General features: G+C 40.7%; 9 protein-coding genes and 1 long non-coding RNA gene across 21 annotated transcripts; 3 read left to right on the plus strand and 7 right to left on the minus strand.

Moving 5' to 3' along the window:
• Positions 1 to 307: 307 nt before the first annotated feature.
• rgl3a (ral guanine nucleotide dissociation stimulator-like 3a) lies at positions 308 to 23175 on the minus strand. 3 transcript variants are annotated; one of them, XM_071504965.1, is made up of 19 exons: positions 23038 to 23175; positions 22490 to 22591; positions 21403 to 21658; positions 14297 to 14589; positions 12131 to 12175; positions 11633 to 11802; positions 10747 to 10907; positions 10340 to 10651; positions 10143 to 10246; positions 9828 to 9912; positions 8628 to 8702; positions 7884 to 7970; positions 7733 to 7765; positions 7367 to 7488; positions 7178 to 7273; positions 5895 to 6030; positions 5511 to 5780; positions 3046 to 3160; positions 308 to 2366 (listed from the first exon to the last, which is right to left on the minus strand). In XM_071504965.1, the coding sequence occupies exons 3-19, from the start codon at positions 21589 to 21591 to the stop codon at positions 2212 to 2214; spliced, it is 2448 nt and encodes an 815-aa protein (XP_071361066.1). In that variant the 5' UTR covers positions 21592 to 21658; positions 22490 to 22591; positions 23038 to 23175; the 3' UTR covers positions 308 to 2211. The 3 variants fall into 3 exon arrangements, with proteins under 3 accessions (XP_071361066.1, XP_071361068.1, XP_071361067.1); XM_071504967.1 differs by lacking the exons at positions 22490 to 22591; positions 23038 to 23175 and adding an exon at positions 15891 to 16108 and having other exon boundaries at positions 21403 to 21495; XM_071504966.1 differs by lacking the exons at positions 21403 to 21658; positions 22490 to 22591; positions 23038 to 23175 and adding an exon at positions 15891 to 16540.
• Positions 23176 to 25025: 1850 nt separating this feature from the next.
• Positions 25026 to 31372, minus strand: odad3 (outer dynein arm docking complex subunit 3). Of its 3 annotated transcripts, XR_011694346.1 has the most exons (14): positions 31179 to 31372; positions 30805 to 30926; positions 30541 to 30618; positions 30122 to 30313; positions 29884 to 29985; positions 29451 to 29576; positions 28895 to 29017; positions 28451 to 28600; positions 28169 to 28329; positions 27913 to 28069; positions 27633 to 27782; positions 25909 to 25996; positions 25301 to 25794; positions 25026 to 25207 (listed from the first exon to the last, which is right to left on the minus strand). XR_011694346.1 is itself a non-coding variant. In XM_071503888.1 (13 exons), the coding sequence occupies exons 1-13, from the start codon at positions 31255 to 31257 to the stop codon at positions 25670 to 25672; spliced, it is 1650 nt and encodes a 549-aa protein (XP_071359989.1). In that variant the 5' UTR covers positions 31258 to 31372; the 3' UTR covers positions 25026 to 25669. The 3 variants fall into 3 exon arrangements, 2 of the variants coding, with proteins under 2 accessions (XP_071359989.1, XP_071359988.1); XM_071503888.1 differs by having other exon boundaries at positions 25026 to 25791; XM_071503887.1 differs by having other exon boundaries at positions 25026 to 25794.
• A 363-nt stretch (positions 31373 to 31735) lies between these two features.
• On the minus strand, positions 31736 to 49350 carry slc44a2 (solute carrier family 44 member 2 (CTL2 blood group)). Of its 4 annotated transcripts, none has more exons than XM_071503884.1 (22): positions 49171 to 49346; positions 42355 to 42403; positions 42192 to 42265; positions 41397 to 41481; positions 41113 to 41197; positions 40887 to 41006; positions 40704 to 40764; positions 40445 to 40571; positions 39120 to 39203; positions 38843 to 38955; positions 38609 to 38740; positions 38395 to 38494; positions 37793 to 37885; positions 37529 to 37613; positions 37030 to 37292; positions 36534 to 36628; positions 35876 to 35979; positions 35721 to 35794; positions 35516 to 35586; positions 35328 to 35416; positions 35145 to 35229; positions 31736 to 32623 (listed from the first exon to the last, which is right to left on the minus strand). In XM_071503884.1, the coding sequence occupies exons 1-22, from the start codon at positions 49205 to 49207 to the stop codon at positions 32514 to 32516; spliced, it is 2136 nt and encodes a 711-aa protein (XP_071359985.1). In that variant the 5' UTR covers positions 49208 to 49346; the 3' UTR covers positions 31736 to 32513. The 4 variants fall into 4 exon arrangements, with proteins under 4 accessions (XP_071359985.1, XP_071359986.1, XP_071359983.1 ...); XM_071503885.1 differs by lacking the exon at positions 49171 to 49346 and adding an exon at positions 44434 to 44738; XM_071503882.1 differs by lacking the exon at positions 31736 to 32623 and adding an exon at positions 33386 to 34887 and having other exon boundaries at positions 49171 to 49350.
• Positions 49351 to 51025: 1675 nt separating this feature from the next.
• Positions 51026 to 55540, plus strand: gcdha (glutaryl-CoA dehydrogenase a). The gene is made up of 12 exons (XM_071503889.1): positions 51026 to 51387; positions 51794 to 51903; positions 52065 to 52097; positions 52219 to 52359; positions 52476 to 52538; positions 52750 to 52920; positions 53019 to 53148; positions 53345 to 53561; positions 53679 to 53782; positions 53988 to 54113; positions 54211 to 54371; positions 54789 to 55540. Exons 2-12 carry the CDS (start codon positions 51801 to 51803, stop codon positions 54860 to 54862), a joined length of 1323 nt encoding a protein of 440 aa, XP_071359990.1. The 5' UTR covers positions 51026 to 51387; positions 51794 to 51800; the 3' UTR covers positions 54863 to 55540.
• Positions 55541 to 55686: 146 nt separating this feature from the next.
• syce2 (synaptonemal complex central element protein 2) lies at positions 55687 to 57985 on the minus strand. 4 transcript variants are annotated; one of them, XM_071503893.1, is made up of 5 exons: positions 57849 to 57985; positions 56901 to 57011; positions 56443 to 56522; positions 56144 to 56258; positions 55687 to 55967 (listed from the first exon to the last, which is right to left on the minus strand). In XM_071503893.1, the coding sequence occupies exons 2-5, from the start codon at positions 56979 to 56981 to the stop codon at positions 55764 to 55766; spliced, it is 480 nt and encodes a 159-aa protein (XP_071359994.1). In that variant the 5' UTR covers positions 56982 to 57011; positions 57849 to 57985; the 3' UTR covers positions 55687 to 55763. The 4 variants fall into 4 exon arrangements, with proteins under 4 accessions (XP_071359994.1, XP_071359992.1, XP_071359995.1 ...); XM_071503891.1 differs by lacking the exon at positions 57849 to 57985 and adding an exon at positions 57511 to 57754; XM_071503894.1 differs by lacking the exon at positions 57849 to 57985 and adding an exon at positions 57347 to 57390.
• Positions 57986 to 58115: 130 nt separating this feature from the next.
• LOC139636145 (uncharacterized) lies at positions 58116 to 61001 on the plus strand. Its single transcript, XM_071503890.1, has 3 exons — positions 58116 to 58441; positions 58622 to 58920; positions 59902 to 61001. Exons 2-3 carry the CDS (start codon positions 58704 to 58706, stop codon positions 60180 to 60182), a joined length of 498 nt encoding a protein of 165 aa, XP_071359991.1. The 5' UTR covers positions 58116 to 58441; positions 58622 to 58703; the 3' UTR covers positions 60183 to 61001.
• Positions 61002 to 66572: 5571 nt separating this feature from the next.
• Positions 66573 to 68447, minus strand: acp5a (acid phosphatase 5a, tartrate resistant). Its single transcript, XM_071504455.1, has 6 exons — positions 68314 to 68447; positions 68067 to 68157; positions 67757 to 67956; positions 67533 to 67657; positions 67095 to 67440; positions 66573 to 67011 (listed from the first exon to the last, which is right to left on the minus strand). Exons 2-6 carry the CDS (start codon positions 68155 to 68157, stop codon positions 66772 to 66774), a joined length of 1002 nt encoding a protein of 333 aa, XP_071360556.1. The 5' UTR covers positions 68314 to 68447; the 3' UTR covers positions 66573 to 66771.
• Positions 68448 to 70209: 1762 nt separating this feature from the next.
• On the minus strand, positions 70210 to 80846 carry LOC139636397 (interleukin enhancer-binding factor 3-like). 2 transcript variants are annotated; one of them, XM_071504454.1, is made up of 21 exons: positions 80710 to 80785; positions 80325 to 80468; positions 79621 to 79715; positions 78847 to 78958; positions 78251 to 78441; positions 77915 to 78083; positions 77647 to 77800; positions 75716 to 75807; positions 75130 to 75225; positions 74833 to 74944; positions 74656 to 74753; positions 74452 to 74560; positions 74212 to 74352; positions 73250 to 73440; positions 72930 to 73049; positions 72718 to 72849; positions 72187 to 72348; positions 71955 to 72084; positions 71816 to 71854; positions 70940 to 71275; positions 70210 to 70818 (listed from the first exon to the last, which is right to left on the minus strand). In XM_071504454.1, the coding sequence occupies exons 5-21, from the start codon at positions 78394 to 78396 to the stop codon at positions 70709 to 70711; spliced, it is 2337 nt and encodes a 778-aa protein (XP_071360555.1). In that variant the 5' UTR covers positions 78397 to 78441; positions 78847 to 78958; positions 79621 to 79715; positions 80325 to 80468; positions 80710 to 80785; the 3' UTR covers positions 70210 to 70708. The 2 variants fall into 2 exon arrangements, with proteins under 2 accessions (XP_071360555.1, XP_071360553.1); XM_071504452.1 differs by lacking the exon at positions 79621 to 79715 and having other exon boundaries at positions 80710 to 80846.
• Positions 80847 to 87149: 6303 nt separating this feature from the next.
• Positions 87150 to 92112, minus strand: ptger1a (prostaglandin E receptor 1a (subtype EP1)). The gene is made up of 3 exons (XM_071505150.1): positions 91599 to 92112; positions 89400 to 90310; positions 87150 to 88308 (listed from the first exon to the last, which is right to left on the minus strand). Exons 2-3 carry the CDS (start codon positions 90267 to 90269, stop codon positions 88039 to 88041), a joined length of 1140 nt encoding a protein of 379 aa, XP_071361251.1. The 5' UTR covers positions 90270 to 90310; positions 91599 to 92112; the 3' UTR covers positions 87150 to 88038.
• On the plus strand, positions 91860 to 93973 carry LOC139636804 (uncharacterized). The gene is made up of 2 exons (XR_011694472.1): positions 91860 to 91973; positions 92768 to 93973. It is a non-coding gene; the product is annotated as an uncharacterized lncRNA (long non-coding RNA).
• Positions 93974 to 118477: the final 24504 nt, after the last annotated feature.

Here is a 118477-nt window from a genome sequence, read left to right on the forward strand (position 1 = left end):
AATATAGGTCAATGCTGAAAAGACTCAGGGATGAACCAGTTATTTGTCTTTGAATAGGAGCAGGATGAACAGCACGGGACAAAACATTCAAAGTATCCGTGTCTGGCTCCACCTAGTGGTCAAACTACAGCCACTACATTTATCCAGACAAATCATTTGAGTTCAATCTTTTAAATTAAAATTATAAATTTAAGCTTAAATTTGATGAAATCTGATACCAGCCTTTCCCTTTCATTTGGACTCAAGAAATTCATAAATCTTAAGCAATACAACGCATAAAAACAAACTGTAAATTGTGGCACAATGATAAATTGTAAATAGGCTTTATTAGTGGACATTTTATATTAATAAACAGCAAGTGCTTAGATTAAACTTTAAAATAAAGAATCTGTTGAAATAAATTGAAAACAAAGATACGTCGGCTTAAATTATCACGTGCATAATGGCGACAGCTTCACTTACGTTTTAAACATTATAAGGAGATAACTGACAAGAAAGTCGACTCATAATAACAAACAGACAGACAGTTAGACAGACAGAGACGAAGTCAGACTGTGGACTCCTTCACATATTGCAGCTGCCAGACCTCATTATCAACCTTTAGCCTCACTTTTAACAAACCTCAGCCGCCTTAAAGCTGAACTCAGTGATGCAAAATACTGCACAAAATCAGCAGGGTCTTCACCAGCGTGTTTCTATTCATTTAAAATAGGAATGTGAACCACTGTGTGTGTGTGTGTGTGTGTGTGTGTGTGTGTGTGTGTGTGTGTGTGTGTGTGTGTGTGTGTGTGTGTGTGTGTGTGTGTGCTTCTTCCAGTGACTGGAGAGCTATTCATTTTAATTAGATTTATTTGACCGTACCACCAACGCTCAATATTAGTATTTGCAGAAAGCTGCCTGCTAGTTTTGGGAAGGATTTCACATCACTGAGATGATCATATATGTCACATGAATTCACATGCTCAGACGCTTCATCTTCACATACGAGAGCCATTCTTCAGGTAAATCTCATTCACATTCATTCATTTTCTTGTACTTTCATTTTGCGTTAAGTTGCTACATACAGAGAGACTGCCGTGTCAGCATTTCAGCTCGTCTCTGAACCCTCTGACAGAAACGCCACAGTGCAGGTAAGACCACTGATTATTAACATGTGCATATTATACTCATATACAAAGACTCCTTCATTTGAAAATCGGCTTTCTGCATTCAAGCTAATGCAACCAAAGCAAGTGACGTCTGAGAACAGAGCAGCACTGAAGACTGAAGAGAGGAGACACAAAACGAACAAAACATTTTTATCATGCCACTGATGCTTTAAAAAGCTCAATACTGAAATGCATTAAATAATTTAAGTTGATAAAATTACATTAAAACATTTAAATTCTCATCTAGAAGATGATTGAATATCTCAATACTTATTACTAATAAAATCTCCATGTGAGCAGCAACAGGCCTCGGTCCAAACAGTCTTTCAAACACATCTGATCCAGATCATGTTGAAATTCATCATCTTACAGCAAGAAACCCATATATAGTCATTTTCATTTCTTCATCTTGTCCTTTGCTGTCGGGAAACTCCTGTTACTCATTCAGCCAAACAAGCTGAAGGAAATGTCCCACGTCACGGCTGTAGGTGTCCGACTGCATCCCTGATTCTGCAGACACACGTCCACGTGCATCATGTTACGTCAGACCAGCTGCTCCTGATGCTTGTAACTGGCTGCAGTAAAATCTGAAGTGTTCCTCATGATTCATGATGCACAATGTGATACAAGTTTGTTTATCTAGGGAAGAGAGTTCCTTGTTAAAAGTGGTTCATTTATCCAAACATGTTGGTGATTAAGTCGTCAGAGAACTGGAGAATACAAAACGGTTCTTTTCTTGGCGTCTCTCTTCTGTATATTTGGACAGTTTCAGATTCTTCAACCACTTGAGAATATTTTTTAGGTGTAACACATTTCAGTGTTGTTCTCAGTGAAGCGACTTCTTGCTGAGAACTCCTTCAAGTTATTGTTCAGTCGAAGCTCTCAGGTCTCTCGGGATTCTCTGTGGCGGAGCGGCTCATATCCACTGCACAGTGACAACCTTGTGGTGATGAGTGGATACAAACAGCCACAGGTGTGTGTGTGTTGTCGGCTTGTTGTTGCAGGTGAGCAGCTCCTCTGTCTTATAGTTGGACTCTTGACCTTCAGTCAGGACAGACGCTCATCACTTGGTGTGGCGGCTCTTGGGTTGAGTTCCAGGGCTGGAGGACGAGCCCAGGTGTTTCCCAGAGCTCCTCCAGTGCTGCCGCAGGACAAAGTCGTAGTTGGCGTTGGTGCACATGGCATAAAATACGTTGGCTTTGTCGGGGATCAGGAGCTCTGAGGCAGAGAGAGAACATTTATTTTCCTTTAGCCTACTTGTATTTCATTTCCTACATTTCTGAGAATTACATGGAGAGCAATTTTCAGAAATGTCTCTCTTTTCAATCTATTCAGAGAGAATGACGGCATAATCAAAGGCAGCTAAAGAGAAAGAGTTGTTTTCCAGCTGAGGATTCATACCCCGTCTGAAAACATTATTATGTCTTGTGGCTGATTTGGATCACAGTTTATTACAGGCAGTGTCTGTAAGGAGCTGATCTCTGCTTCCTCTCCAGTGGATTTCCTGCCATTTATTGTTAATGTATTAAACAGAGCAAAACTTTTCCTGCCTTTAAATGAAATATTGGTGTACTTTTAGCCAGTTTATACAGTTTACACAGAAATGTTCAAGGTTGATTTTTCATTTTAGTGCAAAAGGAAACAGAGGAATGACTCCTGCCTGTTTAAAGTTACAGACAGTTTAAGCCTTAACTAAGGTCTGATGCTGCTTGACTGGCAGCTTTTACATAATTAGCTTGTTGTAACTTATATTTGATCACAAGTTAGTTGCAAAAAGAAAAACCTAATATAGCCAAAAAGACACAACTGGAAAGTCCTGCACTATAGAATAATCCTGTTGTGAGCAGGTTCAATCTTTACTCAGAGAAGACTGACAGAGGTCTGAGGAGATATTCACCTTTTCCATTGTTGAGCATCTGGCAGAGGCTGAAGTCGTGGCAGCTGACACCCTCCATGTTGTGTTTTTCAATAGCTCTGCGAATCACCTGAGGTGTGTGGTCCTGACTGGTCAGCTGGAGAGGAAACACCACAGTGAGGGTCAGTACCTAACATCCGCATTCACAGTACTTATTAATAAAGTGAAAATGACATATTTGAACGCCTGTCAATTTATTTACAAATTAGTATTTATCATAGCCTTTCTTGCTTTAAAGAGGAGTTTTCCCTTATAGTTTGTTCTAAAGCTTTTTGTGCATGTAAATGGTCTACAGAGTCACAAAGCTAAAATAATATAACATAATAATAATATAAAGTAAAAACAGTGATTTTATAATTACCTAATTGTTCCAGTCATTTATTGAGGAAAATGCCAAATCATTTATCTGCTTCATTTCATTACACATTTTGCATTGTTGGGATTACAGGTGCTGGTCATATAATTAGAATATCATGAAAAAGTTGATTTATTTCAGTAATTACATTCAAAAAGTGAAACTTGTATATTGTATTCATTCATTACACACAGACTGATATATTTCAAGTGTTTATTTCTTTTAATTTTGATTATTATAACTGACAACTAATGAAAACCACAAATTCAGTATCTCAGAAAATTAGAATATTACTTAAGACCAGTACAAAAAAAGGATTTTTAGAAATGTTGGCCAACTGAAAAGTATCAACATGAAAAGTATGAGCATGTACAGCACTCAATTAGTTGGGGCTCCTTTTGCCTGAGTTACTGCAGCAATGCGGCGTGGCATGGAGTCAATCAGTCTGTGGCCCTGCTCAGGTGTTATGAGAGCCCAGGTTGCTCTGATAGTGGCCTTCAGCTCTTGTGCATTGTTGGGTCTGGCATTTCGCATCTTCCTCTTCACAATACCCCATAGATTTTCTATGGGGTTAAGGTCAGGCGAGTTTGCTGGCCAATTAAGAACAGGGACACCATGGTCCTTAAACCAGGTACTGGTAGCTTTGGCACTGTGTGCAGGTGCCAAGTCCTGTTGGAAAATGAAATCTGCATCTCCATAAAGTTGGTCAGCAGCAGGAAGCATGAAGTGCTCTAAAACTTCTTGGTAGACGGCCTTGGACCTCAGAAAACACAGTGGACCAACACCAGCAGATGACATGGCACCCCAAACCATCACTGACTGTGGAAACTTTACACTGGACCTCAAGCAGCATGGATTCTGTGCCTCTCCTCTCTTCCTCTAGAAACTGGGACCTTGATTTCCAAAGGAAATGCCAAATTTACTTTCATCAGAGAACATAACTTTGGACCACTCAGCAGCAGTCCAGTCCTTTTTGTCTTTAGCCCAGGCGAGACGCTTCTGACGCTGTCTCTTGCTCAAGAGTGGCTTGACACAAGGAATGCGACAGCTGAAACCCATGTCTTGCATACGTCTGTGCGTGGTGGTTCTTGAAGCGCTGACTCCAGCTGCAGTCCACTCTTTGTGAATCTCCCCCACATTTTTGAATGGGTTTTGTTTCACAATCCTCTCCAGGGTGTGGTTATCCCTATTGCTTGTACACTTTTTTCTACCACATCTTTTCCTTCCCTTCGCCTCTCTATTAATGTGCTTGGACACAGAGCCCTGTGAACAGCCAGCCTATTTAGCAGTGACCTTTTGTGTCTTGCCCTCCTTGTGCAAGGTGTCAATGGGCGTCTTTTGGACAACTGTCAAGTCAGCAGTCTTCCCCATGATTGTGTAGCTACAGAACTAGACTGAGAGACCATTTAAAGGCCTTTAAAGGTTTTGAGTTAATTAGCTGATTAGAGTGTGGCACCCGGTGTCTTCAATATTGAACCTTTTCACAATATTCTAATTTTCTGAGATACTGAATTTGTGGTTTTCATTAGTTGTCAGTTATAATCATCAAAATTAAAAGAAATAAACACTTGAAATATATCAGTCTGTGTGGAATGAATGTATTCATTATACAAGTTTCACTTTTTGAATGTAATTACTGAAATAAATCAACTTTTTCATGATATTCTAATTATATGACCAGCACCTGTATTATTCTGGGTCCGGTCACTTGCAATCAACATCAGCCATTATATTACAATTTTAATACATTTATTAAGTAACAGAATGAAACATTTTTAAAAAAGTAAATTGATTTATACTTTTGACAGTGGAGATAAATGTTATTTGCAGCCTAATTGATGATGTTGGATTCATTTATAAATCCTGGGCTGATAACAATATATTTACTTTACGGTATTTGCAAATGCTGCTGAAAAATTTCTGATCATGCACAAATGTAACCTTTATTTAAATACTCTTGAATGACTGGGCATTAAGCAACACCAACTCCTCACACTTCTGCTTTCCTTTTTTTAGAAAGTGTAAGACTAAATCAGCCACCAACAGGCTGGCTGACCTTAGCAAAACATGATTACAACACCACCGTCCTTACCAGTATGCTCTTGTAAACGTTTCCATTGCTGACGGACTCCACGCTGACCCTGATGATACATGAGTCGGCCACCTGTTTGTTATAGACCGGCAGCGAGGCCTGAGGAGAGCAGCTGGAAGACGACGACTCAGGGCTCAGTGCCAGAGAGGAGGAGCTGAGGTCTGGTTGAGAGGAGCTGCAGGAGGAGCTGGACAGAATGGGAGAGGAGGAGGAGGAGGAGGAGGAGGAGGAGAAGTCCTCTGCTACGTTGTGAAGAGAGCCCGAGAAAGACTGAGGGGAGGACACAGGAAGAAATATCAATATTTGGTTCCAGTCAGTTTCCCCCCCGTTTACAAACCAACTGACCACAAACATATGAGATGGGAAAGCTCCTGGTGCTCCTACCTTGAGTTTGAGTCTGAGGGGGGAGGGCTGAGGGACGGAGAGGTCCTCCATGTCTGAACTGCTGGACCCAGAAGACGACACGCTGATCTGATCAGCGTGGGTCTTCCTCAGGGAGCTGTCACTGGCTGTTCGCAACCTGCACACACACAATTTAAGCTGAGCACTGTTTCACTAAATGGTAGCTGAAATCCATTTCTTAAAAACTGAAAAGAAAAGCTAGTTAGTGTTTGCAAACCATCACTGGGTCACACATCAATAAGCAAAGACTGAGTTCTCTGTGTTAAAGGATGGTTCCAGCATTAGAGGAGTTTTTTATGTTCATGACTTCAGCCATTTATCATCATTTGTTTGTTTGTTAGCTGAGAGGACTTCCCTGCTCTGTACTGCCCCAGGCCATCTAGAAGCGATAACCGAACGGATTTAGTAGATTTACTATGAATGTGATGTGGATATTGGAAAATGTGAACTTTATCATTTGTGTGTAATCTTTTACGTGGCCTTTGGCAGTCATACACAATATACTGTAGATCCCTTGTTGCAGTCAAGAGAGCCTGATTGTGGACATTTAAAATACTGGTTATAATACTGTATAGTTGACTGTATCTAGCTATTGTTATTACTATTATTGTAGGTACATTTTTTTATGTACATGTTGTATTGTATTGTATTGCACTCACTAATTGTATATTTTTGTTTGTTTATGTTCATTCAGATAACCACAACTTTGTGAACTGAAATTGGCTGAGAGACAGGACTATCTGCCTTTATTGGGACATTATTAAAGCTTGTTGACTGAACTCCTGGGATGCTGCAGTCTGACTGACAGTAGACTTTAGCCAGACTTGTGTACGCCAGCATCATTACATATCTACAGATATATATTCCACAAGGACATTTCAAACACTTCTGGCCCATGTATCCCACAACTATCAATTACTGTGTGTATTTTGATATAGATCCAAATTTAGATGCTGCTAACATTTCTAACATTATGCACTACTGCATTAAAGGTCTCATACTGTATAAAGTGAGAGAGGCTCAGAGCCTCTCTTCTGGTCGGCTCTCTCACCTGTTGTTACTAGAGCTCTGGAGAGAAGCCTGAGAGAGGAGATGTAAAACTACACTGAGATGGTTTTTGGTTCTTAAAACCAAACCAACCAAACTTAAAACTTTAAATAAAACACCAGAAAAGTGTGAAATATGGGACCTTTAACTTTTTAAAAATGAATCCAAAGACATTGAGTTGTAACAGATTTTACATAAAGCTGATCTGCCAGACTTACGAGGCGAGCTTCTTAGTGAGTAGACGACTGCTCCATGAGTTGGGAGAGGTGGGACAGGGGTCAACTGGAGGCTCCAGGTCACGGGACAGCTCGTAGCTTAAGAAGAGAAAAAACCAGAGACTAAGATGTGATGCAAGCAGCTTTAATTCTCTTGATACCGTATTGCAGGGGTGTCAGTGTGTGTCTCACCTCTCTTGGTCTGTGAGCAGTGTGTGTGCCTGCAGCCAGGCAGTGATATTAGGGTTCACTGGAAGGCTGTATTGGGAACAGGAAGCTTGAAGCTGTCGAATCTGGGAAAGAATCTCAAACTCCTAAAAAAGAAAGAAAGAAATGAGGCACAGGTAAACTCCACAAAATCAAAACTGAGGCTACACCTCGAGTCCAAGGCTACACCAGCTCTGTCAGTCAATTTTTAATACTTTCTGTAAAATAAACGGACCTTGATCAAAAATAAATAAATACATAAATAAATAAAAAATCACTAAGAATAATAAAATCTAAATTGAGGATGTTGGTAGTCATTCATATAAGAAACCACTAGGAGGCGACACCTACCCGTCTGCGCTTCTCAAAGTTGATGAGTCCGCTCTGTGCAAAAGGAAAAACAATATGGCATCATCAATCTATTAAAGTGCCATAAAAAGGGCAAAAAAAGAAAAAAAAAACCAAAGCAACAGTTGAGTTTGTGGGTGTGCTGAATACTCACCACCACAGTGTCAGGCAGCGCTGTATCCAGCATGGTCAGGACAGTCAGGTAAGTGCCCAGGTACGGAACAACACCACTGCTTAAGTTCTGAGGACAAAAAAAAAGCCATACAATTAGATTTTGCTTAGTATGACTGCTCAAATTTTTTTTTATATTTTAATTCAATATATGTGCAAGAGGTTGCACATACTCATAAATGTTATTCACTCCAGAGTCTGAGCAGACAGGATATTGAGATAACTAAATGGATATCAGTGAAAATATAATAATGTAACTGACGCAGAAATACACACACACACACACACACACACACACACACAAGTGAAAACACAAGACCATCACTATTTAAACAGCGTGATTATGGGGGTATAAAACATTTACACACAGCCCCACCCGGCCTAAGTAAACGGCCAAACTGTGGGAAACGCTGCACACACGTCAGCGTTTATATCTTCTCCTACATATGGGAGAACGCCAACAGTCACATGACTTGTACGTTTGCAAACTTTTTCCACTAAATGAACAGACTGAAAAAGAAGAGGGAACTGGAAATCTGAAGTCTAATTTGGCTTGAAAACATGTGACTTTTAGGGAAGCAGAACTAATGACAGAGAGAAATATACCTCTGCCTTTCATTTTCTCACCAGCTCACATAGCTGTCACATTCTCTTTATTGTGGTGGTCAAACCGAGCAAACTGAGGAACCACAGGGTTATTTTCCAAACCATGTGACTTCATTCTTACCGTCTGTCTGGACACTGAGCTGAGCTGCGGGGATTTAGGGCCCGAGGTGGCACTGCTGTCTGGCTGACTCGAATCCTGCAGAAAATAGATGACGCTCATGTCAGTACTGATCTAACAAAATACCTGAATGTTAATGCGAGAGAGCTGGGGGTGAGGCGGCTGGGCTCAGCACCTGCTGCTGGGTGTGGGAGGCTGAGTGACAACTATGGGTTCCAAGGCAATCCCGTCCGCATAGTCACACCTTATTGTGTTAATTATGCCTTCAGGTGTGCACTGTGTGTGTGTGTGCTAGGAAACAGTATGTACTCAGTGAAATCAATGCTTCTTGATTAGCACTGGTGCCACTTTTATTTGTGTTGGCCACTAAAAACGGCCTTTTCATTGTTTTTTTTAGAAACCGGGCTGCTGATAATATCAAGATATCACTAAATACACTTTCATATCAATTGTTTTTCACAAGGGAACAAAGGAGACACAGTGGCAACTGGAGACAAACAAAAAAACACAAAAGAAAACATTAGATTAGACAATGACTAACTAACTATTAGAAGCCATTCATGCAAAATACATTCAGCAAGTGCATTTATTTCATTAGCCGTTTAAGGTTAGCTTGACATGTGTATAACACTTTTCAAAATATGCTGAAGCTGCAGTTAACAATTATTTTCATTAATGTTTATTCTGCTGATTATTTTTCAATTAACTGATGAGTGCTGTGCACTATGAAATGTTATTAGAAAATAGTGTAAAATGTCCCCAGTGACATCCTCAAATATCTCGTGTTGTCACAGTCACAGTGATATAAAAATAGAAAAGCAGCAAACTCTCACAGTGGAGAAGCTGCAACCAGACAGTGGTTGGAGTTTTTGACTGATAAAACAATTAAAATGACTGATAGCTGCAATTGAATTTCCTGTTTGTCAACTACTTGAATAATTAACCAGTTGTTGCAGCTAAGGGGAAGTATGCACAGTTTTAACCATGCAGGGCTGCAGGAGCGCTGCATGAAGGAAAAACAGGCATTAGCAAGTCGAACAAAGCTCCCTTGCAGTACAGTAGGAAGTAACCTGTTATTTTCTTACTACAGTACATTCAATATGTAATGTATGCAATTACATTATTACAAATAATAGCTGTACAGGTCTTCAGTTCACATTGTCTCACCACACGTGTGTGTACGTCAAAAACACATGTATTTACCTCCACAAGGATCTCTCTGGAGGTGAGCACACAGTTTTCATCAGGGAAAGTCTCACACAGGTTGTCAAAGGTGGCCATGCTTTCCCTGAAACCAGAACGTATTCAATCTGTTAAGAAAGTTCTCCTTCTGTAGAGTCAATATTCACCTTGAGGAAAAACGTTTAATAATTCACTGTAACCCATTGATTTTATATGTTTATTCTCTCTCTGACAATTTTCACAGGTATTTTTCACTTGGCAGCCTAAACAAAAGTAACTCTGGTTCATTTGACGGATGTCTGTTTTATAAGGTCTGTATTAAAATTGTTTGCTGACCTGCTGACAGCAGCCCAGGTCTTCTTCAGGCGATACACGGCGTTGGACTGCAGGGCTGAAAGGATGGCTCTCAAAGAGGAGAAATTCTTCAGCTGTCTGCACTCCTGCAGAGACACACAATGCAGAGTTGTTATGCTTTTTTCCATAAAAGTTACATTTGTTTATGTCAGAGCTTTGAAATTATTTTATACACTGACCTGTGCAATGGCGATCCACCTCTCGATGATGCGTGCTCTGTGGGCGGGGCTGGTGTGTGAGCAGCGAGGTGAGCTCGGGGCAGTGGACGGGTACAGGAAGGTAGAGGAGGAGACAGGTGATGAGATGGGAGAGGAAGTGGAAGGGCTGGGTGAGGACGGACAGAGGAGCGAGGTGATGACACGGTTGGTGACGGCATTGAACTGGGAGATGGTGGCGCGGACGGTGGGTGCCAAGTTTCGGTTTTCTTTCTTGTCACGCTGGGACCAGACACAGCCCAGGCAGTGGAAGGGCACCACTCTGACAAACAGGTCCTGAGGTAGAGACGATATGAATGAGCACCCCGGGGTGATTTGTTTATGAAATTTGTTAATGGAACAAATTTGTTTAATTTGTTAATGAAACCTACAGCGTCCAGTCTGGTCAGCTGCTCGGCTATTTCCCTCACAGGGCAGTCCATAAAGCTGTATCTGTCTTCCTCCTTAGCAGACAACTCTCCTCCGCCCTCCTGATCTCTGGGCTCCTGCTGCAATGATTCACCTCTGTGCTGTGACGCAGAGCGGCTGCAATCTGTCAAACACACCAAATCATAAATGACAATGAAACATGCCGCTTAGCAGAAAACATGGACGAATGAGCAATAATGCATCACTCCTATAGGAGAAAGAAAGTGGTGTCAAAACGTCCTCTTTTATCACCATGATTTATTAAACGTGACAAGCGTATTTTTCATTGAGGTCATTAAGTTTACTGATTTCAATAATTCCTGTGTCGGCACAGTGAGTGAGCACCTGTGCTGACATGAAATTTAAAGTAAAATCACCTTTTTTTAATGAAAAGGAGGAATTGAAATAGTTTTTCATGACATTTACAGTCCACAGTTCAGCTGAGGTCAACATGGAGCTACAGGAGTCTGTTATAGTGAACAGTATTTATCTCAAAGACTTACTGTTGCTTTTTATGCTAAATAACATTATTTTCTTAATATCTCACTATTCATTCCCTCATTCTAATGCCTCATTATTTTGCACTGAATAAAAATTGTAGAGCTGCTAAACAGAGTCCTCAACAATCTGGAGTTGAGAATAAAAGGATGGTTCATTAATAATAGAAGCGGTTGAGTGTAACAGATGGCTAGTCTGCAAAACATTATTCTATTATTGTGAAAATCTGTGCAGCAAGGTGCTTGAAACTCTTCACACACACTGCCATGGTAGCACTGGGGCTGCACTTCATGCATTGTGGTGACAGGACATAAACAAACAATATGTAACCACATCTCTTATTCCCCTGACCTTGTTCCTGGAGCCTCTTGAGCAGGGTCTCAGCAGTCTGGGCCAAACGTCTGAAGCAGAGACGATGTCGCAGGTGCACGACCAGCAGCCTGAGGGCCTGGTGCTGAGGGGGCTCGTGGAAGTCTTCACTGTATTCCTCCAGCCACAGTCGAATGACAGGGGGTAAGGTACTGAAGGGAGGGAGGTGAGGTTAGTTCTGCTGAGAGTAAGAGAGGCCTGGACCGCAAAATATTCATTTGTGGGGCAAAGTCTGCTGCAATATGGCAAGGAAAGTTTATTCATATAGCCATTCAGACACAGGTGCTTTACAGAGGCAAGGGAATACATTAAAAATAGATCATTAAAATAGCATTTAAAAACAAACAAAAATGTATGTGAGCAGGGGCAATGTTATGCTTTGCTTTTAACCCTATGCTTTGATTTTACTACAGTAAAATCAAGTTGGACTGATAGCAAAACCACACTAATCTTTGTTAGCAGAGGAGTGACCACACTCACCTGCGAGGGCAGACGGTGTTATCCATGTTGGCGATTAAGTCCTCTCTGTGGGAAAGGAAAACACAATTATCTATCAGCTGAGATCTCGATACGAGTGTTGGGACAGCACTGTGACCTGGTGACAGAAAACATCCTGTAAAACAACCACAGCTCCCTGGGCTGGTTCTCTCTAACTGTTCATCCTGTGGAAATGTCCTGCAACACTTTAGATCTCTGTAGAGACACCATTACAGGGCGTGGAGAGCAAGCAGACAAATGTCACCCTCAGGGATTAATAATGGCGTCATAGTAATATAATAAATAAATAATAAATAATAAATAATAAATAAATAATAAATAATAAATAATAAATAAATATAAATATATAAATATAATAATACATGTGCAGTACAACTGAAGCAAGGTGCCACGTTGTCTCATCTGTGGGAACGTGGCCACCGTCTTTATTGCATCAAAATGTGACAGAAGTGCCTGAAATTTAAAATTAGGCTGTTCGTGCACAATGAAAAGTGACAGGTCACATCACCATCACAATCAGACGGGTCGTGTCACGTTACAGCACAGGTGGTTTAAAAGTAAACGACAGCAACAAAACATCCTGTACAGAATCCTGTAAGGCAAAAGGAGGGAAAACACACTTCCCAGGTTGTCCTGAGGGTCACCTCAAATCAAGCTCACAGGAAACCTGTTGCCACCAGTACCACAGATATGAGGGCGACTGTTTGATGAATAACATACCAACCCTACAGCACTAATGGCCACTTTCGAACAGGCGGCAATTTTCAGAACATTAAGCAAAGGTGAGCTTTCAAGCACTGATAAAGAACTGATAGAGAGAAGGAAAACTTCCCTGAGCAATCTACTAATTTCTACGAATGGCACTTGGGTAGAATGAACAATCAAGGAGTCTTTTTGTGATTATAAGTTGCAGATGGACATTTGTTAAATTACATTCCAGTGCACTGCAAACTCCCTGAGCTTCAGTAAAATGAAGAAGCTCCTCTGTTGGGTGTGGAGGGCGTAGTCATGACCACAGAGGAATGGAACAAAGCTCCTGGGTGCTTTGTTCAACTCATGACGACAATACCTGTCATAGAAACTTGCCCTGGGTCAACAGAGATGGTGTTACGTGGCTGTTCTATTTGGAAAATGATGTGTGTGTCTGTGGCATGTTGTAAAACATAGTGATGTGTACAGTATGCTCTGCCTATATTTGCGTACACTGACAACCTTTTTAAAAGTAGCACGCACTAAAAAAAACAAATCAGAGAAGTAACAAGTAACAAACCAAAGTCAACAGGTTAAGAAAGCCCTCAAATCTGTGTCGTGCCTCTTGATAAGGAGGTGTCAATGGGTCCAATACCTTAACTCTTCGTATGGTGAAATTAGCACAGTAAGTTAGTTTAACTCAAATCAAATCTGTGTCGTGCCTCTTGATAAGGAGGTGTCAATGGGTCCAATACCTTAACTCTTCGTATGGTGAAATTAGCACAGTAAGTTAGTTTAACTCAGTCAACCTTTATCCCCTTTGTTAATTTACAATAAATCCATGTGATTTAGTCTTTGAAAGAGACTTTCTCAAGCACAAAATATAAGTAGGTTTAAAGTCAGCTGCACTTGTTCGCTTTCCTGCCAAGAGTTAGATGAGAAGATCGGCCCCACTCTCATTTCTATGCAGTAAATATGAAGCTGTAGGCAGCAGCTGGTTAACATGGCTCAGCTTAAAGACTGGGAACAAACAAACGGTTACCTGCCTCTGTGCAAGGGTCATAAAATCCCCCATAAAACTGCAATACTACACTCATAAATGGATTTTGTCACATTTAAACAGCTGGGCTACCCATTTCCCCATTTCCAGTCTTTATGCTAAGCTAACCGCTGCTGGCGGTAGCTTCATACGTGGGTTATAGAAATGAGAGTGGTATTAATCTCCTCATCTAACGCTCAGCAAGAAAGCAAATAGGAATATTTCCTATTCTTTTAAAAACTGTGTCTCCATCAGGAGAAATCTTAAGTGCTAAACTGAGCAGATCCCTCTGAGTCAAACATCAACAATGACCTAATGTGCGGGCTTACAGACCAGCTGACTGTGCCCTCATGGCTGTTGTTAACATATGTCCAAGTTCAACAACACCCTGCAGAGGCTCGGTGTGGACGGTTTCTCACCTCTGAAACAGCAGCTCGATGAGGGTGCTGGCAGAGGTGAAGGCCCTGTAGGTGGAGAGGAAGATACGGGTGAAGTCAGGCTCCTGGTGTACGGGGTCCAGCAGGTGGGTGACCAGACGCTCCAGGGTGGCGGCCTTTAGCCTGCGCACCTTCACCGTGTGGTACTGGACGAAGCTGAGGTGGGGAGTGGGGAGCTCTGCCGTGTCCGAGCTCGGCAGGACAGGCTCCCTGCGCAGTGTGATGCCAAACACGGCCCCGTCCTCCTCCTCCTCCCCCCACTCCTGCACCGGATCCTGCAGGGGAGAATACAAGGTCATCAAGATCTGGCAAATAATAACCCAAAGACATGATATGGCCTATTTCACTCTTTTCTTTACGATAGTGTAGGTAATACAGGCTACTTCTTAACTTTAAGTGTATGTTTCAAAAATTCCATCTATCTGATAACTACAATTATAGCTCTGCAAACAGTCATGGAGCTCCTTCGACGCAGGCTGCTTAACTCAATTACTGTGACAATCTCACACATCAGCAGCAAATACCTCACGACAAAAACAATAAGCCTTCAAACTGAGTAAGGTCATTGAAAAGGCCAAACTCAACGTCAATTAACCTCATTCTTGAGATTCTGTCTGTGACCCACCCTTGAACTCTGACGCAGACAGACACCTGGTGACTGGACCGATGATTTGGCAGAGATGGTTACGTCCACAAACACAGGGACAATTCATTCAACCTTGACACAGTTTTTCCTTAATTCAATTCTATCTTTACACTTGTTTTTTTTTTTAGGTTAACATCAGCATCACAATTCCCCTCAAATAAAATCATGTTATAGCGTAGAGCAATTGTTCCCAACCTGTGAGCCGAGGCCCAGTGGTGGGCCTCTATGGTATTACAAGTGGCCCAACGTATCATTTGAAAACAGCACAATTTTGGTGAAAAGATATAATTATAAATATATATCTAAAAATAATAATAATAATAATAGAAATAGAAATAATGTTTTTCATTTAAAAAAAATGAAATGAATAAAAATATTACACATATTTAAAAAGTACTTGACAATAACCAATAATATTCAATTATTGTTTATAAATTGTTTCAATTAAATTGAATATTTACTCCTGTGGTGACTGAATATAAATGATTTAGATTAAGACGTGCAAGAGGTAGGATTTATTGCAGGACAGGTATGATTTCATGCACGCACAGTGTCAGTGAAAGTAAACAGGACAGGAGCCAGACTGAGAAAAAAAATGGTGGTGGCAAAATGAAGCCTGATGCTGACCAGAGCATCCGGTTGTCAGCCCATCAAGCAGTCACAGCCCAGGGCCCTCTGTCACCGCTGGTAGAAAACATGTGTCCATACAGGCCGTGTTATCGAGCACACATCCAACAAAGGCAGCAGCCTATGCGTGAAAACACCTGATATCACATGACAGAAACCAGTGGGCTGACTGCCAAACGCGATGAGACACTGGTGGATCTTCACAGCCTCCGGTGAATGAAACTATTTTGTCATTGTTTGTCCTGGTGGCTCACTTTAAATGAGAACCTGACGAACAAAACGTATTTGTTTCATGAAACCTACCATCGATAAGTGCCATCTCCCCATCTTTCTCTCGTTTTTGAGTGAGTGAATAAATCCCAGGCTCCTGCTGCTGCTGTCGGGGACCGCACCGCGGCGGTCAGGGGCTCGGCTCCGTCCTCCGACAGCTCCCGTCTGTCTGAATGATCTCCGACACTTTCATTTTGGAGAGGTATCGTGACAGAGTGCGGGAAAGGATAAGGCTGGTTTACGTCCAGACGCTGGGACCGACAGGCGACAGCGGACGGACCAGTTTGAGAGCGGAAGGGAGACAGGGAGAAAAAGGGGTATTTGGGTGGGCGTGGCTAATAAGACAGGTGTGGGCGGGGTTGGTATTAAGGACCAATGAGAGTAAGAGGATAATAGTAGCCAGAGTTTAAATATGAGGCTTTGACTGGGAAAAATATTACTGCTATTGTTGTAAGTAGTGGCTTACCTACCAAACAAAATCAAAGTTAGAGGACTACCTAATAACTCGTCCCTATTACTTTAATTAATGTTACAGTTATTCGTGTTATTTAAACAGTGGCAGCAGCTATCTGTGGTATGGGTGGTGGTGGCAGTATACACCTGGGGTCAACCTATGAGCTCAGTGGTGGAAAAGTATTCAAACAAACATGTTCAGTGACTATTTACATGGTGAAAATACTCAAACACTAGAAGAGAGAAAAATAAAGTATTATAGTAGTGTAGTAAAATGTATAATAACTTTTTTCTTCTGAAAAACAATCAATGTTGCAGGTGGTCTATATCTCCTCTGAAATGAAGTAGAGTACAGTGCAGTAAATTACTACACAATGGAAATGCTCAACCTCTTGCAATAACAATAGTCATGTGAAATTGTAAGTATGACAATAATACTTAACAAGGTAAAGTGACACATACAGTATAATGACTTATTAAGAGAGGTTATTAAGTTCTATCATTTATTGATACTAAGACTTGGAATAGTTTGTCATTGATAAGACATCTCACTGCGTAGTGCAAGGTTATAATAGTTTTGGATCTTTCATTAGTTTTTAATTTCTATTTCATTTTGACGTTTTGTTTTAAATTTTGGTTCAGTTTTAATCAGTTTTCAAAGCAGGTTTGCTAGTTTTTATTAGTTTCAGTGTTAGTTTTATTTATTTATTTTTGTCAGGTTTAGGTCAGAAAAAGTATTGGGTGATTAAAAAACTTAACAAAACATCACAGCAATTTAAAAATGTATTCACTGAGGACAGAGGACCAACCATCCACAAAAGACAACGATAAAAGATGTGTGGTAGTGAGTGTATTTGTCTCATTTACCAGAGAAAAATCAACTGGACACAAGAACAACTTGACATCATTAATACAGTGAATGTTTTGGGCATTTTTTTGTAATTATAGCTCATTTCAGTCAGTCATTGTTTTTTTTTTTTGTTTGTTTTTTAATTTATTTTATTTTATTTTCAAATAAAGCCTTGTTTTTATTATTATTTCAGTTAATAATTTTTTTTTTTTAACATCTAGTTTTCATTATTTTGTGAGTTTAAGTTAATGATAATAACCTCGGTGTAGTGTCTGTGGGCCCGAGAAAGCCAGTATTCCCAGGCTGTGGGCTCTGGTGTCAGGATCAACAAACCTTGTAATGGTTCATATCCTGCCTCAGCTAGAGCCCGACACTATGACTGCTGGATATGAATACAGCCTCACCTTTCTTGAAGCAGATTATTAAAAAGTGCAGCCACAACCACCTCATATTATAGCCCTTATGTTTGTAAGACCTTGAAACCTTTCATCCCAGAAAAAGAGAAAAAAGACCAGAGTTACTCTGATGCTTGACCATCTACCATATTCCTTACAAGTGTTGGTATAGGACACATGATACATCATGTACTATTATTATTTTTATGGTGCATTAACAGCCATGTGGGCGGCACAGTGGTTAGCACTGTTTCCTCACAGCAGGACGGTTCTGGTTTTGAAGCTGCTGGCCGGCCGACCCGGGCTTTTCTGTGTGGAGTTTTCATGTTCTCCCTGCGCCTGTGTGGGTTTTCTTCAGGGACTCTTCAGAGCCCCTGAAGGGACTCTTCAGAGCTTCCAACCACAATCCACAGACAAGCAGGTTAGGTTAATTGGTTAACTGGTGACTCTAAGTTGCCCATAGGTGTGAATGTGAGTATGAATGGCTGTTTCTATATGTCAGCCCTGTCACAGACTGGCGGCCTTTTCCAGGGTGTACCCCACCTCCTGTCTTACATTGCCTTCCCCCTCCATGACCCTCAAAGGATAAGCGGTATAACCAGTGGATGGATGGATTAACATCCATGAGTGATAGTGAATTATATGAATAAATTTTTTTTTTTTTAATTGTTACCAACACACCGAATGAAAGACACAATTTTCTAGTGTGGTTGTATCCCAGCTTTAGGGCCACCTCATGACTGCCATAGAATTTATCACTGTTGACATACTGTGTCTAAACTTTTCTCCCTATAAAAATGCATTGCAGTGACAATATTGTGACATCTGGTGGCCAAATTAAAAGATTAACTTTCAAAGAATCCAATTTCCTCAAGTTCTCTATTTGGATCAGGAACAGCTTTAAACAAGCTCCACATTCTGTCAGGAAATGTTTATTCTCACTTTTACCAGATCGCCAGAGATAATTTAGCAGGAAGAGATTAAATTCCAGATTCTCATGGAGAAACTTCTGTCAACTGGAGGCTACAAACAGTGTCAGTGTCAGCATGTCAGCGCCTCTGCCTGTAAAAGAATCCAGTCGGGACAGTTTTTCTCAGCAGCTATGTGCCTGCCCATGGTGTCAGGGTTGTGGTGGGGACATACCACATGAAACCGGTCTGCTGTGCTCCTAAAAAGTGACTTCAACTTTGTGACTTCAAAAAGACATAAATCCAGGAAAATGTGTAAATTCAGAGCTTTGGTGGGACTGAAAAAAACTAAATACATTCATAATTAAATTGACTAGAAGCAAAAAAAAATTATAGTACAGCTGACAAGCAGAGAAGATGGGATGCCTTTAATTGGGACAGCCACTGCTCTTGTAGCTCAAAGAGAAGAATGAGCTTTTTGTTTCTCTAATGAGTTTCTCTCTAACTCTGAACTGAAAATCTACCTTCATTGGCCCATGTTTGCCCATGCCACCCTTTCTTTCTACAGAGGCTGAACAAAAGAGCAGAGAAACAGCTCCAGGAGAGACCCTCAATTAGTACTGATTAGACACATGAATGGGTGATGCGGTGGCAGGCAGGCAACGAGCCAAAGCAAGATGATCCCCAAACATGTTGGTTGAAGTAATTTCCTCAAAACTTCACATGGCCAAAAGCCTTTTTTTTTTTTTAGCTTGAATATGCACAGTACACCCACAGGAATATGATCTTTCTGCTGTAGTTCCTTCTTGGTGTCGCTAAATAGCTCCTGTTGTCGATGACGCCTCAAGTGAAAAAATGTTGAGCTGAATGGAAACAATGGTGGAAGTTCCCAGAGAAAAACCCAGAGTGAACAATGACTGAATATATGACAGCTGTTCCCGTCACAGATACGGATACAGTCAGTGTGTATGTACATCAGCAGTTAAATCAGCCCTCATAATGATTGATTCATGACTTGTAGATAACAGAGCACACTAAATCTAATAATAAGCGTCATCTAGGAAAGAGTTAATTCAAATGAAAAGAGTTACGTGACTAAAATAAAAATGGAAATATCAACTATTTAAAATAACATTACCACGATGCTAAAAGGCTGATGGGAGATTGAAGGGTCGCAGCTTCTGGGATGCCAACGTGCATGCTACTCATATTAGTGTGGGAGTGATTTGTCAATAAATTGATTACTCAACTAACCAGGCAATTCATCAAAGCCTGGCAGCCTAGCCTGACAACTGATTTATCTTTTAAGTCAATTAACAAGAAAAAATGCAAAATATTTAATGTAGAGCTGGAACAATTAGTTGATTGATTGACGCTCTAACAGAATATTCATCAGCTGCAACATCCTTGGGGTTTTGGATTATTTGTCCGTATCAACATGAACATCTTTTAATATTTCCTGAAATTTGAGATAATCAATTGAGATAAGAAATCTGTAGATTAATCAATAATGAAATGAATCAATAATGAAACTAATTATCAGTTCCAGCCCTAGATGCGGTCTGTGATGTGGACTCATTGCAGTCAGAGGGTGTGACTCAAACATTTCACTGAAGTCTAATTGTCAAACAGGCTCAGACACTTGAATCCCTTAACTCTCACGCAGCCTTCCAGATCAAATTTAAACTACAAATCTTGAAATTTTAATAGCCAAATTCCCAGAGGATGTTTCATGTCATATGACAATCAATCGTATTGTTAGGTGGAATACCCCAGAAACGTTAATATTTCCATGTTCTCATGATGACCTTTAAAGACCTGTTCGACCAAAGGCTTGGGAAAATACTGGGTGTGTACAGTGGAGGTGAGCGTAGTGGTGCTTTGACTTGTTTGTGTCATGTCCTTGCATGATATTTTGACAACCCTGATTTAAGAAAACAGTTCACAACCCCTGGACTTCGTTAAAATGTTGAGACAGAGTTGTCAAAATGCAACAAAGTGAGTGTCAGATGAAGCAAGGCTTCTGGGATGCCAACATGCATGCTACTCATATTAGTGTGGGAGTGATTTGTCAATAAATTGATTACTCAACTAACCAGGCAATTCATCAAAGCCTGGCAGCCTAGCCTGACAACTGATTTATCTTTTAAGTCAATTAACAAGAAAAAATGCAAAATATTTAATGTAGAGCTGGAACAATTAGTTGATTGATTGACGCTCTAACAGAATATTCATCAGCTGCAACATCCTTGGGGTTTTGGATTATTTGTCCGTATCAACATGAACATCTTTTAATATTTCCTGAAATTTGAGATAATCAATTGAGATAAGAAATCTGTAGATTAATCAATAATGAAATGAATCAATAATGAAACTAATTATCAGTTCCAGCCCTAGATGCGGTCTGTGATGTGGACTCATTGCAGTCAGAGGGTGTGACTCAAACATTTCACTGAAGTCTAATTGTCAAACAGGCTCAGACACTTGAATCCCTTAACTCTCACGCAGCCTTCCAGATCAAATTTAAACTACAAATCATGAAATTTTAATAGCCAAATTCCCAGAGGATGTTTCATGTCATATGACAATCAATCGTATTGTTAGGTGGAATACCCCAGAAACGTTAATATTTCCATGTTCTCATGATGACCTTTAAAGACCTGTTCGACCAAAGGCTTGGGAAAATACTGGGTGTGTACAGTGGAGGTGAGCGTAGTGGTGCTTTGACTTGTTTGTGTCATGTCCTTGCATGATATTTTGACAACCCTGATTTAAGAAAACAGTTCACAACCCCTGGACTTCGTTAAAATGTTGAGACAGAGTTGTCAAAATGCAACAAAGTGAGTGTCAGATGAAGCAAGGCTGTGGGACACAAACACCAGCAGACAAGTCCTCTCTGAACGATGCTCGAAAGCCAGTGTAGTTTCGTCCTAACTCACCTCATACTGTGCATCAGTGTCTAACAGCTGGAAGCTCCTCAGCCACACGCCTGGCTCCGTGTCCATGTGGACGTCCACACAGGGATTTGGCTTCAGCCACAGCAGCTTCTTCATCCTGCCCATCCTGCCGCGGAGGCCGCGGGACTCCCCACCGTCACCACCTCCACACACAGCAAGAACGATCCTCATCTCCCGCTCTGTGTCACGCTACAGGCCCACACACCTCGTCAGATCTCTCCCACACCTGCTGCCTCATCTGTGTCAGGGAGGAGAGCGTGAGTACAGTCAGCCACAGAGCCCCACACTATCATTCTCTTTATTTCAAACATCAGAGTAGTCTCCAGGTCTCCAGGTCAGCAGACAGAATTCACAACTTACTCTATAAAACCTCCTGTTTTCATGAAACAAAGACCTGCTTTAAAAAACTGGGTCAGTGGCAGTTGAATATGATTATAAAAATCACAATTAGATTGACCATGCTAGGACAGAAATAGGGTGAATGGCTCTGCCTAACATAATTCATTAGCAGCAGCACAGATGCCATAAATGTTTTTAATTCATTGAATTCCCTTCATAAGAAAAAGCGCATGTAAAACCCTAAAACCACAGAAAAGAGCTACAACCTATAACCTATAAAATCCCACTTTGTCTTAATGAATTGAGAAATCATCTCTTGATATCACAGCTTTATATCTTGCAACAATCTGTGCCACAAACAAACGTAAAATACACACTGCATAGAGCATATAAATGTCAGTGTGTTAGTTTAGCTTTTATTGAAATAACAGCACCAGCACACTGTGTACTCTACTGTGGCATCGTAATTACTTAACGAAATTATGAAGACATGAGAGAGAGTATAACCTTCTAGTCAATGCTCCACAGAACCATGAGATATTTATTATAAGTGTGAAATTCACATTATTCAATTTATTAAGCACAATCAATCATAACTATTGAGTACTAATGTTTTTTTTGTTTGTTTTTTTTTACATCAACCCCAAGAAAAATATTAATACCTTAACATTCAATGATGCTTTTAATAAAATTAAAATCCCATAAAAACTAAAGAAAACAGTCACTTAACTGTAACTTTGCTTCTCCTGAATGAGCATCTGATGAATCCTGATGAAGACCATGTTCAGAGCCGTGTTTCTCCAGCCAGACTCATCATGTAGAGACTGTGCAACTTGGATGGAGACACTGGTATTTAGCACTGAGGACGGATTGTTCTTTGTGTTTGTGGGTGGATGATGCTCTGCGCATGTTTGTATGCGTGTGTGTGTGTGTGTGTGTGTGTGTAGGAATTGCCTCCTCCCTGTTTGACTCTGAGATATATCATTATTATATATATAATTATAACATATGATATGATATGATATGATATGATATGATATTATATATTTTACATCCCATCGTTCCAGGTCACTGCCCTCCTCATTAGAATAAGACACAATCCCTCTGCCCTCATTTTCACGTTGGCCATAGATACCAACACTGGAGACAGGCTACATTAAGATGATTTGCTTCTGCTTAAAGACAATGCACCAACATTCAGAAGAACACATCATTTGAATTCGCCTGGCTGATGATATTCATTCACATTTAGTTAATAAGAGCTTAAATGCTTCTTACCTGCGAGCGGGCTACAGTTCACTGTTCAGACAGGGTAAAGCCATGACAGTTTGACGATTTAAAAGCTGCACAGACCGCACAGACATGTTTGATTGAAGGGAGATGTTGAGGAAACGCTGTCACGCTGCTGGCGGCGATTCAAACTCTGTAGCAGGAAGCGCAGCCCCGCCCCCTCTCACTGATTGGTCGATCACGGCGGATCTATTGATTGATTGACGATATATTAAACCTGCATATAAGCCAATCAGTGTCCAAAATCATGGAGTTTCTCTTTTACATTTGATTTAACTTAAGAAAACATGTTTAATATTAATATTTTAGAATATGATAGCATAGTCTAATTAGTATTTAGAATAATGTATTTCATATGTAGCCTACTATTTCCATAATGAGTAATACCAACATAGACAGACATGTCTATGTTGGTATCATGATATTATGCAGGCTGGGACCACTATGGAAATGTGACATTGACTGGTAGTGTGTCTTATCCTGTGCCACACTTCGGTTTTACACATACACCTAATATGCTTTACATAACTGCTTCTGCCAAGGAGGTTCTGTTTTCACTCGTGTCTTTTGTTTATTTGTTTGATTGTTTGTCAGCAGAATTAGTAGTGAACCGATTTGAACCAGACTTGGTGGGCGGATGGGTCATGGGGCAGAGAGGAACCCATTACATTTTGGTGCTGATCTGGTTAACGGGGAGGATACAGGAATCCGTCCTTAACATTACAACATTTTCGCCGAGTCTTGATGTAAAAAATCAGACATATTTATTTTGTAGAGGTCTATGAGCTTGTACAATTTGGTGCAGATCCGGAAAATAATCTGAATCTGGTGGAAGAAAATGTTTGGCCTTTGCAGCGGTGTGTGCTCCACTGAGTGCCATTCTAGTTTCTATAATTTGTTTAACTTCGCTGCAGATTTAATTTGTGTTTTTTTCTTTTCTGGTGTTTATTCTTTTCTGGTGTTTTTTCTTTTCTGAACATTTGGACAAATGTGTATGTTGACACAATAGACTCAAATTGATTTCTTTTCAAATTTTATTTTTCTTTCGTTCTACCTTGTGCCTCATGTTAGATCATTGTTGTGTGGAGGCCTGTTGCACATGTATGCTAAACCCTAGTCTTGTTACCCTTTTCAGTCCACTATACTGTAGATGACAATGCCTGAAAGTTACTTTACTACCTGACAGCAATTATCTGCAAAGACACACTGGTGGAGAACTGATTCCTAACCTGTGGGTCTGGACCACTCAGGGCGTCCCACACAGTAAATCTGCTTTCTTCCTTCTCATTTTAGTTTTTTTTAGTACAGAACAAGTTCACAATTCAGGCCAGTAAAAATCCTCCAAAAGAAAACAAGCATTGGGAGAGAAAAATCACTCTTTGGGTGGGCTGCTAATGATTCATGTCCACACTACAGAAGTAGTACAGAGATAAATTGTGATGCAGGGTCACTTCATTTGAAAGGGTCACACAGCAAAATGACTGGGAACCAGTGGTCTAAATAAATACATGGTTTCAGTAGCTTTTATTTATGTATACATAATAATAAACTGATTAATGGGCAAACATATTTGAATAATTATAAATATAAATATGTAAAATATGGGCTACTATAAGCATAGACAACGGTTGTGTGAGTCAAGGAAATGTTATTTATATAGCCCCAAATCACAACTTTGCTTCTGTTCTGACATTCAAATGATCATATTGGTAAAATTCTGGTGGCTACTATTACTGTATCAGTTTGCTGAAGATAAAAAGGTGTTGAAAGTTCAAAAGTTAAAAATGTAGATAGACTTGTTTGGACAGTGGAACAGAAGCTTTAAAAATTCAATGTTGGGAATGAATATGACATATGAGCAGCTATTACAAGCACGGCTGCCTGTATTTTTACTTTTTCTGGTACTGTACAAAGAGCTTTTGTTCACAACTTACTATGTGAGCTGTCAGACAGTTGAAGAGAGAGAACACCATTGCTTTATCCTCTGACGTTCAGGCATGAATATTTATTGTTGTGACAGTAACTCAGTCGTAGAACAAGACACTCCACCTAACATCCAAGAGCTGGCCCCAACAACCACAGAGCATTTAAGCAGAGGCAGAACCATTCGTGAGATGCTGAACATAGCAGAGATAGTTCAGGTGTTGATGCTGCAAGTCTGACACACAGGGGAGGTTTCACATGCAGCTTTGAATCACTTTGAATTGTTGCACTGGGACAAACACAAGCGTCTTTAGTTGACGTGACTTACCCATGAATAAAGGCTTGTTTACTCGTGTGTTGGCTACAGTGCTACGTCTGTAAGATAAATCCATTGCGTTAAAGAAAGTGACAGAGAACATTACTGCTGTCAAAACAAATCCACTTATACAACATCAAACCAGCCTCACACACACACAAAAAAATCATTTGTATTTTCAACCAAAAATTTATTTAAAATCCAATTCTATGTAGCTATTGGAAACTCTAGAGATGAAACATTAATTGGTTACAATAGAAATGAAAGACCTTGGAAAGTTCTTATATGTCCTTTGTCCTAAACTTAAGCTCATTTTACACTTAAATCAGTTTTTGGTTTGGAGTATTTATTTTTCTCCAGTCTCGAAAGTCTGTGGCTGCATCAGAACTTGCCCTTCTTCTTCTTCCAGAGCTTCTTCTTGGACTTGGAGTCAATGATCAGCTGAGACTGACGCTTCAGTGCCTCCCGTGAAATGATGTCAGCCTCGTCCTCTTCGTTCTCGTCTTCTAAGACACAACCAGGTAACAGTTAAAAAAAAAAAAGATTATGATTGTGTGTGAATGTATGTGTGTGTGTCTGTGTGTGTGTGTGTGTGTGTGTGTAAGTGACCCCCAACTCACCGTCAATGAAGAGGTCCGGTCTTTGGTCATCAGGGAGCTTGACCCGGGTGTTGTAAGCCGGCAGTTTCCTCTCAATCCTGACCAAGAACTGCTCAGAGTAACACACAGTGCATATAGTCAGTTATCAATGATCAATAATCAACGGGCTCCATTTCTTTTTGGTTTTGTTTTATATACTGAAAACATTTAAATATATTTATAAGATACAACATATATCAGACTTTGTCAAAGATATAATGATAAACTCCAGGATTTATTACAATTGCACCCGGCGTTTACACAGTCCACCAACCTTCTAATCAAAGTGGAGACAGGCATTCAGTGTCTGACATTAAGAAATATTGGAAAACATTAATCATATGACAAACACTGTATAAAAGCCTTATCTGATTTATTTTTCATGTATAGACTATTGATTTATTCTTAGGCCTTTATAAACTCCATTTCAAATGTTCTGCAATTTCTTTCTTGTACACGGCAAAGATGGGAGCATATTTTAGAAAATCATTTAAAAACTTAGTTTAGTTGGGACCATAGCTGATGTGACTGGATCTGTCAATAGCAAATCAATTAATTAATGCTGCTCAATTTTTTAATCTATAGGTTCTGCTCTACAAACTATTAACCACAGTTTTATTGATTTTAAGTTAATTGTATTCACCTATTATGATGAGTTATTATTAAGGTTTTCTTAATGGTAGAAGCACAAGACCAGGACAACCAAGCAATGCCCAACAGCTCTAGTCGAGCAAACACGGCTGGACTTATTTTCAAATTATCAGTTCAGAGTGACGCCAGTTATAAAAATTATGCCTTCTTGAAATGGATCTGAGAGTAAAATAGTCAATGTCATCAGTAAGTGGCCTACAGACTGTTACGTGTTTGCTATGGTAAACTCTGATATCCCATGTTCTCAAACAGAGAAGGTGCTGCTGAGCGTTAGTAATCAGTAACAAACACTTGAGGTAGCTCTGGTGGCTGCTTTTCCATTCAGATAAGCTATGCAGTCAGAGCAGCATGCATGCATACATGCTCAGCCATGCTGTGTTCATGTGATGCACAGTAAATGTAGGCTTAAACAAGAGTCCCAACACGCCCTTGCCAGTATTTTTACTGGCAAGGGCAGTTGGAAATTCAAACAGTTGGAAATTGAAACTGGGGTTTCTGCAGGGTTCACAAGTTAAACCAAAGACTTTTTAAGAGCTTTTTAATACACACAGAATGCTGATTAATACATTTTCACTGTATTTCAGAGCATTACAGAACAATAATTCTGAATGATTAAATCCCCACTCAAACAAGTGGCAGAAAAAGGCTTGGTTGCTTAACCAATTAAAAATATTTCATAACCTAATTTAAGTTCATTTTGTTTTTGGTTAAAAGCGACACTTGCCCACCAGGAGGTAATGAGCTTATTAAGCTCCTGCAGCCACCGTAGCAGTAGTGACAGTGTTTGCTAGAGGGCTGATGGTGCTGACTCAAACTGTCCTTGTGCCAACATTCTCTGTTAATGAGAACAGTTTGTACGTTGTGATTCATCTAATGATCTGCCTGCGGATCTCCCACACCCCTGCCACTAAAATTGTACAAAAACATTCTATAAGTGTGCGTGGATTACCTGTGCAAAATGCAAACCAGTTTTTGATATCCTATCCAGTCCCAGACCTGAACCTGTATTTCAAACGCTTTGACGCTGTCTGACAGTTTGTAAAACTTCATCTCACCTCCTCTTTCTCCATCTCCTTCATAATAGCAGCCAGATCTTTTCCTTGAAGCTCCTCCTGTAGTAACTGCAACTTCAGCTCGCACTGGGTCATCAGCTCCAACACAAACTCATCCGAGTCTGGAGACACCTCAGCCACTATGTCGTCACTCTGGAGAGAAATGGAGGAATGGTGAACAGACATAAGCTTGACTGTCGTCAGAAATTTTGAGAAAAAAGGAATTAAAACCAAAAGTATCAACTACAAAAAATGTAGTCATGATGGTACAGGTTGTATTTACCAGTGTGATATGTTGAAGTTTATTTGCCAGGTGCTCCACTCCGGCTCGAATAATACTGAGGGTTTTAACAAGCCAATCCAGGCGCTCTTTCGTTGCATCGCACCTCTGCTGCTGAGCCTGCAGTTGCTGCTCACACTCCTCCAGCATCTGTTGGTCACTATTAAAGCAACAGAAAAAGACAGTGACAGACAGAGAGAATGAGCTGTACACGGCTGTATACATTACATCTTTGTTCCCCTACTACTATCTGTCTCACCTGGAGAGTTTAGCCTCTCCAGAATATTTCATATCCTGGAACTGTTGGTTCAGGAGCTCCCTCTGCTCCTTCAGCTGCTGTATGACCTCCTCATTCTCTCCCTTCAGCTTCTCCAGATGTTGGTGTGTCTCCTTTTGTGAGATAAAGCGCTCCACTATCTCCTACATGCAGAATACATGAACAATATTTAAACGCTCATAGTAACTACATAAAAATATCCATGCACAGTGTGGCTTTATTACACAATAGATATAGTAAATCCTTCTCTGTCCACATCCACACCTGTATATCTGTGACTCCAGTGGCCTCCTTGATGTGTTGGAAGGCCTCTTCAAAAGTGGAGATGGCCTTCTCCTCTTCACCTGCCATCCTGGTGGTGCTGCGCTGGGCCTCACTGCTCAGCTCATCTGGCTGCATATTTGCTCTCTGTGCCTGCAGGTAGCAAAAGTTACAACCAATCCAAATGTAAATTACTCATGTTCACCATAAATAATGTCTCTTCTAAATCAAATTCTATTGTTAGCAAAGGTTGGAAAGTAATGAGAGTGTTGCAGGACCCTTTGTGCTCATGTTTCTTTCAGATATTTGCATGTTTAATCATGGGCGGTGACAAAGTATGTGATGGAAAGAGGGAACGAGGGGACAACATCAAGAAAAAAGCATACACCATAATAATATCCTTTGGTTGTTCATACTGCACAGTATGTAACATTGCGTGTACCTTACCCTTCTATCACCTTTTTCAGCCTGAGTCTTGCGCTCCTCAACCTTTTTCCTGTAGCTGGCTATAATGCGCTCTCTCTCCTTGCGCTCCTTGTAGAGTTGTTCCTCCTGCTGCTGCAACTCTGCCTAGCAGAAGAAGAAAGGGAAGGAGTAAGGGAAACAAGGGAAGGAGAGAAGGAAACCTGCACAGTGAGACATGAGTGTATCAGTGATGACTATAATTCAGACGCAGGAATGAGGCTGAACACTGCACCTGTGCCTTCATGTCTTTAGCTGTGCACTTATTTTAAAGAAAAAAAGATAGAAAAGAGAGAGCAACACTGTTTTGGGAAAAATTGTTGTTTGATCCATGTATAGTGATTTGGTGTTCTAATGTACACGAACTTGAAAGTACACAGGTGACACAGGTGAATAAACACTCAAAAATCCCCTGTAGCTGCTTAACTTGTGACTCATATAACTTATATCAGAAGTAATGACAGTAATGGTGAGTGACTCATCCTTCTTTTTCACGGGAAACATGCATGTTGTACAACCTGCAGAGGAGGTTACTGATCACCTTAGCAGCCTCTTTAGAGAGCTGCGCATCCTTGTTCATGGCCTGCAGGTTGTGAAGCTCCTGTCGGTGCTTCAGGATTTCTGCTTCCAGACTGTCCAGCTCGCCCTGGAAGGTCAGACTCTCCTCCTGAAGAGGTGAAAGTGGACAGGAAATATAATACACTGATGATGTACAAGTATTTTCACTCTGATCAGCCGATGGGTAATGCAAAGATACCATATCTGTGCTGTTAATTTATTATATCTACAGTGAAAAGGGGTAAATACATTGCAAAATAATTTCTCCCATATGTAACAGTGAATGTTTTTTTAAGACACAAATCATGATGAGAAATACTGCCAACAATACTACTGCAACATTTCAAGAAAGTGAGATTGAGTTTGTGTGATACAAAACATTATTTTGAGGCTAAATATGTGCGTGTTGGACAAACCTGCAGGTGACTTTTGAGTTTCTGATAGTTAGTCATGATGTTCTCAGCCTCTTTGCACTTAAAATGGGTCTTCTCCAGACTGTTCTCCAGTGCCCGCAGGTTCTGAACACACACACACAAACAGGCAAAGCATTGCTTATAGAGGTTTTTTATCTCTGTGTGGACTCATCTGTCACCAGGAGGAAAGGAAATTTGCATTATTTGTGTTTTGCACATCTCTACAGCAAGAGATCAATACCATGGCATCTTCCTCTTTTTTCCGAGTGCGCACATCAGCAGACTGTGCTCCACTGCAGCCCTCTGGTTTCACTCTCTGGTACTCCATCTTCAGCTCTTCAAGGCGCTGCTGGTAGGTCTGGGTGGTGTGTTTTAGGGCATTGAGACGTTTATTCTTGGACAGCACCCTCTGGTCTAGTGTTGTCAGGGCTACCTGTGAAGAAGACAGTAAAAGTGTGAGCAACTGGAGGCAGACATATAGACAGGGAGAGAGAAACAGATTGAGTTGAGCTACTTAGAGACCTGGTTGAGAACTTTTGTCTGAAGACTTATTTGATTTGAAATTTTGTTTTTACATAGCTATCAATACAGGCTAAGATGTAAGGACAGTGACAACAAAACAATGATGTTATGTCTTCTATATCAATTCCTTCCTCTCACCTTCCCTGACATGTTGCGGTAGGCATCCTTCTCCAAGCCTCTGTTATGGAAGGCCACTTTAATGATATGTTCATCACCCTAGGAGACAAAAAAAAAAAAATCAAAGTGAATTACAGTGTAGCTGCCAAAAAAAAGGTATGATCTGTTTAGTTGCGTCTTTGTTAGAGATATAAGATGACAATAGAAAACAAATCAACAAACCAAAAATACAATCCAAGCTCTGAGAAATCCACCTCAGTCTAGTGTAGTTTATTCTTAACTTACAGCATTTGCCTCTGCCAGTTTTCTGTACAGCCTCTTGTTGTCCTGCCTCAGCTGCCGGATGGTGTCTCTGTTCTTCTTGATGGTGGACTGAGAGCTCTCGTAGAACGCAGCTCTGTCGCCCTCTGGCGGACACGTTTAATCGTTACACCAACAACACATTAGCGCAGGTTTCTTATCGCTTTCTACTAATACGGGTTACATTTAACTGCATTTTCTGTAGTATGTTGTCATTGGTTTGTAGTGGCGAGCCACATGGTCACAACTTAATTATGTGATAAAATGAGCCTAAACATGGCGGCTGGCTAATTGTAGCAAAGCACACGTCCTTAAGCATGAACTGAAATCAGACTTTTTTTTTTTTTAATTAAACTTACCCAGTAGTTGGATTTTACGCTGCATCTCCGTTATTTGGTCATGCAGTGGGGGTTTCACCGCGCTGCTACTGAACGGCATTTTTTCTGTTGTAAATTACACAATTAGCAAAGAAAAATATGCCCACAGCCACCGTGAGCTCGACCCAAGCGAAGACCTCCAGCGGGCTACAGTGTTGCCTAGCAACACGTACACTTCCGACTCCAACCTTTAACCCTGAGGGGAGGAGCACCACAGTCACTGGCGCGAGAGGGACATTTATCAGTTTTCATTAAAAATCATGTATTGATGTGATCGATAGAAAACACAATAGAGGTGACATAGGGCTATATGCGTATTCTAAATTACAAAATATTTAATTTTTCATTTCATGTTAAAAACTACCATGCTACAGCCTGACATACAAACTCTGTAAGACTATTATCACCACTTTACAGATTTACTTCCTGAAACTATATTCTTATAACAACATAAGTTTGTACTTTCTGTTATTTTTCAGGATTAGCAAACAGTTTTTCTCTAAAATGCATCATAAAAGCAAACAAGAAGTCACATGTTATTTTACCTTTTTTTTTTCTTTTTTGAATACTGGTATGGCAACACAAACTTTTATTAGTTTACAACAAAATGAGAGACAATGTACAACTTTTACAGACTTATTTGCACATTAATCCTGGATATGTTTCATATCCAATGGAGATTATGAACAAAAAAGAACACAAGCTATTTAAAAAGTTCAAAGATAAACCACTTGGGTCATATGTAATCTCTTAAGGCTTTAAGAAACATACTAAGGTTTTAATTGCCTGCAATTTAGCAATCTTGCTTTGGTGAGTTAATTTCAAACAGTGCATTATGTTTAGTTAAACTAATAAAGCACAGCTTTACTTTTGCAGCATCAGGCTGCATCTGTCAAAAACATGATGAAAGATACATAAAATGCATGACAGAAAACACACAGTGACAAAAAAGAACAAAATGTATGATGAAATAGAAATACGTGAGTTTTTTTAAAGAAAAATGTTGCTTAAATTAACATAGTTATTAACTATAGTCTGTAACTCAAGCTCCCAAATTCCTTCTGCAATGAAGTCACACTTGTTGGGCAGGTATGGGGAGATAATGAGCTTAAGAGTTTGTAACAAAATACCAAAGGATCAATAATGTACAGACATCATAAATGAATTCCATTTGACAGCAAGACACAATAAATCTATACCAACATAATGTGGTACAGGAAATGGCACAAAGCTCCTCCTTTTATTCTGCTTTTCTCTCTCTCTCTCACACACACACACACACACTCACACACTCACGCACACTCTCAAAGCTGTGACTTAATCTACAGATTTGGCGTCTTCATTGGACTTCTTCAGGAGGGTGAGCAGGCTCTGCGACATGAAATACGGCCTCTCTGCTGATCCATCGTTACGCTCTAGGTCCTCCACTGTGACATGGACAGAGGTAGTTGAGGGACAAGCATGCCAACATTGTACTTTAATTTAACTATACTTGTATTTTTGCACTGTCTGTGATCAGTTTTCTCTTTCAGCTACTTAAGAATGAAAGGGGCACTCCAGCAGTTCACTATTTCACTTGTGAGAGACAGTTAGAGCAACATAACACTAAAAGTGCACTGTTTTGCTGCCCACTCTGGGTGAAATCTGGGTGCGGTGCAGACCTTCCGGTAAGAAGAAAAACAAGATTTTCATGTGGTGTTAAAATACTTTAAACTGGGGGTGTGGACCCCTAAAAGGTAGCAAAGAAACATTTGAAAGGTCATGAGATGGTATAGGGGACAAAAGAGGAAAATGTATATATTACAAATAGTATTTTTTTTTTTCCCTTACAAAGAACTGTTTAGAGGCTCAGGTATCCTGTTTTTTGTCCCTAACTTGGGTCAAGTTATAAAAAGCCAGAATCTGTTTGTAGAATCTGCCCCCCCCCCCCCCCCCCCCCCCCCCCCCCCCCCAGGTTTGTAGATGTTTCATTAAAAAAATGTCAACCTGGGACTTCAGATAACTCGTCCACAGAAGACACCTACAACTGCTCTGCAGTACTCCTTCAGCAGTCATGACTCTTACAAAATTGTTGGAATGCCCCTTGAAGACAAAATCGTTCCCGTCTGATTCTGTCGGACATGAAAACTCACCTGCTTCCGAACACCAAACCACCTTGACGCACACATATTTACCCATACCAGAACTACTATGATTAAATACAATCACCTTTAATCAAGACTTACAGCCAATAAATATGGAATGTCATCAGTACTTTAAGTGGAAAATCAACATCTCTCTTACATAGTGGCAAACAAGAAAAAAGGTACAAAAGCATCCAGAGACTTAAGATGTTAGTTGCGAGCATTCAGAAGGCCATGACAACACCATGCAGCACTTAGACAGAGAGAGAGAGAGAGAGAGTGTGAGAGAGAGAGAGAGAGAGAGAGAGAGAGAGAGAATAGGGACAGAGCAAGGTAGTTGGAGTCAGTAAACAATGGTGGGGTCCGCAGAGTCTGAGAGGTCACGATGGCTGCATCATGGAGACACAGTCACAGCACTTACGTCAGTCAGTCTGAAATACCAAGGCAAGTAGGTGGCAATACAATACATGGGATCCCATCTTGGTGAGGATCTCTACAAGACTGAAGCCATAAAATACATGATAGACATACACTACTGTGTATATACACATGTTCCACAGGGAAAAAAGATCCGGTATTCATACAGTATGTCAAACATGTCTGTAGCATTTTGGCGTCAGCTGGTATTATTGTAAACAGTGAAAGAGGTTCACCATCGATTGAGATGTGTTTGCTCTGACTGTGTACAGTACTCAAGTGGTTCTGTAGTGCATTCGTCAACAGGATTAAGACAACAAATATTAGTGACAGTAATCAGGCACAGGTTCAGCACTCACAATGTTCTACAGATCTTCACGATAGAAAAACCAACACTGTTCTAAAACCAACACAAGAGAGCGTTTTTTTCAAGCTACAGAGATGCACTGGGCTTTTGACCTGCTTCAGCCTTCACAACCTTCTCCAGCTGGACGTCACACCTCTCACCTAGCAAGGCCATCTGAAATTTTAGCTTGTTGTATGCCGTACATTTATCAGGTCCATATCACAAAGTCGTAGGGACAATCCTTTCATTCTTTATGCTTTATGAGGTTTACCAAGCCTCACGTTTTTTAACCATGACATCTACTCCTGTGGTGCAGAGGGAGGGTTTTCTTCCTTTGACTCCTCTGTTTCCTGTTTCTTTTCCCCAGTCTCCTCTTTCTCAGCCTCCGCAGCTGGAGGTGACGCCTCCTCCACCTTTTCTTCCTGTTTTAACTCCTGCTCTTCTGCCGCTTCTTTCACCTCCGGGTCCTCTTTCTTCTCGGCCTCCTCCTCTGCCTGACTGACCTCCTCACTCTTCTCCTCTTTTGGCTCTTCACCATCTGTCTTGGACTGCAGCGGCTGCTCCTCTTCGTTGTCCTGCTTGAGCACCACCTGCTCTTTCAGTTGGATCTCTCCGTCTTGTTGCTGCTGCAGGGGGGTTTCCTCCTCCAGCTTCACCTCGTCCACTGCCTTTGCAGAGTTCGCCTGCTCAACGCCATCGCGATCTTCCTCTTCCAGCCGTTTTGTTTTGGAGAGGATCTCGTGCAGCTCGGGCGACATGAAGTAAGGCCTGTCAGACGAGCCGTCGTTTCTTTCCAGGTCCTCGCCTTTTGAGTGTGTGGGGATGCATTTTGTAGTGTGGTTGATTGGGTTAATGGAAAATTAGGGGGAAAATGAAAACATGAAATAAAGGGAATGTGTGAAAATAAAAGTAAAGTGAAATTAATGGGAGAAACGAGACAAAGAGAAGAAAAGTCAGAAACATGGCAGGAAGAAGAAGAAACCAGCAGCTCAGCTTGAGACCATGAAGAAGAGAGACCATCTGCAGGAGATCTTGCTATCAACTGAAGGCAAAGTTACTCACAGAAGCAGAGGAAGAGCGTGTCCACACACATGGCGTACACACTGAAGAACCCATGGGCGATGAGGTAGGATCCCACTACCACAGTCTGGGTGAAGAAAATCACATATGTCAAGACCTGTGCTGTGGCATCAAAGGCGAGCTCTAAACGAAGGATTAAATCATACAAATATAACTGTTTCTTACCAGTATTGGCACCCAATAGTAATTCAGAGATGGAGCAGCATCCTCTACCGCTTTAATTCGTCCAGAGAAGAAGAAGAAGGAGAAGATCCCTGTACAGAAAAGAGAAAGAGAATTTTTGGATCTGAACTAGAAAGCAAGACACATCGCTCTCCATTGGTTTACAAAATAAAATAAAAAAACTCCCTTACCAACAATGCCAACAATGAGGAGCTTCCCAAGAAACAGCAGGAAGTCAGTCACTTTGTCTAAAACAGCCACCCTGATTTCAAATGGGCACAGAGCAAGATATGAGAGTGTATCAAATGAGAGGCTAAGAATAGCTTTAATAGCGAATAAATGTAGTCTACTGTTATAGAATTAAAAATCGTTGCTATTAATGTAATGCAATCCCACCTGATGATGTTCCTCATGAGAAGGAAAAAGGCATCTCTAGCTGAGGAACAGAAACTTTTTCCATAGATGGCAATCTAGAGAGAAAAATAAACATTTTTAAAATCTGACCACACACAACATCTATGATGCAGCTGTATCCAGTTACAAGGACTCACCATGATGTAGGCGTTTCTGTTAAGGAACTTGATACATTTCTCCAGACACCAGAAGCAGCACTTCATGCAGCTTAGCAGGAACTTAGCAAATTTGTTCTGAGCACCTGGAGGATGAGAGCCATGTAATCACTGCATGTGTTCACAGCCATAAATGAATGAATACTCTGACTATTGTCTAGGTTCGGGTCGTACTTTGGTTAAACCAAGTTACAAGGACCTGTGATACCATGTCAGTATCCCTGTTCCTATAAATACATTTTTGTGCACATTTCCACACACAGTAGAATAGAAGTGTGAAGGGTTTGACTGTATGAAAGGTGCAAACTAGGCAAAGCTGAAGAAATAAATAAATGTTGACACCAGTAATAACAGTAATAAAGGCCACTGTTTGCCACTGTAACAGATTAAATATCACTGTGTCCGAGCATCTTAACCAGCTCTTTTGTAATTTAAGTCTTGCATAACCTGCGTTATTCTGATTCATGGCTTTACACATCCAAATCCAGGATTCAAAAGTAACCAGTTTAACAACAAAATCCTAAATGAGTGTAACCATAAATACTGATGACCATATGATAATAATGAAGGTATACAGTAACTCAACACCCAGGTGTATTTAATGAGTCAGTCTTCTTCTTCTAATGTTAAATCAACTGACCTTTCAACTTGTGATCCAGATACTCCAGAATGACCCTGATGACCTGAACCACAGACAGGATCAGAGAGCCAAAAGCCAGGGAGCCTGTGTGGTATCTACACAAAAGGATGAAACAGAGGCCAACTGTGAGCATCAAACAGTCTTTTCCCATCACACAGGAGGACTTACCCTCCTACCGACCTTGCCTTCTGTCGCCTACAGAGAGAATAACCCAAACTGAAACTTCCTTCATAATTCTGGCAGTTTGCTTAGAGTAAACACCCCAAACAGTCTGACTAACACCAACTAAGGCACATAGCATCATACCGATTTTGCAATAAAGAACACCATTAACAGTCCAAAGAATATGTGTACAATATATGTAAATGTAGTATCACTTGCTGTTTTCGTAGAAATAGAAAAGCACTGAGTTGATATACAACTACATATACTGTGCTGTAGTGTACATACATGTGCGCAGACTTCTCACAAAGAAACTACAAATCCATCTTCTAACCTGAGGGCGCGTCCCAGTGAGGAGAAGATGGGGTAGGCGGGAATATCGTCAGGCTTCTTGAAGGCCCAGTAATATGAGGCGAAGGCCCCCGACAGAGTGACCTGGCCCAGAGCCGTCACAAAGTTGGCACACCAGAAGAACAGGAACACGTTGTAGAATTGGAAGAGGATGAGGTATTTGTGGTAGAGGGTCTCACCACCGTAGAAGGCAAACAGGCACTCCGCGTCTGGACACTGAGCTGAGGCGTTGGAGATGTTGAACGTCTGAGGACAGAAAGAAGCATTACAGAATCATGAAATAGATTTTTCATAAAGTAAACTATGATGAAAAGTGCAATGCTATTCAGTTAAACAGCAGTATAAAATAAAACAGGTTCTGCCTAAAAGTTGTCAAATATTAGCAGGCTATGTTTATTTTGGCAGACTTTTCTGAAATCATACTACCCCACACACATCCTCTAACATTAAATTTAATGGGCCTTTGACATTTAGAGACATACCTTGGGGTCGCAGGTCTCTCGTGAGTACTCACACTCAGAGTTGTTGAACACTTTGTACACCTGCTCATTAGAGGTGGACAAGAAACTGGTCAGAGTTGTCAAGGAGACAACAAGGGGAGGACATCTCTCAAAAGGTCACAGTCATCTATTTATATGGAAATGCTACACCTGCTACAGTGATAAAAGGAGGGAATAATTATGAGGTAAAAAAAACAAAAGGTTTTTTAATCATCTTTGATAATCATCTGAAAAGTGAAAGGATACACAGCAGTGATGGCCCAGTAGGCAATCACCACGGCCAGGAGGGCAAAGGTCAGCAGTGGGTAGAAGAGAGATGACATCACGTGCCCAACGGCTCTGAAAAACAAAACAATGGTCGAAGTGTTGTGTTAACAAGCTTAGAGATAATAATTCTCTGCCGTTACGAAAACATATGTAATCAAATAAAAGCAGCATTAACTGATTTTTTTGTCCATCTGCGGCCAGCAGAACAAGCTGTAAACCCAATCTTGACATCTACTGTGAGCTATTATCACTTTAAACATTTGACAGATTCCTATTTACAACTCCAGGAGACATAGAGCAACAGCATTAGCATTTATTCGAAGATATGTTTCTGGCCATCTGATGAAGTCCAATATTCACTCTCCTTTTAGCTCTGTTTGGGTTGTCATCATATATGTTCCATGTTCTAATGTTCTGGGGGGTTTGTCACTCTTTTCACATTGCAAATAGTCAAATGATTCATTGTTGGATGGATATTTGTTGATGCAGCTTTAAAATAAGTGGGAAGATCCAGTCCATTTCCACCTCATCTTGGAAAAAGGAATGATGCTGCAAAATGCAAAGCTCGAATAAAGACTGACCTGCTGGCCTCTTTGATCAGAGCAATAGCGATTAGGATTCTCTTTCTGAGGAAGATGAGTAGCAGGATGATGATGAATTCCACAATAGCCAGGATGATCACTGCAAAAAAGGGAATGAAACAGATTAACATATATATATATATATATATATATATATATATATATATATAGGATTAACAGGCATATTACTGAGTGAAAGCATGTTTCTACTTACTGAAAGCCAGCCAAGTCTGCCGGATCTGCAGGTAGACAGAGAAGTCCGTCTGCAGGCCCAGGTCACGGATGGTGACGTCAGCACCAGGCTCTCCCTTCAGACTGGCAAATTCCATGTAACAGTGGAAAATACCTAAAGACATTGAAATATTTTGTAATCTTTTTAATTCCATTTCAATAAAAGTAGTAGAATTCTAAATAGTGACTTTATTATGTTGAAAGGCTGAAGACTTACCATATCCAATGACCAGAATAACCAAAACAATCATGACCCAGACCATGACACCAGCCAAGAATCGCAGCAGGACGATGAAGATCAAGCTGACGACCATGGCTATCACCAGACCACTAGAGAGAGTGGACACATGAAACATTTAAATGCCTTCCACGTACAATTATGAAAACATTTAAGCCAGGATAACAGTTCGTGTTTAGACAACTGCAGAGGAAATCTATCCCGTCTAGTCTAATATATTTTTTTAAATAGTAATTTTTTTAGTGGGCAGACTTACAGCAATATCCAATGCCAAGACTGAGTGTAGTCTTCAAAGATTCTCATCGCCACCTGGCGAGCTTCAACGACCACATTTGACTTCCTGTAACAAAGGGAAATGAAATGAAAACCAGCCAGCAATGTCCACAGTTAACATCCCATAGTCATCTGTCATGGTTAGAGCCCTGAAATCCACTAAATGTTGAAACAGTTTCTCAGACAAAAATAGGCCTATAACTCAACACATTAATAAATAATATTGTCAGTTGAATAATTAATATGGCGAGAAAGAATGGTGTGTGCGTGCAACATTGGTGGAACAATTGAGGACTCTGTGGCTGGCTAGATTAACTGAAAACATTATTGAGCACAAACCACCATTTTATATTTAGCTAGGAGCTAGAATACATTCTATATTGGGCTGGTCATGTCACACTGTCACATCATTTGAGTTGGTGCTGTAGCTCTACTCTCAAGCCCCAGCTGTGATACTGCCAGCTGCAAGAATAAAGCGTAACAACAGGAGTCATACTCATCGCCTTGATAAATAACATGCAGGGAGTATTCCCCAGAGGGAATAACACTGATAGAAAACACTGACATAAAGACCCTCCAGGCTGCACTCAAGTAGAGCAGAACCAAAGCACAGGCTGCAGCAAAGGAAAGTAAATGAGACCATGTGGGCCTCTAAATAGGCTGTCAAATCGCTGAGGGAGTTATGGTGGTGATGTGATATGCTAGCTGTCAGCTGACACAACTTAGCATGAATGTCCAGCAAGAACTAGTCCATTTACCCATCTAAACGGCATTTCCTCTAGAGCTGAAGCTGAGGATTAATTCAGACCAATGTCCACCTTTACATTTACAAACTGATGTCTTTACACTGCTTTTTAGCCAGTTCAACAGTCTAAGACCAAAGGGAATTCAATTTAATCAGGTAGGAAAAAAATGGTAATCCAACATTGTTAAAGTCAGAAAAGTTGCTATATGGTTGAATTTGAAAATTCAACTTTAAATCAACATTTTACAGCAGTCACAAATTATATGTTTAAAAGAGAACCACTCAATCAACACCGTATAAGTATCATGTTTTCAAATTGCAATACTAACATTTAATCAATATGTCTAGTCAATATGTGCCAACTGGCAGCTAAATGTTTTAAACTAAATATGGATCTGGGTAACAACTATTTTAGGGGGAGATTTGGGACACATGTATTTTACATAAAGCACCTTCACATAATGCAACCTTTCAGCTTCTTTGGATTTAGAAAACAAAGAAAACTAAATCATTTTTAACTAAACAGTTGTTTCCATGTTTCCATACAGTGAAAAGGATCTCACTTTGATGCCTCCAGCACGTCGGTGGCATTGATACTGACGCCCTGTCCAGCATCAAAACTGGTTTCGTTGCCCACCACCACCACCCCACCTTTCAGCGTTCCTAATGCAGGAAGGCAGCGACGCGTGACTGCGGAGGAAGCAGATGATAAGTGTTTATTTGGTTCTACCTGTTTTAACTTCACTATAAACAACAAACCTACAGAGAGCTGCTTGTTGTGTGGGTGAAAATTGAGCACGACTGAACAAGCTCCTCACTTACAGGCTTTACTGGGCATCAACATGGCAGGACACAAGCCATCCCTCAGGATCTCAGGGGGACTCTGAGGAATGGAAAACAGCCTTGAATGTAGTTTTTGATTTTTTTTTTTGTCATACTGTGTGTTTCACAGTATCATGTAAGCATGTATAGAATATGAATAACACGAATAATCTTATTATTTACCAATTTTGCAAAGTCCACTCCTTCCTTGCAGTATTGTTGGTAGAACTCACGGTCTTCTTTGCTGCCTAACTTGGCTTTCACTAAGGTAAGATGCCTGTCAGGACATCTTTCCACGCATAACTGGACACAAATAACAACAATTTTACAATACTACAATTACTGTCACTGTTAGATATACTGTATATATAATATATAAGCTGATAGATTTGCAGATCCTGTCTCTGACCTGTGTGGTGGGACACTGAAACTCCAGCAGCACCAGAGGACTGGCACATTTCAGTATGTTGAAGTAGAACAGAAGAGGCTTCTTCCTGTTATGTAACAACAGTGAAACAAAGCTATAATTAGACCAAAATAATGAAAAAAATGTCTCTAAAATCCAAATGAGGGGCATCAAAAAATAAATAAAAATCCAAATGAGGGGCATCAGATTACAATAATACTTATCTGCAATGAACACAAGATAAACTGCACCTAATCTGGTACATCTACAGTGATCATGTGACTCACTCCAGACGTGTTCCAGCTTGTCCACAGAATTCCCCTCTGCTGTCTGTGGGATAGATCACTTTCCTGGGGTCACCCTGAGACCAGGCTGCAGGGAGAAGAGTAAAATTCATGCACGATAAGTGAGGACATTAACTTGCTTATTACCACCACTGGTGGTTTAGATATTACATTATTATTAAATTGAATGTTTTCTTACAAATTTGCAGTTTTTGGTGTCTAAATATCTTCCTGCTATCAATAAATCAATAAATTAGATCAAAACCCTGCCTCTAAATGCGGACTCATACTGTTCATACTGTACCAAGGACATGGACAACATTTGCATTCTCGGAATGCAGATAGACAAAGCATTTTGTCTTGAAGATGTAAACAACTCTGAGAACATACACATGGCAAGGTGCCGACCATTGTGACCTTCAATACCAAAACTAAAACATGTTGTACAACTCCTCTCTATCTTGCCTTGATCAAGGTCATTCAATCATTTTTTGGATTGATGATGATTGCTTTAATAATAACATTTTTATTCTTAGTAAATTAGGCATATTTAGTGCTGATGGCGATTTATATTTCTCTGTGTTTACTAAGAGTAAATACAGAAACTGGAAATTAAAAACTAATACCCCACCCAGATGAAGGCAAGATGGCTGAAAAATGTCTTAGTCTTAAATATATAAAAATAAATAATATACCTACTCATAAAAGCAGGGTTCCTCTAAATTCCTGTGTCTAAGCACCAAAGCGTCTAAGCAATGAGATCGTACTAATATAGTAGTGATGGAGGCTCAGTCTTACCGAGGATACCCACAGCGAAGTAGCCCAACAAGGCCAAGATGAAGAGGATACAGCAGAGGACATCTGTGCAGCCCCTGAGCAGAGGAGAGGCAGAGTACTGTTAGTGCTGTCTTGACTACAGAAAGAAAAGACTTGATGATCAGTGATTAAACAGATGTCTCACCTGTTGTGGATCGGCCCTTTGAAGTTTGGATCAAACTTTCTGGACTCCCCTGGGAATAGAAACAACAGGACTGTTACTGTCACATCTAACATTCATCTAACTTCAATCTCAGTCTCACAAGGCAAATAGAGCACATGCAGGTTAGTTAACCAGTTAACTCTATAAAACAATAACATTTGAATGCATGTTATTAAGCGCATATATATATATATATATATATATATATATATATATATATATATATATATATATATAACATTTCCCTAATATCAATATTTCACAGATATGGAAGTGTGTGCTATGTTACAAATAACAGTTCATTTTTATATCAGACAAAACTCTTCACACTTGTGAAACAAAAACCTTAATAATAACTAATTTTTAGGGCTGAACGATACACGAAAAAAAATCATATTGCTATTATTTTGGCAGATATTTTAGTTGTGATATTGTGCGATATTTCACTTGTAATGATCGTTTTCTGCATATCATCTTCACTGAAAACAATGATGATGTGGAACTGTAAGCGTAAATGACAATTAGTCAATGAATCAGTTGGTCAGTGGATAGAAAAATAATAAATAATTGGCATCTTTTCTGATAATAGATTCATGATTTTCCTACAGAAAGACATTTTTCAAAACAAAAAATGTATCATTCCTAAGTTCCAGTGTCTCAGGTGTGAGGATTTCCTGTTTTTGTTATTGTCTTATGTGGAAATAAACTGAATATCTTTGGGTTTGAAAAAAAGGAATTTTATTCAATTCACTGCCAACATCTCTACATACAGTATCATCATCATTGTCAAACAGTAATTGTACTTTTATTCCTCAGCAGTACAAAAAGTAAAAGTTCCTCTCACAGCAAACACCCCCTAATGGTTCACTAACATGGTTCAACAGTGGGACGTCTGGTGGGCTTGTGGTTACACTCACATTGCAGATTATTAGCAACACCAAGATAAAACAAATTAAGTCCAATGCAACAGTCCTGCAATCAACCCTCCTTCATCACGGTTTCACTGTGTGTAATGCGTCATGGATGCTGCTGCAATCAGTTGCACAGTCTGATTGCTTCTGTAAAATCAAAACCGAAAGTCATTATTCACCAGTTTCAGCACATTTTAGTGGCAAAGATGAGACACACTTACGAATTACTGCTTGATTTAGCACACAGTTGCATGTACTTGTGTACACAGAAAGAAGGGTGTGTATTTGAGAAACACATGAGTACAACATATATGTGAGCGTAAGCCTGTGTATTAACAGAGACTGGACAAAAGGATTCTTCTGCCTGACTGTCATGCCCAGCAACCTACAAAATGGCTCCTTAGCAACGGTGAGCTCCCTGCGGACATCGCCAGCCGCCATGGAAACACCTCAACCTTGCGGTTGAGGAGAAACATCAACCAAGCCCACTCCGACTGCGGTGAGATCATCATGAGCTAAAACTGTGAGTCAACATGAGCAAGAGCATTGAGCAAGGATGTCTTCATCGCTCGAAATATGTTGTACACAGGAAATCAGCTTGGTGAAGAAGTCAGTCTGCACTTAAACACAACCTTCTCAACCGACATCCTTTTGTCAGATAACCAGTTGCCACGCTCTGAGCTCTTACACATCCTGTCACTGTTACTTGCTCGCCACAGCCTTCACGACAATTCACGTGATGCAACAGCATTAAACTCTTCTATAAACCCTCTTCTACAGACGTGGAGTTAGAGGCGAGCTCAGCTATTGTTGCCTAGTGTTATTGCCTAGTGCTCAGATTCAGCAAGCTTGCTACTTCACACACTGCTAACACACACATGCATACACAGGATACACACACACACCCTCTGCCCACACGCCGCAGACACAACACAAAGAGGCGTCACTTTGTATTTTTTAGAACAGTTTACCTGTCCATTAACCACAATTAGCATAAGATGAGCCCTCAGTTCAGGATACACACACACCCTCTGCCCACACACCGCAGACACAACACAAACAGACAGGCTGCAGTCATGTCAAAAAGACATTCAACAAAACATGAACCTCCAGCTCATAATGAATCCAGCTGGACTGACTGGTACAGTACCTTGTCTTTCATATTTTGTCATTTTGTCTTTTTTCCCCTCAGAGTTTCTGTCACGGACGCGTCCTTTCAGTCTACTGTGTATGATAGTTGTTTCCTTCCTGTATGAGTTCTAGGCTCTCCAACCTCTAACTTCTCACTTCCGTCTTTCAGAGCTCCGTCAGCGCACTCCCTCTCTTCGGTCCCTCTCTTGGCTCAGGGCTTGTCAGGGGAATTGCAGCAAAAGCAGCATTGATGGGGGAATTGAGAGAGGAGCTGAAACACAACAAAGACTTATGGCGCCTGAGTATCTGCTGCTGCCAATATTGGATGTGTTTCAATGCGCGCACACACTAGCACTGACACTAAAATGTGTACTTTTTACACATCTAACAACAGAGAGTGTTGGTTCCAGCGGTGGGTGACATGTTCCGAAATCAAAGTCTTTAACACCAGCATCATAACAATTATTTTAGGCTTCAGCTTAATCCACTAAATTGATATGCTAGACTGTGTTTGCTGTTTCTTTGTTTCAGCTGTTTCACAGTGTGCAACTGCACACAGAGCAGCTGCACTCTCACCTCACTGTCGTCTTATGTCCAAAGATTATCTCACTCCACCAGCAGAGCACTTGACATGGGTTTTGGGAGAAAAAAACCACTATAAAACACTGCCACTGTACAGTTTGCTCTTTCACCGTTAAAAGATTAATGACCTCCTCTTGACGTTTTCTCAGCTTCCTGTTTCTACTTTAAGCTGTGCTTTCCAGATTGGAACAGCACTTCGACCACACGCCCCCTCTGAGAGCTTTCAAACTTCCTAAACAGTGGACAAAGATTTCTTGAAATGGTGTCATGCATCCAGACAACGATTTGATTATGATGAACTGGGCTTGTTGACGCACACAAGGCAACGAGCTGAACTGTACATCAGATATAAGAGCGTCCTACATGGTGGCACATGACTGTGGCCTGGGCTGCCCACCTCTGCTGCCATGTGATGGACTAAGAGCATGCATGAAATACCAACTACTGACCTCATTCACGAGCTTGTTTCGGTGCCATTCCTTTGCTATCTCCTTTCTTTAATCGACATTAGAGCCCGTAACATACTGACTTTTTCAGGTCAATGTCAACATATGTGGCAGTCAATGATGTACTATGGAGGGCCGCCATAAATAAATCAATGTATGGGAAACACTGAACGCACATTTTGAGTGTGTAATTGCTCTCTTGCTGTGAGCATGAGAAGATCAATACCACTCTAATATCTGGTTGTTAAATATAAAGTTGCAGCCAGGAGAACGAGATTCGTTTACCAGCAAAGTGTAAAAATGACAATTTGCCATGCTATCGGGGGTTATGTGCCAGACTATTCCTTGGCTTGGAGCAGTAATTTCCTGTAGTCAAGAGATAGTCCAGCGTGTGGAATGTAAAACTGCAACACAATAAACAAGATATATTGTGTTAATTAGTGAGCTTTAGAGCTGGTGAGTGGTATCAATCTTCTCATCTAATTTTCCGCAAAAACAATGAGCTCGTGCATTTCCTGAAATTTCAAATTATTCCGTAAAAATATAGTGATGATTATAAGCCAATACTCATGTTTGATCATGCAGAAATAGCACAATAACCAAAATTTTCTCTTATATCTCTTATTTTTCTCTTATCTCTTATAAAAATATATAAGATCCCTCAAATTTGGTTATTAAAGAACAGTCACCAATTTACATACAGAGCTGGACGTTTTCGAACTTTAAAATAAACTCGTCAGTGCTCTCAGATGTAAAAACTACATAATGAGTTTCCAAATCACCTCAAAAATGTCTTTGGAGTGTTTGTACTGCAAATTTTTGTTTCTTATTGCTCAACGTGCCACTAACACATCTGTGATAAGCTAAAATGAGCTGATGATATCAGTATTTATATATAAAATCATATAATTATAAGTTATTGTTATATAACAGGTCAAAAAAGCCGCCTGTACAGTTATTAATGAAAGAGATTTAGATTCCAATTCTCTTGTTAACCAGAGTTTAAAGGGTTCGCTGTTTCTGTTTGGTCTTACTCCCCTGCCCTGCCATCACTTTGTGTGTATACATTGTCTCTTTCTTTATACTGAAGAGGATAAACACTGAAAGTGATTTTTCCATCAGCCTTTCATTTGCAGGAACATCTGTGAATGTAAGAGACACAGCTCCATTAGTGCGGGAACAACAGGCGACTCTTTGCCTGTTTTGTGCCACGAAACAATCTCCGATTGTGCGGAAAAGCATTTCAGCAGATTTGTTGTTGTTGCGTACAGACTGCCAAATGTCTTGTAAATGGGCTTGTTTGTGTTTATAATTGGCTAAATTGATGTGAGAGTGATTCAGTGATGTCAATCTGCTACAGTACATGTAGCAACTTTAAAAAGAAAAAATTTAATAAGGTGTACATGCTGTAGATGGGGGTTTTTTTCCACATTTGGGTAACCTGGGCTCCTTAGGTAGTTCATTACACACCCTCCAGGGACCTGACAGTGAAAACCCACAAGGCCTACCAGACAGTCTCAGTCTGCATTCAGGTCTGTATGGAGTTAAAAATGTCTGCCACACCTCACCCAAAACTGGGCAGTATTGAGGAAAACCCTGAAATCGATTCTTTATAAAGGACCAGAGAGTAAATTCTAAAACTAGAATAATTGGGTCTCTGCTTCTGCTGACAATAAAATAATTCTTTTTTCTAGTTGTGTGTGTGTGAGTGTGTGTGTGTATGTATGTATGCATCTGAGCATATGTGTGTGTGTTAAAGGAAGTGATGATGTCATGACTGATGTGATTCACTAATGGGCCCAGAGGGGTTATCAGATGAGCCCTCCCCTGTCTACCTTAATGGGTTAGTGGCCACTGTGGTTGTGCGTGTGTGTGTGTGTGTGTGTGTGCACAAATTCACAATGAGTACATTTTGCCTCCTGTGCTCTTACTCTTGACATTATCTTTCTAGGACATGTAGATAAAGATGATTAACATCTGGTATTGAAAGCATTTCAGAAAACACTGTATGTGTGACTGACCTACTACTGGATCAAGCAGCTGCCACTGCTTCAAAAAACACTCTTAAAAGGCAAGAAGAAACACATTAAAGTCCCTTTTTGAAGAAATACATTAAAAACTGACAACCACTGGCTCAGATCACAGTCTCTCACGACTCGCCACTGTCACTGCTTGGATCTCACAGCAACAGGCAAAGTCCAAATGACAAGAGACCATTGTGAAACATTTAGCAGTAGTGTCTTGTGTGTGTACATGCAGTGTGTGTGGCAATGCATCTGAGCGTTTGCCAGCTTAATATTGACTGGAAGCCTCTTGAATGTGTCTGCCGAGTGGGTAGAGCGGGCGAGGCTGAACACAGTCCAGGCGGTGCAGGCTGCAGCCTGCCTGCATGCATGCACACAGGCCTAGACACGGGGGAAAGTAGTAGTAGACAGTAGTAGGCAACAAGGGACGACTCACAAGTCAAAGTCTGCCGATAAAAACTACTGTTAAACAATAACGGCGAGCTGGAATTTGTATTGTGTGTTTGCATTGTATAAACCTTTACCTCCGTTTTAAAAGGGCTGGGGTTTTTGACCTTTTAGCCTTCATGGGGGAGGGGAAGTTAAGGAAAAAGAGCTGTTTACGTGGTAAAAGGAAAGCAACTAGGAAATGCTCCACAGTGGGAGCTCCATGGATGGACTGAAGAGGATGTGTGCTTAACTTTGTGGGTGTGGGCTGTTGAGAGCATCTTCCATTGTGAAAGACGGAATAACTCAGACGGGATTAGCGTTGTCTTCCCAGTGAAAACCAGCGTGATGATTGTGGTTTGCATTTCAGCAGTCTATGGCCATCCTCTCATGTAACAACACTGACGTGGGGTATTAAAGGAAGAATAACACGGGTTATGAAGACTTCATGACTAAGCAGTCCATATGAACCACAGCCCAGCCCAGACATGTGAAGAGCACAGCAGACTGCTGTAGGCTGCTGAGTTGGTGCCGGTGGAGAAAATGCATGTGTGACACACAAAACAATCAGCAATGAGTCATGTGTTTCCCTGGTATAGAGAATGAATTTTCCATAATATGTGCATGCAAATAGATCAGTGTCAACATGGGCTCCTAGGTTTCTGCAAGTATCTGTGTGTGAGTATGTGCATCTGTGAATGTAACGGCCGTCTGTCAACCCCAGTGTTATTTTAGCCCAGGGGAAAACAATAAATCAAATATAGTCCGCATGCATCCGTTCCTCCTCTGTGGCCTGTTTTTGTGTTTCTGCAGAACAGAATTACCTGGGTATGAAGCCAATTTAATATACGCTCATCCCGAGAGCCCTGGTTAGATGGGAGGACAACCTACTTGTCTTTATTAGTCAAATACACACATATACCAGCAATAAATATGTAGGTTGTTCTTCACAGCTTTAGTTTCATTTACAGCTGCATTTGGTTCGTAATGTAGGCTGTTCAAATGGGCAAAACCAGCCAAATAAAATCACCCAGGAACAGCAAGTAGCCTTCATTCACTGTGTATTGTCAGGTGTATAATTAGAGACTAATTAAATTTCACGTTTTCGGGGATTCAAGACGTTGACTCCTCTCTGGAGGATGAGGATGCCTCCAGATCTGCATACGACCCATGAGGTCCACACCCATCCATCCATTACAGTCATTGTTTCCATTTCTTCGCCCGTTTAGAGAAAAATCAAAGATCGAGGAGAAAGACGTCACATAAAGCTCCTCTTACCGTATTTAGGGTCCGGGTTTTTATCCTCAGGCTCCATTCTCACTGCTCGGCTCCTTAGCTGCTGATCAGACCTTAGACTGGACAGTTACCATGGAAATGTCGAGGAAAAAAACATCAATAAGAGCGGCCGACTGCTATGGAGAGAGCGAGTCAGCGAGAGGGACCATCCCAAATCAAACTGAAGCAGGGCGCATTCCAGGCTGGCGGAGGGATAGCCAATGAGAGGGCAGAGCCCGGTGACTGACAGCTGCCGCAGCCAATCAGAGGGCGTCACAGCGGGACAAAAACAATCGTCCGGCCTCTACTTCAATGGAATGTGTTGAGTATGTCTGTAAAGACTAACGCGTTTCTAATGGACATTATGAATTTATAAAGACTTAAAAAGAGTGTTTCCTTTACACGATTCATGTATTTATATATTTACATATTTCGGCTATTGAAGCCTACATTATGTGCGAGAGAAAATACTGCAAAGCAATAAACAGTCACCAAAGAGCACAGCAGTGAGTAAAAATAACAAAAAAGTAAACATATTTACTCAAGTTCAATTCAGAGCTATTAATACTTCACTTGAATAGTCTTTGCCAATTCATACAGTGCAGAGAAATACTATAAGCTACTCTCTGCTCAGCTATATATACAGAATTAGTAGCTATAGATTAAACCACAAAGTGTATATAAAGTACTCACATTTGGCTCCACTTATATATACTCAATCACACACAATCCAATAATAATGACAGAACATTATGACAGTGGTGATTTTACTGTTGATGCTTCAAGTACAGTTAAGAAAGGTAAGCTTAAGTTTGAATGCAAGTCTTTATGTATTTTATAGTATTTATTTTTACTGAGGTTGAGGATGGATTTCTTCCGTCAGTGGAGCACACTCCCCTCTACTCTGAGCCATACATCTCCTGTTATGAGAGTCTATACCGAAGTTCATAAAAATAAAAATTAAAAAATGGATTTAAACAGGCATCAGTGGAGAAATGGCTGCTCTGTTATTTTCTGTGTTGCTCCACTTCATATAGACACTAGAACAACTCTGTGATGTACAAAAACAAAGAAAGAACGGAAAAAAGAAAACAACACTTAACTTTTCTCACAGATAATGCTAATAGAAAGTCCTCTGAAAGACAGAGAGACTGCCTCTTTACATGACTGGCTGGAAGGTGAACTGTGACAGCGCTGCTGGGCCCCAGCTTTAGCCACAACAGTGTCATGTGTAGGTGTGCCCGGAAAGTCATGAATAATTCAATGCCATGAAATGTTATCAGCTTTCTGAAGTAAATCTAAAATAACAGCCAAACAATCAAACAAGCAAACCCAACTTCCCGTTGACACTTCCCCAGACAAAATCAGCTGATTTAATGTTCATAATCAATTTTAAGTGGTTTATGTTTTATCCAGGAAAAATATCAACAATAGCTGGTTTCTCTTGAAAATGCTGAGCTACTAAACATCATTAAAATATTTGTACTCTGGTAGATCTTGATGGGTATTTCTACATCATTTTATTTTTCTAATTCTTTTTTTTTTTTTTTTTTTTTTTTTTACAGTTCCTGAGGGTTTTCTTTCTTAAATATTTTACTCACATAAACATTTCCCCACAATATCATCAAGGTGCACAGTGTATTGTTGGTGTGGCTGTTGTGAGCCTGTGGTCATGTGACCAGCTGCCAGCTGCGGTGTCGCTTATAAAAGTTGGTTACGGGCGCTCAGACATTCAGTACATTGCTCCTAATTTTACCAGCCAATGAGCTGGAAAGGCGTGGGCCGACACCCCCCTCACACCCCAGCTGCACAGCAACTTACAGACGCCATTTTGAGTGAGGACAATTTCAAGGCGCACCATCCACTATCTCTGGTACAGTTCTACTATAAATGAAACATTATACTACACAGGACACAGGAACGAACCTCTCACATTCCCAACATGCGGACTCGCCATATATGTTCAACATATTCCTTTTGTACTGCGGCCACATGCAGTCAAAGTTAGTTACATAACTTTCAAGTGTTGCACAACTTGAGGCTGCGGCGCCGTCTTTTGCCTCACCTGTCATGGTGGAGAGGAGCTCCCACTTTACGTTACGTATCCCTGTGACGTTTCACCGGGAGAAATGTTACTTAAGCAACTTTCACAGCTCATGTCACCGCGGAAAAGTCACCGGATCCTCAGATAAAGCCTCCTGGAAGATTAAAAAAACAAAGGTACTGTGCGCTTATAGGACGAGGTTTCCTACAGAACAGACGCTTGTTCATACTGCTGCACTGCTAACACTTAACACTGCTCAGAGGAAGGTTTGCTCTTTTGTTCTGAAATGACTACTTCATCATTAACAAACTGCAGTTTGGCTGCTGAGAAAATATTTTAATACCCAAACCCCTACAACCCCTTGCATGGAGTGATGATAATGTAATAATAAGTTATACAACTGTTTATTTGCTTAAAAAAAGACTACTATGAATTGATAATTTACAATGTTTTATTGTACTTTACTCTACTGGGCTTGCTTCTCTACTGGGCCATTTAGTGCAACTAGTGCTGTCACTCTGTTAAATTAAAAATATTGCAACTTAAATATATGTATGTCCTCTTCTTTTCCTCTATGCTCAGTGAACATATGGCTCTCAGAGGTGCTGTCACGCGTCTGCTCTCCAACAGCCAGAAATGTGCTGCTGTCACAGCATCCAGAGCCCAGGGCACAGCTGCTGTAGCTCCCAAAGGTACATTTGACATTTTTCAGTCATTCTTTCAACATAAAGAAAGGATGGTAAGATCACGTCTGATATGACAGTCTTTGGGGCACAATGTTTTCAATCTTCATTTTAGTCCAAAAAGAAAAAGAATTAAGTTCCACAGGACTCAACCATTTTTCTCCCTTTAGATGCTGAAGAAGTCAAGAAACCGGCAAAGGCAGGCAAGTGACTTTTTTTTTTTTAAACCGAGGCTGGTCTGCTCAGATTCCCTACACATGTCCTGTTACCGCATATGACTGTGACATAACCGCTGTGTGTGTGTGTTCATGTTTTGACCCTCAGCCAAGGTGCCATTCAACTGGCGGGACGCTCTGAACCTGGAGGGTCAGCTGACAGAGGAAGAGATCATGATCCGGGACTCCTTCCGCGACTACTGCCAGGAAAAACTCATGCCCCGCATCCTTATGGCCAACAGACATGAACGTGAGCTAAACAGAATAGTACAGAATAATTCAGTTTCAGGTCTTTGCTATTAAAAGTGTGTACAAACTGTTGAGTTTCTGTTCAATATTTGATTGTCAATGTCTGTTCCCCGACAGATTTCCACCGTGAGATTGTCTCAGAGATGGGAGAGTTGGGCGTCCTAGGCCCAACTATTAAAGGTAACAAAAACAGAACTATATTAATATTTTTTCAAGTTCTATTCCTATCCTTAACAATGCAATGCTCACAATAATGTCAGAAATATACATTTGTTTTCTATATGTTTTGTCTGCTTTGTCAAAATGCCACATAGTTTTTTGTCATGTTAAGACTTTTCACTGGGCTAGCACTTTTTGCAGGACTTTACATTCCTTTCTGTTACCCCTGCAGGGTACGGCTGTGCAGGCACTAGTTATGTGGCATATGGTCTGATTGCCAGAGAGGTCGAGAGAGTGGATAGTGGGTATCGGTCAGTCATGAGTGTCCAGTCTTCACTGGTCATGCACCCAATCAACGCTTATGGCACAGAGGCTCAGAAGGAGAAGTACCTGCCGAGACTTGGTAAGAAACACGTTTTAATGCAAAAATCAAACAGCAAAGCACAAGCACAAGGTATTTAAATTGTAATAAATCTGGTGTGTGTGTTTTTTTTCCTGCAGCTCGTGGAGAAATCCTGGGCTGTTTTGGCCTGACAGAGCCCAACCACGGCAGTGATCCCAGCAGTATGGAGACCAAGGCCAAGTACAACCCATCCAGTGGTACCTTCACCATCAGTGGATCCAAGACTTGGTAGGTGCACAGGCAAACACAAGAAGCATTGCCTCTCTGATGTATTTTCTCAAAGCCATGAGGCAGATACATAGATGATGAAGGGAAATGTAGCCTTCATACGATACTTGGCTCAAGTAAAATACTAAAATGTGCAATTATGCAACCATATCAACTGACTTTTTTTCTTTGTTTCTCACTCTCTTTCCTCTGCTAGGATCACAAATTCCCCTGTGGCAGACATTGCAGTGGTCTGGGCAAAGTGTGAGGATGGCAGGGTGAGGGGTTTCATCTTGGAGCGTGGAATGAAGGGTTTTTCCACCCCCAAGATTGAGGGCAAGTTCTCACTGAGGGCGTCCGCCACTGGCATGATCCTGATGGATGAAGTGGAAGTTCCCCAGGAGAACCTGCTGCCTAACGTCTCTGGTCTGGCTGTAAGTGATTTCTGTCCTATATTAGGTTCAACTCCAACAAATACTTTAATATAAAAACGTGAATGTAACTGTGTGTTAATATCTCACATTTCCTCCGTCGTTGGTCTTTGTAACCAGGGTCCCTTTGGCTGTCTCAACAACGCCCGGTATGGCATTGCCTGGGGAGCTCTGGGAGCTGCCGAATTCTGCTTCCATGCTGCCCGACAATACACTCTGGACAGGTACATGATATTCTGTCTACAATAATGTGCATGAAAGTCAAGTTCAGAGGATTTGGCAGAAATAACAAAATATGAATCCAGTGCAAAAATGTGTTAACGTTAGCTGTATTGCACTGCACGTATCCATATCGTCTCCCCACTTTGTGCCAGCCTCAGCTTCCTTTAGTGAGGGATTGGGTTACATGTCTTTCTATCCTCCAATCAGAATCCAATTTGGGGTGCCACTGGCGAGGAACCAGCTGATGCAGAAGAAGATGGCTGACATGCTCACAGAGATCACTCTTGGTCTGCAGTCATGTCTGGCCCTGGGAAGACTTATTGATGAGAAGAAGTGGGTCGTCTCTTTCTGTCTTCATATTTCTTCCATGTTTGTTTCAGCCCTGGTCCTCTCTTCTAAAAAAAACATTTGATTGATCTAATCCTAACAGAGCAGCACCAGATATGATCTCCATGCTGAAGAGGAATAGCTGTGGCAAGGCTTTGGATATCGCCAGACAAGCCAGAGACATGTTGGGAGGAAATGGCATCGCGGACGAGTACCACATTATCCGTCACGTCATGAACCTGGAGGCTGTCAACACATACGAAGGTAGGTGCACACAAATGGCTACATCTACACTTAAATGTTAAACATTTTTAAAAGTACTGGGTGTTTACAGTAATGTAGTGAAAGTATGTCTAAGATTCAACTGCAGTTTTGTGGATCCACCACCAGAGGTCAGCAGTTCTGAGATTACAGGTACCTGCTGAGAGGAGAGGCATGTTTAATCACAAGTCTGTCCAGTTACAGTCAAATTAAGCACATAGCTTCAGTAAATATTAATGAATTATCTTCTTTAATGCAAAACACTTGAGAATATGTATTTTCATAAATGAGGACTCATATAAGGGGGCTGAGTAAATTCAAGGGAAAACTGTTTCAGTGTAATACTGGGATTTTTTCTAACATAATTATATGTCTACATGTGAAAGTAACTCATTCATTTGTTTTGTGTTTTTTCTATAGGAACTCATGACATTCACGCCTTGATCCTGGGCAGAGCCATCACTGGACTACAGTCTTTCACTGTTGAAAAGTAAAGATCATTACCAGTTTTCCTGAAATGGACTTGATATCCAGTGGTGCTGTTCATCTACCTTCTGAGAAACACAATCTGACTGGGCAAAATTATATTTGTTGAGACTCGAGGTGCATTAGGAGTTTTGCCTGGTGGGATACCACAGTCACACATACCTCATCACATTTACAGTGTGTTTTCAAATAACATACGTAAAGCCAACTGAACAAAGCATTGGGTCCAACTGATATATGAGACATTTGTACAGTTAAAATGCCTGAAATATACTTCAGGCATTTGTAAGGCGTACTGCATGTTAAGAGTTGTGGCATTATGAGATGGTTTATTTTGTGATAATTGACTAGTATGTAAATTCATGGTTTTGAATGAGTAGGAAGATGTAGACAAGTCTAGCTGAGATGCTGAATGTGCAAACCCCTTATTACTTGTAATCAAATAAAATTCTCATCTGTTGTACTGAACATGTTAGGATGTCATATGGCATATCAATGCTAACACATCTCTGGTATGTTGGAATACAAAGTACTAAAGCCACAATGGGGCATGATAATACATAACAGATATAAATTGTTAAAACCACAGAGGCAAATAATTAGATTTATTGTGTTCTTGTTATTTGTAGTTTTATTTATTGAACCATCAGATACTGAAATTTAACATAAATAAAACATGGATTCTGCTTTTGTTTTTGTACTCTTTGCAATTGTGAGCTGTAACCTGAACTATAGAGGCACAGACAATTGTATATTCTTGGAAAAAGGAAACAAAAAAACAGGAAAGAGGAAACTAAAATGTGTAATCTTACCAACTCTGGCATTTGGACAGACAAAGTCAACCATTCTGAATACGTAGTATAATAATAAACAGGAGAACACATTAACTTAGTCAGAACAATAACTAGTTTATAGGGATTCTGATGTCTGGCTAATGACCAGACCCTCTCTGAGTGTTGTCAGGGCCTGGCTGGCCTCCAGGAGCTCATTGTTAAGCTTGGTGCAGCTCTCCAGCACCTCAGTCAACTCCTGCAGCTTCACCTGCATCTCATTACTGTTCTTCTCATAGACTGTGTACATGTGCTCCTTCATCTCCTGGCATGTCTCTGACACCTAGGGGAGGAAGATAATCAGATAACTGACCAGGGATAGTCCAGGATATACACTGAACACATGATCAGCATTCAGGCCTGTCATCAAAGCAGTATTTGGTAAGAATGTACATGAAAATGAACCAGACTGAAAAATGCATGTTGAGTAGAACCAAATACATGAAATTGGTTTTGTACCTTCTCAGCTAACTTCCCCTGAAAGCTGTCCATCACTTTCTGGTCACTGGTGCGGCTGCCGTTAATCTTTTCTACCAGTTCCTGCACTCTTCTACTGATGTAATCTATGCGTGAGCTACAACAGATTTTAGCATACAAATGGTGTCATGAAAGCAGAAGTTAGCTTCAACGTAATGATGCTGACGGAACATTGTAGTACAGTGCTGTTCATCCTGGAGCAGGTGGACAGTGCTGCTAAGGAAAACACACACAAAAACCACTTCATTGATGCATGAATTGGCCCGTTGGTGATTGTGTACCTGGCATGATCATCTTGGATCTCAGTCATGCTCACAGTTGAGGATTTCCCTATTGATAGGTCATGGTCTGTGTCTTCTGTCTGTATTGCCATGGACAATGAAAAAACAGCTATAAACCCTTCTATTATCATCAGGTGTGAAACAGTCAAACAAGTAAATTGGGCCCAAAAAACTATTCTTTTAATCTTGTGAGAACAAAATGGTAGCTTAGTGAAACATGTCATCATTTGGGATATCATAGGGACACAGTATTTTGCGTGAACAAATTACTATTGTAAGTTCTATGTTTCCATTTACATATGATGCTGCCACATCTTTTTCTCAGAAGATAATAACTTGCACACAACATATGGACCATGTTCTTAAGCTATTTTCAGGAGTATTATGCTCCCACAAGCTCATATCTTGCTTTCACACTTTCACACAAAAATGTGGGTGTTTATAGGATTAACTGATACCATCTGTGAATCATCATGCCCACTCTTGGGAGTAGACTCTGAGGTTGATGGTAATGTTAGGTCCTCAAAGAAAAAATCCATTTTGGTCTGGTTGACTCTCCAGGGCTAAATCTGAATTGAATAATTTTTTTTTAAAAAGAGCAAAACCTGTTAGAAATACATAAACAGCATTACTGAAAAAAACACATCTTTCATTTACAGCTAACATCAACACGTTTAGCTTTAGCTAACCTGCTAAAGGTAGCTTTTCCTTTAGCTTCACACTTGAAAACCACAGAACAAATATAGTTATATAAAAAGTACACAGTCACAGTACATTACAAACAAATGGCTTATTGTGTTACCAGCAGAAATAAAGTTGTTATTTTGACGGTGCTGCTGGTTAATTGTAGCTGTGTCTGTACTTAAGCTAACTTGCTAGCTAGGTAAGTGCTAACATACTCTACCTTGCTAGCTAATACCGTGGTTTCCTTTTTATGTTTCTGTTATAAAACAAGCCAAAGTCCCACAATCTGCATTTTTAATGTTCTAAGGTTATTTTGCTTAAATCATAAACTGTATATAATATAATTTAATACAGTCTGTGATTAAAATAAGGAGGTGTTCTCACCAGACCAGTAGCTTGGCGGTAGAAGAATAAGACACTAAAAATAATCCATTCCAAGTGAAAGTGTTAATTCAGGAAAAAAAAACATTGTGCAGCACCTTACTGCTCCTTCAAGTGTGTTATTTTAATTTAAGTATAATTTATTGTACTGAGCTATTTTTTTGGTAATTTCATTTGTAGCAACTCATCATAATTTCTAAACTGCTTACACAATGGATTCAAGTTTTACTTTACTGTCAAATGAATATAGTGGCGTGTAAAGCAAAATATTTTCTCCTAAATATCAAGGAGCAAAAGTACAAAGCAGCATCAAATGGAAATGAAATGGAAAATATTATCACCTGGCCACTGATAGACCATGAGAAATTATACTCCAGTTGTGAGTACAGAGACAGTAGAAAGTAGAGCAGGATTTAATTTCAGCCTTTTCATTCAGGAAGTCATTACATTGAGGATTTATTTCTGATGACCTCGAAAACAACTAAGAATTTCTTAGCAAAGATTGTGATTGTTTCCTTTTCTTTGTGAGTATGCTAAGTGTGTGGGTGGGTATAATGTGTGTGGGCATTATAGGGGAGAGGGCACTCACTCAGATTGTTTGTTGAGGATTAGGTCATCTGTGTGGGATAGGTTGGGGGTGGGGAGAGGGTTTGATTGATCGCTGCTATGATTGGAAGTGTAATCCCTCCCTTCCTCTCTCTGCCTCTCTGTGCCACCGCCCACAGTCTGGATTATTTCAGCAGAGACAACACAGCAAACAGCAGAGAGGCTCACAGGCTGTCTGGGATGTCTGGGGTGGTGCAGGATGAACTGATGGTAGCAACATGATATGGATGAAAGTGAATAATTGCGGTGTAGAAAGATGTTAGTGAAACGGCACTGCAAAGATGAAAATGTGTTTTATCTGGAATCTGCAAAAACTTGGTCTTGACAGGTGGGTGAGTTTATTCACTGGCCTATTTTCATGCTGTTAAAGTGTCCGAAAAAAGTAAATAAAATGGTAAATTCATAGGGTTATTTGAAATATTCAAATCCGTTAAATGATAAGACATTAATATTTTATTTCATTTTTAAGCCGTAAACCTAACTTTGGCTCTGCTTCTCTGCATTCTAGGGAGTGACATCTCAGCAAGTGGTTAAATCAAATAGGAAATCAAATGGAATAACTACTCGCTGCAGGCTCCTACTCTGGGAATATGGACAGCTTCAATTACACTAACGAAGGCGGACAGTCATTCCAATTCTTGGTTCACAATGTGGAGCCTCTGTACAAGGAATACAAGCCTCCACCAAGGGACCTCATCCAGCTCCCCAAATCTGTTGTGTACCTCCTGATGGCCGCCCTGGTTGTGGTCGCTGTTGCCTACGCCATCGTGGGTCACCTCATCAAAGACCTCATGCTGGATATAACAGGTACTCAGGTCTATTAGAGGTACATCTCTCCACATCAATTCAATATTGGATGATATTGCTTGACAATACATTGTGGTATAAATGTACTCATGATGCTTCCAACTTCTTATGGAAACAAAAAATCTGTGTGATTGATTTATTCTAGTATGCATTATATGTGAGGAATATTTCTACTGCTAGAGTCTGTCATTGGAACAGGAATAGCAAATGTGTGAGACATCTGTCCTCACTAAATTTTGGCTAAAGTTAATAACTATAAAGACAAAAGCCTATGTCAAACAACATACACCAGATTTAAGAGAAAAATATTGCATAGTAAATGATCTGAATCAACCCCAAAATGTATTGGTTTCTTCCTTGGCCCATGCCCCATCGCTCCACCAAGTGCAAATCGGTTCAGTACTTTCTGCAAACAGACACAGGTGAAAACATAACCTCCTTGGCGGAGATAAATAGCAGGGGCATTACATGATTCTCTCTACTCAGTACACATGTTGAATGAAAAATACTTTATTGAAATACTATGCTTTGAGTCACCATTCAAAAATTAATTGCATATTTTGCTAAATATCTAGGTCTTATGAAATAACATATGGCATTTTGCTGCCACATCTGGCTTGTGCAGCTCATAATTGTTGGTTGATGAATTTCTTTAGCTTTACAATACAATGTAACATTAAAACAATGTTACATTACACTGGAAATGGAAATTTGATTTTGCTGTAGTAGTTGTAGTTGCAGCAGTGGTGATTTGTAACCTGCTCCTTTTCTTACTGAACATTATACAATAAAGCAAAATAAAGTTTGCCTGAAAAACTGAAAGGATCAAATAACTGTTGCAATTAAGCAAAGTTGCTGTAAGTGGAGATTTGTGTGTGTGTGTGTGTGGGTGTGTGTGGTACCTAAATAAGACGATAAAGGAGTTATATGATGATGGGAAGGTGGGAATAACTTCTTCTCTCCTTCTCTGTCCGTCCACAGACTGTTTGCTGGGCCCAATCGATCCAGACCAGAAAAAAGACGGCGAGGTGGAGGGAGTCAGCCCTCTGCACTTGCCACCGGCCCTCTGCCACTCCCACCCAAATGCATTTCACGTGTGGGACCAGGACGATGTCATCATCCCCATGACATCTGCAAATGACAGCCCGCTGGCGAGTCCTCTGATGGCTGTTATCCCATACATACCTTCATTTTTACCCAACTCAATCAACATGGGCAGCCCGTCCTACAATCAGCCAATCCCGAAGGAGAGTGATGCGTGAGGAGATGGGTCCAAGACGGTTTTCATATGATGCATCATTACTGTTTTTTTTCTTCTCACTTTGGGTTTCTTCATTAGTTGAGCCTCCATAGCTCCTTGTTTTCAACTGACACACCTTTTACCCCTGTTTAAAAGGTGTTGGAAAAGTTGACAGTTGACAAAAGTTGAACAATTTCTGGGAAAGCTCTTATGCAAATCAGTGAGTGTCACAGATTCAGCAACATCATATGACCTGCAGAGACAAACTATGCGTAAAGACATTTTATTTTCCACATTTAGCTGGAAACACACAATCAGTGATCTGAACGAATGGATTTTCCTCTGGCGGAGCGACTGATCTCTGGACTCAAGACAAAAACTCCAGTTTTCTGGATCTGAGCTGAGACAGAGCCCAGGATGCTCGGTGGGACAGCCTTCTCTTGTTCATTTTCCCAGTGGATTTGTGCCAAGTTAGCATCTTGATTATTCTCCTTCTCCTGAATCCAGAATCATTAGTTACATCAGTCCAAGCTGTTACATTTGCTTGGATGTAGGATCTTCCCGAATCTGCGTGATTCAACAAACTTAAGATGTAGTTAAGTTATTAGGAGCTTGTGACTATATTCAACCTAAAATAATCCAACTTCATAATTAGCTCATGATTAGTCATCCACACAGGTGTGTAATTAACCAGTTAAAATCATATATAGTATATTTTCAGAATATGAATGCCTGAAGAGAAAAAATGAAGAGCTGTGTGAACATCACAGAAGGTTTGTGTTGAATTCTTGTGTCAAATAAAGGTGAACACTGGTGTCTACAGAGCTCATGTTTGCCAACACTTGTGTCTCAATCTCATTTTGATACTATATATATTTTCAGTCTTTAGGAGGATCGGCCTAACTCACTAACTAATAGGGTGGAGTTAATTCAATTAGTTGAGTTGACCGCTTTAAGGTGACTTTGTGATACCTTTGTAAGGACAGCGATAGTGTCCATCAAATTGATAAAAATAAACGCTAGCCTCAGAAACAGAGTAATTACCTCCACCTCTCTATTTTAATTAAAAAACACAATAAAATCCTTTTTTAAGAAATTGGATAATTGTAGTGAATTATGTTAAATTGCAGGAAATCACAAAGTAACACAAATGTCACTCTTGTTCTACATTATGGCCTTAAAATTGGTTTATGATTGACTCAAATCTTATCTGTTAAACTATTATTAAAATATTAAATTGTATATTTTAATGCAACTGCAGAAGGCATGCAATTGGCATAGAAGACACACACACACACACACACACACACAAACACACACACACACAGTGTTACACAACTCAAAAAGACAGATTTCAGGGTGCATTTTAATCAGGATATTGGCTGAGATGCAGAAATCCAGGGATATTAAAAGCACATGAAGGCTGTGACCTCACAAACACACACATTTACACAGTGTCAGCACTTTTCATTCATTTCTCATTTTCTCTCTGCCTGTGCCCAAATCTGAAAAAGATTATTCCACCTCTACTGTTTATCCCCAAACAAACAATCTATTAATTTTTTTAATTTTTTTATTTTTTTTTATAATTTGGGAGAACTCTCATTGAGGCAACATTGCTCATTCCATCTGTGAAAGCCAGAGTGCCTGTATTCAGTGAGGGATGGAGATTAGGGAGAGAAGATTAGATGAGCAGCTTAGCCTTTAATACAGCCTCCTTTTATTACTTTTGAGCCGTGGAATTAGATAATCGGACAGCAGCAGCCCAACCTGAGGGGACGGACTTCAGGACCTTACCTTGTGGTTCTGGTTGTATGACAGCATAGATTGGATCCAGACTGGGGTCTGCAGAGAGAGGGAAGGCGAGGAGCAGAAGGGAAGTGCGGAGTCAGTGAAGAATGAGGAAGGGAGAGCTCAGTGCAGCAGATTGTGTCTGACTGACTTGCGTGTGAGATCTGGATCTTGCATGTCAACGGCCTGTTTAGATTATTGGTGGCCTGGGCAGAGGTCTCCATAATGTCGGCGTTGCTGTTTTACATGGTGGGACTGGTCAGGAAAGGGAAACTACAGCACTGTGTTGCAGAGACATTCAACATATTGTATCTCAAGCAAGAGCTTATGTTCACAACAACCTGGGGGGCAAAGAAATGCACAGATACAGCATTGAGTGTGATTGGTATTGGAGCTGTACAGGTTGTGGGGCACTGGAGCAGATGGTGAGGAGGGTAGTGGAAGAGAAAGCCACAGGTTAAAGAAATCAAATGATTTTTTTTTTTTAATTTTTTATTTTTATTCCACTATACTTGAGAAAAACTGAACTGAAAAAGAGAGCCTGTTTCCTCTTTCTGCAAACCAACTAGCAGCATTTTGAAACTCACAACAAGTTGTAAGGCTGCTTCAAGTTTAATAAAGACCATTCATTTCAATTTAAAAGTGCAGTATTTGTTGGTACCTATACTTCCCGGGGAACATATTATCTTCAGAAAATCCTGAAAACATTTTCTTCATCAGCTTTCTTCTATGGATGATTGAGTCCTATGTGAAAACACAATTTTTTACCAATGTTTTTTTTTACCAATGTATATACTTTCTCTATGCTCCTCTTATCCTATTTGGTGCTCTGGCAATGTGTTTCAATTACACTCTCACTAGCGCCTTTATTGGAGGAAATCAGCAACTTAAAATTTAAATGTACCTTTTTGTCAGGTATGACTTAAGGGACGGTAAAAGGTTTGATAATCCTATTTCCTCAGGCAGGAGACCTCAAGGCTTTAAATTCCACACTGACACTGCGGGAGACACACTTGCAGCACAGGATCTCTCTAGCTGGAGCAGAGGGGTCAGGACTCAAGTTTGAGCCAATAAAGACTCAAAGAAGGTCAGGCTGTGAGGAGGAGATATACCAGAAGTTTCCACGCACTAAAACGGTACATACCGAGGAAGCTGACCTGAGATTGAAACATTTGATCATGTCTTAACTCTTATCATGTATCTACATTTTTTTAAATTTCAGGTATGCAGAATGACAATAATATCATATCTTTCTGGTCGCACTGTTTTTTTAGTTAAAGTTTTTTGGGTCATAGTCTTGCCCAGTTCTTAGTGGTGGTCCTCAGGGCTCTGTCTTAGCCCCCCTTCTATTTATCATCTACCTTCTGCCTCTTGGACAGATTTTTTTTTAATTTGGTATATAGTTCCGCTGTTATGTTGATGACACCCAGCTCTACATTGTCTACAAAGCCAAATTCCGTCCTTCCACCCTCTCTGATTGTCTGTTGGAAATGAAAGGGTGGTTGTCCTCTAACTTTCTCAAACTCAACAGTGATAAACTGAGGCTCTCCTCGTTGGTACCAAAACCACTTTAGCCACTTTTCAGTTTCTCCTTACTTATCGACAATGTCATTGTTCCTCCATCACCCAAGGTTAAGAGTTTGGGTTTCATCCTTGAAGCACCTTGCACTTTTTTTTGCACAATGTCCAACTGGTTCAGAACGCAGCATCCCGTATCATCACCTGAACCCCTTCAATATGCATATTACTCCTGTCCTCCAGCAGCTGCACTGGCTCCCTGGTAAACAATGCATTGAAGATTCTGCTTCTCACTTTGAGGGTCACTTCACAACCTAGCACCTCCGTACCTCTCTGATCTACTCCATATCTGCACACCTGCCTGTACTCTTAGATCTTCCTCTTCTATTACTCTAACTCACTACCATGGGGTCCAGAGCCTTCAGTCTTGTTGCCCCTTGACTTTTTAACTCACTTCCTATTATTATGCAATTATATTTATTCTAATTTACTTTGTATTTTTGCATTTTATACCTTGAACTTGCCTTTTATCTTTTACTGCATGTTGTAAGGTGTCCTTGAGTACCTTGAAAGGCGCCTATAAATAAAATGTGTTATTATTACTATCATTATTATTATTATTTCAGGAATTCAAATTGTTAGTTGTGTCTGTGCTGGGGAGAGAGTTGTTGGTTTCAGTGTGAATGAGGACAAAGCAAAGCTCAGATTGTACCTGCAAATATCCTACAGTACATTATCTGAATAATAATAACTCCACCATGGGGTGATGAGCTGTCTTTTCAACAAACAGATGAAAGCACTATCAACATAGGTCTGACTGCTTGTAAAATCAGCCTTTTGTTTGTGCTCACCAGGATCAGGAGACATTTTGGGATTAGCTGTTGTCTGGATTTTGAAGTGGTACATGTGAGTGCAGGATTACTGTGCTGCAGTTCTGGACATTCGGTGGCAGGTGGTAAAATCTGAGAACACGCAGCTCATGGCAACTGAATCAGTGACGGAGGGTTTGGCTGTTAAGGTCAAACATTGCCACAAAAACTGTGAAGATAACATTGAGTTGAATTATTTGAATAATGTTACAAGTAAATAAAATACATAATCAAAATTTGAAGTCATTAAATGAAACATTACATCAAATTAGGTTGCATAATTAGCACTATCAGTACCAGTCAACTCCATCCTGCACTTTGCTCTTCACATCACTCTGGGTCAGTTTCAGCATATGAGTTTATTTGTCTTTGCATGTAGATACATGAGTTGGCCTTGTTTGAGCTCTGTTAGGGTTTTTGTGTTGGTTTGAAGTCTCATATATGAAAATGCTGATTGTTAGAAGCTATTTTATGCAAACCTAGCAAGAATGCAGGGAGTTTACGTCAGTCGGGGGTTAAGTGAGTCTTACCCATTCTTTATCCTCAGGTGACAGCTGGCCGATTTCTTGTTGGCATTGACTCAGCTCTGTAAATCCAGCTCTCAGTCTGACGATGCATGACACCAACAGACTGTAACTCATCCTAATTGGATCAGGACAGCACCTACCAACAGTCAGTAACCCTATAGTGGCCACAAGACACTGATAAAAATTTATCAACGGCATTATATTACATAATACTAACCAGCATATTATGGTTATTTGTAAACATTCATTTTCTCTGTGCAGAACTAAAAGGTATCCTTCCCCCTGAGATTTTCCCCTGAAAAAACCCACTTACATCATACAGATATTAAAGACGGCAGAGCTAAAAAAAATTAACATGTCAGCAGGAGAGAAAAAATAGAAACCCGTCTGTTCTGGTCTATGAGTCGCTCCCAGGTTAATCGTCATTGGTTGGTTCGGTTTATCCTGGCTGCAGTCACTGTCAATCTGCTGTCATCCAGCCTTAATCCTCTGTTGGCAGGCCAGGTGGTTCTCTGTGACGGACAAAAGAACAGTGACTGTGGAAATCTTGACCTCTCCTGTCCTTCAGCAGCAGCCAATCATGTCAGCATTTCATTCTACATATGGGCTCCTGCAATGATGAGTACACAACTAATATATGTCCAGCATTTTTAATGGTTGGATTATAGGATCAAAGTTTGTCACAGTATGAAACTACCAAAATAGCAGTAATTTTGTAATAGGATGAACGCTGTTATGCATTTAGCTTTTCTAGGGCGACATCTAATAGTTTTGCACAATAATCCTCATTTAAAAAACACCACTGTTTATTTTCAACTCTTAACCAGTCACTGATGTGCTTTGCCAAATTGTATAACTACAGAATTAACAGGCAAGGTGGGAGAACAAATACAAGCCTGATGATTTTTTATGGCTCAAATATCCTCAAGTGCAAGTTCATGGCATATTAATAAACAGGCACCTGACTGATGAAGCACAGAACAAATTAGTCACTGTTTGTCCAGCCATATTTACAACACTGGTAGACCTATGTGACTAAATAGAGCACAAACATTGCACACAACATCCTATCCCAGAGGTTTTCAGGCTCTGACAGTGTGGGCACCACCTCAGACAAAAATTGAGGTGAAAGTGCAAACTGGCATTGTTAAATATGCCAAAATAGCCGTTAGGTCCCATTTGTAATTTATCCATGGGATGTACAACTAACCAGGACTGGAATACTTTGATACAGAAGAAAACTCAAGAGTCTAAGGCAAGTTCTGGAGTTTAAAGTACCCTGTCCCACAGTTTATATACCATGAACAAATATGCATCACGCTATGTGTTCAAATGACTGAGCTGTGACGCAGTACAAATGTTAGAGTTGCAATGTTTTAAGGCTACAACTACAGGCTCGAGATTAGAATCAGATCGAGTCGGTCCAGAAGAAAAGTGTCTGACCAAAACTGTAGGCTACAGCTTAAAGGTTTGCCATAGTTTAATGTCTAATTTATTTTCCCCGTTTAAAAGAAACACACACTTACAATTCAGACTAAACAGATCCATTTTCAGCAAAACAAAGCACTTTTCTTAAACATTTCAAAATGTTCAGGACAATTGATCCCCCCCCACTTAGCAGAAGTGAAGCGAATCAATTGAGATATAAACTGTGATAGAAACGAGTGCACCAAGTCACAAGACTGCAACAAAACTGACAAGACACTCTTTACAAACCATATTTTATTATTTTATCACAGTAAATTTACATGTAAAACTAGTCAATTCTCTTTTAAAATATCAAATGCTTTGAAATATTAATGCCAAAGTTTAAAACACAGGATTACCAGCCATTACCTTGATCTCAAACCACACTGCAGAGTGATACTGTATGTGCTTTCCTATTTGACTGTTCCTGTTTGCTGGTCTATTCAAACTCCCTTTGAGAGAGGACAGTGCGGTAGAGAGAGGTGCCTTTGGCCTGGAAGAAGGTCACAATCATCTTGTTCTTTGTAACTTCTGCATGGACAAAGCCTCCCAGCGTTGACGCTTGGCCAGTGAAGAACTTCACAGAACCTTTGGGAACGTGGCTCCAGTGACGGACGTCAGGATCCAGGAAGTTTCCGGCTCCACTCACCACGTAGCCTACACCAGACTCTTCAATGTACTGTAGAGGAGAACGACAGTGGGACTGAAGCAAAGTGTCAATTTATAACAGAAATTTACCCAACACCTTTTGTATGAACCAACCTGCAGATTGTGGTCGTGACCGCAGAGGTAGGCAGTGGCCTTGTATTTTATGAGCAGAGGATGAAGCCTCTGCAGCAGACACTCTGTGGGCCCGTGTTCAGACACGGACCACACAGGGTAGTGGCCTGCCACCAATAGGAAGTCTGCCTTGGACCGAGCCAGTCTCTCCTGCAGCCAGGTCAGCTGACGGTTAGCATCCACCTCATCCAGGGGGCCTCTGGGCTTCTCATCTATGTAGTCGTCAGAGTTGCCACACAGCATTATGGTGTCCAGCATGATGATGGTCAGGGTCTTCCCAGTGTTTGGGATGCGGAAGTTCAGCTCGTAATAGTAAGAGGGAAATTTCCTGAGATAAAGAAGAGTATCTCCATCAGTTTAACGCTTATTCCAGATGTCTTAATCCTGTTTGAGGATATAATTTTTTAAGTTGCTCCTTACCATCTGTCAGATTTGCTGCTGTAATCAATCTGGGCTTTGACGTTCCCTGCGTGGTCGTGATTACCAGCAAGCACATACCAGGGGATTCTGAGAGACTTTGCAGTGTACACAGATTCAAACGTGTCCTGATAGGAAGATTCAAAAGAGAAAACTAAATCACAGGCACCATAATCACTTTATCAGTGATATCATTTAAAAAAAAAAAAATCATTTTCTTGACTGACCTTAAACCGAGGAGAATCCACGCTGTCCACACCTTTGTAGTAGAAGTTATCGCCAAGGGCCAGAACAAAGTCAGCTCCCATCTGCTCTGCTATCTTGCTCATTTCTCGAGCTGTAGCCTTCTGCACAGCGGTGATGTACGGGGGATAAGGCACGCCACCCCAGTCTCCTACGGCCAGGAACTTAATTGAGGTTCTATTGTCTGTGAGGAAACAGAAGATAAATATATATAAGGAGCTGAGAACATGAGAAGCACATACTGAAAAAAATAAATAAATAAAGAGATCAAAACCAGAGTGAAATAATACTTACTGCTACTTTCCACCAGGTCTTGGAAGGCAGTAGGATAGCAGCAGGCCATAGAGATGGCAGCAGTTAAGATGGAGACCAGTAAAAGCGCCATCTTTAAAGAGAAAAAGCAGATCTTCAGTTAGGAACAGAACAAAACGCAGCTCAAACAGAGACGAGACATTTGGCCCAAATTGAAAGGAAAAACAAGTATAAGCCACGAAAGCAGAAGAGAAACATGAAACAAGCATGACAAACAGCTGCAGCTCACCACACAAGCCTATGCCTCCTCCTCCCTCTCCTTCCCTCCTCCCTCATTAAACAACAACATGGCCTCTTGCTTTTAATGCATACAGGTGACTTGTGATTGGCTGCAGTCTGAAGCTGACATGTCCCAGCTGGAGCTAATGAAAGCTAATCAAAGCAGCCATGTCTGTGAGGCTGAGAGGGTCAGAGGTCACGGTTTCATTTTTGTCAAAACAAATCTGTGTGTCTGCGTTTCCTTTAAATAACAATCATAACCCCCAGATGAAATGACCTTCATCAGCCTCAGCAGAGACACCACAAAACAAAAGCAGAAGAAGAATCCGAAGCCTCACTACTCTCTGACCAAAAACAAAACTGGCTGACAGGAAAAACAGCTTGAATGTGGGAAGAGTAGGTGTCAGTGTGCAGAGATGATAATGTCAAAGATAAAGCACTCACTGGTGAGGTGTGCTCAGGATCACCTGACGGGACACTCTGTCCTCGCAGCGCTCCTCCTGCCCTCCTTTTATCAGCGTTCCCGGAGGGGAGGCTGCAGGAGGACCAGCCCTGGGACACGCCACAGGGGCATGATCATTGCTCACACCCTGACTCAGTCTTGGGACTTGAGGGTCACCTGGGCCACATGTGATTCGAAACGGTTATTATAGCTGGTGTCCAGACTCCACTTTTTCCACTTCAGTGTGAATCACTGTTTTCCTCCTCCATTTAAAAAAAAATATCTTGTGCTTCCATATTTTTGGACAAATCGGGAATTAGAAATATAGCTTGTGGCGTGGTCAAACTGTATTATAGTCTCACAGAATCCAGTTTTTAATTTGTTTAAACTTGGGTTCCCCGACCATGTTTTCTATATTTTCACACTACTTCTGTCACTTTAAATGAAATAGGAATCAATGACCTCTTCTCACTTTAATGCAAATGTACATAATTGTCTACTGAACAGCCCGGAGGCCACTGTCAGTGCATTATAAACTGGAAATCTACTTTTCACTGGCTTAAATCATATCAAATCACACAATGGAGGGCAAATTTTGACATGTAACCAGAGGTGTAATCATAAACTGTCAGTAAATACAGCTGTCTGTGAAGTCTAAGAAAATAACCCTGACATCACTATGTCTTCAGGAAAGCCTGTTGAGGTCTGAAGTTTAAAAGATATGCTTGCTTGTTAGGCAGGAAAGCTGAATGAAAGACACTATTGAGAGGAATTGTGGGAAATGTAAAATCTATACTAGACTTCAAGTCCAGACATCTCAGCCTCTGTTGTTTCAATTTTGAACTTTTTTTTTTGAATCACCACAAACTTTATGGAGGTGCAATACTAAATGTTTAGAGTGTCCATTTCAGAGTAACTGGTAATATGCATTCAGGTCTACAGGGTTTAGGGCTCTGGTGTAGGTGCATTCATTTTTGCATACAATTAAGAATACAAAGCAGACTGTATGACAGCTTAAAATAAAACAACAGCTTAAAATAACAATTAGTATTTTTTTCTTCTTCTTATATCCCGTTCTGCACCTACCATTTTAATTGCCTACATTATATTTTATTGTGTCCTTGTGCTATTATTAACTCCTCCTGTGAGTTCCTTTGAAGCTACTGTGACCTAATTTCTCCACAGCGGTCAACGAGGCTTCCTCCCATCTTTGTAACAACATAGCTGGCATATAGACCATGCATGCTACATGATGATACTGCATGCATGCTGGACCGGCTGATGATGTGAAACATCTGCATGCGCTGCAGAAGCCATTCCCAGTAGCACAGACGTGAGGAATATCTTTGGCATTTTTAAGGGAAGCTCAAGTTGACCTGAAGACACAATTCAAATCCTGCAGATGACCTGACCTGAGCTGCCATATTCAATATCACAGCTTCGTCCATCAAAACCAAATCTCACTACACATCAACAACTGTGTATTTATTTGTGAAATAGCAAAGTGATGGTCAGAAACTTTGCTCCAAAGTAGGTCATTTATTTTACGAGAATTATTAGAGCATTTTAAATGACATGAGGGAACAAATCTTCAGTTCAAAACTATAAGCAGCTTCAAAACCATATACTGATACAACCAGTACATTAGGTTAAAAACACAACAACCAAAAAAAACACAAAAATAAACCAGGTATGTTTTTTTACATGTCGACATGATGCAGGCTGTAGCAGTTAAAAGAACACATTGACTTCAATAAAACATAAATTTACATCTGTTAACTAAAAATCACTTTTAAGAGACAAGTGAGGTGAAGAGTGACAAAACAAAAACAGAAAAATTCCAGTTACACAGACAACACAAGCACTTTTTCTTTCTTCAGACATGGTATCCCTGGATCATGATCGAGGGTGAACAATCAGAGATGGCATAGTGAGGTGAGAAAGGCTGTTCAAGACATGATGATTAGTAATTCATGTCACCGTAGCCAGAGTACGATGCCTGGTTTTGTCCTCCGAAGCCCTGGTACATGCTGTACCCCTGCTGATTGCCCCAGGACGACTGGTTTCCCCAGGCTGTGGAACAGGATTAAATCAGGGGGCGTCATTTCTTTTTTGTTAATACAGGATGTTGATGCAACAAAAAGTAGCACAGGGGACACAGGGATAAAATTCAACTTGCGACATCCTTACTCACCATAATTATTATACACTTGGCCCCCTGTCACTGAGCTGGGGTAAGCAGTGCTGTACATAGAGTAGTCTCCCTGGCTCTCATTCTGACCTTGGGTCAGCATTTTCTTCTTCTCGTCTCCATACCCATAGCTGTAGGGGCTCTCCTGGTCAGCGGGAGGAGGCATTGACTGGTAGCTTTCTCCCTTTGTGGTGCTGTAGTTGGAGCTGGGGACGGGTGGGGAGGAGTAGGTGGTGCTGCCCTCGGGGTAAAAGGTGCCGTAACCGATGTTGCTGCCTGATCCGCTAGATTCAGGGATTTTGGCTGTGGTGCTGGCTGCGTTGGTACCATACAGCTTATCTAAAAAAAAAAAAACAAAAACAAAAAACAACCAGGTATCGCTGCTATGTAGAAACGAGTTTGTAACATTGTCAAATTTTCCTTCAATGGTGGCAAACAAACAAAAGACAAGCTTGATACTAGGACCTCACTTAATATTATCTCTTCCAAACTATAGTCAAAACTCCAAGGATATTCAGTTTACTTTCAAAGAAGACTAAGAGTAAAGTTTTGCTTTAAAAAAAATTACAAACAATGAATCAATTATCAGATTTTTTGGCAATTACTTTACTAGCAACTGATTAATTGATTTGTTATTGTTTCAGCTCTACTTGGAACAAACTAGAGAGAGTGACATATGATACCTGCAAGACAACAAGGACATGTCTTTTTATTTTTTCCATGAATCAACCACTGGAACTTGTATTTCCATACATAAAATAGGAATAGTGTCTTTGGGGAACAATAGTACCAGATACACTAAAATCACAAACAGAAAACATCACAACAATCTAAAGTCAGTCTTCACAGAGCTAACAGAGACAAGTAGTGTATACTTACGATAGCCTGTGCCAGTGCTGCTCTCATAGCTGTAGTTGGCTTTTAAAATAACGGAGAGAAATTAGTTGATTTCCTCATAGGTGTGATGATATATATATGTACAGTTAGACCAACACCTAGCATGTGTACAATTCCTTACTTTTATTATAGCTGGGTCCTGAAGGAAACAGCTTGCCTCCTCGGCCCCGGCCGCGACCCCTGTTGGGACCCCAGCCACGGGATCCGGAGTCTGAAGGAATGCCACGAATAGTACCGAACCCTGGGATGTGCTGTTGAACACGACGCAGCAGAAAAGATTGAATGTAAGGCGCCCTCACCGATCATGTTGACTTGAGTTGTACATTTTGAGGATCACTAGCGAGATACATTACCATGTCGGTGTAGGTGACCTTCTTCTTTGAATAATTTTTGTTGGTGTTTGACACTCCATTGTCATCTGGGAACAGCTTCTCCAGGGCAGCGAGGGCAGCATAGGCCTTTGCCTCCTTCTTATTGGAGCCTCTCCCTTTGAATTTCTGCCCATCCACCTCCACCTGAGAGACAGGAACCACAGAGCACATCAAAGTTTCTGTCCTTTTACAGTCAGCATGCATTGCTTTCTGTCACAGTGTTGTTCTTATTTGATCCTACCACTAAGAATCTGCAAAGTCAGAAGCTTTAGCAGTTTACACAAATGAGAAAATCTTTAGTGGGCTCTGCAGTGGTCTTTTTCTATGAGATAGCCATGTCGACACACATTAGACATCAAAGCTGTAACGCAGGGCAGATCCAAGAATGGCAGACATCACCTTAAAGGTTCAATTTTAGTATTTAGTACACACTTGAAAAGCAAAGGATGGGGAAAACAGAAATCTTGATTATTTTCATTGTCTTGTTTCGTGTGTGCAATAGTGCTGACTCACCTCCATGACAAAACACTTTTCATGGGAGCCCCCTGTCTCTGCAGACAGCTCATACTTGAGACTGCGACGCTTCTCGTTTAGCTCCATCACAGGGTTCTTGCCATTTTTGGTTAAGATGGGACCCTGACCGCTCTTTTAACAGGAAGTGGACAAACAATGACAATGAAAATACACATGACTAACAGCACTTTACTCAAGACGCGTATACATACATCTTCTGATGAAGCAGAGGTCGTGGTAGCAGCTTTTACTGATTCCTGGGTTCCCTCAGCATCAACACTGGACTCTGATTTAGATTCTGAGCCGGTGGGAAGACCGAGATCCTGCAGGACCTGTGAATGCCAAAAGTCAAAAAATTAAATGACAGGAACACCTCTTCTTTCATTAAATGCCCCTGCTGGAAGAGTCTGTGAACCAGTCAGTAAACAACAACAGGAAAACATGTCAACAAAGAAGCCAAAACTGGGTTTGATAAATGAGTTGGGACAGAGCGATCATAATGGTTATGTGGATAGAAATGAAAGATTCTTGCCTTGGTGGCTACGTTTAGCTTGGCCGCTCGTTTGGAAGGCCCAGTGGCCTCGTAGGTCTTCCCATTTAAGTCCACAGCCATAGTAAAGACCGGCTCGTGGACTGGACCAGTTTGCGATGTAAGCCGGTACTCCAGGCCTGGTCTGTACTGGTTCAGACGCATCACAGCATTCATGCTGAAATCATCGGTGACTGCAGAGACAAGGAACAGGTAAAGAAAGGCAGAAAGAGAAATAAGAGCAAATAACTCAATAAATTTGGGATTAATCCTACAGAAAAAAGTAGGTATTTGGCAGCATTTCCTCATTTAATTACATGTATTCCCCAAAACTGGTAACTTTAAAATCATTTCATATTTCTTTAGCACATTTACAACCAAGAGTTTTGTACTAATTCACAAGGTTTCTGGCAGCTGAATCTAAATATAGCTGATTCAGCATTTGCATTGCTGACACTAACACTGCGTGTCATATACTAAGCCATGTGATGTGTTAAGGATACAAGTCATGTATTTGTATGTTTGTGTCTTCAGCTCCTTTTAAACAGATAATCCTGCTGTTACCATCATTGCTTTGCTTGTTTACACTGAAGCAAAGATAGCAGGCATATTGCCGCCACCGTTGTGTGTTTTTAGATTGCATGCCGGAGGTCCAGAATCAGAGGTGTGATGTGTTAACACAAAAGCGCTGGCGTCTGTCCCGCCTGGTTCTCTCTTTTTGACAGACATTGATCTGGCTGTGTGACTTCTTCTGCTGCCAGCTTCAAGTTGGAAACACTGCACCACTGCAACCTTCAACCCACTGATAGGTTTAGTGGGTTGAAGATAATGACTTTAATTAGGGTCATTTTCTCCTGTTCAGGAAACATTTTACATCTGCCAGGTCATGTATCCACAGTCAAAGTCAATCATTTGACAGTAAAAAGGCTCAGCCTTCACCAAGGCTTCTGACGGTAACTACTAACATGATTTCCTCTGAAATCGCTTCTGGAACTTGAGAAACTTCCTCTGTTTGCTGTTGAGATGGGGCTCGTCCTCGTCCTTCTCCACCTCAGAGTAAGCTCTCTTTGCTGGGAGGCTGAAGTGACCAGCAGGACCTATCTGGGCTGCATGACGCAACAGAAACAAGCCTGAGAACAGATCCTTTTCATGAAAGCGATAAATGAACGATATGGAAAGGGGAAAGATTACAGATCATTATGTACCTGTCCCATCTTTCCCGCCGGCTCCCATTGATTTTCGGGGCTTTATAGGTTTGTTGTCCCTCCCCAACACCTTGTGCATCTGTCCAAATGCACACTGCCTCAAGGCAAACTAAGAAAAAAAAAAAAATCACAGTTGTACACTTCAGACAGAGTTCAAAAATACAAGTGGATTTGTACTTGCATGTATTAGCAGCTTCATCTTACCTGAGCACTCTGTGTGATGTCTTCACGCTGCTGCAGAGTTAGATTTTCAGTGGCATCAACTGTTTCCTTCTCACACGGATCTTTAATTCCAGGTCCATCTTTGCACAGATACAGATAAAATAGTCCATTAACGCTAAGGCCAGTGTTTGAACTTTCATGCTGGTTTGACCTGCTCACCTTCCAGGAGGATTCCAGTGGCAACACACTCCAAAACCCTGCGGAAGGACTCGCCTGCTCCCATTGGTCTCTCAGATGTGCTAATAGCCTTCTCTACCAGCAGTTCAAGAGGCTGTGTGGAGAAACGAGCAGAGAGTATACACGCTACCTATCAAGATGTGGTTCCATTTAAAAAAAACAAAAACAAAAACAAAACCCAGCAGAAGGTTTTGATCACAGAGCTAGAAAGGAGTTGGTTTATACACAACTACATCTCAGCTGCTGCTAGAACATAATGTGCAACAATATTTTCCTTACCCATCCTGAGAGTGGCATCCAGGTAGGAACACGGTTACACAAGTCCCTCATGATCCGGATCACGATAACTGCAGAACTCAGGTCGCTGACTTTGGCCTGGAGACACAAACCAAAGCCAGTTCAGTTAGAGGAGCTTCCGGCGCCGACGTGACCTCACCACTGCGCCTTCAGGGTTCCCGCAAAACAAGGCAGGCACAGAAAGGTCAGAACAACTGAGCCATCTCCAGATGAACAACTCTTAAAACTAAGATTCATTAGATACAGTGGGGTCCAAAAGTCTGAGACCGCTTTCCCATTCATTTGAACGGTACAGTGGTTTCAGACCTTTGGACACCACAGTCTGGCAGACGAGATTTTAATAAACCAAACTGTATGCTGGTGTCGATACCAATGATTTGTTTAATTCTGTCATTGGTATGGATCAGCAGGTCACTCTCCCATAATTCTGACATTTTAGGATTAGGAACTACAACTACAACTGAGAGCACAGTTAAAAACTGTTACTGTCTCTAAATTGAGATAAAATTAAGAGATCACTCAAAGAAACAGTTCAACCTTAAGTACAAATAAGGACGTGAATGCAAACCTGGAACCACTTGGCGTGGCGGAGAGACGCCAAGGCAGTTAGGCATTTCTGCCTGTCCAGAACGTCCGGCGGATCGTTGACTGTTCGCGTTTCTATTGACGAGGTGGGGTAAGAAGAAAAGGTACAGTTTGACCAAGGGGGTTGGCTCTGTCTTGCAGCTCAGGGAGTAGCAGCTTTCCACAAACCACCAGCAGCAGGGAAAGGGGGTCCCAAGTGCCCAATGTGTAATGTTGGTCCCAACAAAGCTGACAGTGACCTGTCACAGATCCCAGCTACATTTTCCACAGTGTATGAAAAGTGGACGCAAAAAGACTGTCTTTGAGACACCGTAGTCTTTACAACATTGCATGGCATGTTGTTAATGTATGCACTGGGTAAAAACTACAACAAATGCCCCCTTCCCTCAGCCCCTCGGCTTGGGTTTGCTGCTTTCCCCCCCTCCTGAGACAGTGTGTCCAGTTGGTCAAAGGTCCAGCGTTCCTAAAAAACTTGACAAACTAAAAGGCAGTCAGTTGTAAATCACAAGCATTGAGAGAATCTATACGTCTGCCCCACACTGCAGCAAAACTGATGGAGTCCCTGATGTTTCGAAACTGGCTAGAGGAGGACTTGTGAAAGACTGGAAAAACCAAAGAGCCATACCAGCAGTGTGCAAGTTTTAGCTCATTTTCCACACTACAATTACAATTCAGCTAATCTAGCCCCAACCCAGCTGATTAATACTAGGCCACAATGAATGGCTGAATGAGTGATAGGACAGATTAACAGGAGGGCTGCATGATAATAGCTTGCATGTTAAAAATGTTCATATATTTAGATAAAAGTAAGTCTTGGCATGAAATTAGTGTCTTATTAAAGCAAACATAAGAGTAAATATAATTCGATTTTGTAAGTAATTTTAATATGAAAGTCACCACCAGTAATGTTATGAAATAAAAATCAATAAGTACAATGAAGACGATGCAGTTCCACAACAGGTATTTAAATTGTTCTTAATCAGTCTGCCCACGACAAACACCTGACTACAGACAGTTTACCAGTGAATATGGAGCGTTTGATTCGATGTACCTGAGCAGACCACCAGTACCTGATCAAGTCTGATTCATTGTAGAAGCTAAAATTCATGATGGCAATTATCATGTGATTTAAAATGTGCAGCCCCAGTGTGCAGTGTAGTAAATGGACTAAAACTGCACTGAGAGCGGTATGGTTCTGTACGTGGGGCTTCAGCAAACTCCCCCCTGACCTTTAAATGAACTCACTGTAAATTTAGACTCTGGGGTAAACACAGCTCATGGCGATTAACACGGAAGCTCCACTAACACTTCACTGACAAATTCATACATAAACAGACATAAACTAAGTTTTTTCCTGTGTGGCTGAATTTAAATTATCTTGTGAGAAACCAAAGGAAACTCCTCATTGCAGATCAGTTTTGCTGCAGCTGGCGCCAAATGTACATGTTCAGCATCAAGTACATGCAGTGCGCGCTTTAACTTGTTATTCTTGAAAAAGCCTTCACTTTAAACATGAAAACAATTCAACAAGAATACACAACGTTTTTTTTGGGGTGTTTTTTTTCTTTTCTTTTTTTAATGACTGAGGCAATGTCATTAGCAACATGTGCAGAATGTGTCAGCGACTAGAGGAAATGTGTTGTTGGCAAACACCAGTTTGTCACAAAACGACGACAGGACTCTCAAGCAAGTGAAGAGCCAACATTCATTGGTTGTTCACTGGCCTTGGTCTGAGACAGTCACTGTACAAGCTCCACTGAGGGTTGATGAGATGATGCAGATGGCTAACTTGTGTGAAGTTTGAACTGTCGGAGTTACAGGTCAGCGGAGCAGTACAGTGTCTGCACACTGAGAACACACAGATCAGCTTTGTGGTAGCTGATGTCTAGCTGCAGGCTGGATCAACATATCTACCTTCTTCTTCTATGGTTGAACTCTCCTGCTCCGTCCTGATGAGGGGGGATGTCAAGTGGATAGTCAGCATCAGGACTGACTCCTTCGTGCTTGTCACAACAATGGAAGCATCCTCTGGACACTGACTCACTGTATACGCCGCCGCTGAAATAGTCTATTAGAAAGAAGGACAGAAAGTAAGGAATACAAAGACGGACTCTTTACATACTCTCAAAAACAACCCAATCTTCCAAATCTGTAAATAAAACGGCTTTAGGTACATTTCTACCTCCAACTGTGCAGTCAGCTTTTCAGCCACTTGTTGAAGCAGAGTGATAGTGGGTTTGTTGGAGCAAAGCAGCACCAGCTCCAGGTCCTTGTCTCCCTTCAGCAGGAGTCCTTTGGCCACCAAGCCGACCCTCATTACCCCACGAAGGACACGCTCTTGTGAATCAGCACTTGGATTGCGACGAGGGAAAGAAAATAAAAAAATATGATCTAATTATTTATAGTAAAAAGGAGAAGAACATTAGCTTTAAAAAGACTTGTGCATTTCAAAACTCCTTTGATGTACTTTTGTAGTCACTAGCACAACTGCCACAGCCCATTTGGACACCTTGCTTACCTCAGTGCCTCTGTATTTTCTTTGCCGTCTTTTGGAGTATCCATCTGGTCAGACACAGTCTTCAGAGCACACTCCACATGAGAGACGATTTTCTGCACTGCCTCCAGCTCCTCTGTTGAGGGATAGACTTCAGAGTGTTTGGCCATCACGTGACGATCATATGGCGTGCGCACCTGTGGGGAGGCAGCTTCCTTCATTGGAAAAACAAGAAAAGCAAGGTTTATATGGGAGAAAAGAAAAACAGTGTGAATGACAGAAAATGTTTATCTCATAATGCAATCAAGTTCTTTCTTACCTACTATGATATATTCTAGTGCTACATAACAGCCAAAGCTAACACAGATTTGAGAAGTATGAAATTAGTGAATGGACATGATTTAAATAAAGGCTAGGAAAAAGAAACATTCACATGCACAGGATACAGCTTTTCTGCAGGAGGAAGTTGTCTTTTTAAAGCACAACAGGAAATAAAACTATGATGGAAAACACTACATGTTCCATCTTAGTGCAAAAAAAGAAGAAGTTGGTTAAATGGTTCAAATGAAAAGGCCTATGGATTATCAAGTCTTGATCGATTTAGCAGGTGAAAGAAGAACCTCATAATGCTGTTTATCCTCAATCTCCTCGATGGCAGCGATGTAGTCATGATACTGTCTCAGCTCCTCCTCGTAGCACAGGCAGTCGTACCAGTAACGCAGCTCCTCGTATCTAGAAGGAGGATGTCACAAAGTGAGAACAACACTGACGACAAGCTCAGATGTTTAAGACAGAAGATTTGAATCACTGACAATTTGAATGGATACCAAGATCCTGTGAAGCTTGATCTGTGCTTTGTAATAATCCCACACTTAACACTTAAAGTGATTTCAGCATGAAAAGGAAAATGCAGCATTTACAGATCAGCTCACTAGCAATATGAACTCTAACCTGAATGAAACTGAAGATTACTTTCTATGTGTGTCTGTGGGATATGTTTGTGGTATTTAAAAAAAAAATAAAAATTCATTATCATTTTATTCACTGTTAGTGATAGTCGATCTGAAGCTAGGCTCTGAAGCTCGTTCATTTGCATGAAGCTTGTATCAGACTGTCTATGCCATGTCGCTGATGACGTCTGAAACTTCGAACGTCACTGAACCACTGGAGTGGGTGGGGAGAGGTCTGAACATTTCATACATCGCCAACATTGAGAGATACGGTTAGCATTTATCACCAGTCATTCAAACATGCATAATTAGAGTACCTGTAACAAATACTGTGTTTGACTAGATATCTGAAAGACCCACAATTGGCAAGGCCTGAGGACCCACTACAGCACTCGGTGACTCACAAGCCTGTATAATCACTTCTTTTAGATGACTGTGCAATACCTTTGCTCGCCAACATCCTCAGTGCCATGTGTAAGGACATTTTCCAAGGCTGGAGAGGCAGTTAGCCAGCAAATAAACCATCAAAAGCCCAGCCTCTATAATTAAATAAAACCTTTCAGTGAAAACATAAACACATTTTTCCATAACCACAAAATGCCCCATGTTCACAAGCACATCCCCAAAAAGTCTCTTGTATTTCTGGTCATACAGTACATATATATATACACATATATATACACACACTAAATTGTTTCCTTTTATTGTAGAAAATTACAATTGGATCCATTTACATAGTTACATGATGTGAACATCTGTAAACTTAGCATTGATCAATCCAGTGCAGCATAGCATTCTAATGAAATAATGATCTTTATCCTTGTTTTAACATTACATTCACCGTTAGGCTCTTATTGCACACACAAAAAATGAATGAACAAGTGATGTGCAGACTGCATTCCCTTCTGCTGTAGTATCTGCAAATCTCTGGATGTCTTTTTCCAGCACAATCAGAGAAAAGCGTCAGGAGCCTTTTTGATTGTGTTCTTCACTTGTGGCTGTATGCATTTTAACGTCAAGTTGAGTTGGCGAATGATTAAATGTAGTATATAAATACATTTACTTTTACTTTATCTCAATGTCATTTTAGTATTATTTCATATAGGACTATTAGGACTAGTCCGTGCGTTGTGTGTGTGTGTGTGTACCTATCAAAATCGTGCGGGAGGAGCCGGTGGCCCTGCTGAATCAGACTGTCCCAATACAGCAGCTCTTCATACGCCTGGTGCTCATCCCACATTGGCGATGCAGCGGCCGCCATGCTGTCACGACTCTGGTGCCGAAGCTACCACCTGTGTCAGCAGCAAAAACCCGTTAGCCATTGCGCAACTGGTTAAGGACAGGGCAGACGGCAACAACACCTGTCCAACCATCACGTCGTGACTGGGAAAGCTAATTAGCTGATGTTTACAACACTGACCGCCCACTTGGGGCAAGCTAACGTTAGCTAGCACCCCGGTCTGTTTGCCATTCGAGGCGGTCATTTTGCACAAAATCGCTGACCTCGGTTTCATTTGAGCAGTCAGGACTTACCTTTGTGGATGGGACTCTGCACAGGCAGAAACCTTTACGCTGTTTACACCGCTTCTTCTTCGTCTTCTTTATTTTCCTCCTGTCGCCTTCTACTTCTTCTTCTTCTTTCAGTTTTATGACGGGTGGCAACCGTTGGGTAGCATTACTGCCACCTACTACGTTGGAGTTTGTACCACATTATCTTTGCCCTTGCTCTTAACTAAAAAAAAATATATTAAACTGAACACAAAATTATTTTTGATCAGTCACGTTTCAACAGTCACGTTCGGAACAGACTCCCTAACCCGATGGCAAATAACATGTTTTTGGCTCAGTTCGTACACTCCAAGCTTCCTGATTTCATGTTTCATGTTTTCATATCTTAACCTGTGCATTAATACATGTTTAAAAAAAATACATGGACACAAAAAAATAAAATTAGAAATATTTTTTTCATGTATAGAATCAAAATACATGAAAAAAAAAAAATTCTTGGCTTCATCCATTAAAGTTCACCACTACTACTGCTGCTGCTTGTCAGGTCAACATTGTATTGCTCACCGTCAGACCTCAGTTACCATGGATACTAAATAACTGGTATAGCCTTTTGTTTTTCTAGTGCTGGGGATTTCTGTGAATATGTGAATATGTGTGTTTGTATATATACATTAAATTTGTAGGCGATCCCTGCAAGTTATTTACATTTGTTGATTTATTTAATTTATTTATTTTTTAATTTAATTGATTTGAATACAGCTTTCTTTTTGAGAATGACCTCACTGTTTAAAAAGACAAGACTCTATCAATACACATATTTGATGTCAACTAATGTGATGATATACAGGATTTTATAAGACAATTTTGCTATGCTGTTTATACCGTGGTATGTAACCTTAATAATCCTGAGGCAAAAACAAATATTCGTCTTTGTTTTATCCATAAACTCTTTCTGAATTGTTTTTCAAAAACATTATGTGTGTATCCATATCATTCAGGTATGATATGATGTTCATATTGAGCCAACTATGGTTCTAGCAGTCTATGAAAGCTCAGCTTAAGGTTAACCTACTTTTTAGGCACAGAGGGAGACTGGAAATCTACTGTGCTTTTTTCTTTTGTGTGTTTTAAGGTTATTTTGCAGAGGCAAACGCACTTCATGTCTTATGGTAAATTCCATCAGACAATAATATACATGTTTTTCTGAAAATTAAACATGACAGGGTATGACAGTAACAATTTTAGTCATAATCAACCTGAGTTTAGTATTTATACCTTTGTAAACCTGTAAAATGTGGGAGGAAACAGGAGCACCTGGGGTAAACCCATACCAACACGGGAAGTTTAGCACCTCCACACAGCAAAGACTGAGGCTGGAAATCCAACACATGTGTGTTATCCTTTCCTCTACTTAGCTAATCCTTGACAAGAACTAGATTTGAATAATATTTTCTAAGTTTATGCTTTCCTTCTACCCCCTTATTTATAAGACCATGGCTACTCTAGCTTCAGAGGATAGCAGTGGCACCATCTAGACACAAACTCTTGGAGTGAAGGACAATGAAAACCATTAAAAAAAAACCTCATTCACTCATCAGGAAGAATGATGCAGCACGTGAAGGTCTTCGTTACCACTCTCTCACTTACATTCAGCAGAACACATCACAAATGCACTCTGAAAACCTCTGGGATTACTCTGGAGCTCCCTCTGATGGTTACACCAATACAACTCAATTCATCTACATTTATCTAATGTGAACCCTGAAGGTAATTGTTAGGGGAGGCTGCAAGAGAAAGAAAAGGCAGATCTGACTTGTTAATCAAATTTATCAAAATTAATAAAAATTCTGTTGATTTGTTGATATTAAAAGTCTAGTTAAAACTGTAAAAGTGACACATACTTAACATCAAGGTGAATTAAATGAACACTTCCAGAGTGTTTACTGAATAGTTACATAAGCAGAAAAAGGTTGTGAATCACATGCTGTAAAAAAACTCAAGTAAAATCAAAATGTAATAATATTCTTTCATTTTGTTTTTTATTTTGTTATGTTTTTGATTTTATTTTTGTGGTGTTTTTTTTGTATTTAAGATGTGGGAAGAAAACCGGAGCACCCGGAGTAAACCCACGCCAACACGGGAAGTATAGAAACTCCACACAGCAAAGACTGAGGCTGGAAATCCAGCTCCGGCCTTTGCTGCAAGACTACAGAGTTAACCACTGAGTCACCGTGTGGCCCTAGACGTTTCTCACAGCGGACATTTTGACTTGATTTACAATGAGTTGAAGCTGTATCAACTGCTGTTATGTGTCAAAATGTCCGCTGTGAGAAAGGTCCTTTAATGCCATTTATCTTGAAGGAAAGAGGTTTTCTAGGTTCTTGTTTTTTGTGCCAATGAAAATCTTTGCCATCGTCACGCCTTTCACCTCATCTGACCCACCAAAGGTCGGATGAGGTGGAAGGTGTGACAACTTGTGAACCTATTAAATTTTAGTATAAAGGGGCTACAGGAAGTCATCATCATCATCATCAGGAAGAATCATACAGCATGTGAAGGTCTTCATTATCGTTCTCCCAACTGTTTTGAAAAACCTGGCTACTTTGGATTTCTCTGGCTTTGGATTGAGGTGAGCTTTCAGATGGATTCGTACATGCTTCCAAAGAACAGCATCAAAAGATCTGTCATTTGATGCTGTCGCAGCCTCCAGGAGTTTTTCTGCGGAGCCAAATTCCTTGAGAAGGCCTTTAATCAGGGCCTTGTTGAATTTTTTCATCCCGTCTTTGGTTTTTGTGTCAGCAGAGTCACAGATGTTGCTCTTAGCCTGTGCCATGTCTGACAGATGCTTGATGATGATTGCAGTCTGTGCGGCTTGTCTGGGGTTCTGAGGGACTTTTATCACGAGTCTTAGCAGAACAGCAGTGATGATGTTGTTGGCCATTTCCTCTCCTGTAGAAGAGGAGCTAACAGTTGACACTGCTGAGACTCTGTTACGTGCCTCCTTAGGGGCTGACACTGGACTGGTAAGACATCCTTCCGGACTCTGGTAAGGGACTGGTGTAGGCTCAGAGCATTTTTCAGGAAATTCACGTGAAGCCAACTTGTTTGAGCTCGACTCACAACTATCAACACGGTCCCTGACATTCAAGCCATCACCATCTTCATCACTGAGGGATTCGGATAGTGCAGCCTCACAAAGAGGTGGTGTCTGAATTGAACAACAGGATGTTGTGGTCTGCTTCTCGCTGGCTTCAGGGGACTCCGAACTGTCATTTGCTTCCGGTGTGGTCAGCATATTTGTGATCACATCTTCGATCTCAGCTAATGCACCAGCCAGTGCCTCGCTGTAACTTGTCTTTTTTGATGGTTCCTTCTCCATCCAGAGTAGCAGCTTCTGCAAGAACTTTTCCACTGCATCCTCTGTCATGGCGTACAGAACCTCAGCAGAAAAGTGTAACTGAATGCCATCCTCCTTCCGCGTGAGTTCAGGGATGATGGAGTCAGAAAGACATCTACGTATTGAAATCGTGGGCCTTTGATATGTCCGGCCAGGTGTCAGATATGTGTAGATTTTATCGACCAGAACCCTTGAAAACTTCCTGATCTCGTCATCGACATCAATGTATTCCAGTGTTATGCTGCCATGTGCTGCAGGTTTCTTTAACTGGTTTAGTTTCTCAAACAAGTTGTCAACATCATTTTTGAAGATCTCAAAATTACCAAGGGACTGGTTGATTCTCATTGTAGGAGTGGGAGTTTTGGATGTAGGCTTAGGTGAATCTTGAAGCTCCTGGTAGAAGAATCTTGAAGCTCCTGGTAGAAGGTATTCATCTCCATGTGTTTCCGTGTGTCTCAGCTGAGGAGACCCTGAACACTGCTTGAGACTGACCAGGAACTTTGTGTCTTTTCTTTTAAACACACTCTTCAGCTCTGCCACCATTTTTTCGAATTGTTTTTGTGCAAAGCTGGAAAACTTGTGTTTGCTAATGATTTGGTTTTTGGAAGGTCTGACCCATGAGGAGAAAAACTTTTTCACCTTGTTTGTAATTAACATCATATTAAAATGAGGTCTCATTGAGCTGCGTTTCTCGCTGCATCCAGCAACATCTTCAAAGTTATGATAATGCAGGTCTTCTCTTATAACGCTGACAATATCAGATGCCACATCCTGAGCATCCAGAGAGATGTGAGGGAGGGGACAATTTTCATCCTCCTCTGCTATGCCTGGTGTCTCGATGTACCATTTCATGAGAATGTCAGTTACAGCTTTAGCGGCAGGGGGGAGAGAGATCTTGGATTTCATGCGCTCTGGTGATTCGTGTTGCTCTTGTTTCTCTGTTTCAAGGATCTGTGGTGTTGACTCAGTGATTTCGTATGATTCAGACTCTATGTTTTTTGGCCGCAGACACACTCCCAGGCACTGAGTGTTCAGCTTTTTCAAATATCTTCTCAGACATTTGGCAGCATGAAACACCATGCGACGAAGAGACTTTGTGCTGGACATGGAGCCACTGACAAAAACGGCAGGCTGTGATGGCCACTCAGAGCTGTTGATGGCCACAGATGCAATAGAGTTTACCTTCTGTGAAACTTCCTTCTCGACTAGTGCTGTCAGCTTCTCAGCACTCTCATTGTCCTGTGGGACGTGAAGAGCAACAGCAAAGCTACGAGAAAGGGAGTCTCCCAGACATGTGTTGAGGTTCACCAAAGGTGTGCTTATATCAGCCTGAGAGTCCCTCCTGAGTAAGCTCTCCTCAATCCACGGTCTGACAACTCTCAGGACGATTGCAGAAAGTGTCTGTACCACTTCTATACACATATCAGCCAGCATAGCTGATGTGGTTGAGTTGTGAGTCCCTGCAGCCAACATGCTCCACTGTACTGCAGAGAATCTTTCAAAATATTTTTCTATTATGGGCAAAAGAGCCTCTGGTGTGATGACTGTAGGGTTCACCATTGTGGACATTTTTTCTTTCTCAAGGCTGCTTTGCTCCAGTTTGTTTGAAACTAATGAAAATGTTCTGTTGTGTTTGAATGCTCACTGTGGTTTCAGATTGTGCCTGAAGTCACTAGAGTGTATATGAAAATGCAGATTCTAAAAAGCAGCTTATGGAGACCATAGAGCCTTTGATGTTTTGACGTCAAAGCCCATTTCGTCACACACCCAGTCTCGCGCCTGCGCACTCAGAACTCATATGATCACTGATTTAATATCCATGTCCATAGTTACGAGACACCGGCGAGGCCTTAAGCCTTAAACAGCGTTTTGTCGGACATAAAATAGACAGTTATGACAGAGCTCACGTCAACCCTTCAATGTCAATGTGACTTTGAATTAAATGCTTTTAAATACAACTTGTATTCACATCCGTAGCTGAATGAACGCACAGTGTGTGGCCACCTGTGCGCCCATGACGCACGGGAATTGCATGCAAAACAAATGCATGGGTGTTTTTTATTTATTTATTTTATTTTTTTTACCTTTTTTTGTTTTACCAGACGAGATACAACCGACATTTTGTATTCTAAAAAGTAAGCGGATGAAGTAAGCAGATGCGCAGTCAGGTATTTATCTTATTCCTGCCCTTGCCAAATGATCTCGACTTTACAATTGTCATCTATATATATTCAGTGTGTGTTGAGGTTGTGTGTGTGTGTGTTTGTGTGTGTGTGTATTTATATTTATGTATCGATTTATTTGTGTGAGGGAGAAGAGTAAATGAGTCAGTTTTCTTTTAATTTATGTCAACTAAGGAGAGAGATGTAAGTTATTCACTTAGCCTACACAGTGTCTTCAGAAATTATTCAGACCCTTTCAGTTTTTTCCACATTTTCTTATGTTACAGCTTGATGGTAAAATTTAAAAATATTCAGTTTTCCCTCATATTCTACACTTAATGTCACATATTGATAAAGTGAAAACAGAATTTTAAAAATCTTTAGAATAAATTTAGAATAAGTATTCAAAAAATTCAGACCATTTGTTATGACACTTTAGCTCATGTTCCTCCCATTTCTCTTGATCACCTTTGAGCTGTTTCTACACTTTGACTGGAGCCCGCCTGAAGCTCTCATAGCTGAGCAAAAACCAAACCATGAGGGAAGGAACTGCCTGCAGAGCTCAGAGCTCAGGATTGTGTTGAGGCACGAGTCTGGGGAAGGCTGAAACAAATCTGCTGCCTTGAAGCTTTCCCAGAGCGAAGTGGCCTCCATAATTCTTAACTGGAAGAAGCTTGGAACATCCAGGACTCTTCCTAAAGCTAAAGAAGGGTCTTGGTAAGAGAGGTCAGATGGTCAGTTTGGCTGAGCTGCAGAGATCCTGAGTTAAGATAGAAGGAATCTTCGGTAATTTAACTCTGATAACTGCACCACTGTATGTAGTGTAGTACAGACCAAAAATACTCCTTCCTCCTACAGGCCTATTTGTTATGGAAAAGACAATTAGTCAAAAATAAATCAAAAAATTCATCGCATTGCATTGTTTTATTTACATTCAACGTTCTTTACATTTCCTCTGTAAATCGAGGATACACTTCAAGTATTAACTTATAAAATCTTACATTATTTCACACAAAGCACTGTATAAACACATGAAAAGCACATGTAAACTTTAACATTCATAAACTCCACAGTATTTGAATATTAACAGTCCTTAATGAAATACATTCAGCAGAATACTTAACATCACAAGTACACCCTAAATACCTCTGGGTTTACTCTGGAGCTCCCTCCGATAGTTACACCAACACAACTCAGTTCATCTACACAGAGCAAGTCACTGTGCAATTTATTTTTTCACTTTCAAAGCTGATGAAAATGAGGTTGAGAAATGAAATGAAATCACACTCAGTCCTCTCTGTAAGTATCACTCCTGCAGCCCTCTGCTCCGTGGTTAACACTGCATTCATATCCTGCAGCCTACAGCCTACATCTTTGCCCTCTGTTGATATGAGTTTCCAAATGAGACTATAATAATAATAATAATAATAATAATAATAATATTAAGGAATGCTCACTTATTATAAGTAAACAGTATGAAGTTTATGATAATTTGTGCAAAATCACAGCATTAGCTAGCTTCCATTTGTAAGGTCAGACAATGAACTCACTGGTAAATCTTGATGGAGTATGAAAGATATATTTTGATCGACTCCGTTAGACATTTCTAAAGTGGACCAGCTGAGAAACGTCAAACTTCACATCTAAACTGGTCTACAGCCACAAAGTTTATTCTCTCCACCTGCTCCTATGTTGGTCTCTCCATCGAAATGTCTTTGCATAAGCTCTTCATATGTTCAATAACCTGGCAACAAAGTACATCCACAAACTATCAATATTAGTCCTTCTCTCAGCTCACACTTGGTTGACTTCCTTCTTCTCTGAGCTGGGGAAAGAGGTGGGCTCCCAGCGGCCTAATACATTACCCCTCAGGCCCACCTGGCACTTGGCAATGAGGTAGATTTTGCGGAGGACGGTGCGGCGCAGCAGTATGTAGACCCAGGGGTCGAGGATCTGGTTCCACGTGGCCAGCCTCACACCCATCACCATCAGGGTTTTATAGTTGGACAGGTCGTCCCCGACGGATCCTGTGTAGGAGCGGATCACGGACATCAGGCCAAAGATCTGCAGGCATGAAACACATGCTTGCAATTATTATTACATGGTGAAAGAGTGAAAACAGTCCTGTGAGAGTAAAGCTAAATGACTCAAAAATAACAGCTCTGCAGTAATAATATCTTAACGTGATCTAGTTTATTTCATTTTAAACACAACAAATGAACGTTCTGGATGAGCACTTTCATTTAGGTATTCTTTGAGACAGAGATACACCAGTATTGCTTTTAAATCACATTAATATTATCTTACCTTAAGGTAAATAGGTGTTTTGTTAAAAATCCTCCATCCTGCCTAATCGCAGTTGGACATGACCCTAACCTCAATCTGACAGGACGTACACCTGAACTGAAGGCCAAACGCAGGTCAGGCCCAGATTTTCTTTTTATGTAAAAGTATGGTGAGCGATACCACAAAGTTTTAGTCCTGAAGCGCTGGTATTACTTGATTCCAATGCAGTTCCGATACCAAATAATAACATGGTAGAAGTGTGAAGATTGATACTATTTCTTATTGGTATCAATATTGGATATATTTTTATTATTAAAAGCTGTAATGTACTGCGACGCAAATGTGTCTGGAGATTACTTAATCACATGGTTAACACAAGCGTTTTAACAGAAAAATAACAAAAGTTTAATGTATAAAATCTCCAAACGAAGATGTGACGGCTGTGCCCAGAAGGTGACCTAATGTGAGCTGGATCATGTTTTTTTTTTTTATTGATTCTACTGATACTGATGCTCAGAAGACTATTGATCTGCTCACCTCTGTTTGAAGGAGCATGCAAACAAAACTGACAAGGCAGTGAGGGAGTCAGTCCGTCAGGAGGATGCAGCATAAGTGATATGTTTGTAAACTACTGATGTTTAAGGGCTTAAGGTAAAAATTCTATTGTATATAATTTAATTTATTATATTATATATATAGCTGACATTGGCCTGTACCAACAGTAGACTACTACTAGTAGTAGCAGAATGGCTGGCTTTTTTTCCTTATGCACACAGGTAAACATCACTGACAGAGGGCTCTGTCAGTGATGTTTACCATTTTTATGCCCAGACTGCATACTCCCCTCTCTTGTACTTCCTCAAACTCACCAGCAGAGGGCTCCAGCAGATACACGAGGTGACCATGATGCCGACCAGCTGCACCACCATCTCTATGTCGTGGGACTTTGCAGAGTGATGGGAGCCGGGCTGCCTCCTGAGCCGAGCGAGCACCAGCGTCAGTCCACTGATGGTGTTACACACCAGCGCCACAGCTAGCGAGGTCAGACCAAGTCCAGAGAACAGCACCACAAACGCCACATCCACCTCCTTAGTGTCAGTGAGCACGTTAATGAAACACCAGGTCCCGGGGTCCTGGTAGGTGTAAGAGCCCAGATGAAAGCAGGGAAGCATGGCCACACACAGAGCTGCCATCCAGATGACAGACAGGCAGATCTTTGTACGGGTTTTGGTGACCAGGGACGAGTGCAGCAGCGGCTTAGTGACACCCAGGCAGCGCTCAGCAGCCATGGCGCAGCCCATGAAGAGTGGGCACAGGCCAAAGAACACCATGCTGCCTCCCAGGAACTGGCACATGCCATCGGAAGAGTTGAAGTTCTCTGGGCGCACACCTCCATGGAGGTAGAGTCGGAGAACCAGGGCACCAGGAATCACATGGCCAATGAAATCTGTCACGACGAGTGAAGTGGCAAACAGAAGGAATGTGGCTTTGGAGCGCCGGCGCTGGAGAGAGTAGGCGTTAGCCAGGATGAAGAGGGCCACAATGTTGGAGATGATGCCGAGTGTCATGGACAATACGACGACAATGATGCCACTGGTGGTGGGCTGCACCGAGGTGAAGTTTTCCTGCTGCAACAGCCCTTCCACAGCCACCCTGGATTCCACCTTCCCCACGCTGTCATTCGTGAAACGAGGGAAGAGCGGGGAGGCTGAGGAGTTGTAGTGGCTCAGAGCTAACATCACTGAACTCTGAAGGTCGTGAGGGCCATAGTTAAGGGAGGCTGCAAGAGAAAGAGGAGACAGATCTGATTTGTTACCTGGATCAAAGTAAAATTCTGTTGATATGTTGATATGAAAAGTCTAATTAAAAACAGTGAAAGTGACACATACTTGACATATGGGTGAGAATTAAATTAACACTTCCACACACAAGCACACACACACACGAGTGCTTACTGAATGGTTTAATAAGTATAAAAAGGTTGTGAATCATATGCTGCGGCCTTCACAGCCACCACATCTCATCCCGACTGAACATCTATGAAAGATTTAGTGTTAGACAGCGCTCTCCGCCTCCATCATCAAAACACCAAATGAGGGAATATATTTTGGAAGAAAAGTGATTATTAATTTGTTTTGGAAGCTAAAGATGGCCCAAAACCTCACTAAGAACATTTATGTTGGTTTTTGTCTTAAATTTATGACCTCTGTTTTTAAGATTAGGATTTGAGGCCCTCTAACTGGTAAAATAGTTAAACAACTACAAATTCTTCTTAAATGATGATCAAGATATGGCTAGACCTGAAATTCCATTTGTTTCTTGACTTTACAGAGGGTCGCCCCGTGCGTGGTGTCAGAAAAAGCAGAATCCCATTTTACAGACACAGTGAAGACCTGTTCATTAGTAAATCAGTTGTTGTTATTTGTGGTTTCTCATCACTCAGGTGTAGTTTGGCTGGAGGTTAAACACAGGTCATAAACAAGACAGTCCTCCCTGCAACACACTAACAAAAAGCTGCTTAATGTAAGACCAATATGGTAGAATATCTTATCTTCCTTCATAATCATATAGCGGATTTTTGATGTCTAAACTGACCTTAAAAGGCAATTACTGCTCAGATTTCTCCCAGAATGAGTTATGATTTTTTTTTGGAGAACATCAGCTGCTGATGATGTTCCAGATGTGAAGTAACTCAGCATAAGAAAATAGCTGATTATCTGGTCATTCTGATAAGAGACAGATACATTTCCGTGATGCTCATCCCTGTACAATTTCTCATGGAGCAGCTTGTCCATTGTGGAAGAACTGCCATTAGATGGTGACTGCACCCGTTTGCAGAATTGTACAGTTTTGCAGCGGGTAAGAAAAGATGAAGAGGGAAATGAAAGTTATGTAATAAAAACGGTATAAATGAAAAGCAGTATAAATCCTACCTATGAAGTTTTCTAACAAAGAAGCAATCCGGCCCTTAAATGAAGGATATTTCTTTGAGTAATTTTCTCTCAAAAAAAGTCAACTTTATTCGTTATTTTAATTATGATAAGATTTTACATGAAGCAGTCACTCACCACTACATAGCTCAGATATCCTTCTCAGTCCAGCTGAACATCCAAAAGATAGTTGTCCTTGTGAAACAGATATCCAGAGATACTTTCAGCGGTGCACAAACCGAGGGAGAACTGAACTTCTCGTAAGATCAGAAATCATGTTTCCTCTCGATAAATTCCTTTGCGGAATAATTTCCGTGACCGGATCCGTGCGGCTGCAGCATGGCGGCTTGAGGGTTGCAGAGGATCCCCACTGACACTTAAAACACCGAGTCAGGTTTTTATAGCTCGTCTTTCCGCCTTCAGTCTGTGTGGGCGTCTGCTGCTGTGCGCCACCTGAGCGCAGTGCGCGTCTCCCCGCTGTTTCTGCTGCCGTCTGTTTACACTCGGTCCGCGGTCAGTAAGCGCACTTTAATGTCCTTACTCACTTTATGTGTGTCACCTACATTTCTAAGAAATTATCTCAAACAAGCCTGTTCTGGCAGCAGATGTTACAGACATAACTTTTTTTTTTTTTTTCACCTGGTCATAACACAGGTTTACAAGACTAGAGTCTGTGACTTTTACTTGTGGCCTAATCGACATTTTGTTCATTGTTAAGCATTTTCTTTTCTGAAGCCTGGATCGATGTGAACAGATTCAATTACACAGCCCACAATATTTTTTTTTTTTACTGTTTAGTGTGCAACTCTGCGCTCAAAATAACCTCGGAGATATCAGTTATCCAGAAAGATCCTGGAGTGGATTTTCTTTTCATCAGTCTGCTACTTGAGCAGGTTTCTATTTCAGTTCTCTGAATAAATGACCTCAGTGCAGGAGGGTAGGTCAGACACGTAGTTGGAGTTAAATAAAAAGATTAAATTATAGGTGAAATTATCTAAAAATGTGTTTGTTTTGCATTTGTGGTTTTTTTTTTTTTTTTGAAATTCCAAATGCCTATTAGTTCTGGAAACTCATAGGGATAGTATGGAAAAGTCATATTCACCGTCACGAAAATCCAGATGTTCCTCCAGGACTCTGATGTTAGTCCTGGAGGTTTTTGCAGCTGCATCAATGAAAACATGTCAGTTTTTCTTCTTGTTGATTGACAGGCTGAGAGGGAAAAACTAGGAAGAGGCATGGTGTATCTCTGATTTTTGGTTCTTTTGCTGCATACTGGGGACAGGTGGTCATGTTTGTTCTAATTTCAGAAGGACCTGGCAGCCCAGCTGGACACATACTTGCACAAGTTGTGGTTTGGAAACAGGGGAAAAAGCAACATCTAAAATTGGCGGCTGGTTCACAAGAAAGAGAGAGGAGGTAGGCACTGACACATAAATTGGTTTACAAAAATTAGGAAGAGAGGGAGCTGGACACAACAGTCTGCTGGAACGAGTCTGTGAACTGAAGATCCAGACTGGCAACAAATTAAAAGAAAAACCGAAATAAAGTGTCTCGGTAAGGTGCCGCGCCACCACGTGCAGCCAGAACAGCTTCGATGCTCTTCAAGTCTCTGGTGTCTACTGGGGAGATGAACACCGCTCTTCCAAAAGATGTTCCCTTGGTGTTTTGATGATGGTGGTGGAGAGCGCTGTCTGACACGATGTTCCAAAATCTCCCATAGCTGTTCAACTGGATTGGGATCTGGTGATCTGCCATCCGTGCCCCAACAACAAACCCTCCTTCAAAGTCACTTAGACCTTTTACTCCTGCCATCTTGCCATGCTCAGCATTGTTATACCTGCCACAGATCATGATGGGATGTTAACTGTGTAATTGTTCGATGCAGTGCACCTGTGTGGAAGCATCCACATTTGTTGTTTCTCCACTCATTTATTCAGGCTTTTCCTTTAATTTGTCATCTGTTTGTATATTGTAGAGTGTATCTGCATGTTAAACTGACAAAATATCAAAAATGTCTGTTTATTTGCTAAGCTGTATCTGTTTTCAGTCTAAGGAGAGATGTAGTAAACATTTGCGTGCAGCAGACAGTGAGCTGGAATCCAGCCAACACTGAACAAAAACACACTTGGTTTGGACATTTAGCCGCAGGATCTTTGACTAAACAAGAGTTTACATGCCTTCTATAGGTGTAGTGGTGCTCTGGCTTAAATGCTATTGTCAGCATGCTAACAAGCTCATAATTACAATTTAAACATGCTGATGTTTAGCATGAACAAACTGGTTCTCTCCCCTCATTTGACTGTTGACTCTCTAATAAAGGCATAAAATGCAAAAGACACTAAAGACGAAAAAACAAAACAATTGGGGAGACTCTGTTTCTGTCTGTCCAGACAACAACACAACCCTGGAGTTTTCATTCTAAAACTAAGAACTGTGGACTTGTACTAATTTTACTATAAAAGGAAAAAAAAAAACCCAAAAAAACAAAAACAAAACAAAACAAGAAAAAACAACCTAAATGAAGAGTAGCGTCACTGTGTGGACATAGTAGCATGGGCGTAGACTGTGTCATCTAGCTGGTATTTTTTGTTGGCCTATTATTGTAGAGAGACAAATAGTAACAGTCAAACACAAAAACGGATGACTTTGAATTCATCCACATTCAGTTTGACCAGACTTGTTGATTTCAAAGCCCACAGAAGGGATTCAGCATTAGCTTTTTATTTTATTAGCTTCATACATCTTATTAGCACATCAGAAAAGGCATGTTTCAGTGTCTGCTGCTCTTGGACCAGAGAACCAATAATTCATGTCTGATCGCTTCCTTTCCTGGTGCCCGTTTAGACTCTTGAAATGCAACAATCAAGAGTTTGGCCGCCATGTGCGTTATTCCTCCAGCTCTGAAAGGAGACCCTGTTGACCCCATTTTTTTCATCAATAGCTCTTACAAATGGTGCCATTTGGCCCCTGCAGACCAGTGGCTCTTCCAACACCAAGTCTAGGTTTTATTGGTTTGAGACTCCCACTACACCCTTTCCCCTTTCACGGACCAAAATGTAAAAAAACCCCAAAAAACCACTGACTGCATACCTGATCATCTTAGAAGCGCTCTGAGATGTGAGAGCTCCTCAGCCTGGAAAAGTTTACAGTGAGATCTCTATCTTTTCATGAAGTTGGAAAAGTAATATTGAAGAAAAAGCTTCAAAAGTTTTCTTGCTGCATGTGCACACAAGTATTTCATCTTGGCTTGAAGACTCCAAACTCCCCCACCACAACTGTTCAACGGCTCCTCTCATTGGCCATTTAGCCAAACTGTTCTGCAAGAGCACATGCCTGTATGTCAGAGAGATTGAGTATTTCTTACCATTTGAGTCACTTTGAAGCGGACAGGAGTTTGGTTTGCCAGTAACCGTGCTCTCTTATATCTGATTTTTTTTTTTTTTCATCAATTCAGGCTGAAGACAGTAATTTTCACAAATGCAGTGTGCCAGTTTCAATCAAACTACATGACATCATGTAAATACATCCAGTGTGGCAAAGGTAACCACAGGGTCATGTGCTTGTGCATTCCTCACTGACATTTTAAGGAGATGCTGGCTATTATGAGTGGAAAGCCACACGCTATCTGTCTGGGCGTCTCAGAAACTACTGGCCAAAAATGAAACAGTGGAATGTTTGCATAAGAATATTCAGCAAAGAGAAGAGGAGACAAACAAGCTGTCAGGGGCAGAAACAAGTTCAGATACTTTCCTCTGATGAAACACACACTTCTTGTGGTGCAAATTGTTTAAAAACTGCTGTCTGACTGTCTGGCTGGAGCCCAGAGGTCATTGCTAATATTCAGTTACTGTTTTGCCTACTGTATGTCTCAAGCTGTTATGATGGGAGGGAGTGCTCATAGTGCCAAGAGAAATAGCAAAATCAAAATACGGTGAAATCCACAAATAATCACAGTTGTCATTCATTCCGGGCAATGCAGTACATGAAACAGTACTTGTGTTAACCAGCCTTCTTTAGTTACAATAGTAAGCTGGAGTATGTCCAGTGATGCAGCGCAGATTTTAAGTTGAAGGTCAACATTTTGAGGGAAACTGCGCAATCGTGCTGTTTTATTGTTGAGTTAGTTACTCAGAAGAGGCAAGAAGTGCTTCCTGTGAAAAGATTAATAATCCACAGCAGACATAACAATAACGCTAGAAACACGTAACATGTAAAAAAAAAAAAAAAAAACCAACAAAAAACGTCAATCAAGGCAAAAGAGAGTAAAGACAAGGCTGGTGGATAAGGATGGAGGTGGTTGTTAGTGTTTTCTACAATAGCTTTAAGGATGTTTGATGCATATAGTAACGAGAAAAGTACCTGCACTTCGTTTTTGGAACGAAAACAGTAACAAATAGACAGAAAGATTTCCTCATCATTAACTTTCTGTCCTGCATTGACCCATGCAGGTGACTAGTTACCGGAGCATTTGAGCAACTGAACTAAAATGTTTAGACAGAAGAGATTCAGTGGACTAATCTACTCAGCTTCCCTTTCCACAGCAACACAGGGAAACTCCCCGATCTGACATGATGTGAGAGAAACCAAAGGCTTTCATGTGAAGTTACAAATGGACATATGAAGCTCGATGTCCAGAAGAACTTTGGATTTATTCTGGGACTGTTTTTTTTAGACCATGCAGAAGCTTATCCAGACCAAATATTTTCTCCCGCAGCATTAAAAGAGCTGCCGTTGTCCAAGTTTGGCTTTGATTTGTTGTGCTGTCTCCAAACTACTACATTTAGCAACTCTTTCTGAGAAATAATTCTATTATTGAAAATAAAACTCTTTTTTTTTTTCATCAAACCAGAAGATCAGGATAACACTTATCCAGTGAAATATCTCTTTAGTGAAGGCGTCAGAAGAGGCTGTCAGATGGTTGACAGGCACCTTTCCAAAGTCCGAACTAGAGGTAGTAAGTCCCACAATTTCTGTCAGTTGTTATTGGCTAGCTGTGTGGAGGTGAGAAAGAAAGTCTTTTTTTTTTTTAATGAATGTTTTCCAGGAGCAATTGGAGCGAATGTGTACCTCATATAAACCAGCAAAACCCAGCCCTGACTTAGGTGAACCACTGACTTTACAACCACAACACTTTTGGTTTTGCCTGAAATATCTTGCCCATTACAGGATGCATTACCATAGAATATGATGTATACATCCATGTTCCCTTCATTGTATCAGAGATACAGTATAAACAAGACATAGATACCACATTGGCTGCCAGATACAGCATCTCTATTGATCACTTCCTGCATTCTTAGCTTATTTATATCTTTCTGTTTAAACAGCTTGGCTCAGATATTGTTACAGACATATAATATCTCACATGGCTCAGTGATCACAAATGTTTGCCAAATTCTCCACAACAATTTTCTTACCAGAGAAAACTGTTCTGGAGGACAACCCTTCCCCTTTATTGTAAATCTGTCACCATGTTGGCTCTACTCATTTGGCATCTTACTTCATGTCCTTGTCCTTGTCTGGTCAAGAAGCTGACACTGTAATACATGGTGAAAGCAGTGGCGACCCTAGATGCTGGGGGGCCCAAGACAAGGAAGGTCATTGAAGCCCACCACAGAATGCTACAATTCACAGATGTCTCCTAAAGGCCTCAACTCCAAACTATTGGGAGATGCTACAATTTACAGATGTTCCCTGAATGCCTTAGATGCAGGCAATGGATAGATGTTAAGCACAGCACACACTGTTAGGGGTCCCACTTGGGTTGGGGCAACAGCAGTTTTTAGTTTTTTGGGGTTTTTTTTGTGCCAATATGGGGTGTCCACTTGGGAGCCCCAAGCCTTTGCCTGGTTTGCCTCTCCTGACTCTCCTTCTGGGTGAAATGTGTAAATGTGTGTGGTAGCATTCTATAATTACTCCAATGGTTTGACAGTAAATGGACAGTGAAGACAATGACTTCCCTGGTATAAGCATCTGTCTTCAGAGCTGAAAACTTGATGATGTCCGTGAAGAAAAGGCTTTCTGAACAGTAGGCCTATGTCGCAGAAATTGGATACTGGCAAGGCCAAGTAAGATTTATGATCTGTGTCAGGATTTAATTGTTGAGGTTTAGGGAGTTGGAGGGAGAGGAGACAGAAGAAAGCAAAGATGGCTCCAGTTAAGAAAGTGAAACAAATAAGAGTCATGAAGTGTACAAAGTAAAAATAAAGAGGGGGGGGGGGGTTGGGACACGAGCCCTGGCTATTATGGCCAACCAACCACACACATGCATGCTGTTTTAGCACTGAGTAGTCCTTACCTGGTATTTGCCAAGTGCAGGCACTGTCTTTATGGCTTTCCCATATTTTTTTTCTTTCCCCATTCACTTTTCCTGTCACAAACCATCTTCTAAAATGTCCTCAAACAGCATTTACTCCACCAACGACTCCATTTGCAATAAATTAGACAAAAGGTTTGTGCTTGTGGTTTTCTGCTCCTCATAACTTTGGAAGTAAAGCCTGTTTCGGTGCTAAAACATCAGCCTTTAGAAATTCATGGTTAGGGACATGTCAAATCAGTCTGAGCTCTCTCTATTCTAGTTTTGTTCATGGAGGATATTCTCTAAGATGACAGGGGGATCCGTTACCTTTTTCTACAAGACAGAAAAGACGGTAACGCATTTACTGTTAAAGTTAACCTGCAATCCAATGTCATGATGTCATTCGACGGCCTCAAAAAGGCAGATGCCAAAAAATACATCCAGTTCAGGATCACCTTTTTTCAAGATGTGAAAATCTCAAAACCTCTTTCCTGTTGTCCTTGCAAATAGTAAAACTGCAACATTTCTGTGGCTTTTTTGTCATGAATCTTATTTCACAGTGAAAACCAATGACAGGTTTCCATATCAGTGTTTAATGGTCTACATCAGATCAAATTCTCCCTACACTGCCTCGGCCAAACTAAACCCGTGTTTAGTCAATATCTGAATGAATCTATAAGGTCACTCTGGCTGTATCCAGCTGTGTTGGCTGATGTGCTTTGCTTATCCTGGACAACGACAGAGAATCTTAATGCAAGACTGGCAATGACAAACATAAATCCTGAGTTTAAGGACAAAGGGTTTATTTTTGTGGTACTTTATGAATATGATTTTCAAATTCCTATTTCAGAAAAGACGAGGTTATATCTGCTTCCCGTGCAGCAACAAGATGAACTAGCTCGGTGATAAAAAGAGCAGAGACTTAACAAATCTGGGTGAGCAGTTTAATCCACCACAGCAGCGCCCACCATCACACCACATGGGTCATGTGACTCAGTTGCTTTGCTGATGTCTGCGGTAATAAAGCTGAAAGGTTCGCTTCTGTGTAGTGATTGATGATAAGTCCTGTCAGTGTGAATAAAAGAGGAAGTGGCAATTAAAGCGGGTCGGCAGCAGGGCAAGATTTAAGAACCACAGTCTGCTATTTAAGTCAGCAGAGATGTTATTAATAGGAGCACCCAACAACCCATCATCCCACCCACACACAAAAAGACAATTACTGCATCACAGGTCCAGTCAGTCACAAGCATTAACTTTTATCTCGAACAACCAGAAGCAAAGGCTTCCAGTGTTTCCATCCAGGAATAACGTTGTCACGGTAGAGGGCATGCCTCCAGTTTCTCTCTCCTTCTTTTGTTTTCCCTTCCCTTGTTTGCCTTGTGTGTGTGTGTGTGTGTGTGTGTGTGTGTGTGTGTGTGTGTGTGACAGAGCATGTGTGGCTCTCCATTCACTCCACCATGCACCTGCTGTTCAACTCACCTGCCAGTCATCACCAATCGTCCTCCCTGGATATAAACCACTATAAACCTACTTGTGATTATTACCGGTCATAATTCAATTCTGCATTTGCTTGAGTTCTATTCCCACTCACCTCGCCATTTCCTGACTGCCCGTGTGCTCTATACTCCAACACACCGTCTTCCAGTCTCCGGTTCTCACTCACCTGGACTAAGCTATGGTCTCGCCTTCCTGGGACACCACCGGGACATCCAGTCGGACCTCCGGACTGTGTGGATTACGGACTCCACCTCAGTAACATTTCTTTGCACCATGACTGTTTGCAATAAAACTCTGCTATCCTTATTACGCGAGCCTCTGTCTGTTTCTGCATTTAGGTCCAGCACTAAATGTTAATTCTGAGCAAACTTCTCACTTATAGTGCAATTAATACTATTCAAAATGGCATTGTTTACTCAGTACCATTATATGCTATTTGCAAAGACAATAGTTTAATATTTTGGCAAATATGCTGATGCTCATTAATTAACATGTTGTATGTTAACATGTATGTCAATTGTTTAATCCATACAAAAGTGTAAGAGTAAAAACAACAATTTCATGTTTTATAGAGGCTATGCTAGCAGTTTCCTGTTTCCAGCTAATTGGCTTCAGGCTGCGCCTTCATATTTAACATACAGACATTAGTGTCAACCTTTTCAACTGTATGTCCAAAATTGTCAAACAATTCCTTGAAATGCCAGTTTATTTTCCAGAAGCAATTTGCTGAGTGTAATTTATTGTTGGTAACAGGCAGGGTCTGATATTATTTTTCACTTGAATAATCAAAACAATCGGCAAGAGAAGCTTAGAGGACATAAAGCGATATTTAATGGAGACAAACTGAGTCTAGTCTGAAACAATGAAACCATTAGCTGATCCGCAGAGCCGTATGGTAGTGAGCCGTGCCAGGAAATCAAACACGGAGCATCAGTCTCAGTGCTCTTCTTTCTTTCTGTTTCTGACTGTAGCCACCCAAGCACCCGATAAACTCCCACAAACCCTGTCATAAAATGCTGGATGGCATTAAAAAGTGCAGAAATATTTTGATTTTCAGCCATGTCTTGCAAAAATCCAGTTCGTGTTCTCTCACACATCATAACTTCCATCTGTCAGAACCAAAAACCGAAATAATAAGTGACCAGACCGATAAAGAAATTATTTTTTGGCAGGTCGTTCAAAATGTTTCAAGTTGTATCTAAATATAAATTCAGCTGTCATTCTTGTGTTTTGGCCATGATTATGTTTGATATTGGGAAGGAATTCTCTGTCATTATACAGGCATCAAGTCCAGAACCAAACCATTACCATTTGAACAAAACATTTACTTCAAGACCCTTAAAGGAGCTATTTGTCAGTTTTGCTATAGCTACACAGCCAACATTAGCATTAGCAGCTGTTTACTAACCAGTCGAGGAGAAACAGTGCAAGCTCAGCATCAAACCTCTTTCCTTTACTCGCCAAGAGCTGTCTCCACCTGTGGAAAAGAAAGCTGATGTTAACTCTTGTCTCTATCATGTCCTTTCTTGTACTGATGTTAACATGGTAACCAGCTAGCCGGTTAGCATCCCGTTTCATTTATTGTGGCCTTAAGTTGTCATCTGGACATCTTTCAGCCCTGAGATTGCAGCTTGATTATAACCTCTTGTATTACAACAATGGCTGAAGCTCTGGTCTGGCCACAACAACACCACACACTCCTGGCAACAAACCACGTTCAGAATCCTCTTTCATGTAAGCATCTTTTTTATTATTTTGCACAATTTGAAATACACAGGAAAGTGACAAAGAAAGCAAATAGAATAAAGCGCAGGGAGAGGCAAAAGCCCGAATGGATTTTTAAAGCCTCCACCTAAATAATGTTGAAAAATCATAAAGGTATAAGTCTGAGTCAGAGACTGGGTGACCAAAAATGTCATTTATCCAGTATGTCATTGTCATTGAAGGCTTTGCACAGAGATTTACACCACCAAAAATAATTGGAGCAGTTGTAGCTCTGGCTTGGATGGGATTTTGAAGCCATTCATCTGTGCACTCCACCCCCCTCCGTCCTTTTGTTTCCATTTCATCATCAGTCTCAGTCACGATGAAATGTCATTGGCAGAGGGCTGTGGCTTCAGGCTTGAAATCAAAGGGATTCATCTGGACTCAAGTGAAGTAGCACTCATCATCAATCTAAATGTGCTTTCTCACATAAAGTACACAACTAAAACAACACTAAAATCTTAAAAATAATAATAAATAGCAATAAATGTTCCAGGCAGGTTGCAAACAGGTTTATATAAGAAATTGGACACTTGCCTCTGTTACTTCCCCTGTATTTGTCTTCAGTCTGAACGGTTGAACAGGGATGACTGTACTGTACCGTACGACAGATTTAGTGCAGGCCACACGCAGCTGTGACGCTACAGGAGACAGTGTAGGCAGACGGACAGATAACTCACACTCTCCCGACCTTGAAACTTCTGCTGCCTTCACAACTCGGAACTTGCTCAGCACTGTTCTCCCCAAGGTACGTACTGTACTGTGGTGACACAGCGAAAGTGATGTGCCAGCTCACTGATTTTGGTAATGCTGCTGATAGTAATCATGCTGTGTTTACCTCCAGTGTGACCCTCTCTACTCAACTCACAGAGGGATTTTTTTTTTACCTACTCAGTAATTTGCCAGAGGGCTCAAATCTCTAGTAATTCTTCCAAATGTCAAAATTGTCCTACTTTATTGTGACATTTGGTTTGTGGAAATACATTATTTTCACAATAACTGTCAATAATTACAACTTCTGTCATGCATCTGTAACTGGTGTATGAACAATTGATGATTGACACAGTATAACATGACTATGTTAATAAATAATATTTGTTTACACTATGGTAAAGATCTAGAGAATAATGAATCAATCAATCAATCAATCAGTCATACTTTATTTATATAGCACTTTTCAAACAAATCAAATGCCATTCAAAGTGCTTTACAAAGTGACTGACAAAACAAGGGGTAACAAGGGATTAAAATTTAGAGACTACTGCACACCAAAAAACAAACAACAACAACAACAAAAAAACAACAGAGGAGAATGAAATAATTAAAGAATATTTGAAGTAATAAAAAGATAAAAACAATAGCACTGAGTAATATAACAAGAAAGATGGGTAGTTGAGATGTTAAAAGGTAAATAGTAAAAGATGAAATAGAAATAAAGTAATATGAAGCATTACTTAAAATAACTCGATTCAAATAAAATAGTAAAAATGGTGATTATATACAATTTAATACAATAAATATAATTAAAATAATCAAATCAAAAATGATAAAAAAAGTAAGAATACAATGTGCTCAAAATTCATGAAAAATGTTGTGCTTTAAATTCAATTATTTAACTCAGAAATGTTAAAAAATAAAAATCTTTAACTCAAGGTCCACTTGCTTGACTTCATGCAGAGCCTTCAGCTGCATCTTGTGGCCTTCATCAGACATTTGCTAATTTGTCAGATTGGGCTGTAGTTTCTTAATTTTGCTTTTACTTTAGTCTGATGCAAGTTTCACAAAAATAAAGAAAAGTTGAACCACATTACCCTGGCGAACTCTGCAATAAAAGCTATGTTTCCATGGTAACAGTAAATTGTCCCTGTAACTGTTGAATTTCCCAGGAGTCATAGCTAGTTAGTCCTTCTTTAGATCAAGAACTGGACAGCTTTGTACACCACATGATTTCAGACTTCTATTTAAAGTTTAATCTGAGCCATAGTCAAAGTGGTGTTCTGTGACTCATCAGGAGAGCTCAGCTACACTGGTACATATGCAGATTCATTCATGTAAAGCCTCTAATAGAGCCTGGTTTTATTAATACAGATCTCATAATGTATTCATTACATAGTGGTTTAATCAGTTTAATGGCCTTGCTATGCTGTAAATAACAAAAGCCCATTTTATATCGGCACGACTTAAAAGTCATGCCGCTGGTGGTGCAGTTGATCTAAATCATCTGCAGTGTGAAGGCAGGACATTACATCATTCACAAACTGAATCAATGCCAAAGACACAGACTGGGAATTGTACTTTTAAGTCCATCACTTCTCCTCTAACGATGGAGGTTAGATTAAAAGTCTTCTAAGGGCTTCATTTATCTTATTTGGTAGCGATGCTGTTTCCCAACTTCAGGTGATACACCGAGGATCCTGTTTGTTTTCTCTGTTTCAGTCTCATAACTAGCCTGACCGATCAGTCGGTGTTCTGGCCTTTCATGAACCAGTTGAGGCTTTGTGCAGGATCAAAGGCTCATCACTGGGCCCCGTCCCAACACAGTCCAGGCCCACACTGACGTGATGGCATCTAGGGTTCTGAGTTGTAAAGTCAATGGAACAAAGATAAACATGGTTTGAGGTGTGATTTGAGGAACATAGCTGAGATTTGACAAAGAATTTTGTTTTTCTTGCCATCCACCATGTTTGCAGCAAAATATCCTGCACCACCCTCACTCACAGGACTCATCAATGTTATACACAACATAGTAAAAAACTACAATCTGTATGAAAAGGGGCTTGTAGGAGGCCTCAGGAGACACTTTAGCTGATGATAAACAATGTGGTTGGATGTTTCTATAAAAGGTTTGATAGCAGAAACATTATGTCATGCAATGATGAGACATAACACTAATATTTAACCTGTGATAAGACTGGGCCTCATTAAAGCTGTTGACTCTAAATGCCAATATACATCTCACTGTTTTCACATAATCCTGTTTTATAGTCCTCTGTTCTTTATGAAACACTGAAAGGCCAAATAACAGTAAGGACCTCATTAATTTAAAATATCTTCATACCGGTAAATATATTTTTGGCAAAGTCTACATACAAACACATACACACATTCCAATGTATTCATTCACACCAACACATAAAGACACATACAATAGGCAGATTTTTTTTTTTACCTTTGAACAGAGCCTGGCTGGCTGTTTCCCCTTGTTTCCTGTCTTTATGCTAAGTTAAGATAACCACGCACTAGCTGCCGCTAGTGGCAGAGTAGGTTCTTGTTTACCATACTTGAAAGTGGTTATCAGTCTTCTTGTCTGACTCTTGGCGAATAAGCAAATAAGTGTATTTCCCAAAATGTCAAAAGCATTTTCAAAGTCAACACTAATGATTTAAAATCACATTCATTGCAGAATAAAAAATATTCTTACCCATCCTTGTGCAACAGAAGGCAGCAGCTGTGACCTGGCCAGATGTGTATCCACTGACAGCAGGGAGGAGACAAATGATTTGACTTTATGCGCTTTGTTTTATAATGCCAATTTAATCCAACTGAAGGATGCAGGTTTGACTTCTGCCCTTTTGTCTTTCTCACATTGGAAACTCAAAACATGGGCTCGATAAAATATCAGTGAAGAAGTACTTCAGTGGGGCATTTTAGCACTCTAACTCCTGGTTATATGTATGTGTGTGTGTGTTACCAGTAAGTTACAGGATGTCACTGTGCCCTGGCATCCTCACACACTGGACCTAAACCACATGTCTGGCACACTGTGCTGCTCACCACAACCACACTCTGGAATCTGAGCCAAACACTGTTATATCCATGTAAGGGTAGTACAGTGCGACTGTGGTTAAGAGGTTGTTTCAGCTAAGCTGCGTTCTGTAAGTAACTCAAAATTAAATCAGCAAAAACAGCTTTTCCCATAGGTCAGGATAAAAAGTGTTTTTGAGTGGATGATAGTGGAGTGGATTTTAATGTAAATGAAGGTCGAGCAGTTTAGTGAGCTTCAAAACATCTGGAACAAATGGCAAAAAAATGAACTTTGACATTTCTTAATTCACAGACCCTGATTAAGATGAAGATTAATGATGTATCAGATGACTGTATGACTGTCACACCATCTTTCTGTGATCAAATGACCCTTACAAAATACTCTTCATATTATGTATCATTTGGCAACATTTCACAGGAAAACACAGCAATGTATGGCCTGGTCTGACAGACCTTTCCTCCCTCAGGCTGTACTCACTGGAGTATGAGATATTTATTTATTTATTCATTTTCATGAATGGTTTTTTATTACTCATTCCTTTCTTCCACTCATCAATATTATATGTAAATAATGTTTTTATAATCCAGGCGTATTCCAAAATCCTCTTTGTCCTTCCAAAAGTTTGAAGGTGATCAGTAATGATGGTGTTCAGGCAGGTTGCATTGCTTTATGATCATATTCCTAGATATTGCTTTGTCCTGAATTATGCCTCGCTGAAACTTTTCCACCCATCAAATATGTATTACATTTTAAGACAACCGAGGCAAAACTTGGCAGCAAGGAATTACATAAATAAAATCAGGATAACCTTCACAAAAACATCCAGTAGAGTGAGAACAAAGGAAAAGAACTGATCTGAACAGCTGACTCAGACACTGTTGCCAAAACCAGATATGACCAGTTGCTCCACACGTGTCAGCTTTCTGCCAGAGTATGATAATAGCCCTGTTGTCATCTCTATTGTTGAATTAGCACTGCTTCTAAATCTAATCATGTTGAAATATGTTCATGCTGAAGGTTAAATGGTTTATGGATGGAAAATATTTGCAACAACAGAAATGTCATAATTTAAAGGTACAATATTCAGAAAACCTTTGGTATTTATTATAACTGTGGCCATAATGTAAACTGCCAACAGTAGCTGTGTCCCAATTTGGGGGCCACATCCTCCAGAGGATCCAGCTGGCACTTTTCGTCCCCTGCTGTGCCCGCCCATACCACTGCATCACAAAGTGCTGCTCCTGTCGCTTAGCAACCTTGACAACACCTCACTTTTGTTTACAAAAACTTGAGGTTTTATGGCTCTTGGTTTTTTGAACAGCTGCACTGCTGTTCAACTGAGCTGAAACCAAGTACTTATGACTGTAAACCTCTGGCTCTCTGTTGGCGTCGTTTGCTGCCATATCATCTTCATTACTGGTGTGCAATGAATCTTGGGATAGGTTTGGCCACGAAGCATCCACCAGTTGGGACCTTTGTTGCCCAGAAAAAGAAGGCTGCATTTCTCGGCCGCAATGCAGCCTCCGAAGGATCCAGCCCCGGAATTGGGACACAGGCAGCATCCTATTCCTCGTGTTTGTGCTCGTGCTCACACTCCATAGTCAGGTACAAACCAGCATCCTGGTCATTGGCTAAAACAGCGACATGACAAACAGGAAACTCAACGTGATTGAGCAGCATCATGCATGTTTGCCTGTTAACTATATTTGAGACTACACTTGACTCTCCAGCACTGGCACAGCACTAAAACATAGTGTGAAGATGTCTAGCTATGTGAGTAGTTTGACTAATGTTATGTTTATTTGAAATAGGATTTCTAAAGTGCTTGCTACCTGGCACAATATAGGCTAGTGATGTTGATCTAATCCATTTTTGTTAAATGATACTACACTATTACTACTATATACGTTATACAACGGTGTTAGGTATCTTGCCTGCTTTATCAATCACTGTTTGTCTCGATTTCACTGTGAGGCTCAGCAGTGTGAGCATGGCAGGTTTTGCAGGATGATAACACTAACGGTAGCTGACCTTATAAATCAGATGTGTAGCCACAATTCATGACTGATGCTAAGTGAGACGTTTTCTGTCACTTACTGAAATCAGCACTGTGACAAGCAGGGACATTTAAAGCAAGGATTGACGACGTGTGTGTGTGTGTGTGTGTGTGTGTGTGTGTGTGTGTGTTTGTGTGTATGTGTTTGTGCGCGTGTGTGTGTGTGTGCGCGCAAAGGTGGGAAAGCAGGGGAAGTTGAACCTCTTTCTCAAGCTCTGTCTGCCTTTTCAACCCACCTTTGTGTGTGGATGCTCAGAAAAAGCAATAAACACCTTCTCCTTCAGACGTTGTTGGACGACAGGTCATACAAACTATTTCATTTCAAGCATATCCCGACCTTAATAGTCCCTCTGTGCCAGCTTCCAGTCTGCAATTCTGTGTGATGTTCATGCCAGTCCGAACTAGGTCAAGCACTGGCTTGTGTTCCTCTTGACACAGGTGTACCAAGTCTGCCTTGGACTTTCTGTTAAATGAGCAGTGTGTTGACAGTCATGATAAACTGCTGCTGGATAGTATATGGATGAAGGCAGCCATGACTGGAGGCCTGTACAGAACAACAGAATGGTGAATGATTTCATCCAAGCTGCCCTCAACTTTACTCTGCACTCTTTGTTTTTAATTAATTTGCTATTTAGGTTTTTAGATAAATACCAAACAATCTGAAAATAAAGTTCTCAAGAAGTGGAGCTGAAGCCGCCTTTGACATTTTGCAGATGTTTAAACTCAGCTGTGTAATAAACATCTGTACACCATTATAGGACTTTCCTGCTAGACAGAATCTATTTTTCCTTCACACTCAGACCCTGGTATTCCCTTTTTGGTCTTTTTGCTGTACATGTCCATTAATTTGAAATATGCAATGTGGAAATGATTAAATGAATAAAACATAGATTGAAGGGCAAACTGATCAGCCTCCTAGAGATCAGCTGCTTATACTAGGACACGGCCAGTACAGCTAATGTAGTATACTTTTGTATGTTCCTGTGCTTGGCTGGTTTTACTTCAAAATTTGGGATCTGAGTTAAGTTAATATTGAGAGATGACTGAACCAAATGTTAGACTTTGCAGTTACAACCAGTGAGGAATCTGAGCTGGTTTCTGGCCCACATTTATTGGACACTTTTGCAACAGCCCTTAAAAACCCATTAAATATTTATATGATGAGTCTATCAGATGCAAAAATCCCCACTGATATACAATAATTGTCCCTTATTTCCCGACCTAGCGACAGTGTTGACAACCTTAAAGCCTGAACTTAAGTTAAAGACCATAACAGATGTGTCCTTCAGTAGCCGATTGAAGACATTGCCTTCTGATCCTAACTTACAACAAGGGCTTTGAATTTCTCCAAATGCTGAAGTGGTGCAGGGGCTGTAGGAACAGCAATACTCTATATCTGCTCTTATGTAACCTCCAGTCTTCAACATGTCTGACTCATAGGCTTCCCATTTTTTGTGGTATCGGTAAAGACTCACTCAAAGGGGCTCAATGTGAAGTTCACCCTCATTAATTTTCTAAGCAATACAAGCAAATCCCTGAGGCATTGTGGGATTCCCGGAGACATGGAACTGACCAGCAATGCAAGAAGAGTCAAGGGTCCATAGCTGAAAGTTCTCAGCTCTGTGCAAATCTTGGTGAAAAATGCCTGTCAGACATGCAGTCTGTTTCAAAAATGACTAAGAGTTTTCACAGTGAACTACATGTATGCCATGCATAAATGGAAAGGTTGACAGCTGTAGCAACAGTAACTGAGGGGGGCGGGGCTAACAGACTGGTGAAATACATTTTACATCCCAAATCTGAGTGGCAGCTTGTAAACAGGCAGGCAACTGATTGGAGCCCAGGCTGTTAGGGGGCCCCCGAATGCAGACAAACTTTACTCCACAGCAATATCTTAAAATGCCCACCCCAGCACTGTTGCTGACTATTTACAGTAAAGCCTGAATACATACAATTTTTTTTTTAATCCAAAGATAATTAAATTAAAATAAACTGGTTCTTACTACCTATATACTTTGCTATTTTGACAAAACAAAACCAAACTTATAAAAGTTTAGTCATTTAGACTAAAAACAATGGGGATCAGTGATTAGTCATAAGGTATGTCTGTTCACAGCTCATTCATGTCTCTGTCTCGCTAGTGATTGGCTTGACTGAAAGTGCTGCTGCTCTGTCCCACCCACTGTGCCATCATTCCAGAGCCATATCAGATCTTCTTCACTGAGAAGGAGAGGAGTTAAGATCTGTCCAAAAAGGTCACTTGATATGTGGGTAAATGCTTTAAAAAGGGGCCTTACAAGTCACCAAATATAGCAAGAAAACCACTAAGTTGCCAAAACCGCTCAGTAGGAAACTTCCCTAAAGAAGCTGTATGTGTTGATGAGCACTGGCCTTAAAATGTGGGTTATTTACAATGTGACAACACTGAAGTTATTCAGTTATTTACTTAGACTTGTATTGTTCTTGTATATTTATATTCAAATTTCCACTAAGGTGAACATTTGGATTAAAAATAATTTGTACATTTTTTGTTGGTGTCAGATTATTTATTGCGATGAACGCTGATTGGAGGGGCCCCCTGCCAATTTTTTTGCCTAGGGCCCTGACTGACTCTATGATGACCACTGTCCCTGGTCAAGCATGTGTTCAGCAGGTGCAACGTGGATGGGATGTACAGTATTTTCCCACTTTGTTCTTTCTTACTGAGAAGTTTCAGTCTTTTGTAATCTTAACAATCACAACAAAGTGATTTCTTGGGCTTCAGAAATGCTTGTATCACAGATCCCAGTGGAAAGGAGAAGGGTTGATCCAAAGGGTGTGAAGCTGAAAATCAAGAAGTTTCATGTTAGTACAGAACATTCATTTTGGCGTTTTGTCTAATATATATTGGCTGCACACTCTCTGTTTCTAAACTATCCACATGAGATCTGCAATATCGCAATTTCAAATCATGTTTTTTCTCCTTCTCTATGGTTTCTTGCTGGAACTGGTGTGGATGGGTGGATCAGTTTTTAAAAATCATTACACATCCATATTTTTAGTCCTTGCAGCCTGGGAGGTGCAGCGTGTCCTGAAGTGGCCATTGTGTGAATTTATGGGAAATTTCAGAGGCAAATTTAGAATACAACTAAAACATTATCCATGTGCTAATATGTTGACAGACCTCTGTGTGCTGTGGGTGGAGAGGACACTGAATTACTGGATTGGGATCATTCAGTCACAAAGGGAGTGGGTGGAGTCTGCTGGCTGACTTCCATGACCGTCTAAAAACAGCTTGTGAGAGATTTGAAGGATAGCAGCTAAAGATGCATCATACAGAGATATAGACAGACGAGCGTGTGTGTGTGCATGTGTGTGTGTGTGTGTGTGTGTGATTGGTCAACTTGTTTGTTTGTGAGTACAGTCAGGTTTCTTCTTCCTCTCGCACAATTAACACAAAGCTCTGCCTTGAATCCGATCATATTGACTGGTTTCTGAGCAGCCACCGCTGAAACACGTCATCAATCACAAACAGGACTGCCACTGTAGCTCTGATGTTAGGAGGTAAACAAGATTCATCATGAGAAGGTCATTTGTGTCTGTCTGCAACCTCAGGGGGCTTCAGAAACGATTTATCTTGTGGAAGCTGTGGTATGGATTAGAGTGTACCTGTGTATTGGTTTCTACTTACATATGGTTTTATCAATGGCAGACAATTGGTTTGTTTACCAGTGCAATGGTAGGTCAGTGAGTTTTTAGTGGGAAAAAATTTAAACCTCATTCTTACTATTAAATCCCACCTAAGTGGACAACAACTCCTCAGGGCATTTTTCAGTATTTTTCCACTTCAACATGTTTTGAATTTTGAAGGGACTCCTGGTGAGGTAAGTCCTGCTCCACCGAGAGCAGAGGAGGAACACGATGAGACAAATCGAAGAGTGAACAGTCCATTATGAAACAACGTGACTCAACTGCTGTTCAGCAGCCAAACTCTGCTGGTTCTCTCAGTGCTATCAAGTCGAGGCAGGCAGCTACATCAGCCTGCGCTCACTGCTGAACAAGGCATCAGAGTAAACACCGCAGAAATAAAATCTTGCAGCCGGCTTTTAGAGATTTTGGTCGCTCCCCAATATTTCTGGTTCCATATTTGGAGCTTGTGCAGCCCTGCTGAGCATCACTGCACCACGGAGGAGTCATATGTTTATGTGACACAATGACGAGTCACTGAATGTTATGTACAAACTCCAAATGTATACTTTCACTCTGCTCGGCAAATGATGTGAGATATACAAAAATGTCACACAAAGTTATTTTTTTTGGTCCAGGAAAGTACAGCTAATGCTCATAACATAAGATGACTGATGTCATAGATAAATGAATAGTGCTGCATGTATTATATAAGATGTGTGTATAGCTTATGGGATTACTGGTGCTGGTGCGGCTTTAAAATTAGCTATATTTTACCTGTTGCATAAATAACTGTGTTGCATTTTGAATAATTACAGGAAATAATAAGCTGTTCATTTGTCATGTTGAACATTAAGGAGCCAGTTCAATTTCAGACTGGATACCCTGCATGCTTGTATGTTAAGGCTTACTTAGTTTGAGTCTGGACCTTCTTGACGGGCTGCATGCTGCTCTGCTCACTCTCAGATGACCCATACCAAAGTGTTGACGAATGAAAAAAGCAAAAACTATCACAGTTTTAAGAGTCACAGCCCCCAACTGTAATGTACTGTATGAGTTTCCCGGAATTTATTTGGTGGCTTGGTTGAGTCAGTTCAGCGTTGTTAAAGAAGCTCAGTTTGCATCACTTACAGGCAGAGACTGCACAGTCCATAACACAGCCCTGTGGATTTTAATCTACAAGGTATAAATAGCAGGACAACACACTGCATGGATAAACAGTCACAAACAGGCCTGGCCAAGCACGAAAAACTGGAGAAGCAAACAGCTTTTTGTGTATTATTAGCAGGCTTAAGTATTTTACTTCCTCTGCTGTCAACAGACTGAAGAAACCTCAAGACCATTTTCATCCTGGACGGAGTGCGACAGCTTTGCAAATGCTCAAGGGGGTAAAGAGAGCCCAGCCACATTAAAAAACAGCTCAGCTTGTTTGACGTGGGGTTGTGTGATGTATATGTACATAGTCAGTGCATTACCTGTCGTAGATTTGTAGCCAGGAGCACTACTCAAAAAGTCTGTATGTAGCCTGTAGAGCAGGCATTTCTCACAGAAGGCAGACATGTCACTGTAGGAGGAGTTTAGATGTAAATAACATAATTAATGACAGTTGAATTTTAGTTCAGTTTCAGGGTGCTCCTATTGTGCATGCTAGCTCAGTGTCACATTGTCATTGGCTTACTCAGCCATTCTTGATGTTATTAGTAACATTCTCCTCCTATGACGATCAAGTTAAAGTGTCTTCTGGGGAAAAGGCCTTTAGTGCAGATCCTCAACAACTGTCAGCCTTTGCTTCTATCCCACATAATTTCCCAAAGCATTTCAGTGCTGCTCCTCATGTACACAGTGATGAAATACATTTGTGTCCATAGCTTATCTATTTCAGAATGAGTGTTCTCCATGATAAAAGAGTATCCTTTAACCTTAATGTTGTGTTTGGGTCCTTGAGACCCCAGGCCCCCTTTAACAGCTCAAAAAACATTATGTAACATTTTCTTTGTTTTATCTCCTTGACACTTCCGGTCTTTTCCTAATTTTAGGGGAATTGCCAATGAAGATGTTTTGAACCAGATGCCATGTTTCAGAAATCCTCCCTATAAAATGATTCATTACTTCAGTTTGGGGTCTCAGCTGTAAAAGATGGTTAAATAAAATGGACTGAATGAATGAATGAATTTCATATGTTCTATCTTGCTGACAGTACTATTTACCTTTCCCAATCCCAAATAAGTCTTTCTTTCTTTTTTTTCCTTCTTTTTTTTTTTAACCAGGAATTATTTCTTGATCCCAAACACTGGCTGTGTGGAGATCCTGCTGCATTTGAAGACCGATTGCATCACAGTGACACGACCAGGCTGTCTCATTCCGAAGGCCCCCTTTAAATTTGGCCTTCGATTTGTGGGATAGGTTCGGTGTACCCTGTGTAGCTGAACATATCCCACAAAAGGATTCGTTGCGCTCCGGTAATAAAAGCAAACAACAGAGAGCCTGAGGATCACACTTTTAAATGTAAGTATTGGGTTTCAGCTCGGTTCAACAGCTTACGATAACTAACAGTTAAAACCACGGACCTTGCTAGGTGACAGGAACCGAACTGTCCCTGCAAAGGTAAGGGCGGACACATCTGGTGACACCAAGCAAAAATCCTCTGTAGACCAGACCGTCTCATTTCGGTTCAGCCTTCACAGACAACGATGGCGGCCCCTGGGACACATGACATGTTGTACATCTGTGAATGATTTTTTTTTTAAATGTTCATGCGTAGCTATGTAACATATAAAACAGTAAATATTTACTTATTAATGTGTGTTATTTTCACACATACAACATTGGGATCTGAGAAAGAAAAGCCAGTATCAACAAAACACAGCAGCTAATCTTCTCTGACAGTCTTTTTAAAAACTCTGGACTGGGAGTGAAATATCTATTTTGAATGGCTTAGACCTGATAGGCACATTACAGGAGCCACGTTGGTCTGGAGCAAAGTGTATTTGGCCCAGGGCCCTGTCAGAGTGTCTGCCTGCCTCCAGTCACTGTATCCTGTACCAAGTTAAAAATGGTTCATGTAAGGTTATACAGTGTTGCGAGGGGAGGAACTGCTTCTCATGGAACTATAGGTAGTTGGTGGAAATTCAGGGGCTTTGATGATTTGCTTTAAATTGCAAACATCTCTCAGCTCATTCATCTGAAATGCGGCCCTCTCTCTGGGCCCATTCACACTATGTGGTTAATGTGGAGGGCTGTTGTTAGGGGAGGAAGAGCATGAATAAATCAGGAGTCAGAGCTGGACACGGGGCATGGAAAAAGCCAGGGATTACACAGAGGATATTTATTGTGTCAAAGCCACTTGGCAGTGTTGTCAGGGGGGGCAAAATTTCAACATGTGTTTATATAGTCAAGTTCACACTCAGTTATTAGGAAAATGAGCTCAAAATTGTATATAGAGGGAAAGCAACACGACCACAGAATATTTAGTGTTTTGTTTTTTTTGTTTTGTTTAGGTTTTTTTGTTTTTTTTGTTTGGTTTGTTTTTTGCCATGCACATTTTTCCTGAAAGAAGCAGTTTGATGCTCTGTTGCATCGTTTCTTTATAATGCCTGACTATGAATGTGAATGTGAATCATATTGGGCTTGTCGATTTGTATTAGTGTTGTATTAGCAAGGCCTGGCACTGTCCTGGGCCTCCAATTTAATGCCCACAGACTGTTTTCTTGCCCTTGCTACAGTAAAATATCAACACCATGCCAGTCCAGATGGACAGGAAATGTTGCATAAGCCAAATAATTTCATTGGCACATTTATGTGCTGGTACAAAGTTCATGTTTTAAACTCAATGCAGTTGTCTGGGCATGGCAGTTATATTAAGAAATTCTGTTTTAGTGTCCTGTAGCACACTCTGTGTCACCCTGAGTGAGATAAGGCAACCGAAGCTTGAATTGTGTACACATTCTTCTGAGAAATAACCTACAACAAGTGCAATTGCTTACATGGTTTCCTCTTAAATGAAAATTGGCATGTTATTGATTGTGTTAAAGTCCTCTCAACAGTTATTGGACCACAGTCAATACAATCAAATGCAGCTGCACTGAAAGAAAATGCCTGAGCCGCACTTTTACCACCTTCATTTGCTCCAGAGAAAAAGTGGATAATCAATACCATCTATTTAAGTGACTCTTCATCCTAATTTATCCCCATTTATCTGAGCTAATTTTCCATTATTTTCCATTGCAACATTTAGCAATAAATATTGATGAATCAAGTATGCAAGAAATTGCATGCAATCTTCAAGTTGAAAAAGAAAAAAGTTTCAGCAGGGCAATAAGAATTAGATTTACTGATAAACAGACTGCCGGGGTTCTTGAACTGGTTGCTTGATGAGTAGATAGTAAAAAGGTGTGGACTGAGGCCAGGAGAGCGGGAATCCCACCACACACACACACACACACACACACACACACACACAGACGGGGGGGAGTTACAAAGGAAAACAATTAAATACAAGGGGAAAAAAATAGTTTCGGCAGGGTGGCAACATTTATGGTTGATTTAAGTCTGTGAAAAATCCCCAATAACTCAAACACCACATGTGGCATAGTAACTATTCAGCGGTGTCCATTGTAAACTCAGTTGTAGTGCCAAAGAAATCCTAAATTACAGTTTTGACTTTGAGTATTTAAGCCACTTCAGAGAACAGCACTCTCCTCAAATGAAAGCTCTTTGGAAAAACACTACAGAAACGTTTTGTCCTCATCTTTATTTGCTCTCATTTGGCCCTCAAGCATGTGATTCATTCTTTACAGGAAATAAAGGGGGCATAACACTTCCACTCTACCTCCCTGCTGAGTATTTTTTTTTATACTGTTGCTTTTGAGGACACTGAGTTTTATTGATTTGGGCTGACCCCTGAAGTCTAGTGCTGAATGATGTGAAGGGATTTACTGAAATTCTGCATGACTGATTTTCAGTAAAAATGTGGCGGGAAACTCCTGGGTCCATATTAGTGTCATTACAGAGGAAATTTTTCTAATCTATGAATAATCTATTTCCTTTGTCGTCTTTCATTCTTAAAGCAAATATAATCAACGTTTTTGTAATCACAATGGATTAAATATAACTGTCGTGTGATAAAGGTCACCTGAATCTGCAGGTTCCCTCAACTCTAAGGAGGGTTTTAGGGACTTTCAGCCCATTGTTTTGGTTTTCCAGCCCTCAGCTTTACCCTGGTTCTGGTTCATGCTCACTCAAAGCAGATGTTTTCAGCTGCAGCAGGCAGCTGTTTTCAGTGGAAAAGCAATAGAAATGAATTGTTAGGAGACACTGCTAACAGATGAATATTTAGCAGCTCAAGAGCCAGATATTTCCCTCAGACGTTGGTGCCGACCAAAACAGAGCTAAAAGAGAGTGAATATTGGATTTAGGTTTGTTTGGTGGGGAGACACATGAGTCCAGATGATTGATTATGTTGCTATGTAACTGCTGGATGTGTAAATAAGTAACTGTTTGTGAACAAGTGTGCCAGGGTGCTAATATGTCATTGTTGCCTACCAGCTTGTTTCTGCTGCCTCCTCAAAAAAGAGTTTTCTGGTTCAGCATTGCAGTCTTATAACATTTCAAAATCAAATCGATGTAGCATAACCAGCGATGTCGCCTTTTTTCCGACACAGAGTGCTGCATGGATGATGTAGTTTTGTAAGCAAACCTGGGTGTTAGCGTCGCCCTGGTTCCCTCAACAGAAAGTCACTGGGATTTTTACCTAGCCTTTTGAATTACTGCAGAAAATAATCTCTGTGACGAACAAAAGTTAATGATACCTACACGTTCTGTTGAGCATGATAATGAACATCCACTTCTATGATTTTTTAAGCCTATACAATCACCACAAATAGAAAGATAATGGTTGGCTATAAACGAACTACACCACAGACACAGGACTTCAGCATCACCACCTCTAAACCTAATTAGTAATTGTTTGCAAAGAGGTACAAAAAACACAACAAGGCTGTAAAGGTGGACTGGTAGTAGATTGGTTTTCGTGTTCAGCATGATGACTTTTCATGTCCCTGGCAACCCTAGTTTTCTCATTTAGCCACTTATTAACAAGCAACATTTTTTTAAGAGACGTAAAAGCTTAAAGAAGTAATGACTGGAGTATTTACTGACACATTTTGTGTTGTAGAATAAAACAGGAAAATGTCTTGAGGTGATGTTAACCACAGACCTTATTTTGGTCATCTAACCAAAAACCTATTCCAAAAAAAAAAAAAAGACTTCGGAATAAGGGTACTGGAAGTGCTAAAATGCTAACTAATTTCCGGGGTTTAGGATTCATTCCTGTGACACTCTATTCGTCATCCCTCTCAGAGCTTGGTGCCTGCAATACCCACAATGCAACTCAATGGCTGACAGTTTTTTAGGAGATTCAGCTAGTAGCAGCTAATGTGTCCTTGAGCCACTAGCCTCAGGCAGAGCCGAGGAGCGGGCAACAGTGACCTGGTAAGATCACCTCTTCAACTCCACACCCTCAGATTTTTCTCATTTTCAAGTCTTCAGACCTTACAGACACCAACTCAAGTGACATCACTTCAGTCAGTTCATCAGATTTTGCACAATTTATTTATTTTTTTGACATGCAATAGTACTCATCAAGATCTGTGAAGAGACACTATTGTGTAAGATCAGTTGAGTTCTTTTCAGTTATTGCAGGTTTAATGTTTAGTAGACTTTTATAAAACATCCATGAGTAGACCTTTGTATCCTAATTATTAGTATGGAATTAATTATTGTCTAATTCTATCTAAATTAAATTAACAAATGAAACCACATCATTATACAACAGATTGATGATGTGTATCCGTAACCAAAGACATTATGTTTTTGTCTGGTCTCTACTCTCCGGGGTCTCGTCATGTTTCACTCCCGAGTTATGGGAAACTTTCTTGTGTATGTTCGTAGAAAAGAAAAAAACTTGACTTGAGCTTTGACTGATAGCTCCAAGTGCCGCACCGGAGGTGATATAATTGTTTAAGGTTGCATAATCCTCCTTTCACTGCAGCGAACTGTGATTTATCTTGATTTTCCCCCTCGATCCCTCCATCATGGTGTATTTGTTTAGTATGTTGACCGAGAGGTCCTGCATGCCTTCATCCACACACATGCTGTTGTCATGCGCCAGGACAGATCATTTCAGGGGTACACACACACACACACACACACACACAGAACATACACAGGAAGAAACATACACAGCCAAATAAATAAAAACTACTACGACACAGACAAACACCTGTACACGCGCAGAGCAAATGTGACACTCACTCTGTATCCACCCAGATAAACACAAGGCTCCAATCTTTTGCTGGCTGTCATAATGCAGTGTGACAGAAGTCTGTTCTGAATCTACAGGAGTCATAGTTTCATGGTCAGGTCTGCCTGGAGCCAGAATAATCATTCAAAATAATGAAACAATTATTATCACATAACAGTCTGTAGAAATAAAAGCAGGACTGTAATAATTAAGTTTTGTGTCATATTTGTGACTGTGGAATGTGAATACTGTGTCTAACACTGAGATAAAAGCAAACAATAGGTCATCACAGAGGGTGATGTTAAATTAACTTTTAAAGATTGATAGATTTTTCTGAGATATTTTGTAATTGAAAACATTTTATATTCATGCTGTCCTGCTGTGTATTGTGCGTCGGAGATAGACTTGTGTGGTGTCTGACCCACATTTGGTGCTGTTGCATCTGTTTAATCAGATGGTGAGCTGTTGTTTTGTTTTGTTCTCTCTAGCCCTGCACAGCTTTTGCTTGTTAACTTCTTGTTAAGCTGAATTGTAACACACAACTATGAGTCTGGGTTTGATTTCCAAAAAGCATCTTGGCAACGGGTCATGTATTTGTTCCACTGTAAATCACTGGAGTGATTAGTTGCTTGTGGCAAATAGGTTTCAGATTCTTTTGACTGATCCAGGG

The sequence above is a fragment of the Trachinotus anak genome, unplaced genomic scaffold (assembly GCF_046630095.1).
Source record: "Trachinotus anak isolate AG129_WGS33_773 ecotype Australia unplaced genomic scaffold, CSIRO_AGI_Tana_v1 ptg000019l, whole genome shotgun sequence".
Lineage (NCBI taxonomy): Eukaryota > Metazoa > Chordata > Actinopteri > Carangiformes > Carangidae > Trachinotus > Trachinotus anak.

Excerpts from the sequence above, each read along its gene's own strand:
- gcdha (XM_071503889.1), top strand. The coding sequence starts at position 51,801 with ATGGCTCTCAGAGGTGCTGTCACGCGTCTGCTCTCCAACAGCCAGAAA. Across the intron at positions 52,098-52,218 it reads CAAGAAACCGGCAAAGGCAG|CCAAGGTGCCATTCAACTGG; the intron begins GCAAGTGACTTT and ends TTTGACCCTCAG. Across the intron at positions 53,783-53,987 it reads CGACAATACACTCTGGACAG|AATCCAATTTGGGGTGCCAC; the intron begins GTACATGATATT and ends TCCTCCAATCAG.
- ptger1a (XM_071505150.1), bottom strand. The coding sequence starts at position 90,269 with ATGTTAGCTCTGAGCCACTACAACTCCTCAGCCTCCCCGCTCTTCCCT. Across the intron at positions 88,309-89,399 it reads TCTGCTGGAGCCCTCTGCTG|ATCTTTGGCCTGATGTCCGT; the intron begins GTGAGTTTGAGG and ends TCATGCCTGCAG.
- slc44a2 (XM_071503882.1), bottom strand. The coding sequence starts at position 49,207 with ATGGAGCCTGAGGATAAAAACCCGGACCCTAAATACG. Across the intron at positions 41,007-41,112 it reads TTCAGTGTCCCACCACACAG|TTATGCGTGGAAAGATGTCC; the intron begins GTCAGAGACAGG and ends ATTTGTGTCCAG. Across the intron at positions 35,230-35,327 it reads ACTATTGGGTGCCAATACTG|ACTGTGGTAGTGGGATCCTA; the intron begins GTAAGAAACAGT and ends TTCTTCACCCAG.
- LOC139636397 (XM_071504452.1), bottom strand. The coding sequence starts at position 80,437 with ATGGCGGCCGCTGCATCGCCAATGTGGGATGAGCACCAGGCGTATGAA. Across the intron at positions 72,349-72,717 it reads AAAAGTGTTTTGTCATGGAG|GTGGAGGTGGATGGGCAGAA; the intron begins GTGAGTCAGCAC and ends CCTGTCTCTCAG. Across the intron at positions 71,276-71,815 it reads CAGCACTGGCACAGGCTATC|ATAAGCTGTATGGTACCAAC; the intron begins GTAAGTATACAC and ends TTTTTTTTTTAG.
- odad3 (XM_071503887.1), bottom strand. The coding sequence starts at position 31,257 with ATGCCGTTCAGTAGCAGCGCGGTGAAACCCCCACTGCATGACCAAATA. Across the intron at positions 30,927-31,178 it reads GCGTAAAATCCAACTACTGG|AGGGCGACAGAGCTGCGTTC; the intron begins GTAAGTTTAATT and ends CGTGTCCGCCAG. Across the intron at positions 25,795-25,908 it reads ACCGGACCTCTTCATTGACG|AAGACGAGAACGAAGAGGAC; the intron begins GTGAGTTGGGGG and ends GTTGTGTCTTAG.
- syce2 (XM_071503893.1), bottom strand. The coding sequence starts at position 56,981 with ATGGATTTTTTCTTTGAGGACCTAACATTACCATCAACCTCAGAGTCT. Across the intron at positions 56,523-56,900 it reads GGCATGATGATTCACAGATG|ACAGAAGACACAGACCATGA; the intron begins GTATCAGTTAAT and ends ATGGCAATACAG. Across the intron at positions 56,259-56,442 it reads ATCCAAGATGATCATGCCAG|CTCACGCATAGATTACATCA; the intron begins GTACACAATCAC and ends AATCTGTTGTAG.
- rgl3a (XM_071504965.1), bottom strand. The coding sequence starts at position 21,591 with ATGAGGATCGTTCTTGCTGTGTGTGGAGGTGGTGACGGTGGGGAGTCC. Across the intron at positions 7,766-7,883 it reads CGCTGCCTGACACTGTGGTG|AGCGGACTCATCAACTTTGA; the intron begins GTGAGTATTCAG and ends CCTTTTGCACAG. Across the intron at positions 7,489-7,732 it reads ACTTTGAGAAGCGCAGACGG|GAGTTTGAGATTCTTTCCCA; the intron begins GTAGGTGTCGCC and ends TTTCTTTTTTAG.
- LOC139636145 (XM_071503890.1), top strand. The coding sequence starts at position 58,704 with ATGGACAGCTTCAATTACACTAACGAAGGCGGACAGTCATTCCAATTC. Across the intron at positions 58,921-59,901 it reads CCTCATGCTGGATATAACAG|ACTGTTTGCTGGGCCCAATC; the intron begins GTACTCAGGTCT and ends GTCCGTCCACAG.
- acp5a (XM_071504455.1), bottom strand. The coding sequence starts at position 68,157 with ATGGCGCTTTTACTGGTCTCCATCTTAACTGCTGCCATCTCTATGGCC. Across the intron at positions 67,957-68,066 it reads AGACCTGGTGGAAAGTAGCA|ACAATAGAACCTCAATTAAG; the intron begins GTAAGTATTATT and ends GTTTCCTCACAG. Across the intron at positions 67,012-67,094 it reads GTCACGACCACAATCTGCAG|TACATTGAAGAGTCTGGTGT; the intron begins GTTGGTTCATAC and ends TCTCCTCTACAG.